Source organism: Onychostruthus taczanowskii, unplaced genomic scaffold (genome assembly GCF_017590055.1).
Source record: "Onychostruthus taczanowskii isolate IOZ18803 unplaced genomic scaffold, ASM1759005v1 scaffold33, whole genome shotgun sequence".
Lineage (NCBI taxonomy): Eukaryota > Metazoa > Chordata > Aves > Passeriformes > Passeridae > Onychostruthus > Onychostruthus taczanowskii.
Window position 1 is genome coordinate 1,166,315 of NW_024500683.1, and position 144,179 is coordinate 1,310,493.

Genomic DNA, 144,179 nt, shown 5'->3' on the forward strand with positions numbered 1-144,179 from the left:
TTTCTTTTCAGCATTTGCGTTGCTATGTAGATGACAGGTCCGTTGCAGAATGAAGCTCAGGAGACACAAGTCCTCCTGCCGACAGGTCCTTGATCTCCCAGTCCTGCGGAAAAGTGCCCAGGAGCGGTCCACTGATAAAATATTCATCTCCGCTATCGGTCACTTCCAGCCGCCTGGAGCCCCCGCGGTGACTCGGCCGGTCACGTCGTGCACGGAGCCGAAAGGGACCGTGCGCGGCCCCGGAACCTCCCCGGCCGCTCCGAGCCAGGGTCCCAAGCTCTGCGCTGAGGCATGGCCCCATCTCTCCCTCTCGCCGCCCTTCCCGGCCCTGTTTTCCATCTTGTCCCCACAGTGGTGGCCCCGGGGGCCCAGCGGCAGTCTCGGCAGGCGGACAGACAGACGGACAAGACAGACGGTCCGTATGTCGGTCGCCGCTCCTGCCCGGTGCCGCCACCGGGGGGCGCTCCGGCACCACGGATGGCCCCGGTGCGGCGCTGGGGCTCCGGAACGAGCGGAGCTGCGGCTGGGAGAAACCCGCAGTTTACCCCCTCCCTGTTTATCCCTGCTCCTCGCTATCTCTGTTCCGCGTCCCGAGTTTGCGCACCCGCTCCGAGAGGAAGGTGACAACCCGTATTTTAGCCCGAAGGGGTCCCGGAGGACCGCGAGCGTTACCGGGGATGCCGTTCCCGACGGGTGCGGGGCCCCCTGGGATGCTCTGTCTGGGCCCTCGGGCAGAGAAGGGCCCGGCTATTTCGCCGTGTCACTCTTTGGCACGGCGTGCTGCAGAGGCCGGAACACGTCCGGTGACCCGGGAGGCACCCTAGAGAGAGTAATGGGAGACCCTCGCGGAGCATGTCCCCCAGCGGATTATCAGATTTCGGAAGGTGAAGTTCCTGAAGGCACAGAATTTCAGACATGAGTTACGGGCGCGGATTTTCCGCGGGGTCCGAGGGAGGGTCGGGGCGGCCATGCGCCCCGTCCCTCAGCCCGGGGACCCGCACCCGCCCCGCCGCAGGCGGAGGGCTGTCGGAGGGAGTGTGTATTTAATGCAGGTTTAATGTATGTATGGCTGCATAGCGTTGAGGCTAGACACACCTGAACCGTGTCACAATGATTTTTATCACCTTTGCCCTCAAGGCTCCCGGGAGTGCCCGCGCTCCTTTGCAAAGTTGTGCCGGGGATCAGCCCAGCCTCGGGTCCTCCGCGGGGGCGGCGGGGACTGCGTGGAACCCCCTGCCCGGGGACACCCTCCGCGCCGCCGTCCGTCGAAGCCTGCCCGAAGACTCAATTTTTCCACTGCCCTCCCGTGTCCTCCCCGTTTGGGAAGCCTAGGGGAGGGAGGGGGCGGCGGGCCGGGCCCCTGCCTCCGGGCGCGCTGCCGCCGCGGCTCCCGTCTCATGCCGCAGGAATGCGCGGAGGTATGCGCCAGTTTCCAGAAGTGGATCCCCTTCCTTGCTGGAGCACAGCAGCGCATATATCACCCGGTGGCAGCAGTCCACCTTCCCTGAAGTTTCGTAACCGCTTACGAGGGTAAATTGAGAGTTGGGAACAGCCCTCTATTAAGTAGCAGATTGAGAAGAGGCTCTTCCCACTTGGAGAAGGCAAGTCTTCCCAGACAGACCCCTCGCATCGGGAGCTACAGTAATCGAGACGCCTCCTCTGCGCTCACTGTTGCCGCTGCTGCTGCTCCTCATTCGCCGCTGCTGCTACTTGCTGCTCCCTCCACAAGGTGCCCCCGGAGCTTCATCCTTTAACCTACTCCCTTTATCCAGGTCCGACGGCTGCGGCTCCCGCCGCTGCGGGCACCACCGGAGTCATCGCCGGAGGAGCTGTCCCGTCACGGACCCCGGCACCTTGCGGCCACCCCGGAAGGTCTGTGTGTGCCCGCGCAGGAGCGGGGTCCCCTGCCCGGCCCGCCGCCGCCCCCGGTGTCCCGCTCTGTCCGCACGCAGCACGCCCGCAGCCCCTTCCAGTGCACCTTGGGCTGGAAGCTGACGCGGGATTAGGAAGGAGCGTGTGTGCGCGCGTTGGGCATGCCAGAGCCGGCTGCAGGCGTGCGGCCGGGCGGGCGGAGAGGCTCAGGGCAGAGCGCCCCGGGGCTGCTGGCTGTCAGCCCGGGAAAGGCACGGGGAAGCACGGCGGGATGCCGGCCCCGAGCGCTGCCGGCGGACGGGTGCTGGGCAGAAAAGCGGGCAGGGGCGGTGGTGTCCCGGAGACGGAGGCTCGGGGCGGCCGGAGGCTCCAGGCGGAGCCGGCTGTCAGCGCCCAGGGCGCCTGCAGGCACGCTACCGCTGCGGCTTTGGCAGGAGCTCTCGCTTCCCTCCCTTGTGTGTGCAGCTGCCGGTGATGCTTTATCCTGCTTCCAGTTTTTTATATCTTTGATAGGTAGTGGATTTTTCCTGCGGTTTTTTTTCTTTTTTAGTTTACGTTAGTTTTTTCTTCTTGAAGGTGTTAAATGTCGTGCATTATGTTGTTTAGAAATGCTTTGGCTAAGCTTTTGTAGGTTGAATTAGCCTGAGATGGGACTGGCACTGTGAAAGCACGGGTTTGACTTTTTCTAAGTGGTCTCCAAAGATCAATAAGAAAACCTTTAATCCTGACACGAAGTCTGATGTGTCCCTGCCAGGAGGCGTCTTCTGCCACTTCTAGGGTTTCTTTCACACACCTAAATTCGCGAGAAGGAAACAGAGTTTTTAGGTTAGCAAATGAATGCTTTAAATGAGGTGGTGTATTTAATGAAATAAAAACTTGTATCAGGAATGGTAGACCTCCAGCAGTGGAGAATTCCTAGATGCCTTTGTGAGATGATTAATTTCTGTTGCTTTTCAAAACGATCAAAAGATGGCAGTCAAAGCTCGCATGAGATTATCAGGACAAAATGTCCTTTTGCGTTGAATTTAGGTGATCCTTAAACTCACTGCAGGATGCTGTAGATCTGCCCAGGGGCAGCCTTTTCCCATGCAGAGCAGTGATATGATTTTGAAGCTTTCAGAGCATTTTAAGACTAACCTTGGCCTTTCTTGTGTTAGGGACATTATGGTCAGTATTACTCTTCTGTTTAGCCGCTGGAGCTGCCATTAGACTGAAACCTTTGCTTAGAGTTTTGGTGAGCTTTTGGTATTTTTGTGCGCAGTTAAGGCATTTGGCTAAGGCAAGTATATACAGCTGCTCAAATGAAGCCTATTAAGCTCAGAGTCAGTAAATGGGAAATTCCTGGATCTCCATAGCATCTTCCCACCAAATGTGCCTTGATGGGTAGTTCTTTAGATGGTAGAAGAATATTCTTTTCCCTTTCAGTTGTTTCTGCAGACTAATGATTTATAGGTTTTCTTCTTTTGTTTTGCTCTTGGAACATTCCTGATAAAATCTGTTGCCTAATTGCTTTTGGAATTCTCTTTCCTGCAGCCTAATCATGATATATGAAGCATGTATGACTTTATTAATACAAATTGCCTCTCTCCTACTTCTTGAGATAGAAAATCTGAAACTATAGAAACACTTATATGCATGTGTAGGTTCACATTAGGCTTTACTTAGACAAGGAAATAATTTGGAAGTTTTGCTGGAGTAATTGGCAATAATTTTACATGAATTAGATCATATAGTTATGAAGGTATGGCTGTTTGCAATTAAGAGCCACTAACTTGGCCTAATCCCACTTCTTTTGCTAGACAACCTGCAGTGGTTGTGAGACTCTTATGCCTGTCAGCTTTATATAGCCCATTTTAAATATATTTTCTCTCAGGACATGTAAATGAATTATCAGATGTTGAAACATCATGGCTAGACAGACGTGTCAAATTTCAGATGTGTGTTATACACACTTCTGTATAACCTATTTCAGACTTTCAAGAAATGAAGAATAGCGCAATTGTAGGCAGAACCCCTCAAAAAAGTTTTATTACAGTTTCCAAACTGCCTTGAGACCAGTAAAACAAAGCTAACTAAGTGGTTCAACAGTTATGAAAAGGAACCGATTAAAATCCCCAGCTGAAAGAGACATTTAGTTGATCCAAAGCAGGAATGACCTCTGAATTAGCTATCATCACATTCAGTGATGAAGTCATGGAGCTCCCTTCTGGCTCCTGCCTGTGCGGAGGCACAGATCTTCACTGCTCTTCCCTGATCAAATTAACCCTAACTAGGTTAAAGCTCCATGTGCTTACTGTGATTGGAAAGGGTTCAGCAACAAAAGGCACATTATTGCGAGACGAGACTCTCCAGTTAGTCATACAAATCTTTTGTCGTCTTGGATAGCTTTCAAGTCTAGAGGTTTCAACCTGGTCCCGTGGGTGGGGGTTGGGGATAAGGGAACAAAGTGAAATCCACGGTTTGTCTTTTTTATGTTTCATGAATACACCAACGCAATCCTTTAATCCACATGTATCATTTCCTTTTCGTTTCTCCCCCTTCCTCTCTTCCCCATCATTGCAGATTCATTCATGTTGTTGTGATCTGAAAGGGCAGAAATGAAGACAGCGCTGTGCTCGGCAGTCGCTGCTCTGTGTGCAGCCGCCCTCCTCTCCTCCATCGAGGCTGAAGGTAACCTTCTCCTCCCTGCCCTCTTGCCCCAGTGCCCTGCTGACGAGCAAACCTCCCAATCAGCCTTGAGCTATTGGCTCTCTCCCTCTCTGTTTATGAGTGTGAATACTTCACCTTCTTTCTTTCTCTCCTTCAGAGAAACGCCTCTCCTTCCTTGCCCAGCTCCTTCTGTGTTCTGTTTCTCCCGGCTAGTGAGCCGGACCGTAGCTCCCTCTCTCTGTCCCTCTGGTGTGCTGTCCACACCACCCCACAGACAGGACGTGGGCCAGCTGCTGTGGCCACCCGGGCGCAGTGCCCCGAGGAGCCCTTTGCCACTGGTGGGCAGCCCGGCGTGGCCGGGGACGTGGCTCTGCCCCCAGGATGGACCAAGAAGGGCTGGTCTCTGGCCTCTTTTAGTACTGTTGAGAGAGGAAACGGAAAACCTACTATTCAACAACCCGCAACTTTGTAATAAAATGCTCCAACAGTCTGGCTCTCTGCGCCTGTGTGTTTTGTCCAGCTGGACGCCTCGCCCCTGCCCCACCGGCCTGCCGGTGCATCGGCCTCCCCTGCTCGGCGGGGCGACCCCCGGCTGAGCCCTGGGGTGGCCGGACCCTCCCTCAGGGACGCCTCAGCTTCTGTATTGGTTCTGACCTGGGGAACACGCCTGGGGAGGTGCTGGCAGTGCTGTGACACGCGCCATGGGTGCTGCTGAAGGGAAGGCTGGGCCAGGCCTTGCTGTAGCAGCCGGTGCTCCAAGGCTCTGGCAGGCATGTGGTACTGTCACCTCCAAAAAGGCTTTCCTTTGCCTTCTCCTCCTCTTCCTCAGCTCTCAGTGCAGTCTCTCTGGATGCTGAGGCCCCTGGCAGCCCTGGCAGCATCCTGCCTCCATCTGAAGATGTGGGGAGACCCATCTTCACTGCCACACTTGCCACAGCACGGCTCAGCATGGCCTGGCCTGGCATTTGCTCCCCGGTGGATTAACAGCAGCTGTGTCCTGTGCCCTCAGTGTGAACTGCTTGGCTTTGTGGTCATAGTCATGGCATTTCTGCCAGCAATGGCTTCCAGGGAAGTAAAAAGGCTGAACGTCCTGCACTGAAATGACTTGATCTGACCTCTGCGACTCGACTCCATTGTAGGTGTGAACACCCTTGGATTTACTGGAAAAAAACAGAAACCAGCAACTGATAACTATTTTTTTTCCTTCCTTTTCTTTCTGTCTTGAGCTGAAACAAATTCCCTGATCATGGCTTGCCACAAGATCCCTTGTCTGGACCTGGTCACTTTGGCTGATCTCTTCTAAAAGCATGGGATGTCAGAGATGCCTCTGCAGTGTTTGCCCCCTAAGCGGTAGTAATAGTGCTTGCTTGGGGCATGCAGATGTAAAATACACTGGCTTTCTGGAAAAAGATGGCATTTTTGCCAGTAGCGCAACATCTGGTCATCCTCGGGGTGAATCAGTCCATTGCCTTGCTCTCGTGCTGTGTTGCTATTGGCAAAGGAACCGAAAAAGGTCATTTGAAGTCATTTCAGAGTTGCATTTGAAACACAGGACTGCTGTGCCAGAGAAAGCAGAGAAAGTGTACATTTTTGATGGAGGAAGGGAGTGGATGTGTTTGTGCATTCTTCCCCATCTTAGAAGGGAGCTCGCTTAGAGCTGGAGTAATATTGCTGTTGTCCTGCACTATGATTTACATATGTGGAGTATGTTATTTTGGAACGTAAGCGAAGGTGTTTTATTTAGCTATAGTGTAGACTAAACCAGCCATAACTTTAGTTATGTTAAAGCAAGCTACAGAAATATATTTGGAGCAGCAGAATTATAATAGCAAATCTTGACACATAGCTGGATGACCTTGATTAGATGTTGTAGGATGCACTATTGCCAAGCAAAAGAGTGGATCTTGAGAGTTGTAGAGGGCTCTTGGACAGAACTTACATTACTTTGCACTCAGAAATGTTTGATAAATAAAATACCTAATTTACAGTGATCATGTTTCTATGAGAAAATTCTCCTAGCTCCAGAGTTTTGAAGTAAGAGCAGGGAAGTGTGGGGTGAAAAATTGTGGTGCTGAAAATGGAGTGAGAAGTAGTGGTGCTGAAAATGAAAGTTCAAAACTAGGAGTGCCTTAGAACTTGCTGTGGTGGGAACTGCTTTTGTAGAGTTTTTTACAGTGGGTTTTTTGTTTGCACTATACTGATCATTCTTCTGTACTGTTTTAATTTTGTACTGCAAGTTTGCATAATTTTGTAAATTGCATCTTATTTACTTTTGCAAGTTATTTCCTTAATTATTTGTTTACTTTATGTTGGCGTCAGTGCAACTTAGATCCTGTTTGCTGAACTGACTTTCTCCTGTGAACATTTGTCCATTGGTCTTATTTTTCCAAATTTCAGATCTCTTTGTGGCAAAGCTGTCCTCTCCCATCAGTCAGTCAGTCAGTCAGTCAGTCCTGTTTCTCTTTTCTTGCTTCTTTTTGACTCTCCATGTACCATTCACAGGACATGCATTTTAAAATTTCTTTCCCAAAGATGTGGGTAGACACTTGATGGGATGAAAAAGTGAGACCAGAATAAAGGAGAGGGCCATTTAATGTGATGAAGATTCTTGATATGATGTGAAAAGATGGGGTGAGAGCAGAGGAAAGAAAAAGCTTAATTTTATTTTCTGCCCTCCTTCAGCTTTCATTTTTCAGTCTCCCCTGGGAGCAGATCTGGTGTTTATCTGATGCTGCTATCCACAGATTCCTGAACTTTCAAGTATGAAACTGATTCTTCATCAGCATCACAGCTGCTCTGAAGTCCTTTGTGAGGACTGTGCTCTGCTGCTCTTGGCAATGAGCAGTAAGTGAGCTGCAGTAATGGCATTAGAGCTTTTCTACAGAGGTACAGCAGAACAGGAGTAGAGAGGGGGAAAGCCCTCATATAGTCTAAATGCATTCATGCCCTTTCACTGGGGAAGTTGTTTGTTTACGGTGGTCAAGGAAGCAAATCTGTTTTCATGCTCAGCATTTTTACTCTTTTCTTTTACAGTGAAATTCTTGCTTTATTTTGCAATCCTTCTGATATCTATCTCCCAGCTTAAACTCCTTGTGTGTGATTCTATATTTTACACTTAAACATAAAGGTGTTTAAACATAAAATTGTTTTGTGCCTTTTTAGTCCAGAACAGCAATATTCCAGTGCATTCCATATCTGTCCACATGTCAGAATTTCTTTCTGTTAGAGTATTTTATTCATCTGTGATCACAAAGAGCCAAGGGCTCTTATTCTAGTCATAGTTAGGTACACTGGCATGTGAAGAATCTATTAATTATAACTTCCAGTTACTACTGTGATGTTGTCATGGCTTCTGTAGCATATCATGTTTCTTAATACAGAGGGATTTTCAAAGGCACAGGAAAGAAATGAGGAAATAATTGGTTTTGTGTAGCCTAACTGAGCTTCTGAAGGTGCTGACTTTTCAGTTTTCCAGGAATTGGTTCAGACCTAGAAAAGTTTTCTAGGCTGGAGGTAGGCAAGGAGGGCATCACTGATCCAGGTGTGGAACCTTTGTGTTGTGCATGAAAAGGTTTGTCTGGTGAAAAATCTGTTAACAGGACACCAGTATAGTAAGTGACAAATAATTGCAGCATAGTAGTTGCAAAGGATTAGAATTTTTGGCTTGTAATAAAGCTGTATTGAGTACATTAATTTTCATTGACTGAATGATTTAGAGGTGATTTGGGATAGCTAAAACTTTTGAAGTTTTCAAACTGGTTTGAAAACTTTGAAAAGTTTGAAAATGGTAGAACCATTTTTTTATTACCTTTTGATGGCAATATCTTTTGAGAAAAAATCTGTTGATTTCAAAGTTCCTAAATAGAGAGCCATGTAGATTGGCATTGGAATTTTTATATACTTAAGGGTGACTATACTTTTTCCTGCTGCTAATTAGAAACAAAATATCCATGCATGTGTAAGTGTATATACACATGCATATACATATATATGCACACAGGTGTAAAATTTGGTAAATATTCATACATACAATGTGTGTATATGTACATGGGTTATGTTGAGATATGTATGTCTTTATTTGTACAGGTATATAGTTTTATATGAATTTTTGAAAGTACATTTATGAGCTGTACATCTTCAATTTTGAAGAAGTTTCATAAACATATATAAAATTAAAAATGCCAAGATACAGATGGCAATGTTTATTATGATTGGCAATGAATATTTAACAAGTCTAATAACTGCTCTTTTTAGAAGCTGCTCTTTACTACCTTTCTAGGCTGTAGGTCATTCCAGTCACATTGACAATGCAGGCTTCAGAGGAGCTTAACTGGGGTCATGATCTAGTTAGTTGTACCAAATTCATGCCATTTCTGAAAAAAATAGTAAATTAAGAGTTCTGGCATCTTCCAGGCTCAGCAGGCCTTATCACTGGGATGGTTAGGCTGAGCTTACTCTTCAGCTTCTGTAGATTGTATAATATGTTAGCATGGGCTAACACATTATTTTACATGCTAGTTGTAGTGTGTCCTTTCCAGTGATAGAATCACAAAATATGTTTCACGTAGGAATTGTGGATGGCAGCTACTTCCAACTTATATCACTTCTAAATCTGCTTCTAGATATAAATTACTTGATATTCCAGTTTCATTTTATTTCTGTCTTGTTGAGGTATTCATTGGGATCCTCTAGCAGTCACATTGTGTTATCTGCAAAAAGCTGCAAAATTTTTATATTTCCTGTGAAGTAATACAAGCTAATATAAGACATATAAGACCTGCATAGCATGAGAAAGATGCTTTGCCCTCTTTTTTTTTTATTCAGAAATTATAACCTTATTACATGTGTATATAACACAAAAACTGGCAATGTTTTAAGTATATTAGATATTATTTTTTTCTTTTTTTTTTCTTTTGTGATGCATAATATAGAAGATCCAGTTGAGGAAATGATCATAACACAATTCTAAGGATGGTCAAAATTAATGCTGTGGAAACATGATTGTTGTACAGCAGGATATGTTTTTGCTACTCTGGAAACCTGTAGGGGAGCCATGCATTTCTGTGCTTCAACAGGTGGATCACCGTATGAAGGCGATACTACAACACCATGACACGTTGTGATCATGATCCTGTACCTTGACAAGTCAGTGAGAGGTTTGGCATGGATTTTGATGGACACAGGATCAGCAGTGTCACTACAATAAGAATAGGTGCAACTTCACTGCTGCAAGCAGCCTGACATCAAGACTGCTTGCTGGAGTTAAGCTGCACTCACACATAAGATTTTGTTGAGTGAAGTTTTAAGGTTTGTCCCTGTAAAGGGACAAACTCCTACTACAACAAGGGGCATTTTTTTCCTAGAGTCTGGTTTGATTCAGTATTGCAAATGTATTATTTTTCCACTGATGAATTCCTTTCTGGAGAAAAATTTTAATGAGATGGAGTAACAGTTGCCCTGTTTCATTATCACAATAAGGTTTTTATCATCTAAACATTTTTCTGTACTTCAGATCAGCTTACTACTTTCAGTCATATGACCATGGTTTGGTCTTCACCCCACAGCTGGATTCACTTGGGTGAAATCTGACCCCTGTGAAGGTCCATGGATGTTTTGGAGATTCTTTTTGAGTATCAAAAGCTCACAGGCCATCTGGAAGACATTTTGATGACATTGGATCCAAACAGCTTTTTTTTTTTTTTCACTCAAGAAAGATTCCTTTTTGGATTTCTATGGGAGAAGTATTCAGTGCTTGAGTTTGATAAGCCAGCCATAGGCTGAGAATAAATGGATTTAAAGTACAGCAATGAAAGCGGGGATTAGGTGTCAGACATAAATATGATGATAAAGGCAGTGATGTTTTGGTGTAATTTCTGTGGGAAGCTGTCAGTCTTGACAATAGTGGAGGTCTTTAAGAATGATCTCAGGAAAACGTCAGGAATGACACAGGGTGGCCAATCTTGTCTTGACCATGGGATGGATAAGGGGGCTTTCAAGTTCCCCTGCAGTGCCATTGTTTATGATCACCTGGATGAATGGATACATCACTCATGTGTCAATGTACTATTCTTGTTACCTGCCGAGACCCACATCTGAATTTTCATAAAATGGAAAAACATCCATTAAAGTGCTAAAGACTTTTCCTCACAGCCAGCTTTTTCAGTTTATCTGGAATCCGGTCATTTGGATATCAACAAGCTGGGCTGCTGCTGTCCTTCAGCAGTTAAAGCCTAAAGTCTCTGCTGCAACATGCCAATTTACTTGCAAGGTTGGTGGTGCTACTTTTTCCATGTACTGAATTTTTTTTAAAAGCATGCTCAGGTCAGTTGTCTCTGCCTTTGCATTAAATTTGTCCTGAGCCATTGCTACTGAAACAATATTTTATAATGATATTCTTATAATCTAAATGTATTTTACTATTAACATGTGTTGCATGATTTTGATACTAAGTAACTACCCTGCCATCTCTAGCATTGTGATACTCATAAACTGAATGATGAATAAACTGTGCATGCAGGTTAATGGTCTAATCTCACTGCCTGTGTATGGACAACAGGAAAAATAACATTTACTTCAGTACTAGTGTTATCTATTGTATCAGTATTATAAAGCCATATTATCCTATGGTTGGAAATTACAGAAAATTAAAAGGAAAAAATGTCATATATTTTTAGCTCAGTTTTACTTTTTGTAATTGGACAGTGTCTTTTCATAATTAAACATTCTAGCATTTACTACTTTACCTGCTTTTAAAATGATATTCAAATCTGATATGAAATCTGACATATGATGGAGATCTTCTGTGAAACAGAAGATCTGTCTTTTAAAAATGCCTGCAAAACTCTCTCACTAGTAGTTAAGGAAAGTATGGCTAGATCTAATCTTACTTTTTAGACCTATTTAAACAATAATATATAATACACCTACCATGCACTGACAGTGAGTCAGTAAAATACTGCATGAATAAGCATGAAAATTTTAAAAAGAGAATATCATTATAAAATATTTATTAAATGTCTTTGTGTAATGAACCTTGTACATGGAGGCTTTGTCCACTGTGGGAAGCTAAAAAACCAATAATCAACATTTCATTTACGTATGCATGATGCTGCAAATTAGCATATATAAACTATTTCTTTCTGTACTGTTCAGTTACTTCTGTCATCAGCTCCTATAAGTTTTATTTGCAGTCATTTGTTCAGTTCACTGGTGCCCTCTTTGCCGTTTTCTATAAATTCTGTAAAATAAATGTCCTTAAATACATTTTGATGTTGTCTCTTCATAATTAACCATTGTGTTGTTTGGAACCATACTGGCATTTTATGTTAAAATGCCACTATTAGTATGGGTACACCTGCTGCAAAGGGAACATGAAAACATAGTTTACACCTTTGAAATTGTACAGAAATCTGGTGTAAACAGGTAGAATTTTATTTTTGAGAACTTCGCATCAGCTTGAATATTTTGGCAAATTGCAACCACTATTAATGCCATTTATTATTCCCTTAGTTCCTAAATCCTTTGTTGCTATATGCAAAGTATGCCACTTTAGTGGCTTCTAGGAACAAAGGGGTTGAGTTCTCCATATTTTGTAATATAATGATACATCAGTGTATCATTATTGCTTATATACATTTTGCATGTATATTCCTATCTAGACCCTAACAGAAATTGTTTTACTGAACATTAAATGCCCAGTCTTTTCCTATATTCTTTAAATAGTTTATTTTCTCTGCCAAGTTTCTAGTTTCAGTGAAATTGATAAGAAATACAATATGCAGAGACTATATAAAAAAACCTGATCAATTCTTTGATGTCTAATTAAGAAGAGTACTGTGTTCTCCACATTCTAAATGATCTCATGATATTGTAAGCAGGTTGTGATTTGGCATGCTTGTACGGATTGCACCCAGCATGTAAAAAAAATTCCTTTAATTGTTATGTGAAATGTTTGCATATGTGGTGATTATCTGTGAACTCATTGTACTTGTATCCAAATGTGTTTTCTATTGTGCTTGATTTTGCTGGCCATTCTTGAATGTCTTGGCAACTCAAGAAACATATGTTCTGTGCTGTCCTCTGTAATGCATATACTCTTTGATGTTTTGTCATATTTTGTCAGCTTTTATTTTACTCTTTTTCCAACAATATATCTTTATATTTGTTGGAAACAAATTTATGCAAAGACAATTTTAGTAAGCTTTGCTCAACACTGTTTTATTTATTCATTTGCCAAAACTTGTTCAAGATTTTAAACATCTACCTGGTATAAATCTTTTGCAGTTAACCCACCATCAGACTTGAATTTTACAATTATAGATGAACATAATGTTCAAATGTCATGGAAAAGGCCACTGGATGCAATAGTGGGTTACAGAATAACTGTGGTTCCAACAAATGGTGAGTTCTGTCAAATTTTTTAATGTGATTACAAGCTTTGAAATATTGAGTTTATTTTTGCCTATATCTAACTTAGGTATGAGAGTAGCCATTAAAATCTTTTGTAAGTTAGTGATCAAGCCTGGGTAGCAGCAAAGGGCATACAGGAAAAACAGTTATTCTTCCAAGTTAGAGCTATTCTTGCCTTAGTGTTTACCATTTTGGGACTGCAAGTAACAAGTTTTGGATGCCTTTGCTTTGTAAGTGGCAAAAGCAGGTAGAATCATCATTCTGCTCCTCTTCTATGCTTTCAGCTTAAAGTTCAAGAATTATATTATGCTGTGTAAGACAGCCATTATTCTATTTCACTTTGAGAAATAATCAGTGTGAAAGTGATATTGAATCAGAACAGGACATGATTTGTTAGATGATAGTACATTTTTTATGCACATTTCAAGTCTCAAATTTCCTGGAATTTATTAAACACTTTAGCATTTTTTTTCACTATTAAAAAATACATTAGCTTAAAGTTTCATGTTTCAATATTTATACTTCATGAAAACAGAAAGTGCATAATTCTAAAATTATTATTTTGTTTGAGATAGGCTGTTGCCTGTTGCATTTTGTTTTACAATCAGCTTATCAATATTACTGGATTTTAAGTCTGCATTGAGTGTTTTATATATTTATTGCAGATGGACCTACTAAAGAATTTACTCTTTCACCTAGCACTACCCAAACTGTCATATCAGATCTTATACCTGATGTAGAGTATATTGTATCAATAGCTTCATATGACAACAGAGAGGAGAGTCTGCCTGTTTTTGGCCAGCTGACAAGTAAGTAGCTGCAGTACAATTAAAACGCAAATTAAGAAAACTGAGCGGTCATTCACAAAACTTGGCTTTGATCCAGTTCTCCAACAAAATTGCCACATACCTAAGCTCTCCTTTGATGAAACTGTCTGAACAGCTTTTTTCCATTAGTCCTAGTAGAAGCAGAGAAAATTTGCAAGAGATCAAAGGACACTAACACGGATATAGTGTCTGCCAGCCCTATAGAATTCTTGGCAGGAGGCCACTATGTTTTTTGAGCTATACCTACTTCCAATAAATTGCATCTGCTGAATTCAAGGGGAAGAAAATTGACCTCAGTAACAAATGAATGGAACTGGCATCCTGTGTGAGCAAGCAAATTATATTCATCAAATAATAATAAAATGTGACACAATATACCTAAATGCATACTAAAATATGGAATTTAAGCTTTAATAATTTATATGAATAATTAAAAAGCATAAAATAAATTTAATTAAATAAAAAGGCATAGCAGACTCTTTTCTATGACACATTTTGTATCATGTCTCAGGCTTCACAAAGAGCCATGGGAAAATTATCAATTCTCCTATGTGTTAGAGACGGGTAATACTGGTATTTCTTCCAGGCATGTTGCAGCTAATTTTCAGGAATTTTGTACATCTACAAGATGTACAAATACAGAAGATTCTTAGATATTTACATTTTGGTATTTTGTGTCATGCTGAATACTATGTTGTCAAATCTGGAAGTACAGATGGTATATTCAGGATCTGCATTTATGTTTTTTTTTGTTCTGAGGCTTGTTAGATGCATGTCTCTAATTCCTTATGTGCTTTTCTTTGATGTTTAAAAATTTAACCCTGTTTCCCCCATTTATTCTGTCTATGTTGTGCTTTGTGTAGTTCAGACAGGCGGCCCAGGGATACCAGAGGAAAAGAAGGTTGAGGCTCAATTACAAAGTAAGGTGCTTTGCTTTTCAACTTATCCAAAATTTATCTTATCTGAAGTCTAGCTCACAAAGTTAAACTGTGTTTCTGTGCTACCTACCAAGAAGTAAACTTGTAAAGTTGTGCAGAGTTGAGAAAACTTGTCAAGGGACTTGTGATAGAAAGACAAGTTGCATTGAAAGATTAAGGTACAAAGTTGGTACTGAAGCTAGGGATTTCATGCGACTAACCTGAGCAAGTCCATGAGTGTCTTGGTCCTATCAACAAAAGGTGTTGTGCTGTGAATAAAAGGCTTTGCAGAAGAACCTGTGCAGCTACAATGGGAAAATAAAGATGTGAGGCACAAATGGTAACAAAATAAAATTTTTCTGTAACATCAAATCATTGCAAAAAGTTTTGTATGGGTGTTTTCATCTGTTGTGGCATAACAGATCTTGTGGATTAGCGTGAAAGGTGTCTCAAAGCAGCTCCATTTTGATAATGGCTGTTAGAAAACTCATATGGGTGTTCACTTATGTGAGTAATGTTTCCCCAAGCAAAGTATCCCAGATAAGATCAATCTTTTTTTAATTATCTGTTTGCTTTGGCTTTTACCTACTAAGTTTCATTCGACATTTCTCACTGATTTGTAAGAATGCAATTGCTAATTTGCTAATAGAGTTGATTTTCCTTTTTTCCCTGTTGTGTTCCAGGATGCTCCATAAGTGCAATGACAGATTTAGTTTTCCTGGTAGATGGTTCATGGAGTGTAGGAAGAAATAACTTTGGATATATTCTGGACTTCATGGTTGCTCTTGTATCAGCTTTTGACATTGGGGAAGAAAAGACAAGAGTTGGAGTTGTTCAGTACAGTTCAGATACAAGAACAGAGTTCAATTTAAATCAGTATTTCAGAAGAAGTGATCTGATTGATGCAATTAAAAGGATACCTTACAAAGGTGGCAACACAATGACAGGTACAGATTTCGCACATACATGTTTATTCAGCATTTGATTTTATAGTTCAAATTTGCTTTAAATCCTAGTTCATACAAGTCTAAAAAGACACAACTTGTGATGTTGGTTTTAGGTGAGGCTATTGATTACCTTGTTCAAAACACCTTCACTGAGTCTGCTGGAGCAAGAAAAGGCTTTCCCAAAGTAGCCATTGTCATTACTGATGGAAAAGCTCAAGATGATGTAGAAATTCCTGCAAGAGAGCTTCGCAACATAGGAGTTGAAGTTTTTTCCTTGGGTATGTTGAGTTTTTCTAATGATTCAGAGATGAACTTTCATAAAAAGTTAATTTATAAGTATTGCAGACAGTGTGTTTGAAGAATTTCATTATGACCCTCTTTTCATGTGTGCGCCTTGAAATGGGTCATTTGTGCCCTCCAGAGTGGAACACACCAGTTGTGTTAATTTGATGGTAATTATGTAACTTCTACCTTGAGATTAATATGACTGACTAGCATAGTTTCAACCTTGGCCTCATTCTTTCCTTACACCATGTTATTTTCCCTGGTTGAAAATTGAGTCTGCCACTTCATTTCATTAATCATTATTTTGTAGTTTGATTGTTGATCATGACAGAAGGCAGAACTAATTTAAACTCAGCTTTATACCAGAATGTTTTAATACTTCACAAGTACATTGAAGGTGTCTGTATTTTATGGCTACTTAACCATAGCCCTGTCTATTACAACTTCTAGGTATCAAAGCAGCAGATGCAAAGGAACTCAAGCTAATTGCATCTCAGCCATCACTGAAACATGTGTTCAATGTGGCTAATTTTGATGGAATTGTGGATATACAGAATGAAATTATCTTGCAAGTGTGCTCTGGTGTTGATGAACAACTAGGTGAACTGGTTAGTGGGGAAGAAGGTGAGATACTTTATAAAAAAGTCTTTGTAGCTTCAGTTTATCCCAATGTCTATTGAGGAGGCTATCCCTACTTCCTTTGCTTTATTTCTAGAAATGAGTTTCATCCGTTGCCTCACTTAGCAAGTGTGGAAAACTGGTTTCAGTTTTGTGCCTTTAAATGTAGGATAACAGAATCTGCTATGTGATGTAGCAGATTTGGATTAGCTCTATTATTCCATAGTTTCAAAGGCAATATAGTGATGTGCAGTTTGGACACAGGCATCACTTCTGTGGAAAAATGTGTTAAAGGGAAGAAAAATTGCTTGGTGAAGGGTCAAAATATGTAATGGATTGAGAACCAAAGCATGAAAACTGGAGAAAACTGAGAAAGCAAAGACATGAAGCTGTATCACTGCAGCTTTCTCGCCCTGTAAAGTTTTAATAACTAGTTATTCTTTGACAAAAATGGCAGTAGAGATGACTCTGCTGTTGTAGAATTCTGCTCAAGTCTACATTTGTTCACATTTTCTAACGTGTTCCTGTGAGTGATTTCTTCCCTTTTGGTTGAAGCAATTTTAGAGCTGGGCAGCACTTCTCCTGGAACTTATACGTGAGGGACCACACATGCATTGTTCATATTTTTGCCTCCTCACTGATGTCTCATCTGGACTGTCCTGTAATTAATTTCTGTCTATTTATGCTAAAAAAAAAAACAAAAACAAAAGGATTTTAGTAAGGATCAAGCAAAAATAACTAAACTTATTCTAGAAATAAAAACTGTTAAGAACATATGTTTATAATTGTAACTAATATTTTGGATTTGCATTTGATTTCTTTCAGTGGTGGAGCCTCCTTCAAATCTGGTGGCAACTCAGGTCTCCTCAAAATCTATTAGAATCACTTGGGATCCATCCACAAGCCAAATAACTGGCTATCGTCTGCAGTTCATTCCAATGATAGCTGGGGGAAAACAACATGTACTGAGTGTGGGTCCTCAGACAACTGCTCTGAATGTTAAAGATCTCTCTCCAGACACAGAGTACCAAATTAATGTTTATGCAATGAAAGGACTGACCCCCAGTGAGCCAATAACGATAATGGAAAAAACACAACAAGTAAAAGTTCAAGTGGGTAAGTTTGGAGCCACTTTATTTTCAAATTGTAGCTCTTTGTTGATGAAACCTCTGATGCTTGTTTTAATATCATACCTTTATTATTTTTGAGAAATAGCTTTGCTTAGTGTGGTTTACTTTGTTTATATGCAGTTGTGTGTGTGATGCACAAACTACAGATACAATTGTAATGCTATGTGGCTATTGAAAATACATTTACAGTGGTTATTCTTTCTCTTTGCAGAGTGCTCACGTGGTGTGGATGTAAAAGCTGATGTTGTGTTTTTAGTGGATGGTTCCTACAGCATTGGTATCGCCAATTTTGTAAAAGTAAGAGCCTTTTTGGAAGTGTTAGTTAAAAGCTTTGAGATATCACCTCGAAAAGTACAGATAAGTCTTGTCCAATACAGCAGAGATCCCCATATGGAGTTTTCTTTGAACAGATACAACAGAGTGGAAGACATAATTCAGGCTATTAACACCTTCCCCTACAGAGGTGGATCTACCAACACAGGCAAAGCAATGACATATGTGAGGGAGAAAGTGTTTGTTACCAGCAAAGGATCAAGACCAAACGTGCCAAGAGTAATGATTCTTATCACTGATGGAAAATCGTCAGATGCTTTTAAAGAACCTGCAATTAAGCTGAGGGATGCAGATGTAGAAATATTTGCAGTTGGTGTGAAGGATGCAGTGCGCACAGAGTTGGAAGCTATCGCATCACCTCCTGCGGACACCCATGTTTACACAGTGGAAGACTTTGATGCTTTTCAAAGAATATCATTTGAACTTACACAGTCTGTCTGCCTACGAATTGAGCAGGAGCTGGCTGCTATAAGGAGAAAATGTAAGCAACTACTATTACTCAGAGGAATGTAGAAAATGCAATGAAAAGAGGATCTGAACCAATGTTTTGCGATTATAGTTACCTTAAGAATTTATTTTGATGAAATTGTCCATATACAAATGATAATTTTAATAACCAGGGATTTGCTTCTCATTTTCAAATATATTAAAAGCAACAGATGAAATTAATGGATAAATGGAAATGAAAAAAGTATTGGAGAATTTTTTTTCTCCACCCCTGCTGGGTATTCAAAAAGCTAATAAAATGTATGTCTATTGGAGTGACCTTAGTGCATACACTCTGCTTTTGCAGTCAATGTCTGGACTAAAACAGTTACCAGCGCATTCTTTTTTTAGCTCTACAAAATGAGGTGGCAAGTCTAACCTTGTCTTTTAGATGTTCAAAGGCAATGAAGTAAGGCCAACAACTCTAGAGGGGAATTTGATAAAGTTTTAGGGTAAAATTGATGGCCCTCTGGAACCGGCTTAGACAAGACAACTTGAGACAGCAGATTCTAGGTGATAGTGATTGCAATCTAATGGTAAAGACTGAAGGGAAGAGCACATGAAAGTATTCACATGCATCCAAATTAGGCCAGCATGGATAATATTTAACATTCAGCAGTTTTCTTAATTGCCAACTTTGATCAGGTAAAGTTACTCATGATCAGTTGCACCCACAATGTCCCTACCTATGCTTAGCAGGACACTAACATTGAAAAGTCCCCATTGTTGAAAGCCCAGTTCTCTTTAAAATTAAACCTTTTTTTTCAGGATAGCTTTGAGGAACAAGCCAGCAAAGCAGCCTTTGTTTTAGACGGCTTGAACAGTTTTAAGATCCCCACTGACAGGCTGACTAGGCCAAGCAAAACAAGCCCAGGATGTCAGATTTGTGTTTGTGCCTCGTGTCAAATTCCTTGTTCCCCCTTTGACTTCATTCCTGAAAAAATACTGGGTTTTATTTTGTCTTGTTTTTAATCTAGATCTGAAAAAATCCCCAACACTTTTTAGTTTCCATTGAGGACATAATGTTATTGCTGTTCATTGGACATATGAAATAGGGAACCCGAGTTGATAATCAGATTCTAATTTAAGTTTTCATAACAATATATTTTTTATAGAGTGACTGTTTTCACTTGATGTAGAAATCACTGAGTCGGTGCTTCTACTTACTGTGAATGATTTAGGCAGCCTAGATATGATGTTCTTGAAATTTGATAGATATAAGCAAGTGTAGAAAACAAATCTTGTGCGCGTGCAAAAACAAATCTGTTCAATTAGAATAAATCAAATGATCGAGGAACATTTAATTATTTGTTGTAGAAATTTTGTATTTAACATATTCTTGCCAGTATGTCTTATATGCACATTTTTGTTTCCATACAGCTTACGTACCTGCAAAGAACATGGTCTTTTCTGACATAACATCAGAGAGTTTCAAAGTGAGCTGGTCTCCAGCTGGATCTGAGGTTTTGTCCTATCTCATTAAATACAAAGTAGCAGTCGGTGGAGATGAATTCATTGTTTCGGTACCAGCTTCAAGTACTAGCTCAGTTCTCACCAACTTACTACCTGAAACTACTTATGCAGTCAGTGTGATTTCTGAATACGAAGACGGTGATGGCCCTCCCTTGGATGGAGAGGAAACCACCTTAGAAGGTAGGATTCCCATTATTCCCAGACACAAGGGAGTCATATGTTCAAATAAGAATTTGCTTAGCTGGAGAATGGGGAAATGAGGAACAGCCAGCTAAGGCTGAGAAGCTGTAGTGCCGTGCAGGATGAGAATAAACTATTGTATCTCAATGCATTCAGTAAAGATTTAAAATTCTAATAATATGCAAGCAAAGTTGCTAAGATCGGACTTTAATTTTTCTGAGGTTGGATGTGTTCCTCTGCTGTGTTCCTTTGCAGTGGCCTGCTTTCAAATGAAATAGCGTGCCCTCAACATTAAATTCCATGGCATGAATTGTTGTCAATATAGACTCAAGTTGGACTAGATGAACATTGTAGATCCTTTCCAATGGAACTATTCAGTTCTATTCTACTCTATTTAGTAATTATGAGACTGATGCAGGAATGCATGCTGGCTTCAATACATTTAAAGACAAATATGTGCCTATGCAATTTGCTATGTCTACATCTAATATAACACTAATAGAAATCTTGTTCTATATACGATAGGCTTAAAAGGCCTTGAATTTTGGTTAACTGTTTTTTTATCAGAAATTCATTGGTCTGATCCAATAACTGATTCAAAACTTCCATTGATGTCAGTATGTGTTTTATATGATCAGTGGCTGTAAATTTAAGCATGGTAGCTTTACTTTTTCTTGATAGAGTTGCCATGATGCATTTCTCCTGATTGAAAAGAGCAGCATTACAGTAGATTTGATATTCTATTCCAGTAGTTGAACACTCAGTCTACTTTAAATCATGCTTTTAAAAATATTGATCTACTCTTTTTCATTATTCCATGCTGTCATTTGTGACCTTTGGTGACATAAATGGTTCCAAGGGAGCAAGAGAAACAGCTTGAAGATTTGTTAATTGCTCTTTCCTCTTAAGACTGATAGAAATAAACACTTGTAGAATTGCTTAGTTTGGATGTTAAATTTGGAAGACACAGGTTTCACTGTCAGTGTGCACATTTCCATGACTGTACCAGAATATTTTGGCCACACATAATTTTCCCTTAGGAAAACAGACAAACTCTTGGCTGATAGAACATGTAGCTTGTGTGCATAAGGGACAGGAGAAGGAAAAGATTTAATAAAAATAATCTGTCTTCCCATTTGTAACTGATACTGCCTTAAATAATTATTAACATTGTGATCTGATGATATCCCAGCACATCGCAGAAGACAGAGTTCTTCTACAGCCACATAAACATCAGCAGCTCTCCATGCAGATCTAGCATGCAGATCTAGCTAACAATTTGAGCCAGATGGCTCTCTTGGCAATTAACTTTGGTTTCAGGTTTTTAAAGGATTTGAGGTTGAATATTGTGTTTCTGGTTAATAGAAAACAATTTTTTTTTTTTTTAAATCTGGGATTATTAATTATTCCGCTCTTAACTTTGAAGAAAAATACTTATGGAATATAGATAACAAAAAACAAAAAACCAGAACTTTTTCCCCCTAAGTGACAATGCTATGTACTGCTAGGCAGCATGCAGTACAGTAGATCTTTATTTCTGTTGGAAGTGTCAAGTCTTTTTTTGCTGTGCCCACTGAGCTCATCTGAACTGCTGTATTTTTTGTCAAGGAGCAGGCTAGGTTAAAGGATTCACCTCAGTTTTTTTTCTTTAGTTTCTAGGATAACAAGCCATTTCTTTGAGTTAGAGACTAAATTTAAGAAACCTTTTTTAAACATCAGTTGCAACTGGTATTTCAATGAATATATTTTTTGTTTGAAATATTCAAAGAAATAGAATTGGTTTGGTGGGGTTTTTTTGCTCTTTGTTCCTTGTTTGTTCTTGCAAATAGGATAGCTGAGTGTGTAGTCAGGTGTATCTGACAAATGCCATTTTCCACCTGTAAATGGAAGAATTCTATCATTTGTTGTCTTAAGAAGTTTCCTCACTATGCCCAAATGTCCCCTTACACTGTTCAGTTCTACTTTTAGCACTAAACACAGTCAGACTATCTTAAATTTCAGAAGCAATTATATAAACTGGGATGAATGCACTTTTGGAGACAACTTCGTTCCACTGCTGAATGTAACTATGATCCTAAATTTTCAGAAATGACTAAAGCACCCTAAAGCAATGGTAGGGCAATATAAGCAGTTCTGGTAAGCTGGATGAACTAACAGAATGGTTGACGTGGTTTTGCTTCAGATACTTCTTCATTAAAAGCAAATATTTACAACGTACATGCGTATATTTTTTTTGTAGTTAAAGGTGCTCCTCGAAACTTAAGGATTACAGATGAAAATACTGATAGCTTTGTAGTTGGCTGGACTCCAGCTCCAGGAAATGTCCTACGGTACAGGCTTGTTTATAGACCACTTACTGGAGGAGAAACGAGACAAGTGACTGTCTCAGCAAATGATAGGTCAACTACTCTGCAGAATTTGATCCAAGATACAAGATATGAAGTGTCTGTTGTTCCTGAGTATCAGTCTGGGCCTGGGAATTCATTGAATGGATATGCAAAAACTGATGAAGGTACATGATCAATGCTGTGAACATAGCAAACATGAGAAACTCACTGCATGTTGACATATTCATACTGAAAGGAGGATAAACCACATAGTCCATATGTATTATCCTAAATGAACAGAGAGTTATAATATTGCTCAAGCTTAGCTGAGAGATAATGTAAGACAATAGAATTTATCAAAATTGCAATATTTCATTTTAAAATGCAGTGTCTTGAACCTGATATGGCAAGGTAACTTGGGTGAAGAATCTACTTGTATGTTTAATTGTCTCCATGATTCTTCATATAGTCAATGATATAAATTATATACCTTTTGAGCAAATTCAGACTCTGTTTGCACTTTGTGCTGAATGTTTAGAAAGAAATTAATGGAACATTTAATTTTCTCAAGTTATCACTGTAGATTTAATGTCTGTGAAAATGCATGATCCTTTAACATGCATCATGCCTTATTAAACAAAATCCAGAGAATACCGAAAGTATGACTGTCCTGATCATTGTTGAAGTTTCACTGATCCATCAAAGTCATAATCAAAAAGAGTCTTTAGGAAACCAAAACATGTTAATTTCCCATTTAATTTGTCATCTTTGATTTGATTCTGAAGACAGTGACTTCAACATGGATTTTTGTTGAATCTGAGCATATCTAGAGGAGCTAGTATGTATAAGTGCTCCAGGATTGAGCCTACATTAACAGGGAAAAAAAATTAAGTGGACCTTATTGTACATTTTTGCCTAAGGAGGATGGGGATGGGAATGTACAGTCCTGATTACAGTAAAGGTACACTGTAGCAGTGTTGGTCCAGCCTATTAGAGAATTGTATTTTAGCATAAAATCCTTTGTAGTGTTAGTCTAAGAGATAAACCAAGAAATTAAGCTTGCTTCAACTTGTTTTCAACATCTTTTAACATGTGCAGTCCGAGGAAATCCAAGAAATTTGAGAGTTTCTGATGCTACAACATCAACAATGAAGTTGTCTTGGGCTGCTGCTCCTGGCAAAGTGCAGCAGTACTTTATAACATACACTCCAGTCGCAGGAGGTGAAACTAAGGAAGTGACTGTGAAAGGTGACACTACCTCTAAAGTGCTGAAAGGCTTGGACCAAGCCACTAGGTATGCGCTGACTGTGTCTGCCTTGTATGCCTCTGGAGCAGGAGATGCCCTTTCGGGAGAGGGAGAAACACTTGAAGGTAATTATTTATTTTTTCTGTTATTATTTATTCATTATCAGACTGATGTTTATGGTGTCTTAAAGTGCCTTCCTACGGTTTTCTGTAGAAATAAATATCTAAATGAAAAATAGGTGTGGACACTCTCCTACTTCGCATGGACTTTCCAAATCTTCTGTCCTTAGAGAAGAAAAGTGGGTTAAATCACTAGTTGTGGAGGTGACTCTGTGTCTCTTGAAAAAGCTATTGCCAGAAGCACCAACCACAACTGACTGTACTTCCACACCAGCCTCTATTAAATATTTTCTTATAACTATTATCTTCCAAGCTGTTTTAGTGGCATATTCTTCTTAATGTAACAGGATTAATTAATGGGGTTAAAGCATCCATTTGAAAATTTGCAGTATTTCTACAGTGCTGAGTTTGAAAGATGTTCAGGGGTCGTTTTGGCGTCAGAGAAACACATAGTCTTAGGCATATGGAGTCAAATTCTGCTTCTAACAAAGAACCTGAAGCTAACCATAAACAGAATGCTGGCAAAAGCATAAGTCAGACCCAAAGGCTTTCTTATAAGGAGGAAAAGCTGTTCTTTTTCTGACATTGAGCAGATCATTTACCAGACTAATTCTCTGTGAGCATTCTCAATGTGATCTGTAGATTGTCAGACGATAGGGAAAGCTTCCTCGTAGGCCTTGAAAGGAAGTGTGACTCTGCTCTGTGCTGGCCAGGGATGCACTGCTGAAAACTGGCACTGCAGCTGTGTAGGCACCACACTTGAAAACATCTTATGGATGAATTATGTGGAATTAAGGCTGGTCTCTTGATGATAGTCAAGTTAGAGTAGGAATATACTTGATTCTCAGTTTCTCCACCAGTTCGACTTTTTGTTTATTACATAGGTTATGGAAAAATCGAGAAAACGTATTTTAAATAGGAAAATGTAAAATAAAATAATTTAAAAAATCACTTTCAATGATTTATCAGTGTGCTGAATTCTTCCTACTAAAATGTAGGTACTTGAACACTGCTGTTTGCAGCATGGGTTCCCTAGGATTTCTGTGATTGATGAAGAAAGGCAAATACTTCCAGCAGGCAGATAGTCCATCTGATATAACATTTTTCCCTCAAATGAGCATTTCTCTGTCCACTGACTGTACAAGGAGTAAGTGGGAGATCTAGATACTGACTGCCTGTCCCACTGCCTGAGACCTGCTTACTCTGATGGATGCAGCTGTCAGAGAATCAGGCACCTTGCAGTTCATGCTGAAAGTTTCCTAACTGCCTTGTTTTCACTACAAATGCAAGGTCCAAAGAGCTCCTTTTGTAGGAGAAAAGAGCCTGTCTCCTGTCCAGAACACTGCTGAGATCCAGGTAAATTAAATCAGGTACGAATATTCTGCCCATAACCTCCAGAAAAGCCAGAGATGATCAGGACATAATGAACTTGCCTGATGGTGGTGGTGCTATTTCCTAGGTCTAAATTTTTTTGGAAGGAAGAGGAAGGGTGAAAATGTAGATTTTGTGCTGTGTGGGAGAGTTTGAATTCACCTCCATATCCCAGCAGGTTCACAATACTGCAGAATATATTGGGCAAGAGACTCCTTTATTCTTTCCACTGAACATGAGCCACTGTCCATCCAGGAATCAAATTTCACCCTCGGAACAAAAACAGACTGGGTCCCAAGCAGACACAGGAAGATGAGAGCCCTGCTTTCTCCTCTGTGCTGTCAATGTGTAGAGCAATGCCTCAGTCTTTACAAATCTTGAGAAGCCTCTGTCTCACTGTTAAACAGACTGAATGGTTCACTTCCTTAGGGACATACCTCAAATTTTAGTAAAGGTTTGACCAAGTTAGCTGTTTACATTTAGTGGAAACGTTTTCATTGAGTATGTTTGCAGTAAACTTAGGAGAGCTCCTTTATTAACATGGAGTCGTGGAGACACCAAGTGTGTTTCAATTCATAAAGTAAGCTTAGCATTTTGTCCTATCATAAAACTTGAGCAAAAGAAAAATCTTTTAGGGCACTGCCCAGAACTGCAGTTAAAACACATCCTAGAGAGAGTGATGAATGAAATACAGTAGAATCCAAAAGCCAAAATCATCAGAAAAGTAGAATTCAGTCTCAGGTACAGATTGTCTTGTCTTTTCAGTGCTCCCTGCCCAGGGCTCTGGGCTCAAGGGCTCTGATTCTTATTTGGACTTTCTGAATTGCTAAATTGTTAACAAGAAGAAAAACATTCTCAACATTGCTTAAAGAGCCAAATAATTTAAAAGAATATTTGCCTCTATCGTAGGAATAGGCTTATATGCAACCAGATGAAGTTTAAAATGGGTGTTGGACTTAAAGGGTCACAGAAGCATTTCAGTAAGATATTTTGCTCTAAGTAACTGAATTAAAACATTACATTAAAAATTCAGTGACAGATTTTTTCTTGGGATAACTATTAATAAAGGAGCATCCTATCACTCAAATGAACGACTTCTTATCCAGTTCTTCAGCTGGGAGGAAACCAAATTAAAAATTACTTACTATTTTTACATGTATAGCTTGATGACTCAAGTGTAAATTCTTTGAAGATTCAGCAGGATTTAAAAATCCTATCAGGGTGTTCTTCAGAAAACATTACTCTTCATATTAAAGCTGTCTCTTAAATTTTCTTGGTTAGATAAGATGTTAGTAAAAGCACTGTAGAGATGTCAATCCTTACTGAGTGATCAAAGGGAAGGAACAGAATACAAATTTCTTTTTGCATGACAGCAAAGATCTAATTAATGATATTTCCTCATAGAATATCTACCATGTATTTCAGTAATCAGCATATCTGAGGTTTCATGGGGCAATAAAAGTACTTGAATTAGGCCAGGACTCTTTGAACATAGTCATAGATATTTCAAAAAACTCTCTGACTAACAGTATGAAAGGTTTTCAGAATATTTGTTGCAGCATGAAAGACAGCATTTCACTGTATGGCCCTATCTTACCACAGTGAAGAATAAAATAACAAAACCTTTAAAGAAACCCAGACAATTATGAATAAAGAGTTGCAATTTTAGAACTGAAAGGTAACATTCCAATTTCAAAGCTTAATATAGAAATTTACATGAAAAGAGATGCCATGCTGGCTGGGAGGATAAAATAAATATGGTTGGACCAGGATGAAAAGTTACATAGGTCAGTGCAGTGAATACTTGACTAATGAGTAGCTGAAATAACTTGTCTGACTGAGGCTGGAAATAGGACAGGTCTTAACTTCTGGAGAAATAAACTTATCAACAGTAATGACAAAAAAGCTGTGAAAGGAAGAATAAAAAGTGTTTAGTATTTTAGTTCGTAGTATTTTAGTTCGTTTTTCCATGAGCCATGGTGTCTGAGAAACAAAATAGTGTGGTGTGTATTTTTCATTGCCAGCAACCCAGAAAGAGTGAGCACTTAAGTATTTTTCTGTATCAGGAATCCCTATGGGGCTTACTTGATGTCTTCACCATATGAATTCTCACCAAACCTATTCAGTCAGTGGTGCCACAGTTGCTCATCATATCAGGAGCTAGGCTTGAGATTGCCTTTCAGACTGGTATGGTTACTAGTTCATGGAATTGATATGTAGCCTAAGAGGAGTGAGTTTGAGTGTAGAGAACATTTCAGCCCTAATAGAAAAGTGAGAAAAGAAGAGTTGGATACAGTACCTTCTCCAACTCTCTTATAGTCAAGAGGCAGGAAATGAAAAATCCAAACTCTCAGATGTTTATGGAATTTTACTGAATCACTGAATAGTCTCCTGTGATTAAGGATGTAGGCAAGCATTCTTCCTGCTTTCAGTAATGATTTATTTTGTTCTGCATGTAGTAGTAGAACCCACATGGGCAGTTACTCTCAGACAAGGATATCCTTCAGCAGAGAGGAAAAAACCTCTCTGCTGAAGGATAAGAAATTTTTAGGCTGCTCTAACCTGATCTGCATGGACATGTCTGCGCAGGAATTCATTGAAGGCCCTTCAGTTATATTTGTTATCTCCAAAATATTTTGGAGCAGTTACAATTTGCCCCCATATTCCTCTGCTTTGCTCTACATGGTAGTTTTGCAGTGTTTTGAAGTGACTTGTTTGTTTCAGGATTCACGGGAAAACCCAGAAACCATTCTGTGTACTTGGTATAATTTACCATCTGGGTAATCTCTTTTTTCTTTTTTTCTTTTTTTTTTTTTTTCTTTTTTGCTAAGCATATGCTTGCCCTTATTGCTTCTCTGCATAAAACATAAAACAGAGAGGGCAAATATTCCCCAAGTAACTGTAGATAATCTCTTTTATAAACTGTTTGCATAGCTCTCTGGTCCAGCCCTAAGATAAACACATGCCAGAGGATCAGCATTTTATGAACTGTTCACAGACAACACAGTGTAGAGAGTTTAGCAAATGAGTAATCAGAAAATGACTCATTTCTGAGTGCTGTTCCATTACCAGGTAATTGTTATTCAGAGAGAACTGATTTCTTTCTTCCTTTTCTTTTTTCTTTTTTTTTTTTTTTTGGTTGTGTTTTTGGAGCAGGAAAAGGGAAACAATGTATTTGCCTCTTTGTTGAAGGAGTATGCTTTCCTTCTTCAGTAATCCAGATTTTAGGAAACTTATAATGTACTCATCTTTTATATGACCTCTTTCAGTTGCTGGCTGATTTTGTCTACAGTTATGAAGTACCATCCAGAGGTGAAAATTCTGGAGCTTTATATTTCATAGTGCTTTAAACATAACTGCATGTGCAAAATATGTGCTATAGAAAACTCTCCACTTTTATTCTCTCACTTTCAAAAGTGCATGGCAATCCATCACTGGGCAGCTTTGGTTGGAGCACTTCTATAAAGGTGCCATGGAAAAATTTTCCTCAGACTTACTTTTTGGCTATGATTCCCCTCAGCTCACACAAAGTTGCTGAATCTGCTAAAGTAAATGCAATCAGTGAAGGCTGCCATTGGCCTTGGGGTGGAACAGGGCTTGTGACAGCTGGGGGAACTAAACAAATTTGCCCTGGTGGTTATATTTGATGTTATGTAATACAGATTGAAGAACGAGCAAGAAACACCCATGGAATGTCTTAGGGAAAAGTCTTTCTCTTATCTCCAAACACTCCAAACAAACCATTTGGCTTTCAATATTCCTTGGGATCGTATGATCTTTACCCAAGTCCTCATACACCAGAAACAAAAAACAATGAGAAACATGATGAAGGCAGTGAATCTAAATGCAGCAGATGGTGGGCAGTTTGTGAGAGCTACTGTTTTTCTAATCTGTTTTTTAATAAGAGAAGTGGTTTTAAGTCTGGCAAGAATTTGATTTTCTGCCCAAATGCATACTGTCAGATGAAAAGAACATACTGTACATTAGCTGCAAAGCAGATTAACTTTCATAAATTGCAGTTGTTTTAAAACCAAAAAATTCATTGCTAGATTAAGCAATCAATACAGAAATGCTTAATCCTAATAAATGTCTGAAAAGCTTGAAAGCTGAAGATCTGTTTTAGGTGTCCTTTTGCTGGCAGCTATATGGTTTGCAGAAAAGTTTTAAGAATATTTGAGTAACTGCCTGTAATCAGGGAAGTTATTACACTTTTAAACACAGTTTTCAGAGAAATTTAGAAAAAAGGCTGATTCATTTTTTTCCCTAGAAAAATATTCAGTAATCATGCTTGCACTGAGAAATTTCCAAGTATTTCCACTTACTATCACTGAAGATCCTAGGCTAGACACGCTGTTGGTAAAAAAAACCAATTTGGCATATGTGAGGTTGCTGGTCTCCATTATCAGAGGTGTCAGCCTGTTTTGTTTCTTATCTTTGTGCTTTTTAGAATAAACAAAAAAAGAAGTATTATATTCAGGAGAGTATAAATAAAATTGAGAAATAATTATGTCATTGTCTCTTCTGCTTTAGAAAGAGAATCTTTGTTTCAGTGATACAGGGCCCAAGCCTTCCATTCTGTTTGAGAAGTAGCTATCTGTGTGGTGAGAATTAGGCTGTACCAAAAGAAGATATGGAAGAAAGTTGTCATAAATGGGTGATTTTCAATTTGAATTAATTTTCCATTATATATATTTCTTATAGTTTAGGTTTGGGGATTTTGAAGGCAGTCTTGTTTTTGGTCAGAAAATGAGTAGCAGTTCTTAGCTAAATAAATTATTCTTTTTTGCTGTTTCTGTAGTACCATAAGAATGCTTTAGAAATGAATGGCCTCCTACAGACAGTATAGTACAAATTCAAGTGACATTTTCTTACAATGAGATTTTTAGCCTATCGCAGGCGCTTTACGTAATGGTCAGACAGTGTAGTGCGGCTTCCATCCTGGCACAAACAAGGACTCAGTGTCCTCAGGAGATTTAATGCTGTATCATGCATTTTTAAAATTATACATTCCAAGATTTTTGAGTGTGACCTTTGAAACAGACTTGATAATCTGAGGAAAATTGTGGAGGCCCTGGAAAATTATCTTAGTTTTTTGTAGGAAACAAAGTATGTATCAGAAAAAAACCCCAGCGGGGGAAGGTTGAGTGAATAATAAGAAGATATTTCTTCACAGTGTTAACGGAATAACTTTTGGAAAAGACATAGAATATTAAAGGGACTGAATGTGAACACCTGTTGGCATTATCCTGAATCAGGGACTCAGGAGTGCTCTGGCTAAAGTTACTCTAACCATTGTTTTGGGTTAGAACTCTTGATTGGCATCTTGCCTTTCTGCAGAAGAGAAGAAATCTGCTTTCATGGGGTCATGTGAAGTTGTCTCTGTGTAGTAAGTCTTTGGCTTTCCCCAGCACCATGGCCACATCCCCTTGCTGCTTGCCTGAGGGCTGGTTGCTAATCACTTTATGTTGTGGAGAGAGGGATGTCAGCCCACCCAAATGGCTGCCTCCTCCAGTGCCGAGAGGAGTTTGACCATTAGAGAACCATCTACTATCTAGCGTATCATCTGCTATCATCTCATCTGATGCATGCACTTGGATCCTTCCCTGTGTCAATCTAGCCTACTGACACAATGGGATACTCCTGACACAATGGGATTCTCCTGACTTTTGCCCTTTGTAACCAAGGCAGGACTCAGGCCGGAACATTTTGGTCTATTCCTCTAAAAGTGAAGGGTTATTTAGTTGATTCTGACATTTTAGGATGCTAGCTTACAGAAATCCTATGTTTAACTTAAATGAAACATAGCTCTGCACAAAATTTACCACTGCAGATTGATTTTGAAACCCGGTTCTAAAAAAACACATACAGAAAGCTGTTTAAAATTTGGGCCCAAATTGCATGTAAAAATCCCACTGAGATCAACTGGAGTTGTGCAAATGTCTCTGAGGGGAAAGGCCATTTGAATAAGGACATTTGATTTTTATGAATGTCAACATTTTAATTTTAGCTGATTCAGTCTTGTGTTCAATAACAACTGTGATTGCTGGAGAGCTATGGGAAGTAAGCCAAGTGGACAGAGGGAAACTGCTTTAATATCATATTGTGTCTCTGGCACACTACAGTGGAAAAACTTAATATGGAAACTGGACATTTCAGAAGTCCAGAATAGGGTATAAAAGCACCTGACTGAAGGTTACCAAGTGAATTTTTCAAAGTGTGTCTGCTCTAAGCGATGGTAAAGTTGTACAGGGGACTGCAGGCAGTGAAAAGTGCTCTGAGATAAAAACTGCCAAAGTGAATCTGATGGCCTGAAGCTGGTGCCTGGCTTGCTCTCCCAGGCAACGGTTTAACCTGTCCATGCAAGCACTTTGTTTTCCTGTGTACATACTCACCATGGCTTGCAGCTGTGCTTACACCAGCTGGTTTGATGCTCCAGAGCATCATAGGACTCATGCCTGTTAGGGAATAATTTAAAAAAAAAACAGCTCTGTCTTTGCTGATGTCTTAGGGGCTGTATGAGGTGATGAACATATATTGGCTTCCATTTCCAGTCAAGGAAAAGCAGGAGTTCTTTGCTAGCCAGACAGTACTTTTCTTTCTTATGATGTGCATTGTCTCTCCATGCTCCTTAACTCTCCTGTTTAAATAAGCAGGCAAGACGTGGATGTTCAACAAGAATTTCTAAACACATTGACTAAAGTCGAAAAAAAAAAAAAAAGGGTTCAGGTGTTTAAGTTGAAGATTTTTGTGTGTACATGAAATATAAGCAAGTTACCTAGGTGTGGAGACTCTGTGGGGCATTCCTGGTTTACGGAGACACAAGCTCCCCTCAAAAAGCTGTTAAGACCTCATTGGCTTCTTCCCCTGTTCCTATGCCCCTGAACCACTTCCTCCTTATTCCTAGGTATTTTGTTTTAATCCAAGGGAAGAATATTTCATAGGTCTCATTGTATGCTTGTTAGTGGCCACATTATACCATAGTTATTGTGAACGATAAATGTGTTTCTTGACTCTGAGTGTAGCAGCATTGATATTATTTCATGGAATCCTAACAGTTTAAGACTTACAGTGGGAGTGCATCTTAAACATAGGTATTCTCCTTATAATAAATTTAAAAAAAACCCCAAACACTGTGGGAGATCAAGTGAAGCAGAAAAAAAGCTGAGCGTGAACTTCCACCTCACACGTGAGGTGCAAATCAAGTTAGCGTGTTATGTTGAAGAAATGTTCTCAGCTGCAGAGTAACATATAAAATGTCCAATTTCCCTTAGTAGGTAAGTTGTCTTGTCAGCAGTTTCCAACTATTTGAAGTAAAAATTTTCCATTTAGTTCTAGTGGTTTGGTAGAAATCCCAGTTCCTTTTCCCTCTTTTACCTTGACTTATAAAAAAGACATTTAGTTCCAAAGAATATTTCTTTCAGAACCAACATATTACAGTAACTGCTGTTCATTATAATTCGTTCCAAACAAATTATTTTCCTCTGTTATTTAATGACCTCAATAATGACTTAATCAATAAGGGTTTTAAATAAGAGGTTATTTTTGCAGTATTTCCAACATATATCATTAGCTGTAGTATTCAAGAGTAAACTTGCAAAAAATTGTGCTGTGGTAGCAGATACTTGAATACTGAAATCATGTTGTGGCAGAGCCATGTTTTAAAGTAGCCAAAATAAAGTGACTTGTGTATTTATATTACATTAAAATATGGAAAGAGAGGTTTTTATTGTGAGACATCTGTGCATTCTATCAAGTTAGGTTTTCCATATTTTTTCCATTTGGATTGCCTTAATATTTTTTTTTTTTATTGTATGAAAAAGCCACGATTTGAGAGCAGGAGCTTAAGAGCAGACAGAAAAATTGTTGTAATTTACTTTTGAAGGCAAATCTTTTTTTCAGGCTTCCAGGAAAATTGTTATTTGGAGTTCAGATTCTGCCCTGGCTTTCATTTAATGCAGTCACTGAATTTGGTGAGACTTCATGAAGCATAAGCTGAATTGGGCCTTTTCACTATAACTTTTTCAGTATATGCAATCACTATTGTAAAATGTTAACTGAACTTTACCAAACCCTCTGTATCTTAACCTTCATTTGAAGAGAAGATGCCATAAATTGTGGTAATTTATATTATGCTGCTAGAATTCAGTTTGAAGGGTACAATTTTAAGAACTGATGCAGAGTTAGGACAAAGAAAAAGAACTGTGTCCAGAAAAGCATGATGGAATGACCCTAAGACTGAATTAAAATCAGAACCCCCCCCCACAACACGTCTGTTATCTGTATTTGAGAGTCATCTTTGTGATTATTGTGGTACTCTCTGATTCTGAATTCTGTGTAGCTGGTGAATCTTTGATAGGTTGACATTAATTTCTATTCATCAAGTCAAGTGGGATTAGTTGGCTCACTTTTAATGAAGTTGCACTGGCAATGATATGTTTCTAAAACAAAACTTTCTGCAGATAATATTTTTCTGCTCCACTGGGATTGTGTTTGGAAATGTTGCAGATTGTGGCGGAAGTAAAAGACAAATGAATATGAAAAGTGAAAACTCAGACTATGAGCAATTTGCTGCTCAGCCTAAAACTGCTTCAGGCTTCTGAACGTAGTGAGATCTGTTCTTGCAATGAGACTAGGTAGTGGAAATTGGATAAGTATTGAATTCCTCTGTGTTCAAAGAATTTTGATTCTGCTCCTGTGGCTGCTATGGATTAGTATAAAGATATATTTTTATCAGTGAGGGTAAAACTTAACTGTGATGCCATGAGGCCACCCCAAGTGTTTAAGTCCTCTTGCTAAGCAAGAGCCACTCAGGAATGTCCTGTAGAGTGAGAAATCCCACAGAGCATACACACCAAAGAATTGAGTACTTCTTTGTCTGTGTGGATCTGGTTTCACAGAGCCCTTTTGCAGATTTTTCTACGATGAGGCTGTTGCACTAAATCCACCAGTCAATGCTCCTTTCCTGCTACCAAAAGCAAGTCATTGCAACAGGAAAATTGAACATATGTTATAAATGTACATTAAACATTAAGCAGAGGCATTCCTTTCACTGCACCACTTTAGACCAATGAACTTCCTTTTTAAGCAGAGGAATTACTCTGGTGTGTTAGGTGAGACTCACATTTCCATCTGACACTGGATTTCACAGATTAATGAGCTGCTTCTTTTGTTCCAAACCGGCTGAAACAAACTACAGGGAGGAGAGAGGCAGAGTTCTTATGAATGGAAAGATGGAGAGTGTTTTCTAAAGTATGGGATGATGTAAACATATGCAAATTAGTTGTGAACATAAAATGAAATAGCTGATCTCGTAAGTGGGACTCTAGAATATACTAGTACTAATAAATAACAAAATAAAATTGTCAGAGAAAGAACTCTGATTGATTAGAGGCCTGGGCAATCATAAAGCATATGAAGTTCAGTAAAGGAAAGTGTTGGATTCTGCACCTGGGATAGGCAACGCTGGATGTATGGACAGAACAGGGAATGAGATGCTGGAAAGCAGTGCCAGGGAAAGGGATCTGCAAGTCCTTTCTGATGGAAAGTTGAATGTGAGAGCGAAGACAGGAGCAGGCACTGATCTCTTTTCTGTGGTGACCAGTGACAGGACCAAGGGAATGGCCTGAATTTGTGTCTGGGGAGGTTTAGGTTGGATATTATAAAAAGGTGGCTGGACACTGGAACAGGGATGTGGTCACAGCACCAAGCCTGACTGAGTTTGAGAAGTGTGTGGACAATTCTCTCAGGAACATGATGCGACTCCTGGGGATGGTGCTGTGCAGGTCCGGTAGTTGATGATCCTTCTGGGTCCCTTCCAGCTGAACAGATTCTGTGATTCTGTGAAAAATCTCCATTATTTAACCCCAGGAAAAAAGTTACACACACAACAATGAAAATGAATGAGTGAAATAAAATAATTTTTTTGAGAGTTAAAATTTGCCTAAGGGAGCTGCACCACATTTAAGCACTGGCTTCATTCCATGTCTTTGAATACTGCCATTTTTATTTTTCATATTGTAAAGCATGACTGCTAAGTATCTTACATGGTAAGGATAGGATCATTCATAGTCTAAAGTTTGCTTTAAGCATTTTGTTGAAACCTTAATATATTTTATCTTGGGACTACCATTGTATGTTATTGAAAATAATATTGATGAGAAAATTTTGGTTTAGTTCTTAAGATCATTGGACTTTTACATTGTACTTTGCTAACTTTTGCTATTTGTGTTTAAGAGACAATTTGCTGTTTTCTTTCTTGCAGAACGCGGTTCACCACGTAATTTGGTTACCACAGACATAACTGACACTACAGTTGGGTTATCATGGACACCAGCTCCAGGAACAGTTGACCATTACAGGATAGTATGGAAATCACATTATGATGACACCATGGGAGAGAAGAGAGTCCCTGGAAATACAGTTGATGCTGTGATAGAAGGCTTGGAGCCAGAGACTAAATACAGGATTTCCGTATATGCAGCCTACAGCAGTGGAGAAGGAGACCCAGTTGAAGGAGAGGCTTTTACTGATGGTAAGTGTAATACATTACCACCATTTGTAACATTATGTTATGGATGAAATTATAATTTTTAAAGAAAATGGACCTTATTTTTCCTCCTTTTTTTTAATGAAAAATTTTTCCAAACAAAAATGCCACCTCAGCTCAGCCAATTTTGACATTTTGTTGGACCATAAAATAACCTACAAAAATCATAAAATAGCCTATCAAAAATCCATTGGTTTGGATGCAGCAAGAATTACTTCCAAGTTAAGATATGATTTGGTCTGCATATTACTCTGAATTCAGCCTTTTATATGTTTGGTGTGACTGCTGAAAATCAGATGAAGGAAATATGGATAGAGCAAGGAGGAAAGATGGGGTGCATTCCCACAGAATCAATGAGTTTCCTTTCCAGGTTACTGCCATTCCAATCTTCACAGTCTCAAACTGAGGCTCACTGGGTGATTTTGATGTTTGTTATTCACCTTTCTGGGGCTCTTCTTTTTCTTATTTGCCAAACATTATGTTATATTTGTCAAAGCGGGCTCAAGCCTCTCCTTCAGTGTAGGCAAAGTGAAAAAACACAGAGACCAGGAATGGCTTGTTTCTGTGTAGCAGGAACTGCAAGTAAAGGAGTCAGAATGAATGAAGGGATGTCCTGGATAAGGCTTGACATTTCTGTTTGCCTAAAGGGGCCATGTGAAGACAAAGCCTGAGGGAGGGCTCTGGGGAAGCATCATGTGTGTTTACATGTTCTTGTGCTCTGTCCTAAGCATCTGTTTTGACTACTGTTGGAGACAGGCTGCTGAATTACGTTAACCTTTGTCCTTGACCCAGTGAAGTCGTTCTTAAGGTTTTGCAAGAGTAGTGATTGCTGCTGTTAGTAAGAGCTGACTCCCCAGAGTCAAAGCAGACTGCTGTCCCACGGCTTCCTTCTTTGTTCAAGCACAGCAACACTAGCTATTCTAGTTTTTCCAGGTTAGGTGGGTAGACTAGCCTTATCATTGGTGCTGACTCTGTGTGCTGACTGAGGGAACTTGCTGTTAGGCCTATCAATAGCCCCACACCTGGGGCTAATAGCCTGAAACTATTGTATCTTTCTGGTATACACACAATTAGAAATTGTCAGTTCCTAGGAACTACAAAGCCTGCCTTACTGTGCTTTGAAATATTGACCGATTCCACCATGCCAAGAGGGTTCAGCTTTCCCAAAATCTAGATGGCTTATTTTGGCTGACAGCCAGCACTGCATAGCTGTCAGTTCACTCAGGATTATTTATACCATTTGTACAGTCTGGAAAATATCTCTTAGAAGCTGAATGCTGCAATTTGTCGAGAAAATGCTTTATTAGTTCAAGGGCCTATTTCAGCACATATGCTATGTTGTGATGAGTGATTTTCCAAGCATTTGGAAAGTCACTCACCTCTATTTGAAGGACAGTATGCATGGGGTTCAACAGCCAGCTGCTTAGGTATTCACCAGTACCTTATCAGACTTGTAAAGTCAAAACTTAGAAAATCTATAGGACATGAAAAATCAATGGCATGAAAAATCAATCGTGTTCATGAAAATCGATGACTTTACAATTTATCATTTTCATTTGAAAGTGCGGAATCCATTATTTAATGGATTGCTGAGAAACACGACAAATTAAAACTCCCAATTATGCTGTGTCATCATGTGATTTATACTTCCCCCTTTTTGGTCTCAGTAGTGAAAACCACACTTCTATTTGTTTAGTCCATTATCATTAAAAAATAATTAACAATGGCCTGTGAGATTCCCCTGTGTCTTCTCCACAATCAGATACTGGAATTTTAAAAAGGGCAATTTTATTTTTTAGCACAGCAGAACTAATTTTGTAGTCATGCATTTGAATATATCTGTATATGATAAAGTAAAAATTTATCCATATTTTTACACTGAAAAGTGTCACCAAATGCCAGGACTCTGACAGTAGACAACGAGACAGAAAATACAATGAGACTTACGTGGAAGCCTTCGCCTGGGAAAGTCTTGTCTTACCGTGTGAACTACAGAGCGCGCAGCGGAGGAAGGCAAATGTCTGGAAGAGTAAATGCTCCTGCTACCAGCATAGTGTTAAAGAGACTTAAGCCCCGCACTACATATGACCTAACTGTTGTTCCAATTTATGATTTTGGACACGGCAAATCAAGAAAAGGAGAAGGAACAACAGGTATGTACCACGAGGTTGACCAGGATTTCATAATGCAAGTTTTGTGCTTAAAATTATTAAACAGGAAACACAGAAAAGCATGGTGGAATCTGCCAAGATCATGAATTGACAGGAAAATTGAAGAAAATATTATGAGTTGAGAAGACAGTTTGATTTGTTTGAGATTTCATTGTGGCATAGCCTGAGTACAGCTTTTTACTGTTGATATTAAAAGGTGTAAGTACAGTGTAAAATCTGTTTGAAAATATTAGAATTGTTTTGAAATGCTGTCATCAGAAGTTCAAACAAGGTGTTTTGTGAGGAAGACAGGCTACTTAATTGAGTGTTGTCAGCTGTTGCATATTTTTCCTTTTGCTTGTGGGTATTGATTAAATAGCTACCCAGCATCCTGTAATTTAGGTTTGTCTTCTCTGGTCACCATATTTTCTGTGGAAAATCCAAGGTACTAAAAAGGGGCAGCAGACAATTTTGAAGATTCATCTGTGGAAGTCTGACTTCATGGTCTTTTGGACAGGCCGTCTTCTCCCTCAGAAACTGAAATTTTAAAATGTTTATTAAATCTCAGTGAGGGCATTTTTGTGGAAAAAGCAAAACTCATTTTCTACTCTACCTTTAGTAGGAATGTGATGCTGGTCTTATGTTTTGTAAGTAAATGTTCTTTATGTGTTCAGATCAACCAGATTTAGTGTCAGTTTTCTGCTTCCATAGATGGAAAGCTATTACCTAAAGAGAATCTTTTTCAGGATGTTTCTGCCTGTCTGACACTAGTGCCATTCACAGAGGTACTCTGTAGATAGCTCATGCGATTCTCTGTTTTCTGAATATATGTTATATTGAATGACAGAAAGTAAGATAAAGGTGTCCTAACAGTGGAGATATCAGTACCTCAGTTATTGAATAAAGGTTTCTTGTTTATCTAAAATGTGGTTGATATAAAGGAGTCACGAAAACTTGATCAGCTCTTGACCAATACATACTTGTTTAATGCTGAAAATTATACTGAGATAAATTTTAGATCATCCAGCTGCTTTTGATTTTTGAACTTTGCATCTTGATACAGATATGCCTCTGCTTTCAGTCTAAATAACTGTGGCAGTAATCACTCTTTGGAAGCAAGTGAGGCCTGAGTAATCTTTTTAGTTGAAGTTATCATGATAATTCAGGGTGTATGATGAGAGATGAGAGAGGGAATCTGTACTTTTCCTTGTGAGTAGGAATGTATCTACTGTTTCTCAGCAGAATTCACATTTTGAAGGTGTTTATGATCTTTTGCCTACAGCTAGACAATTGCATAGACACAGGGACTATGTCTTTCAGGCCAAAGCTATACTGGTAGCTTTTTGTTTACTCTAATTCACTTTTTTTTTTTTTTTAACTTTGAGCTTACACTGATGCATTATTTTCCATGACTGTACTTTAGAGTTGCACACAAGCAAAAGTTGCACAAAATGCAGAAGTTAGCAACAGCTTGTTAACCATTGTCTGTGAGTACTGCCCTGCAATGGGCAGCTGTTTGTCTTCGGAGGAAGTTGCTCTTGGCCTAAAAACCTCAAGCTGTTTGGCTGGCGCTCCTCAGAAGAATTGGTTTTTGACACACTGCCACACCTGTGGTTGGTGAAATTGCTTTAGCTGCCAGGCAATTTATCCCTCAGTACACTGACTGCAGAGGGAGCCGCAAAAAGAGACTTAGCCCACATACCTATTGGTTAGATAGATGAGATTCCTGACACTTAAGACACTTAAGACTCTTAATACTTGCCTTTGTGTCTAAAGAAAGGAGTAAAGAGCTTAGGACTGTCACTAATACTAGATTTGCATATATATATATATATATACATACATATATATATATATATACATAAAAGCATACTTGTTGATTTTTTGACATGTGCAGACCTGATCGAAACTCTTTTGTTTCTCACCCTTTCAGCCTCTCCCTTTAAGCCACCTCGAAATCTGAGAACTTCTGATTCAACTATGTCAAGCTTCCGAGTAACCTGGGAGCCAGCCCCAGGGAGAGTGAAGGGCTACAAAGTAACTTTCCACCCTACTGAAGATGATGGGAGCCTTGGAGAATTAATAGTGGGGCCATATGACAGCACAGTAGTATTGGAGGAGCTTAGGTGTGGTTGCTCCCTCATATTGGTTTTTGTTTTGTTTTGGTTTTTTCCCTTTAAATAACTATGGCATAGGATTTTGTTTAATCGTGATCTGGTATTGAAATGCCTGGCAAAATCTACTGTAAGTTAGACAAGTAATTTTGTCAATTAACTATGAAAATCCTGTTATGCCATCTCTGAAAGGTACCTGGTAGATTTCTTTCTAAGATTATCTATTTACATCACTTGTGGTGTTCTCACAGGAACTGAAGGAGGCAAAGATATCAGCTGGAATTGTATTCTGTATTTCACACATGAGAAAGATAATGGAATAATGAAGGACATTTGGGATTTCTAAAGTTTCCTCTCAAAAGTTTCTTGTCTCATGTTTCTCAAAAGATGCTTAGTTTAGCCTTCACAGCATAAGTATTCCATCCCTCTGATCATCTTTTTGATCTTCCTCTGGACAAGAGATCCAAGCTCTTTTATTGGTGGCTCCAGAGCTGGACACTGTACTTCAGGTGGGGTTTCACATGAGCAGAATAGAGGGTGACAATGAACTCCCCTGACCTGCTGGTCGCTTCTTGTGATGCAGCCCAGGCATCACTCCCAGTCCCTTAATTTGCCCTCTGTGACCTTCCAGCAGTGTGGCTGGAGCACTTTTCAGTGAAAATTGAGGCAAAAATATAATCTAGTACCTCAGCCTTCTCTACATCCTGGGTAACCAGGTCCCTTGTTTTCTTCTGGAGGGGGCCCATTTTCTCCCTAGTCTTCCTTTTATTATCAATGTACCATAGAAACTTTTCTTGTTGCCCTGGTGTCTCTGGCCTGATTTGATTATATCCGGACTTTAGGTTTCCTAGCCTCATCTCTGGCTGCCTGGACACTTTCTCTTCACAGAATTAAATAACTTCAATAAGGAAGGCTATAAATTTAAGTATAGAATGTAAAAACAGCTTTTAAATTGTTGAAACATCAATGTCTTGTGGAAGATCCGGTATTTGGGCTTCATGTTTTACCACCTTCTTTTCCATGAAGTATTTTTTCCTGTGAGAATTTAATAAGTGTTTAGTATTTAACTAGCCAAATGACTTTAGTTAAAGAACACCTCTTTGACTATTTCAGGGCAGGAACTACCTATAAGGTAAATGTTTTTGGGATGTTTGAAGGAGGAGAGAGCAACCCTCTGGTTGGACAAGAGATGACCACCCTTTCAGATACTACTACGGAGCCATTTTTATCTAGAGGTAAACATGACTGAATATTGAGAAAAAGGCAGTCTTGTATTTTGGATTAAAAAAAAAAAAGATAAAAAGTTTACTACATTTCCTTTTTGTTTTCTTAATGCACATACATACTTGTTTACAGGATTCAATATATTCCCTTCCCTGATGATATAAACCCTGTTCTGAAATGACCACAAAGCATGACCCAGTTCACAGTTCTAGTCCTCTGCACCCTCCAGATGATCTTACAAAGATGATAATGCAGGCAATCTGTGTTTTGCTGATTATTCAAAGCCATCTGCATTGCATTTTCAAGCTGTCCACATCTGTGTTAGATCACGTAAGGTCAAATTTTTGAACAGAGATCATGGCTCATCTACAGGGGTCTTCACAGGAGTAGAACAAGGAATTTTAAGCAGATTGTTGGCCCTTTTCTTGTCCTTAAATGGTGACTTTTGCTTTTTAGACTAAGATGATAAAACGAACAAAGATCTGATAGTTGGGAATGTGTGTTAATGTATATTATTTAAGTTTATATTCAACATAATCATTGTTTAGTCTTTTGGGTTTTTTTCTATAGTAGGAGGAGACTTTTTCACAGAAGCAATTGCAGAATGCTCTCCAGTATCTCCTTGGGAGCTTCTCACTAGTAAACCTGTAGCTATTAAACCTTTCTTTCAAGATTTCTGTGAATATTATAGTATTTGCCTCCCTTTGGTGTGGTTAATAGGCCTCTGCATGTTAATATTTGTGATCATCATACCCTCAATTATTCCACCTGAAGAAGGTTTCAGGGCTCAGTCCTTCATGGAAAGCATAAAAAAGCAGGTCTGCTTCTGAATAGCCAAGTATACATGAATAGGTAAAGCCTTTTCTCCTCTGCCATTTCAATGCTTGGATAACAATCAGAGAGAATTTGGTGAGGAGAAAAAACCTAACTGAAAAGCCCTTTCAGTATTAAATAAAGCAAAAAAGGTTTCTGACAGTTGACTATATTGTTTTTGCTTAGCTCACATTAGGCTATATAAAAAGTACTCATCTTGTATCTGACTTTATTGAAACATTTTTAGAAACTTCCTAAATAACTGGTGTCCTATTCTGTCTAATAATAGAGAGTAAAACTGAAAAAAATCCCCTAAAACAGGCCATCAGTGGCATTAGACTAAAGCTTTAATAAGGCTGGCAGCAAAAAAATTGCACGAAGAGTGGTTTGTTATTTTTTGTTATAGTAGCTCTCATTTCTGTCTTCTGTGTTATACTCTTTAAGCTAATTAGTTTTATTAATGCATAGATTTGAGTCATGGTTAATGTGAAAAATTAATTTATATCTTGGACTGCAAATGTAACAGTAAATTATTTATTAATGGGGGAAAAAAATCACACTAGATCTGGCACATTTACTAGAATTTTCCATGTGAGGGACTACAGTATGTTGGAAGAAACATAAAAGTCAAAATAGATTAACTTTTTTATTGTACATAAAGTTAACTTTAACTTTCATACTAAAGTTATGCATGCAATTTTTTGAACTAACATAGTCTGACTTAAACCCTACTCCCAACTGATTTTATTGTCCTGACTAAAGACTAGATCTATATTTTCTGTGCAGAAGAGGATCATGCTTTTAACCCCCAGGTACATGGAATAGTTATATTCATGAGTCTACAGTGTTGGATCAGTTCTGTGGAACATATATGAAATCACAATATCTTTCAACTGTGATGAGTGTGGATGATTTTTCTCAATGGGATTTCTTCCATATAAAGACCAGAAGCTCTGATGGCAGGAAGCCAGAAAATTTGCAGCTGGTAACAAAATCTACAGGAAAAAAGAGAGAAAGGATTTTGGCTTTTTTTTTTTTTTTTTTTAATGGCTGTGGATAAAATTATTGTGTCATTCTGTTTTGTATAAATATTTTGTGATTTTCCTTGTGATGAGAACAATATGATGCATATTTTATTTTGTAATTTGTAAACTGAAGATATCTGAAATAACTTCCTACCTTTAGAGAACATTGCAGCTTTATATGAATGTTTGTTCTTCTTCCCTCTGTATCTCTTGACCTGTGTTTATGCTTGTGTGTCTTCTCTGGATTGTGCTCTTTCTTTTCTGTACATGTGAACTTCTATACCACACGTATTATTATGTCTTTTTCCCCTGAAATTTGAAGAATGCTATTGATTTGAAAGTTATTGTAATGCATAGTGTTAATCCCACTTTTACATGGTTCCAAATTAATCAGTAGTTTAGCTATATGTGACAATACCATAAAACTGTATAATCTAATAGTGCTTACTGCCATATCAGTGGTTCATTTAGTAGTCTTGTACAAAACTTCTGAAATAAGTCATCAGCTGTATTTAAAGGCCAAAACAGACAATAACATGACAATAGAGAGAGAGCACTGGCCTTGACATTTGCAAAGGCTTATTTTTAAAAGGAAACATACATGAAGGAATTTAGACAGCTTTTGCCATGGAACCACTGACTAGTGTGAATAATGCTCTCAAATAGGTCATACTTGATGGAGTGCCAGTGAATAAAACAGAGCTATTTTGGAAGTTAACTCATGACATATGTCATCTAAAAGGATGGGGAAAGAAAACCATCATGCTAAGGCTATATTTTTCTGGTTGACACGGCAGGTTTAGAATGTAGAACCAGAGCAGAAGCTGATATTGTGCTGCTGGTGGATGGCTCATGGAGTATTGGGCGGCCAAATTTTAAAACCATCAGGAACTTCATTGCCCGTATTGTTGAAGTTTTTGATATTGGTCCTGACAAAGTACAGATTGGTAAGTTCTCATATGTTGGAAGGAAAATGGAGCATAACTGCTACAGAGACACATAATGACTGAGTAAATGGTGGCTTTTTTCCCAGGTCTTGCACAGTATAGTGGTGATCCCAGGACAGAATGGAATCTCAATGCTTACCGAACCAAACAGTCTTTGTTAGAGGCTGTAGCCAACTTACCATACAAAGGAGGCAATACTCTAACAGGTAAGTCACAGTGCCAGGATTTTACTTTAGCTCCAGTGAAAATGATTCTAGTAGCTGACCCTGATATTGTTCAGTGAACTCAAATGTGTCCATGATGAAAGGGACTTAGCAGTTCAGCTCAGTATGGTTGGAAGAGGTCCAGCATAGGTTATAAACTCAGGAGAAATGTGTAAGAAGAGGTTTTGGGTGATGAAGAGCTTGTGCTGCTGTTGAGCCTATGAGAAGAAGAAAGGTAGTTCTATTTCAGGGTTGGGATGAAGATAACCAGGAACCAGAAGGAGGGGTAGTGGAAGTCAGGAGGGTGATGCACACCAGGAAGGAGAGCACCTAAATAGTATCAGTGCTGAGATCTAGATGATGGGCTGCAATTACATTCAAAATGCTTCTATAAGTAAATAAACTGTGGAACTCTGTTGTCAGAGTGAAGTCACTAGGATGCACTAATTTCTTTTACTATGACTACTATATGAAAATAGTTTAGTGATGTTGCTTTCTAGTAACATCACTAGCGATGGTTACTTTAATAGTGATGGTTACTTTCTTTGTGTCATGCTAGGAATGGCCTTGGATTTCATCTTAAAAAACAACTTCAAACCAGTTGCCGGCTTAAGGCCCAGAGCTCGCAAAATTGGTGTTCTCATCACTGATGGCAAATCACAAGATGATGTAGTTGCCCCTTCAAGAAAACTCAGAGATGAGGGAGTGGAACTGTATGCAATTGGTAAGTACTCTATGAAGGCATGGCCTGCAGTAACCCCCTCCTGCTCATCTGCTAAACCCACAGAGAAGTGGCCACATACATAAATACATAAAAGGTTATTTGAAGAATGTGTTTAGGGACTTAATTTCATGTTATTGTGCTTCATGACCATCATTTCTAACAGGTTTTGCTTTCTTCTTCTCTTGTAAGGTATTAAAAATGCAGATGAAAATGAATTGAAGCAGATTGCAACAGATCCAGACGACATCCATGCTTACAATGTTGCAGATTTCTCTTTCCTGGCTACCATTGTTGATAATGTAACCACGAATCTGTGTAACAGTGTGAAAGGTCCAGGTACATCACATTTTCAGTCTATTTAATTCTTTATCCTATTATGTGCTTGCACTGCTAGTTCCTTTTTATTACTTATTGGGAACACTGTGTTAGCCGTGGGCTGTTTTTTCAGCTGCTGGTGTGAGGAAGTTGTGCAGACCACCTGGACTACCCTGCAGGGGTCCTTCCTTTCCTTCCAACAGTGACTGTGTTATAACTAACACAGCATGACATTCCTGAATGTGTCTTCTTTTTCTCCACAGAATTGTGAAGTATCTTTCTTAGTGTGCCAGCTTTTTATTCATTGTGGCATGTTTTTTGATGATACTCATTCAAAAAGGAAAATTTTAGCAGCCCTGTTCTTTTCAAGTATTAATGGTGCCTGACATTAAACCAAAGCTGAGCATGAAAAAACAGTAATGTTAGCTGATGGTTCTTCAGTGAAACACAGGTGTTGAAGGTGGAATAGGAATTACAGGGAACTTGTTTAATCTTGAGTGTGTTAATATAAGCTATCTTTTCATGCAGTTGTTTTAAGAATTCCTTAGGAAAAAGAAATATAAGCAACAACACAAAGTGGGTTTTTTTCCCCCTTCTGACAAGATAAATTAGTATCTTTTTAATTTGCTTCCCTCTTGCAGGTGATTTGCCACCTCCTTCAAATTTAGTTATTTCAGAAGTAACACCTCGTTCTTTCAGACTGAGATGGAGCCCACCTCCTGAGAGTGTTGATAGATACAGAGTAGAATATTACCCTACCTCTGGAGGTAGTCCTAAACAGGTTAGTATTGTATGTTCATCTTTTACATTGTCCAGTATAACCCTGGACTTCCATGTCATGGTAATATAATTCTCTATTTGTGCTGAGTAGGGTGTAACAGCAACTTAAAAGTGCTCCTAAGGTCAAGAATATCATGCCATGGTAAATATTATACAAAATTACAAAAATTAGGAGCATATATATTACTTTTGTTGTTTTAATGTCATGAATCCAGAAGTAAAATACATATCTTATAAAGACTTGTCTTCTATTTCTAGTAACTCCTTTATTTTCATCCTCCACTGTCATATATTAGTTGAAATATGTCTGCACCAGAAATTTTCTGATCATACATACAGGGGGTAGGCCCCCTGTCCTTTTAATGCATTTCCTGCTTTGCAGAGAGCAAGACAGCTTGTAAGAAGTGCTCAGATTAACACTATATGACTCCAACTGTTTATTGCACAGGATCAAACTTATCTTGTGGTTACTACTTTTCTACACAGAGAGCCAGTGGCTGGCAACTCTTGGTCCTGGGAAATCTGAATTGCTCATTACTGTCTTCAACCAAACAGAATAGGATCTAGGAAAATTAAGTGTTTAGAAGAATGTAGTTAGGTCCCTCTGTGTCCCTACCTCTGAACGTCCCGTCTCTGATTGTGGCTTTAAATCTTATATTTGGCTCCTGAAGAGTTCAAGATTTGGCCTTTGATTAAAGTTTGAGCTGTTACTCCAGTGCACATTGACTTTACAATTTGACTTGTTCCAGGCATTTATGTTCTACCAGGTGTTTCCAATGCCTTTTGCTGTAACCATCGAGATTATCCCAGATTTTGAAATTTTTCCCAAAGTGGCCCTTTTTTTCCTGGTCCTTTCCTTATGTTCTTTAGTGGTATATAATTGTAAACCATGTGTGAAATCAGAATGCACTGTAAGTGATGCTAAGCAGATCCCGTGCAGTTTGGAACAAGTGTCCATCTGAGATTTCCCTATAGGTTGCTTTGCAAAAACAATGCTATATTGTCAGACAAAATGTATACAAAATTAGGACCAGACTTATCTCCTTGTCATTGACTTCTGCAGTTTCACAAGGAATGATTGCTTTTCTTAGAGATAAGATTAGAAACATATTTTTTTACAGTGATTAACATTGCTACATTGCTTCTCTTGCAGTTTTATGTAAGTAGGATGGAAAGAACAACAGTTCTGAAAGATCTGCAGCCTGAAACAGAATATGTGGTTAATGTGTTTTCTGTGGTAGAAGATGAAAGCAGTGAACCTCTGATCGGCAGGGAAACAACTTGTAAGTTAGAAATGGGTCTTGAATAACATGTTAACAGCCAGTTTGGCACCTGGGGAGCTGTCCAGTAGAACTTTCAGCACTATGGATTTTCTTCTTAGCAGAAGTAAAATATTTAATTTGAATTACCAAACTGCATTGTGTTACTCTTGTTGTTCAGACCTTGTTGTCTTGAAGACTTCAACAAAGTGAAACTGCAATAGGGTAGAAAATATTGGTCCCAGCTTCTTTCTAGGCTCATAAAGCATGGCTGTACAAAACTAGAACAACAGACATGAATTACAAGACAGAGTTTATAAATTCTTGAAATCTGATCATAAACAAATTGTTTATGCTACATAATTAATTTCTTCAACTACCAGACAGAATTATTTCTAATTAGCAAAAGCTAATTTAACACAATTATGCCACTTCTGTGAGTTATAACTCAGCTATGTTTCTCCTATGAGCTGTCTATATTGATTTCAGGTATATTTATGCTTTATGCAACATAGGGTGACTCTTCTACTTCTTTAATAATATTGAATGTCTGTTGTTCATTTCACTTCTTTATTTTGTATTAAACTTGTCAAAAAGCGTTAAAATATATATAACTTTTATGAAGTCTTCATTACTTTTTCATATGATTTCATGGAATTTTTTCACTTGTTTAGCAATTTGAGAAATATAGAAAATAAAAAGAAAGGACAAAAATCCTCTTTGTACAGATCGCAAGCCAGTCATGTTGTTTCATATTAGAATTTTCAAGTGAGTTAATGCTGCTTTTTACAAGATTAAATGGTTCCAGTGCAGACTTGTAAGAGTTTTAGCTGTGTATATAAAAAATCTGTGGTCACATTCAAAACAGTATTATCATTACCTCATTCTTAAACTAAGGAATTAAATGCCACTGCTTGCAGATCACTTCTCTAATACCCACATGCAATATTCTCAGTGGTATGACTTGTGATAAAAAGTTGAATGAAATAAATTAATATGTATTTTTGTATTTGACAGTGCCAATCTCTTCAGTTAGAAATTTGAATGTTTATGACATTGGATCAACTTACATGCGAGTGAGATGGGAACCTCTCAATGGAGCCACTGGTTATTTGTTAACATACGAACCTGTGAATGCCACAGTCCCAGCCACAGAGAAAGAGGTAAGAGAATTTGTCTTTGCTACCTGTACTATACCAAAAATAAATTAAGAAAAAATGTTTTGAAAAATGTTTTGACTATCATAATAGTCAAAAGACTGGCGTGTGCTTCTTGAGTGCAGTGAACTTACTGGGATATTATATACAATGACATCAGTCAGGAAACTGTAAATATACTGTGAATCTCACAAACAAAATTCCCTTGAAGTTAAATCATTGTTTGCTTTTCTGCCATTGCTTTCTTCAGTTTTTAAACATGGTGTGTTATTTTTCATGCGCAGATGCGTGTGGGACCATCAGTGAATGAGGTGCAGCTGGTAGATCTCATCCCCAACACCGAGTACACTTTAACAGCTTACGTATTGTTTGGTGATATGCAGAGTGACCCACTCACCACACAGGAAGTTACATGTATGGACATCTTGATTTTTGCTTTGTTATTGCTTCAGCAACACCTAATTTTAGTGATATTTCATGCAACAGCTTTTATGTCATCTGTTTCATTTAGAAGACCACCTTAACCGTTTTATGCATTTTCTAACACACATTTCCCAAAGACTTCAAAGGCAATTTCAATGAGAAGGGTCCAATTACTAAAAGGGGAGCAATATAATTTTAAACTTAAATAATGAAAGAAATCTTGAGATCACAGTGTTTTTAAAATGTTTCAATTTTGCTTGTATTAATTTAGAAACCTTGTTCCCAAATTCAGGCATCCTCTTAAGCATAGAAATTACTAAAGAAACATGCTATATTAAAAAAAGAATAGATTAAATTGGCTTCCTTTTTTATGCCTTTCCTTAAAATTTTCCTATTGGCAGAGGCATGCTTCTGGTCTAGATGCATGCAGAATGGCTAGTTTTATGTCCTTAAAAATTTTAAACCATTAACCATAGATGAAAAGTGGCTATTGTCACCAAACGTAATGGTCTTAATCCCTGATACTTCTGGAAGTATTGTGCTCATAAGTTATAAAGGTGAAAATACCATAGTTTATAGCTATTTTGCTCATTGCTGGGAAAATAAGCTTCTGAACTCTCTCATCTAATGCCCAAGACAATGAACTCCTCAGAAAGTGATTGCCTCCATTCACTGGAAAGACTTTAACTGAAAGATGTGAAGAGAATTCACTTCTATCTGTGAGAGACCTATACCTCTGCTATGAATAGCATTCACTTACTATTATAATTTTTTTACAGTACCTTTGCCTGGACCCAGAAGTTTAACAATTCAGGATGTTACTCACAGCACCATGAAAGTCGTTTGGGATCCTGCCCCAGGAAAAGTTCGAAAATACATCCTAAGATACAAAATAGCTGATGATGCTGATGTAAAGGAGGTAAAGTTTTTAAAGTACAAGGAAAGTTTTATTTTGAGAAGCTAGATTACTAAAATAATGGTAAAGGTAGTATTATAACTCACCAGCGAGAGCAAAGAACATCAGTTCATAGTGATTGCAGTCTGGAAAGTGTAACGATTTCTTGGAAACTGAATGAGCACAAGATAGATTTCTTGGGTACTCCCATCTTCCTCCTCATCCAGGGAGGAAAAGATCCTCAAACTGACTGAAGAATTTTCATATGTTTTGGTAAATAGCCATATCTACGCTCTGCTTAAATATCGTACTGCCAAGGTCTAAGAATGGCTTACAATTAAGAGGACAGGATAGTGGAATAAAGGTATGTTAGCCCCTTTTCCTACTGGCAGAACATGTGTGAGCATTGTTAGAGATGTCTTTTAGTTATGTACAAGTTTTCCTTAATTGTGCTGCTAGGCATAAATCAGCTCTTGGAGAATTAAATTTCTTTTTTAAAGGAACCAGAATGTTCCAAAGGTTCAGTCTGCATCCTTGTTTCTAAATGAATAAATCAGTGAATGATCGATAAGGACTATGTGTATCTGATATAATGTTTTGCAAAGGAATTAGTAGAGAACACTCAATATTTAGGTGTAAATTTAAGGGCAAATGGTAAAACTTACTGCAGAATACTTTGTTTTTCACCACAGGAATTTCTGCCATTAGACCAAATGCAGAGTAAGAAATAGAGCAATTTACAATCCTTTAAGTCACTATTTTTATTCTTAGGTGGAACTTGACCGACTCAAAACCAGCACTACTCTCTCTGATCTTTCCTCCCAAACACTGTACAATGTAAAAGTTGTTGCTGTGTATGACGAAGGGGAATCCATACCAACAAATGCAGAAGCTGTCACTCGTAAGTTTTCTAATAATCATTCCTATGGTTGTTTTGGCCTTATATTTGATTTAAATGGTGTGTGTTGCAATATGCTACTGATTTTAGGTGAAGCTCTAATTTAATCTGATAAATACTTTATTTGCACTTGTAGCATTATTTGCAATGTAATAAACCTCAGAAATCTTAGATGAGCTGTGTCTTACTGCAGTGAACACTGACATTGCAGTCTGCAGAGAGGTGAAGAGCCACTAAGGCAAAACTATTTCTAATTAAAGACTGAAGGAGAAGTGTAGGTGTAGAATCGATAAGAAAATATAAGGACAATAGAGGAAAGGTTTGGCAAGTCTTTGCAGAAATCTGGGCAAGTGTGTCAGAAGCTGGGCCATGTACTAGAGTATTAGAGAGACAAATCTTGCCTCTGATCCAAGAGAGTTTTTGCATCATGGCAGCCTTTACTTTTAGACAATCATAAAGGTGGCTTTTGAATAACCTCAAAAAATAAAGGCAAGGAGATGGAGCTGCACAAGCTGTAAGAGATGATCTCCATACAAGAGATGTGCCAGACTGAAAGGAGAAAGCAACTATCAAGCCAGTTGTCATCCTCATCAAAGCACAGGATTTAAGAATATAGTTAACCAGAAAACCTACAATAGAAAAGAGTAATTTTACCTTTTCACTGCCCCTCCATCTGGTATGAAAAAGAAGAAAAAACCCATTAATATTCTGTCTCATTTTTCCTTCTGACTTTTTCATTTGGTAGTCTAGTGTGTTTTAAAATGCTTGTGAGATTTCCTGCTCGCTGTTGTGCTAGTCTTTGCTCTGTACCTGTGGTTTTGTGTGAATGTATTTGTAAGGAAAGAAGAGGAAAGGTCTGCCAAAGAAATTATTTCAAGTTTAATTCTCTGGTTCTACCTGTTTACATATTTCTTCCCAGTGGCTATAATATTTTCCCTCCTTAACTCACAGTTAACCTCTGTGAATTCTTTCTAAATAAATGGCGACTTATTTGGCTTATATAAAGAATTTTAAGATTTGTGAGAAACTCCTGCAGGAACTTGACCTGTGTCTATGGGAGTTCATATTCACTCCATGTAACTCCAAAATATAACAGCCAGGGCTTCAGTTGTTTTGAGTAGGCATGTGAGTTGTGACTTCTGCTGAGGTCTGTTTTATCAGACAATGACCTAATGATGTGACCTTATGAGGGATAATTTGCTTAGTGTAAGTGGACAGGGTAATACTACTGTGTTTGATTGTAGTCATTAGAAGTGTGGTAGCTGGGAGATGAATCTTCTACATAATCTTCTAAATTATTTGTCTGAGTAATTCCTCTGTTTAACTGTATTTATTTTGTATTTACATTTTATGGAATATTTTTCCTTTTCTCATAATAGAACCTGTGCCAGCACCAGCCAATCTCAGAATCACAGATATAACTACAAATAGTTTCAGAGGTACTTGGGATCATGGAGCTCCAGATGTCTCTCTATATAGAATAACATGGGGGCCCTATGGAAGAGGAGAAAAACAGGAGGTAAGAATAGGCAGCCACCCTATGCTTTTGTGGGCAGTATCTCAGAGGGTGTATTTTTAAACTCAGATATGTAATTGATAAATGGCCTATAATTTGGAAATTCAGTGAGAAGGTGTAGGACACATACTTACAGCATGTCCAGTAATGTTACTGAGTAAAAACTCAGTTATATCCCACTCTGTTTGCCTGTTTCATTTGTATGTTTTGTTTTGTTTATTTACCTTTTCCTTTTTTTTTTTTTAATTTCTTCACAAGACTATCTTAAATGGGGAAGAGAATAGTGTGGTCTTTGAAAATTTGAATCCAGATACATTATATGATGTCTCAGTTACTGCCATCTATCCTGATGAATCAGAAAGTGATGTGCTCATTGGCAGTGAAAGAACATGTAAGTAAATAAAGAGATTCTGCATGTTGTTATTCATAGTTATTGAAACAGAAGGCACACACATACAAGAATTCTGAAAATTCTTTCTGCTTTTTTTCCTAGTACCCTTGGTACCTATCACTACACAAGGTAAGAATCTGAATTTCCAGGTACCATTTTATTGAAGGAAACTCACAACTGTTTTTCTAAACTGTGACAAATGTTGACATTAAAAAGCTGAGATCATTTAATAAATATTATTGTGTATTTGGAAGAATACTAAACACTAAATTACCACATGTTTATTATTTTACAAACATTACAGTTTATGTTCCCCTGTACTTAATATGGTCTGCTCTTGATCAGGCATTCATGCAGCCCTAAAAGTAAGAATTGTTTGTCTCTGCTCTTTGGTGAGCTACATATTTATTCTTTTCTTTATTATGCTTCTCAGCCCCAAAGAGTGGCCCACGAAACCTTCAGGTGTACAATGCAACTTCACACAGTTTGACTGTCAAATGGGATCCTGCCAGTGGTCGAGTGCAGAGATACAGGATTGTTTACCAGCCCATCAGTGGGGATGGCCCTGAACAGTCGGTAACTAATTTTAAAGTGCTAAAGTTATTCAACCTTAAATGCAACTTTCTGCAAAGTAATCCATTAGAAGAATTTATTTTCAAAGCACAACACTGAATATATTAGTTATTTTTTACATGAAGATTTATATTTGTAGTGAATAAGTATATAATCCTACCTTTTTTTTTTTCCCTTTCAAATCCAAGTTAGAATACTCTTAATTGAGCAGCAATACTTTTGGATGCATCCTGTTATCTCAAAAATCACATAATCATAGACTCATTTAGGTTGGAAAAGATCTTTTGAGTTCATAAACTCCAACTTTTATCCATGGATAAAACTAAAATAAAGTGTGTTGAGGAGTAAGTCAATCAGCATCTAAGGCTACAAGTCACAGATAGAGGTGTCAGGACAATCAGTAATATGAACTACCATGACTACTTTCATAGTCCAGAGTTTGCCATCATTTTCATAGTGTAATTCCCATGTCACCAGAAGACTTTGCCATGGAACATGCTGTGAACGGTTGAGACTCTCTCTCACCACTCTAGGGTCAGAAAAACACACAGAGGTAGCAGTTGCAGACAGAAATACATGCAAAACATGTGCTGATGAAGTATTGAAGGTATTTGAGACTCTTTTACTGTGATGAGAAGCTGTAATGCTGTAAAGAGACAGTACTTTAAGATCAGCCAGCTTTCCCTGTGTTGTCAGCATGAACAGTTTTGGCTACTGGCAGCCTATGCAGCACAGCCTGGGAATGGTAATTCAGTCAGGCTGTTTATCAGGAGTGTGTGCTATTTAAAAATGCCCTATTCTGTAGTGGGAGGCTGTTGTGGTTACTGTCAAATGAGTCAGAGGAACAGTCTCAGATGAGAACCACATTCATTTAGCTCGCCTCTGTAATCGGAGATCACACATGTTCAGAAGTATATCTAGGAATATTTACTTTAGAATCAGTTGGATATTTACACACCCATTTTAACTCTCTTCTGAACAACATGCATTTGGGTTGAGGTAATTGCAATGTATTTTGAGCAAACACTATTTTAGTGAGAAATCACTAGAGGAATAAGGAGGAACAGCAATATGTTTAATTAACATCTGTAATTAATTGCAGGCAGTGGAGTAAAAAGGGAATTATAATGATTCTCTTGAAATCTGTGCAAAGAATATGGTTAGTAGACTTAATTGCTTACAGCTGGATAGAGTCAAGCAGTGGCAGTTGGAAAAAACACCTCTATTTAAGGAGAGCACACAGAACTCTCCTACTCTGCTCATGGCATTTAATGTGTGTTTGCAAATGACTTGCAGTCATATGATCATAATCCCTTGTCTTCTTTTGCTACTCTGATATTTTATTAAACTGTAGCGCTGGGTAGGCAGTAGAATAGTCCCACCAAAGTATTTAAAATATAATTTCTGGGTTTTTTTTATTGCCCTGTCTGACTTTTGATAGCCTCAGCACCAAGAGGAATCACAGGTGATTTGAAGACAGAAAAAAAAGTCTGCAAAATCTGCACACAGAACTGCAGAGACCATCATGATAATTTAGTGTCAGGTTTTGAAAGGCAGTCAGATACTAAAATGTAGAGGCAGCCATGATGGTATGATGAAAGCATTTGTGCTTTAAAAGGAACTTTGTACACTTGAGAACAAAAGCCGCTTTGATTGTAAGTTAAAATAGTCTGCTTGTAAATTAAAATAATCTACTGCTATGAAATGTGAAGATGTGTAAATTCTTGCTCGTTGTCAGTTCTTGAACAGCAGATGATTGGAAGTGTTATGCTGAACACGTTAGCTGAATAGGCTTTGAAAATGTGCAGATAGTCTTAAAAGTACAAAGAATGATAGGAGGTACAATGTAATTTGTGCTGGTACAGAACTGGGAGTTTATATATAATTGTAGTTGTATTCAAGTTTGAAGATTTTAAAGAATAGTGGCTTTGTCTAAAGTCTTAACTTGCTAAAACCAATATGTACTAAATATTACTATGTTCAATGTCTACTGTCAGTGTCAGTCACAAGAAAATCACAGCATTGATACACACAGTGTTTTCCACTCTGCATCAAATGCATGCATTCTTTACTGGAGCAATAAGGACAAAAGAGAGGGTATAAAAGGGATTTTAATATTTTCCTTTTGTTTTGCTGCAGACTACTGTTGGGGGACGACAGAACAGTGTGGTGATACAGAAGCTGCAGCCTGACACACCATATGCTATTACTGTGTCATCAATGTACGCAGATGGTGAAGGGGGACGAATGACAGGACGAGGCAGAACCAGTGAGTAACATATTCAGGTCTTCTTATTTAGTATAAGACAATATCCATGTATTGCTTTTCAGAAGAGTTAAGAAAACTTTCTTGTGGTGAAACTGTATGTGTCATTTTTCCTTTGTTGGCTTTCAAGTTTCTGAAGTAAGAACACCTGTCAGTCTACTGGCTGTAGAGAAACCCTTGACCACTGCCTTTGACTGGATGTCCAGCTTTTAAAGCTGAGAGAAAGCCAAATCTTACTATGGAACTTCTTCTTCATTTAAATTTGTTTACTTGTTTTATGCCATAATTTGGTAAGCACCTTAAAGCATCTGAGGGCATGTTACTCTCATATTTGTATGCTTTTAAGCACCTTCAATTGAAAGGCTGACCTTCACAGTGTGAGCTTTAGGACTCCACCATTTTATATTGATGCATTTTTTTGATCCTGCTATAGAAATCACTGAATGATTTGCTATCAGAGACACTCCAGGTATAAAACCCATTTCAATGTATTTACTTAAATAATTATATAATTATAAAATTATTAATTCAGTTGCATTTACTTTAATTATGAGCTTGCAATGGAAAGTCCGACACAGCAATGGGTTTGGTGAGGAATGAAGAAAAAATCCTAATGAACTCATTGCAGAATTCCAAAATAGTGTCCAGAAATAAATTTTTCTAACTAACATTTTTTGTGGCGTTGGATAGAGCTGATGTGTTCTGAGCAATGAAGATAAATAAGATTTAACATGAGCTACTAAACCTATTTTTAAAATTTTCTAAGGATACATTACAGAAGTATGATCTGACAGCAAAAAGGAGAGAATAGGGTTCCACATTTCTGACATCTTACTGATCTGTTTCAGAACCGCTCACTACTGTGAAGAACTTGCTAGTTTATGACCCAACCACCAGTACTCTGAATGTTCGATGGGATCATGCAGAAGGAAGTCCTCGCCAGTACAAAGTATTTTATAGACCTACAGCTGGAGGTGCAGAAGAAATGGTAAATTCTTCATGTGGATCTCACTAACCATCTCAGATAAATTACTGCTCATGGTGGTGGTGAGAGAAGTGCTGCTGGGTGAAGTAGATCTTGTTTGCCTATGCAGTGGCTTTTTTTCTGTTCATAGCCCCTCTGGAGAAAATGTACAGGAACTCCATAAAAATTCCTCCCACCTGTATTACAGATGTTTGATTTCATATCGTAGACCATCAGTGATTAGTTCTTAGCATGGGATTTAATACCACACACAATTTTTTGTTTCTTTATCCCTAGGGCACTGTGTGTGAATGTAACGCTGACTTCAGGGTGTACAAAAGCTTAAAAGTTGGCAGACTTAATTTCTACCCATCTTTAGTGCTAAGAATCATGTGACTGTAGGCTTCAATGGTATTGGTGGAAGCAGAAAAATCCACATTCTAATCTCCCAAAATTATTTATTACTTAAGAGCTAAAAGAATCCTGAAAATAGGAAACCCTTGCTGCAGACTGGGAAATATTGTTTCCCCCTTGTGTTTCTTTTTCTATATCAGTGCAATTCAATGTGCACATGAAATGTCATACATGAATGTTATTGTTTCAATAGGAACTAAGGTGCTGCTGATGACAAATACTCTTAAGTGTAGTGGAGTTTTTTATTTCCTAACATGAGCTGCTCATTATACTTTTTGTCATCAACATGTTGTAGTGCTATGTAATGGGTTTTTTTAAACTTAGAAAGTGATATTTTAATGCCTCTGAGCTTCTAAATAGTAGTCATTAAAGAGATCATGGCAGATTCTGCTACTTTCATTAGTATACAGCAGGATCTGGACCCAAAAGTAGAGAGAGCTGTAAGGGAGCTATATAGGAATGCATGGAACTCCTTTGTGTTAAGTCTGAGAGAGAATGTTCTTGAAAAGCAGTTCTAGAAGATACCACAAATCATGTTATTTTAAGCTTCACCTTTTGTAAAGTTTTTATCACATCCAGTCTGTAAATTAGATATGGTAGGGGAATAAGTGATAAATAAAAAACTTAAACTATTTTTTGGCATGTTTTTGTAAGTTTCTTGACCCTTTCTTTTTAAATTTATAGACCACAGTACCAGGAAATACAAACTATGTCATTCTGAGGACTCTTGAACCCAACACACCTTACACTGTAACTGTGGTTCCAGTTTTCCCAGAGGGGGATGGTGGACGTACCTCTGACACTGGACGCACCTGTAAGCAAAATAGCCCTTTTCATGAAAATGTTAGGAATTTTTTATGAATAACCTCAGATTATTAGAAATTGATTTTACATTAAAAGTTTACCTGTTTGGTTATTTTTGCAGCTTTGTAACTTATTCTGTTTCCCTTGCTTATTTGTGTGGAGGCTTTCAGTCCACTTAACTCAGGCAAGCTTAGCTCCAAAAGTTGAGCAGCACACTTAGTGTAGAACAGTAACATTTTAATTGTAGTGCTTGTAGAAATACTTGTGAGCAAAGAGTGAATATTGGTGTTAATCCATGCTAATGTGCTTGCATGTACTTAAAATTTTCCAGGAAGTTTGGGCTACTAATGTCAGCTTGACCTAAAATGTGTAGTTTGGGGTACATATCTGATCAACAATAGGAAAACAAAGTGTTATGATCATATTTTCAATTTGCAGTACAAACATGTACTTTGCTGCCTGGTACGGAAGTTTGGAAAGACTGAACATGGAGATTCTTAGCTTTGTAAATTTTGGGCTAACAAAAGCAATTTGTTTATCTTGGGCTGAGGTGCTTTTCATCTTATTTTGAGCACTGTTTTAAATTCATTTTGAAATAGAACTTACACAGGCAACTTTCTAAAACTTAATTTAAATTATCCTTGATCTAGTGGAGAGAGGAACACCAAGAAACATTCACGTTTACAATCCCACACCAAACAGCATGAATGTCCGTTGGGAACCTGCTCCAGGTCCAGTACAGCAATATAGAATTAATTATGCTCCACTGTCTGGCCCAAGGCCATCAGAATCTGTAAGTAATTTAGCTTTTATACTATTAGTCAAATGTGTGTAGAGAATACTGCTTCCTTCAATGAGTGTAAAAAATAACAGTAAACTCAGGCCAACTGTCTGCCCAGGAGAGTCTCTGTGGAAAGCATGGTGTTTATGGGAGCCTAGTCCATTGTTAATAGAGGCTTAATTTGGTAAAATGAGAGAAATAAGAAATAAGACTCTCCCATTTAAAACGCTGTATTGATGATTGAGTATCCTTTATCATATTGCAGGTAAATATGAGTTAAATATTTTTTTTTTCAAGAGAGTAGGAGACAACAAATATTTATTAGGAATTGTGTAATTAGGAAACCAGATGCCATCTGCTTACCCTAAATCACTACTCTTTTGGGGGGTTGGTGACCAGTGAAGTCTGGATATGGGTAAAAAAGTACCCTCCAGGTGTGAAGACTTATTGGATTTCTATAGTACAGTTTTAAAGTTTTGACTATGAATGTACTAACGTAAAATGTACACCTGTATTGTAAATGTAGATATACGTGTTTTTATGTAAGGAATGGTAAGGACTTTTGATGTCCTTTATACATAGTAAACTGTGACAGAAATTACTTTTTTAGCTTCTGTTTATGAATGTTTCTCCTATTTTTTCCGAACTATTTTAATGTAAAATGTAAAAAGTAAGAATTGTGTTTGCAGAATGAGAGCTCCTTATGTTGTTTGTTCTTTTTTTCACCTGCTATTGAATTTTTATCAATATTGCATGTTTATTTTAAACTTGTGTTATTTTTCTTGGACAGTGCATAACATGGTCATGCTTCCAATTTTTTTGTATTTCATTCAAGTTGTTTTCTAAAAAGAGATGGTATAAGCTGAAACTTTATTTATATAGGTGCTTGTTGTTTCTTTTTTAGATTGTGGTGCCAGGCAACACTCGTGATGTGATTCTGGAGCGCTTGACTCCTGACACCGCTTACTCAATAAATGTTATAGCTCTGTATGCAGATGGAGAGGGAAATCCAAGCCAAGCACAGGGAAGAACATGTAAGAGACATTACTTGTGTTGTGAAATATACATCAAAACTGGTGTGTGAAGGACATATAAAATTAGTTACAATTACAAATAATGTAAGCTATTTATTGCAACTCTGAATTATACATCTGAATTATGCTGCAGCAATTATAGGCCTCTGTGGCAGGGGACTTTTGCTATGCTGTCAGTCAGTTGTGGTACTTGAATGATTAGCAATGTAATTTTCAATTGGGAAATAAGCTTAATTTGAATGTGTAAGAGTTAAAAAGCTCTTTTCAAAATCAAATTACAGATGGATAACAATTTGTCTTTTGTTAAAAAAATAGCCTATTAAGATGGGTAGAATTAGTTGTCAGTAAAAAAAAAAGGGATTCATGTTCAGTGTCTGATACAGTAATTGTATGTGTTGGCCTCTGCAGCTCTTTGTTTTTAGCTGCACACACCTAAACACCAAAATCTCCTCATTACAACTTATCTCACAGGATCTTGGTTGGGTTATGCTTAGATTCTTTACAATTCATACTAGAAGTAACAGGTACAGAACCTGTCAACAACAATAGTTTTGCTTCTTCTATGTTTTCCCTGTAAAATCCCTATATTCAGCTAAAACTTGAAGATGTGGCAGGCTATAGTTATACTTGTCTGCAGGAGTTTGAGAAGCAGAATATATGTATGCTCACTTTCCACATCTGGATGTCCTCTCTCTTCCGTACTGCTCTAGTTTGGCTCTCTTTCTATTTAAGACCTTCAGGCACTGCTGCATGATCATTGACTTAATCTGCCCAAGTATATTTATTTATTCAGGGTTTCAGGAAGGGCCCTTGACTTTGGCTTCAGGGCAACATTTGAATTTATGAGGGTGACACTGATCTAGAGGTATCATGCCCTGTACAACCTTCTGTATTTTCATTCTTCAGTGCCTCGCAGTGGCCCAAGGAATGTGAGAGTATTTGATGAGACTACAAACAGCCTTTCTGTGCAATGGGACCATGCTGATGGGCCAGTCCAGCAGTACAGAATCATTTATTCACCCACTGTGGGAGACCCTATTGATGAATACGTAAGTTCTGTAGTTCCTTAGTAAGCACTGAGATGTTTTCAGCCAATTCTTTAGGCTACAGAAAAAACAAGACGTGTTCTACATGTAGTACACTGTACAAGCTCTGTGGGTTTTCTGGTCATTGTTGTCAAGGTTAGGAAGCCATGGTTTGTATGAAACAGGGGTTTTTTTTCCATGAAGCTACAGAAAATATATGGTTTCTTGAACAAATATGTGTGTGAAATAATGTTAAATATGTGAGTCATGCATTAATCAGAAGATTCTGAATAGAATCTGCTTCCTGGCATTTCGTTAAAGTGCGATGGATTGAATAGCCATCTATTACTTCATACTGTATTCATTACAAAGTCAGTGCTCTAGGTTACAGAATAAATATAAGTCTGCATTTCATAAATTGAAGAGAATTGACAGAGTCTCATAAGACAGCAATGATAACTTTGATTCAGCATCTAACTTGCTGTTCTAAGGTTCAGTATGAATTGTAAGTGTGTTTCATTTCCTTCACCTTAATGATAGCACAAGTTATTCTGAAACTTATAAAATTCACAGAGTATTTATAGCAAAGCCAAGCTCAGATCCTATAGAAGACAAGGGCAGAATTCCTGCCAACTGCCACCAGCCAAAATGATATTTTTATTGCTTTTATATTACTGTATAGCATTTGCTGAAAATTCACTGTTTGAAAGTTCCGTACTGGACTCATTAATCAGGACACACATATTGTCAACACACATATCTTTGCAGAAAAGATTGGACAATCCATAAAACCAGCAAGTCTCAAACAACTGAAAATTTTAATCAAGTATTCATAGGAAGTGCTGATAGGCATGTGCTTTTGGGAGAGATAGCTCAAGTTACTTCCCTTAGTTTCAGTGTTTTATGTCTTCCTTATGGAGCAGGATCACTTTTGGGTTTATACCTACATTTTCAATAGAAGGGAGAAATAGTGCATGACTGCATAAGGAAGCTGAGATTGAGGGATGCATAAATAGTGACATTTTTATATGTCAATATATTTAGAGCTTCCCTCTCAGAATAACTTGTTTCTGCCAAGAAAAAAACCCACATCATTATGACTTCTATATTTCTATGAGGGAAGAGTACTGAAATCTTGGTGGAGAACTGCAGCATCTCAGTCTGATGTGAGTGTTGGGACTGAAGAACCAATTTTATTTATGTTTTTGTAATGGCCACAGTGTTTTGTAAAAAAATACTGATAATTGTTTGTAGGCTATAACCCTTAAGGTGTCCTAAATTAATTTTTCAATGATGGACATAAAACGTGGTGTGCCAAATGTCAGAACAAATTTTTTTTCTAGCTACTGTCACTACTGATCAGTTGCAAGACTGTGAATGTGTTTACCTCTGTTTCTTTTGTGTTCTAGACAACAGTTCCTGGCATAAGGAATAATGTGATACTGCAACCACTACAATCAGATACGCCATATAAAATTACTGTTGTTGCTGTGTACGAAGATGGAGATGGTGGACAACTGACTGGAAATGGCAGAACTGGTAATTATAGTTTTCATATTGATTATTCTTTTTTAAATTTAAGACATATTCCTTGAACACTTCAACATTGTAAAGGTTTCATTAAGTTAATTATGTCCTTGATGTGATTGTTTCCTGCAGAGTAACAATCTGCATTTCTTAAAATTGAAAAACAATTACTAGCCTAATTAGAATGGGTTTTTTTCTTTCTTTTTAGTTGGCCTGCTTCCTCCTCAAAATATGTATATAACTGATGAATGGTATACACGCTTCAGAGTTTCCTGGGATCCTTCACCATCCCCTGTTCTTGGCTATAAAATTGTATACAAGCCTGTGGGTAAGAAAACTTGTTCATTCTGAGTATACCACTCTTAGAACAGTGAGTAGCTAATGGCAGACCAGAGTAGAAATCTTATGTATCATTTTGTGTTAAAGGATCTATTTATTTCCTCTGTTTACCAATTTTCATAAAAACTTTAGTCTTATAATCAATATTCTATAATAAACACAAACTATCAATTGTAGTTTCATACGTTCGGTTACAGGGATTGAATTGTATAGTTAAAACTTTATACAGTGACCTGATATGTTTCTATCCTCTTTAATGCCTCTTGTCCTTCTAAGGCTATGAACTGGTATATATGAGATGATATTGGACAGGTATATGGCTACTAATGGCCTGCAGAACTTTTGTATTATGTGGCCTTCCAACAATATACATATATTTCTAGAAGCTGAACACAAACATTGTACAATAGTTTGTAAAACTACGTGTATGTTCTGTTTGCAACATTGTAATATGCTAAAATTTAAGAAATCAATATGCTTTGTTTTGGAAAAAATGAAGTTAGCATTTACTGACGTGTGAGAGATGGAATAGTTTTGTAGCTCATGTAATCATGATTCTTTCTTTTTCTGTTCTTAATGCTTCCTTGATTCAAGGTTCAAATGAGCCCAGGGAGTTTTTTGTGGGAGAAGTGACTTCCTACATTTTGCATAATCTGTCTCCCAGTACTACTTATGATGTGAATGTTTATGCCCAGTATGATTCTGGAATGAGCATACCTTTGACAGATCAAGGCACTACATGTAAGTCAGAACAATTTTGTTGTAGTCATACTAGATACATATGCTAGTATGAGATAACACTGATTAAGAGAAGATTTTGATGTCTGGTTGCTAGGAAGCCTGAGCATCCTCTCATAGAGAATACTTGTCATCTGTCCATGAGGTAGATCTTAAAAACACTAATCTTGGGAAGAGTAATGAAAATATATTTTGAAGTAATGACATGATGAAATAAAATTTTCTAGTCTATTTCCTAAAATTTTGTTAAGCTATACTTGAAGTCAATCTTTACCTGTCTCCAGGGTACTACAGAATCTAACCATGTTACTAACCAGGTCTAGGCTTTTTGATACTCTGCTTTTACCTCATAGGAATGTCCAGTGATTTTGATGATGGCCTCAGCTAAGAAACTTCTAAAAGTTTCTTAATTATGATGAATCAAGTACATTGTTTTCATGCTGCTGCATAGATGAGTCAAATTCTTAGTTTTGGAGATTTCTTATTTTGTAAAGAAATTGTCTTCATGTTAAAACTCATAAAATGGGCTGTTACCCATTATGGGATCTGAGGCCTTTGCAAATAGCTAGGTAGGGATCTCTAGGGTGTAAAATAAAGAGATTTGACTAGAACTGCTCTTTCTTTCTGCAAGTGTTTTTAAAAATCAAGTTCCAAACCAGCTCTGCTAATATAATTTTCATTTTGGTGTGCTTTACCTATTATACACTATTTTCTAGAGAAAAATTTTTCTCTCTTTTCACAGTATATTTAAATGTCACTGACCTAACAACTTACAAAGTGGGTTGGGATACTCTCTGTATTCGATGGTCACCTCATCGGTCAGCAACTTCCTACAGACTGAAGCTAAACCCAACTGATGGTAAGTGTGTTCTATTTTTTGCATTTTCTAGAAATACAATTGTCTAATGTCAGTGACAGCACCACTTATTTGGATTGGTGGCAAGCACCAACCATAATGTTACATCTGGTTGAGTTTTAGAGCCCTGAATATAACCTGTTTTTCTTGAGTGGTGAAAAAGCTGCAAAGAGAGAGTACTGCTTATTGTCAAGTGGACCTGCATCTACCGGTTGCCTAGTTTCACATGTGGGCTGCAATTGTACTTTCCAGTGTCCTCCAGAGTTCAAAATCACCACAAGTTTTGGTCTAGAAAGGTTGTTATGGGACAAGAATGAGTGCTGTCCCAACCTTCTTTCAAGAAGTTTCTTCATTTCTATACTTCTTACATTAGAAGGGAAGTAATAGGTTCTAACTTTCTTTCTGTTGGGTTTTTTTTTTGACAGGTTCCAGAGGACAGGAGATCACAATTCGTGGGTCAGAAACAAGCCACTGTTTTACTGGCCTCTCACCAGACACAGAATACAATGCTACTGTCTTTGTTCAGACCCCTAACCTTGAGGGACCTCCAGTCTCTATGAGGGAGCATACAGGTAGGTAACAGATAATGGTGAACTTTAAGTTTTAGCTATAGAATTTGTCTTGTTTCAGCTGTAGAATAAAATTATTATTTCCTTTCAGTCCTCAAACCTACAGAGGCACCAACTCCACCACCTACACCTCCTCCACCTCCCACAATCCCTCCAGCTCGGGATGGTATGTTTATTTCTAGAATTATTCAATATTTTTGTGTAGTTGCTGTACTACTTCATAGTTTACCTCCATTTTTCATAACTTTAAGTAGATTTAAAACTAGCACAGACTTTTAGGAAAATGAAGATTGAGACCTTTCTTAATGCCATCCCTTTGTTCTAGAGCTTACTACAGCATTTCCTAGTTTACAACAGCAAGATGCAAACCTTTGGGGAAAATATTATTGATATTCTATAGCTCTGCAGAAAATCTATGAGATTATCTGATCTCAGCACACAATTCATGTTTTATGGTAGCTGATCAAGGAAAAAAAGTAATTTACAGCATTTACATTTTAGTCTTGAACTCTTTTGCATTTCTTGGAGTTTTCTTTGATATATTTTAATAAATGTTTTTGTGTGCACATTAGTCATGTGCCAGGGTGAATGTGTGGTAGTAGGACATTTACTGAATATTTGTCATTCTTGAATTTTGAAATTTTGAAGCAATATTTTTTTCATGGTGGTATGGTTGATGTATTTTAAGGGTTCCTTTTCTTGGACTTTCAGTATGCAGAGGTGCCAAAGCAGACATAGTATTCTTGACTGATGCTTCCTGGAGTATTGGTGATGATAATTTCAACAAAGTAGTGAAATTTGTTTTCAGTACAGTAGGAGCCTTTGATTTAATCAATCCTGCTGGAATCCAGGTAGGTTTGTTACTTCTGTTGGGTACACTTTGGAGGGAAATTGAAGATTAACTGAATTGTTACTTTCAGAATGCTGTCATTTTTTGTATTAGATTGCTGTAAAAGACATGTATGTGGGTGTGCAAGCCTATTATTTATTACATATATGTGGCATTTTATAAATATAAGGGAAATACAGTCTATTTTGAGATGTTATTATTCTGAAATACAAAAGTTACAGTTTGTGGGAGTCCTCCAGGTAGACTGGGATGATTTATGGTCAATTTTATATTTTTGTTTATTTGTATACAGCATCAACAACTGGCACACTGCTTAGTTCTTATAGCCTAGGTTTTGTCTCTGTTGTATCAGAAATTTTTTTTAGGGGCATTCTGACTTTTGGTTGAGGGCTACATTTTAAATTCTCAGCGTAAAAGATGAGTCCTGTCCCTGCAGGGTCCAGCTGGCTTGCCATTGCTGAGCTCCCTAGAATCCCACTGCACTAAGTAGCAGCATGCCTTTAAAAAAGGCACTTGCAGAAGCCTTTTCATGCTGTGCCAACATGGATCCACTCCACAGTGGGCATAGTAAAATTGTGAAGAGGTCCTCTTAATGAATTAGTGCATTTTGAGAGAGTAAACAGAAATAGCTAATGAGGGATAGACTTTCAGGAGTTCTGGGCTGCTCATAGTTCTGTCAAAGTAACTTCCTGTCAGGCTTCTTACCATAAGTGTTGCTGCATTATCAGTTTTCTTCTACTTGTAGGAAGCTGGATGAAATCAATGTCTAGGTTCCCATAACCACTTCCCTTTCACTAGATGAAATTAATGACATGAGGTCTAAGGGAGTTTCTTACATGGTATTTCTGGTTGCAGAGAGCTGCAGGTGCAATGCATTTTCTTTGGTTAGAAGGATGACAGGATATCTATATTGTTAAAGATCTGCTTTTCATCTTCTAGGCATATTTTTAGTCATTTGACTTCCTATCTTTAACTCTCTAGACTTTTAAAGGAAAGAGACTCCTTAAGTCACTGTGTGTCAATCTTTATCATTCTTAGCTCTAATGTACACTGAGTAGTTTTCGTGTTCATTTATTTTTTGTTTCATATATTTTTCTTGTTAATATATGTGGAAGTAGAGAAGACAATAAAGGTGATAGACACATATAAACACTAATGTTTAGTAAAATAATGAAGTCACATACCACTTGAGATGCAACAATCTGAGGTTTTTAATTGAAAATTAATAATTTTAAAAGGGGAATTTATTACAAGAAATGTGAATATATGCATAACAGAAACATTTATATTCAGCATTAAAATAGAATGCTATAATATTGCAATTTTACAGAATATTAAAAGGAGCAAAATAAAAAAAAAAGGTTATGTAGGAATAAATTTTTAGTGATTGTATTTCAGTGCATGAGGCAAGCGAGTTTGCACTTATGTGTGTATTCAACTTTATTGACATCCTATTGATGAATTACTTTTTATTCCTTAAAAAAAAAAGCTGGAAGAAGTTTAGTAGATACTGTACATCTGCTCAGAAGTAGAAAATGGGCATATATATCTCACCATAGTAACAGGAAGAATTTGATCATATGCATTTTAGGCCATATTACATTTTATACACAGAAGAAAGAGACAGAAAGTAAGAAGGAAAGAAGGAAAAAAAAAAGATAATTGTGTGCACATTGATGTGATGTCTATATATAGAAATATGTATGTGTGTGCATAATCAGACATATTTGAGAAATAATTTTTGGTTATTTAAAAAGTATTTATATACAGACTTACATATTTCAATGGAGACAGTTGGCCTGAATGTGGAGGTGTGAGACTGAACACTTTGTTGTTACATTCCATTTCAGGTTTCATTTGTGCAGTACAGTGATGAAGCAAAATCTGAATTTAAGCTGAATACATTTGATGACAAAGCCCAGGCCCTGGGTGCTCTTCAAAACATTCAGTACAGAGGAGGAAACACAAGGACAGGTAATTCTGGGCTGTAGTTATGTTTATTTAAGATAAAATATTTTCAGAAAATATGTAATTATCCTAATATTGCATGGCTGAAAAAGTGGGTTTTCTGCGGTGTTTTAGCTCTGTGGCTGCTGCTCTTAAGAAGTAAAAGAATTCTCCTATTGTGGATAATATGAATGATTCCTTGTTTATGGTACATTTCACAGGCAAAGCCCTAACATTTATCAAAGAAAAGGTTTTGACTTGGGAGAGTGGCATGAGGCGAGGTGTTCCCAAGGTACTTGTTGTTGTCACAGATGGTCGGTCTCAGGATGAGGTGAGGAAAGCAGCGACAGTCATACAGCACTCTGGTAAGCAATTCACAGCACCTGGCTGTTTCTTTTCTGTATTGCTTCAATTATCTGGGAATCTTTTACTTATCCTTTATGGACTTGGAAATGTATTCTGAGTATTTGGGAAAACATCGGAACTATTCAAAGAATTTGTGTTCTCTAGTCTTACATTTTCTTTCTTAAGCTTTCTCTCTGAGGAAAGATGCGGCTTCCCAAAGTTTTCATAAGCATATCTATTCAAAGATGTAGCTTTTGGTTACTTCCTCTTTTTGATGTTTGGAACCCAGAAATCATTGGGAAGTGTACTCCATACTAGTGCTTATATTTTAATGGGTCTGGTTTGCTGGGGTTTATGTTTTATCTGGTATGAACCAGTGGATCTCCAGTTTAAGTAACTGTTTTTGAAGGAGCTGAGTCTGAATAGACTTCTGTGTAGCCTTTTTAGCTAAGAAGCACTTCCTCACCAGATTTGATGATTGTGGCTTATGTGAGTGCAGTAATCTGTTCCTGTCCCAGCTCTCGGCATTTTGCATTTCAGTGCATGAACCACCTAGTCTTGATCTCTGAGCAGGGAGATGTCATACATCCTTATGTGAATCACATGCACGTAAAGCACAAATGGTCATCTTCTCTGTCTCTTTAATCTGGAAGAATTAGCTCTGTCTAGATGGTTTCTCAGTCTCCCTGGACAATATGCTTCAGTGCTTAACTACCCTACTGGTAGAAGACCTTTGTCTTGCATTTCACTTAAGTCTTTCTCCATGCTAGTGAGATTGTTGTCTTCGTTTACCTAGTTAACCAGGAAAGAAACTGTTCACTGTAATGGGCCTTTGTATTTGAAACCTGTTGTCATCTCCTCTTTCTGTCTTCTCTTTTCTAGACCAAACGGACCTACATTTTTCCTTCAATGTCCTGTTGATCATGTTTTTGAAACCCCTTATTTTGAGTTTCCTCTCTACTTGCTTTGTTTTCTACACATATCAAAGCATGCTTGAAACTGGACAGAGTATTTCAGCCAAAGTTTCACCAGAACTGGCTACAGGGGAATAATTACCTTCTTAAAAAAAAAAAAAAAAAAAAAACAACAAAAAAACCCCAAAAAAACCAAAAAAACTAAGAAGTTACTTTTATTGTTTGGAATAAATGTGAATCCCAGTTTCAGCCTCCAACTGGCTTTTCCAATGTCTGTGCAGTTTCTCTTGAATGAAATTTACACCTGGTGATATGATTGACTTCTGTGGTCTGGTTCTTCTCATTTAACTTAAGACATCTGACAACTAAATGTCTAGTCTAAGGTCATCATGTCGGATCCTTTTATGACTGGTGAAGAGAGAAACAGATAGGCATCTATAGACAATGATTTTTCCTATCCTGAATTCAGCATGTGAGGGAGCTAAGGTGAATTGCTTTCTGAATCTCGCCATGTCTATCTGGTGATTATAGAGAAAAATTAGACAACTTAGAAAGTAGAAGTTGGTGAAGTGAATGCCACTCTAAGAAAGAGAAACTGAGAGGCATGAAACGCACGAGATGGAAAGAGATAGACATCTGGGTAACTAATGGTCTGTACAGTTTTTGGCTGCAGAACAGATTTAAGATACTGTAGAGTTGAGAGAATTGTATGTTTTGTGTTAAAGAGTGAGGAGACTGAGGAGACTATGTAGCCAAGGGCGCATGAGATTGGATAATGCCCCAAAAAACAATGAATGAGGAGAAAGTTTTGAAAGAAAGATGTGAAACCTCTTTCAGAGCTTTGACATGGTGAAAAGAGATCTGGAATGTGTGCTCATCACAAGTCAATGGTTTGTGCAACATTAACATTAAAAGTGTTAATGTATGTTTGCTGCATTTCAAGTAACAAGTGTTATTTTTACAGGCTTCAGTGTCTTTGTAGTTGGTGTGGCTGATGTGGATTACAATGAACTGGCCAAGATTGCTAGCAAGCCCAGTGAGCGTCATGTGTTTATTGTTGATGACTTTGATGCCTTTGAGAAGATTCAAGACAACCTTGTTACCTTTGTGTGTGAGACAGCTACCTCAAGTGAGTAGAAGACATTGGTTTCATTTTTCCCAAATTAATATGTTTGTTTATATGTTGCTAAAAGTGAGTGGTGGGCTGACCTTGTCTGGATGGACTTCCACAGTCTGCAGAGTGACAGCCTGCCTCACTATAGTCTTCATCACAGGGAAGACCAGGAATGCACTGGAATCTCTGCTCTGGTGCTTGACAGAGTTTTTTCTCTCACACTTTCAAGTTCCTCTCTCCAGCTGCAGGCTGTTCCAACACACACAACCCCCAACCCCAGCCACTGCCCCTTGTTAAATGTGTTATCCCCCAGTCACTACCACCACTGCTGATGGGTTCAGCCTTGGCCGGTAGCAGGTCTGTCTTGGAGCCAAATGGAGCTGACTGTGTTGGACACTGGGGAAGCTTCTGGCAGCTTCCCACAAAAATCACCCTTGTAGCTCCCCCATTAGCAAAGCCTTGCCATGCAATCTGAGCACAATTTGCCATCTTATTTAAGGTACATCAGAAGATATGTTCATATTAAAAAGTTAGATTTCAGAATAACTGGATATAGTTCAAGGGACCAAGTTATTTTTTTAAAATTTTGAAGTGAGTATAGTGTTGTATGTAATCTAATTTTGCATTTCAAAAGTACTACTAGAAGAAGAAAAGATTAACAGTCACTGACAATGTTAAGAAGTAGAATGATGCCTAATGTAAACTGCAGAGCACAACAAGTTTCTTATTTACCCCTGGACTAAGTACTAAAGATGTATAGCTATACTGTGTGACACTGTTTTAAAATTATCTGAGTAAAGTTCAGTTGTTTATTCAAGTGAAATCCTTCTATGGCAAAACCCAGAAATTCTCAGGCCTGTCATGTGCAACTGCATGTTCTCTAACTGCCTCATCTGCTGGCTCCTGAGGAGCCACATAAATTTGCAGTTATTTCTTGAGAATCTGACAGCTATTATGCAGCTTGACTCATGCCTTAAATATTAATGGAAAGACTGTGTCATTGTCCTCCTTTCTTCTTATGAATTATAATCTTAAAATATTTGGGGTTCATTTGTCATTTCATATAATTTGTCAGAGTAGAAATACCCTACTAAAAGTGATGAGTAGAGATTTTGACGTTACATCTATCACAGGACACAGTGTGACAAATGTAGCAAAGTCTGTCTCAGAATTAATAATAGCATAGACTTCTTGGTAATAAAACTTTCTAAAGTATATATGTGTTCATGTCCTGTTAGGCTTAGTAGTTTTGAATTATATATTTTTTCATATCTTTCAGCTTGTCCCCTTATTTATTTGGAGGGATACACTTCACCTGGTAAGAAATTGTCTAATATTTTGGCATAGGATCATTTGTGTCTTTTATAACTCTACAGTGTTTCTTATTTTTTATTTTCTTTCTGGACTTAAAGGTTTCAAGATGCTGGAATCATACAATCTAACAGAGAAGCATTTTGCTTCTGTACAAGGAGTTTCACTGGAAACAGGCTCTTTCCCAAGCTATGTAGCATATAAACTCCACAAAAATGCCTTTGTTAGCCAGCCAATACGGTAAGTAAACCTCAAGACTTATATTTAGGGTGACCAGGTGATGAAGGATTAGCAGAGTTTATAGATAGCATATGTGTGTTATGGAAGATGCATTAATTTAATGTTCATTTTACTGAGATTCAAGAAATACACTCTGAAGAACATCTATCATTGTTTTCATTAAATGTTAATCTATTTATTCCACTGCGATCATAGTTCACTATTAATCTAGTTGCTTATTTTTCTTTGAAATTATGCTTCTTAACTATTCAAATTGCATATAATCCACAGTTTATACCTAGGCAGTTGAGCAACAACCTCCTTAGTACAATGAATTCCACGTTGCTGGACAGAAATGGTTTCAATATGGAGGGATTAGCATCATTTTTTCCAGAAGCATTGTTCTTACTGCAGTAGGCAGCACATTGATGCCATTGACTTAGGATAGTTTCTCCTCTACTTGTCTTGCCTTATTTGGCAAATGGAGCAGAGTTTTCAAGGGTCTGTGGTCTTAGAGCTTGGTTATAGATAGATAATATGATGGTTATTGCCAACATTATTTTCCAAAGAGAAAAAGGACTTAGTTAGCAGTTAGTTTTACTAGAAATGGAGCCGTACCTTTTTTTTTTTTTTTTTTTTTATAAGAAATGGACCGTCCCTTTTTTTTTTTTTTTTTTTTTTTGACTAGTTTCTCTCCCATCTATTTAAGTAAATTTCAAAAAAGGTTGTTCTGGTTCAGAGGAGATGCCCAAAAATAGCCCATTGTTCCCATTAAATTTAGGAAAATTTAGTTTTCTTTTCATGGAAGCCTTTGAAATCGTCTGCAATCCTGCCAGATTGGGTAAAGATAAAATCACAAGCACAGAAGCTGAAGTTTATAAAGAAATAATTTAATTTTGCTAGCCTTCTGAGATCACAGCTTCAAAAGTGGTGGACCTGAGGATTTTTAAGTTCATTGGCATGCCATTAATACCTGTAGGGATGATAGGTCTCTGACAGCATGGATTTTTGCAGTCTAGGGCAATACAGATAATCTCAGTTTTGCAACTGTCTTGCATTGATAGATATTGCATTTAGGATAAGCTGATGAAAAGACAATAAAAAGATAGGCTTCACATTTATTTAATTTTTTTAGAAATGTTGTGGTACACAGTCTAATGTTTGCTAAAGAGGTAGAATAGACTTGCCAGAGTATTCTGGGCACTTATTTTTCATGAGAATCCAGAAAATAAAACTCTAGACTGAGTCAGTAAAGCAATAAACTCACATTGATCCTAGTGGCATAGTTGCTTCCATATCTGAAATGACTTGTTATCTAAATTATAAATTGTGTTGCTATATCTACTTTAATATTTGAATTGTTTCACTGTGCTGTGTGATGTTGTTGACTTAGCAATATGGTTTTTATTGCAGTGTTCCTATTCGTATTGGTTCATAATCTTTGTCCAACATACAAAGCAGCTCCTCTTTTCATTTTAAGGTTTTTATGTTTATGTTCATGTGACTTCTGAGCTCCATTATAATGGTTAAGGAGAAGCAGTGATCACCTCTTTCCTTGCCGTTCTCTTCCTGCATTCTGTTCTTTCCCCTACAGAAAATTCTGGAGGCCGTTTCATGCATGTTTTTATGTACTTTTGGCTCTCTGCTTTTTTAATGTGTAACAGCCCAAATATCAGAAATTAAAACCTGAGCCACTAAAGAATGAGCTGGAGCCCAAACGCATCACCAATTGCAAAGAAGACTAATATTAAATATTCCATCACTGGAGCTGTGCCTGAAGGGCAGCAATAGTTAAATGATATTGCCTGACTGAAGTAGGCCAGATGAAAAAAAAGTGAATAAAGCTGTGGTCTTTTCTTTTCTGTACTTATCAAGAAGGAATTTAAAACATGTGTAGTTTATACAGAATTTTGCCACAAGAATACATGCCCAAGAGTTCTTGGTCATATTCTGGCATCTTCTCTAATTGTGGTGCTGGGACCAGCTGAAGACAGAAGTGAGTTCATCTTAACAAATCACAGTGTTTTTATATCACAATGTTTTTTTCTGTTTGAGAGAGTAGTTAAAATGCTCTCTTCCATTAAACACTGTGGTCTCCCTGTTATGTCTTTTCATAACTCCCTGCTGTGTCTTTTCTTTGAAAAAGAGCAAATGATGACAATCTTATTTTTGTCATGTGTTTCCACGTGAAAAAAATGTCTTTATATTGTCTTAACAGGGAGATTCACCCGGAGGGGCTGCCACAGGCGTACACTATCATTCTGTTGTTCCGTCTTCTGCCTGAATCCCCCAATGAGCCTTTTGCAATTTGGCAGATTACCGACAGAGATTACAAACCACAAGTTGGAGTTGTGCTTGATCGTAAGGATGATTATACTTATTGCATAGAGAAGTTACATGTTACATTACTTTGCATGTGTTCTTACCAAGTATTTCCAAAACCAAAGCATTTCTACATGATAAAAGGATTATACATTTTTAGTTTTAAGAAATTTCTTTTAAACTTTGTACATCTATAGTTCAGCTAAGAATAATTAATGTAAACTGTGTTTCAACTTTAATATTAACTCTAAAATCAAAGGAAAGTACATCTATATACTTACAGGTCATTAAGATAATCTATTATTTGTGTTTACCCAATAAGGGGTAAACTAGATTTTATCTATAAGGTTGTATTAGTCTGGTGGTTTCAGTAGTACGTATCAAATTAAATGTGTTATTTTTATTTATTACAGCTGCCAGCAAAGTGCTGTCATTCTTTAACAAGGATGCAAGAGGAGAGGTTCAAACTGTAACTTTTGACAATGATGATGTAAAGAAAATCTTTTATGGAAGCTTCCATAAGGTAAAGGATTGAAATTATGATGTTGCTTTCTGAAGTACTGTTCTTTTAAATAGAAGAAAGCCAAGTACAAGTCACTGACAGGTGGCTGTATCTGGTTTTTTGATAGTATTTTAAGTTGACATAAGGACCTGCAGATCATGTAAAACAAGATCTCTGAAGTTATAGGTCTTCTTGGATACAATGTAAAAGACTTGTCAGGAATTTAAGATTTTGCAAGTGGAAGGATATATCTGAAGAAGAAATTGTAGCTTGGTTCCTACCGCATGAAAGAAGAAGAATAAAAGTTAAAGTGGAAGAAAGAAAGGAAAGGGAATTGTGGTGAGAAAAGATTGTGTGGGAGTGTAATGATTTGAAATCATTCAGAGCAGAGGAAGATACTGCCAGAGAAAGTGAGTAGGCAGGGAACCAGTGTTTGGAGGTAAATAACATATTGAATAAGATTTGTATGTTTAACAAACATAATATATGTGTATGTATATATTTATGATTTTTTTTTCTTAAAAACACTGGGCTTAAAATATTCCTATGTCATGTTAACTGAGGAAGCAATAAGAAGGAGAGAGAGCCCATAAAAGGTCACATTATAATTAAGAATGAAACTTACAGTTTTTGAATTGACAGAATGGCTTATTGAAATCTTTACACGTTGCTGCATCTGCCTTTACTTGTCATAGATCTGTGCTTGCTTTTCTAATTTTGTGCACCAAGTTATGGAAATTTGGTGTTCCCGAGCTTCCTTACCTCTAGTCATCAGCAGGTGCTTGACTCAGGCACCGAAAAATAGTTTAAAAATATTTTCTTGCTGTGTTAAGTATATATGTTTAGGGCAAGAAAATGAGCTGAAATAGCAACATTTTTAGTTAGCTGAAATGCATGTTCTCATGTTTTCATTTATCTCCCTTCTACTTAGTTTAGTTTTCATCTGATGACTAAATATGGCTTGAGTATAGCATTTGTTTTCTTTATGAAACCATCTTCTGCATAACTTGTCACTATCAGCATTCCTTTGAGGATACTGATAAAGGGTTGCCTCTGTCAGCTTCCAGACACTGGAGGCCAAATCATCAACTGAGCTTTGCTAGACTGATAGCCAGGAAAGATAACTGGTGCTGCCATTATAAAGTTTTGTGCCTTCATCTGTTTAAAACACAGGTGATTATGAAAATAACACAGTTCTATAAAATCTATTGGTTTCCTCAGAATCTGCAGTAACTTCCCAAGTTGGTCTTATACTATATCCAGTTATTCTTGTTTTAGAATTTATGCCTGGTTAGTTTAGATTTTAGGCCTGATTATTTTTACTATACGAAGAAATGTTTATGTCATTGATTTTGTAACTGATAGTTATGAGTAGCTTTGGATCATACCTACATTCAGCAGCCTTTATTTTGTCTTTGACATTCAGTGGTGTGGAGCTCTCCACATGCTGTGGTGCCAGCAGTCTGTTTTAAATATCTGTTGCTAATTTAGTTCATGTTTAGAATCACATTTTTCCTTAGTTTCTCTAAATGTGATAGAGCTGAGCAAACTTATCTGACAGCCCTTACACAGCCCTTCTGCTCATTTATCAGAGCAAATGGATAAAAATCTGTGACCCCTGCTAGCTGCAAGAAAGTAGCAGTTATGTAAAATTGTCTACACTTGATAGTAAAAAAAAAATAAATTACAGGGCAAATAAAAATCAAAAATTTTGTATCATTTTAATAGTTAAATACACTAATACATATGAAGAGAAAGTGATCCTAAGATGTCAAATAATGAACAGGAGAAGCAGTGATTTGCAAATTATCTTAAAGCTTTACAATTATGAATTCTTGATGAAAAGACTATTTCCTACAAAAAAAATTCTCAGTTACTTAATGCAATGTGTAATTCCCTGGTTTTTTTTCCCCAGAAAGGAATCAAAAGCTCAGATTTCGATAATATTTAAAGTAGCTAGAAGAGCCTTGGTTTAAAGCAATATTAGGGATTTTTCACCATGAAACTAAGATGACTTTTCTGGCTTCTCTCCAGATGATTACTAAAATTGCTATCTCAGTCAGGTTGTTAATGATAGCATAGTGGGCTCCCCCAGCCCTCCTGCTGGGAAAGCCTTATGCATCACCTGTGTTGTTTAGCTCCTAATAATGGATAGCAGTAGTTTCAGATGGATGAAGGAAGGAAAGTAAGATTAACACATTTCTAAAGGTACATTTGCAATTTCTCCTCCCGTCCACTTTCAAAGAAATGACAAATCTTTACAATGCAAGGAAAGGTTTTCCAAAATATTAAACATTTTTGTGGCTTTCATTTGATGACTTACTGGCTTATTCACTGAAATACAGTTAACTACACCTAACTGAGGGGAAATTTACTTTGGCATACTTGAAGACTCTGTGTAGCAGAGCCATGGTGAAAGCTGTTGAATCTGGCGAGTTTGATAGGAAAAATTCAGACTGCCTGAGACAGTCATTAAATTTCTAACTGATGTTTTGGAGAGACAGACAACTTCTACTTTCTTATTCTTACCACACTAGACTTCCTTTCAGCTTGCCATTTTGCAGTAGTTAGCAAGAGGAAATTTGATGATGAGTGTATATCTTTCTGCTGATATACATATGGGAAATTAGTTTGCTTGGCTTATTGATGTGATTCACTTAGCAGCAGATCAGAACACCATCAGAATTTATCTTATAAGGCAGTTGGGGAGAAAAATTAAACAATGTTTTCTTTCCTAAAATGTCATAAATGAAATAAATAGAACTAATCAGAACAGATTCTTTATATTGGTGTGTTAGAAACTGTTGAAAACAAAATGTGTTGGAGCTGAATACAGAGACGTGTTATTTACTGTAAACACCACACGCCTCCTTTAATTAGATTTATTGTCTAGGCCATGAGATTCAGGCTGGAATGCAGATCTGGCAGTAAATCAGGGTTTAAGTGACTGAGTCAATGACTTGGGAGAGCTCTCCTTATTTTTGATTGTTGGGATTGCTTCTTCTTTGGATGGATAGGTGATGCTCAGCAGTTATTCCTGTTTGAACCTTTCCAAGCTGATCTCATTCAACATTCTGATGTAGAATTACCTTTACTAAATTGGTTTTTTGTGCTAATGAAAATAATCTATATTTGCTATGCAATGTGTTTTATTTTGTTTAAATTGCAAATACTTTACATTCCAGTAGAAGAACTTGCATATTAGATATCTTTCAGAGCTAGTAAATTACATCTGTGATGTGTTTAAACTGGATGATGCAGTAATAATTTTTCATTATTATTATTATTATTTGTTCAATGAATATGGTTGGGAATTTTAATTAAAATCCCCACTTGTTTACACAGCACTGAGATATAAAGTGTAAGCACATAATTTAAAAAAAGAATTTTAGATAAGCTGTGCTGATGCTTTGGAGACAAGTCTGCATGGGAAAATATTTAAAAGGGGAAAAAAAGAAAAAATTCCCAGGAGATTGTTCAGGCGCTTATTGACTCAGGACATTTAGGGGAATCTCTCAACTTTATGCCAATTTTTAAAGCAGTCATCAAATAACAATATGCTTCTTGTATGGTTATGTACTATGATAAGAGAAGATTTAGAAAATAAATACATACTTCAGGGATTCTTTACTCCTGATCTTAATGTGTTGATACTTTTAAAAATTACATAGGTATTATAATGATGTATAAGAAATATGTGCTGTTGGTAAGGTATATAAAGCCCCTGAAAACTTTCTGTTGCCTGAAGATGCTCTTCCATCAACTGCATATTAGATGTGCTAAAGAGGCCCTTGTTTACTTCTCAGAGATCCCTAAATATTTTCTGTGCTTTCAGAGAAATGTTGAAAATTAACTTTTTGTAACATTTGCCTTACATACTATAAATGTTGGGAAAGATAATTTTCACTTAGGTTTTCTATGTTCCTCTGTTTAAGGTTTACTGTTTTCCCCCAAGCTTTTCATTCTCATCTCCTGGTAAACATACTCTCTCTTTATTATAGTAATTCCTTTCTACCTCCTAAGTGTCTTCTATTTCCAATAATTAATTGGAATTAATTCTCTTCATGTTCCCTGTTTCCCCTTCTTTCGGCATGTGTTTCTGTAACCAGATTTCTTTTGTTGAAATTTTCTTTTGCATCTTCCATTATTTTGTCTTGCTCTGGGCAGGCTCTTTGGTTCCTTCCTGGACCTCAATACAGTTAATGCCTCTGGCTGAGTCATCTGTGGAAACTGAACTCTGTATCTTTGGGTCTGAAACAATCCACTCTCTGAGCTACAGAGTCTGTTAGCCAGTGGGCAGTTCCAGGCTTATAAACATCTTGTGTGGTCCCAGCCATCAGAAGAGAACAAGAAATGCTTATATTCACTTCCTTTCAAAAGTTTTTATTTTTTTAATTTTATGCCGTCTTAAAAAATTTTGAGGAAAGCTTTTAATAGTTAATAACAGTCAACTATTACATTAAATAGTATTTCTTAGCTGTACTTGTGTGTTCATCTTGTTGACCTTCAACACATTCTAAAGAGATTATAAATGTCATAGACTTTCCCTGAGTTTGAATTTTTCCACCAGTTGGAAGTAAATCAGGATTACTGGGAATAAAATTTAAAATAGTACTATTGAATCAGTGAAATACTATTAAGGTGTTAAAGTAACTGTGTCTGTGTGCCATGTCTTAATATTTTGTTAAACTTTTTTCAGGTCCATATTGTTGTTACTTCATCAAATGTTAAGATTTACATTGACTGCAGTGAAATAATGGAAAAACCAATTAAGGAGGCTGGCAATATCACAACTGATGGCTATGAAATACTTGGGAAACTTCTAAAAGGCGACCGAAGATCAGCAACAGTAAGCAAGAAACGTGAATTTTTGCAAGATCTTTACATTTTCTGAGGATAGAGATTAGGGATTGTTGGGAAACCACTGTTGCATCATCTGAAGCTTTCAGGCATCTGTACTCTCAAACCCAACGTACTTAACTGAGAAGTTTAGTCTTCACAGCTTCTTGTTCTAGCAGAATTGCGAGAACAAACATGTAGTAGCTGGAAGTTCCCCTCAGGTAAATTCAAGCCAGAGTAGGAATTTTTTTTCTTTTAATAGGGAGAGCTGATAGTGATTGAGTGAATGTATTGTGGACACGCTATCTTTAGAAATAGACGGAGGAATGATTTTTAATGGTAAAGTCGATACATTTCTTACTTTACAGCATGCCTAACTTAATGATCTTTCAAGAGTATTACTTTCTTTTACAGTTAGAAATCCAGAATTTTGACATTGTATGCAGTCCAGTTTGGACTAGCAGAGACAGATGCTGTGATCTCCCTTCTATGGTAAGTATAAATGAACTAGAGGCTATCCAGAAAAATGTTATGGACACTAAATTTAATAATATTATTATTAGGCTGTTATTAAACCTTGTGTACTGACAACTCATCTAAATCACAATTGTCAGAGCAGCCAGCCTTATTTCAAAGTTTTGTGTCTGAGACAGTAAAGCTGTAATGCTAGAATTGTGCCCCCTAGAAATTGCAAAAAAAATGTGTTATATTTGTATTCCAGTGATGTTTCAAATTCTAGGTATTATAAATGGGGAATTTATTTATTTATTTATTTGTTTATTTATTTGATCTGTTCTTGGAGTGGCCTTCAAAAAGTAACTATTCTTTGTCAGCACAAGCTGATTGTCAAATGCATATAAATACTAGAACAACATTTTGCTCGTGCCTCTATTGTTAATACCTTGCATAGCTCACAGAGAAAATTTGCTAAAAATATAAAAGATCCTGTAGAAACATTTGGAAACCACAGTTTAGCTGTGAGTTTTGCTTAGAAACAGGATAATAGAGAATCTTCCTCTTATTGTTTCAGAAAAGCATGCTGCCACTGAGTACATTTCTTTGAAAGGGCAGTAATAATTGTGATTGAATTTTCAGAGAGATGAAGCAAAGTGCCCAGCTCTTCCAAATGCTTGTACCTGTACTCAAGACAGTGTGGGACCTCCAGGACCTCCTGGACCAGCTGTAAGTTACCTGCTGTAGCTATTCACAATAGACAAATTTTCTGTTTTTAAATTTATGGAAGTAGTTTTGTGTTGGTCTGTGGTTTTGTGAAACAAATGTCAGTCACAGACATAGTTTCTATCAATATACCCTTAACAACATGGTAATCCATCCCCTTTTCATCAGCTCCTACCACATCTACTTGTTTGTATGATCTTTTCCTATATTTCTAGTGTGATCACTGAGATTAGCTCCTCATTGTTTGATAGGCTGAAAGTCTCTGGCCCAGACTCTTGCACACCATGTACAAGGCATTTTTAATGAACTGAGAGAATATTTTTCCTAAATACAGAGTCAAGATTTCACTCCAAGGAAAGATTCTTTACTCTGTCAGGGAAATAAATTATTTTTTATGGAGAAAGATATTAATTTATGGAATGGACATAGTCCTGTCAATTGCTTTGAATATTAGGGTGTTATAGTCAGCCCAGTAGTCATACTTTGAAACTATCAAAAGCGCTGCATGAGGAATCAAAACCCCAGTTAAGTTGTCTGGTAGTCTACTAGAAAGGTATTCAGAGTTTTTGATGAATATAAATTGAAATTTATGTCTGCAGAGACAAAAATCAAAATAATTTTTCATGGGCTGAATTGGCAAGGCTGAAGCTGACATAGTTTCCCTGAGTTCCTGATGCATATTTCATTCTACTACTCTTTTTAGTACACTTCAAAACTTTGGGGCTTCACTTAAGAGTTTGTTAAAGAGAATTTATAATGCACATAAGTATTATGCACTTCTGCTTTCTGTGTCTGAAATACATTTTCTTTCCAAATACTTAATATAGGGTGGCCCAGGTGCTAAAGGTCCCAGAGGTGAAAGGGGTTTGACTGGATCATCTGTAAGTATGTTTCCCAAAATGCATCTATAATGATGTTACTACAGGCTTACTTGTATGAAAATTTTTATGCTTAGTTTTAGTCTAAGAATGTAGATTAAAAATTTAGTTGAAAATATACCTTTATGTTACTTATGTGCAGCCTCTCTATTTGAGACTATATACCACAGTCTATATAGCCTCAAAGGCATTGACCACACATCAGGATACTGGGACTATGTGCATCAGAGTGTGAACACACACTCTACAGCATTGTTGCTCTCTCATCTGTACAGAGGACATGGCAATACTTCTAATTGGCACTGCCAGAGGGCATGTATTGGCCTGAGACTGCCAACATGAATCAGAGAATAGCTTATGAAAGAGTATGCCTCTTGAACAGCTATTTCCACTGTTCTTCCAAAGTATTAAATGCGTCTCCAGGCTTCTGATTTATCTTAAGTGTCTCCAGGCTTCTGAGTTATCTTAAGTGTCTAACCCAAAGGATTTTGCAGATATGGATTTCAGACTGGATTGTAATTTTGTTTCAATTTTCTGCTTTAAGGGGCCTCCTGGTCCTCGTGGTGAGACAGGTCCTCCAGGTCCTCAAGGTCCCCCAGGTCCACAGGGTCCCAATGGACTGTCAATCCCAGGTGAACCGGTGAGTGGCCCTTCTGAGAGTCCCTTTTGAGTGCCAGCAGCAGGCAGTGCCATCAGTGTGTGTGGAGCCAGAGCTGCCCGTGGGGATGGTGGCCTTGGGAAGAGGGTGGCAGCTTTGCCAGAGCATTTGTTTGTCCCTACAATGCAGTAGCATTGTGAAACACACTTATTTCTGAAACAAGTCTCATAATAAAATAGCATTTTATGCCCTGAATGTTACATGTGCTTATGGGATTCTAATGAAGGGACAAAGTCTGAGTGCAGAAATGTGCTACTCTGTTGTCAGTCTTAATAGCTTTTCTGTAGAGTTGCTAGGATTCCACTTTAAGGACTAAAAACTATCAAACTGTGGAAAATTAAACAGGAAAATTAAGCATTACTTCGAAGATTTTTTCACAGACTTACATGTTCAATTTCTATTATCTGGCTTAAATCAGTAGCAAGGAGTTTTCTTGGCAACAGCAAGAAAACTCATATTTTAGCAAGATGCTATTTCTGATTTCATGCACATGCCTTCAAAGCCAGAGTAATTCTTACTAACACTGATGAAGTTTCACTGTGTTCTGGTTTTTTCTAGAAGATTGCATGCATAATTCTGCTTTGTGAATGTATTAAGGCTGCTTTTGCCATATTTCAATAAATAATCACCCTAAAAGCAAGAATATAATTCTGATGTTCCCTATTTAGGATTAACTTGAATTTTAATATATTCAGGAGATTTTTTTATGAAGTCTTTGATCAAAATAGAAAGTCTATGGAAAGAAGAAGTGAAGTCTAATTGCAGGCTGTGCCATTTTTCATTTGAAAATTGGTTACGTGCTCCATCTGTAATGGAATTTGGGAAATGGAAAACAAAATGTGCTCTAAGATAGACATTAGGAACATCTTCTGTTTTGCAAGGACAAAACAGAATGATTTTGTTACCCGGTGTAGATTCTTTTCATGCTTTTTTCAGTTAAACGCTGTAAGGAAAAAATTATTAAAGAAGATGTAGAGGTATCAAACAGCAAGAAAAGAAAAACATTCATCTTATATGTGTAATGCAAATAAGACATTTATTTGTCACATTCACTTGAAAAAGTCTGAAGAATGAAAACACCAATATTTGTGGAATTTCTCATTAGCTAACGTGAAATTAAGGCACTTTTGAGTCGTGTACTTTTGTTTTTCATATCAATTGCGAACCACTTTCTCCGTCTGTGTTTACAAATTTTTTGATGAGTACCAGTTGTTATGCTGGATGATAATGCAAGCCACTGTAAAAAAATGAATATTGTATTGCCAAGTTTAGCTCATGTGGGTTTGGACTGTGCATTTATACTACAGTGCTGTAGAATATATGGAAGGCAAGCTAGTTGTAAAAGGCAGCAGATTGCTTCTTTATGTGCTCCTGCACCTTGTGTCCTGGAAGCATGATGTATTCTGTAACCATTTGTGAAAACCGTAGGGTCGTCAAGGAATGAAAGGGGACGCTGGCCAGCCTGGACTCCCGGGGCGATCGGTAAGTTGGCACTTAGACAAGGTAATGTCATTTTGCACTATTCCTCATGCAACTTAGCTACTGGACAGCTGTCTTTGACATCGCTAGGAGTCATGGGCTCTTCTCATACCTCCCTGGGCCTCAGTTTTGGAAACACAGTTATCTTGCACTTAGAAATTTGAAATGTAGGCAATAGTAAACCATTCAAACAGCAAACATGAAGAAACTAACTGTGCTTGGTTAAGCCAAATATCCATCTGGACAGTTGTGAATGCAGAATGACAGTGTTTGATTAGGAAGAGTACTCTGATAATTCCCCAGGAAGGTCTGTCATCTTCCTAGCATTTGCAGTTAAATGTCTTCCTAAAATAAAGATTGCAGAGCCTTTGCTGCACCCTTCTTTAGCAATGTTGCCTAATTACTTTCTACTTTTGGAATTCAAATGGCCTTGGGACATTAATTGTATGCTTTCTAAAAGAAGAAAACAATATTAAAGTTCAGTTACGTGCAGGTTTCTGTTTTGTAAACTATACAAGGAGAAGAAAAAATTAGGATCTTTTTTAATTGGCCCAATTTATAGATAATCTAAGGTCATTGATCTGCACATGTCCTGGCATGGTGAATATTCCTGGGTTACTATATTGTCCTTAATTTACTGATGATAAAAAGACTACATGAGGAATGCTTAAGTGTTGTTGTGGACTTAGTTTCATATATCAGATAAGGTCAGTTATGGGTCAAGGGCCTTGTATTCTTCATGTGTTTCATTAGTCCTTATAACCCTGAGTAGTATAATTTTAGGGAGTAATGCCCTTTTAGGAAGCAATGCTACACGTTAGTGTACAATGAGATTAGACAGAAAGGAGGAAAGGACGTATATACTTGTGATATATGGAATGACATAGCAGTGATATTTGTTCTGTCATGGATACAATTTCTCACTCTTTCTCTCTCTAGGGAACACCAGGTTTACCTGGTCCACCTGGACCAGTGGGACCTCCAGGAGAAAGGGTAAGGTTTCCTCAGTTTATGTTCTGAAAAGACCAAGTCATGTAACTTTTATGTTTTGTCAGATTTTTCCCGTTCTTTATATATCTTTCAATTTTCAAATGTTTTTTCAAGAGGAATCCTTTTATCAGCGTCCCTTCTGGAAAGACAAAAGCAGAAGGGTTGGAAAGACCTCAGGGGTGAAAACCTCTCCAGACAGCTATTGGTAGCCAGATAGATTCTGTAAAAATTGCCCTGCTCCCTCCCCTGACGAGGTTCTCAGCTGCCTTCACCCTTAAAGCAGTATGTCCCCTGGGCAGGGCTCTGCCAAGGGACTCAGCCTTGCTGTCTTCCCCACATTGTTGCTGCTACAGGGAATCCCTTTGAAACTCTGCTTATGTCAGCATCTGGGAGATGCCATATTGGTAAGGAATCTGTCTGTGCCAAACTTACTGTGAAGTTTAGGCTTGCCCCTAAACCTTTGGCTGTCAGGAGCTTCTTTGGATGGAGAACTCTGAAATGTCTTCCTAATGAAGGGCACATACACAGGTATTTCATTGTGGAGTTGTTGCAATTCCTTTCTTTGAATTGGAGTCAAGTAAATCTCTTTTGTTGTCACAGTGGGATATAACCTTTAAGATGACTGACGCAATTATTTGCCTTTACAGTCAAAATTAATAGCTGACACATGCATTTGTAGCTGTCCTTTAGTGGGAAATCATAGCTGGAAATGAAAGTAGATGACCGTGTGATGGCCAGTTGCCAAAGAGGATACTGTTGGATTGCTGGGTCATGGATCATCAACATCCACTTGTGAATGCTATGTTGGATTACTGAAATGGGATTTCTCAGCCTTCATTCTTGCAGGGGAAATATCTGAGAGGGAGTTGGCTCTCCAGTTAAGTATAAATCTCTGATAGTCCAGTTAAACAGTGAATGAGAGAACAGTGAGAAGAGAGATTTTGCTCCTCTGGGATAGAATACTGATTCCTTTTCTTAAAAATATTAAGAAACATTGATTTCATTTTTAGTTAATCAACAGCAGCTGAACATCTAAAGCGTCTGAAGATCATTGTTCCATAGCCTTCTCCAGCATGATTTGTGACAGCTATTTTATAACTTGTACTGTGGATAGGTTTTAAAAGAAATGCCAGTAGTAATCATATATATACAATTATATAATTGTAAAGACCACTTTTCTCTAATCTTGCCTTTGTTTTTGAATAGGGTTTCACAGGAAAAGATGGTCCCACAGGTCCCAGAGGTCCACCAGGACCAGCGGTAAATATAATTTTGTCTTTGATATACTCTGAATTAAGAGACCTGAGCCAAGAGAGGGCCACATTGACATTTTCAATTTCTGTCAAATGTGAAATGGATCCTTTGCTCAATCTCCTAAATGGGTCTGAAAAACTCTTAGTAGAAGGTGAGCTGGGCAAACCATATATTCACAAATGTTCATAACAGTGGTTTTGAAACTGATTTCTTCCAGGGTAAATAAGGGAAGAACCAGTTTATAAAGATCAGTTTAGCCATGATCTTTAAATGCATAGCTAGGTCTTCTGAAACCAACTGGCTTATTACTTGTACACTGGTGAAAACAAACACTGCTAATACTACTTTTTGTTGACAAGAACATTTGAAGGTTACTTTTTGCTTACAGAGCTGCTTCACTGTGTTTTGTGGGACCATGCTAGAAAAGAGGCTGGCTGATAGAGAAAAGCCTATGTTGGGTCATACAGCCAGAGATAGGCAAGTGCTGCAGCCCCATGACACCGCATCCAACATATAGCAAGTTGGAATGTGCATTTCCAGAAGGCAAATGTACACAGAACACATCTTTGCATTACATATATAGACAGCAGTCTCTAAGGCAGGGTAGTATTTGGGCTGGCCCCATGCCCCCACAATTGTCTTCCTCATGTTCCTTTGTGAATGTGCAGATGAGCTTTTGTCACATAATCTGATACTGCTCTTTTAATTTTTTCTATTTAGCTAGTATTACTAGAATGGCTTATGGTCTTCTTGTTGTGGATTTTTACATGGATCATGGACCTGCTAGGTGAATTTAGAAGGCCCAACTGTTTTGTACTGCTTTAGGAATCGGTCATTAAGAATGGTACCAAAAACATATACACACCGTCTGCATCTTTCAGTGCCACAATGCCTGTTAAACTGTGGCATACATAAAAGTACACATTTCTAAGAGGAAACAAACTGTTTATTCCATAAAAAAATTTTCAAGCCTTATGCATACCTAGCAGAAAAAAACTTGATAGGAACTACTTTCAATATTGCTTTGTACTCAATAGAGTAACATATTTCTTATTAGCGCTTAGGTAATTGTGTATTTCCACAATTCATTTTACTTGTCTTCTGTTGCAGGGTGCTCCCGGAGTTCCAGGAGTTGCTGGTCCAAGTGGAAAACCAGGGAAACCAGGAGATCGTGGGACACCAGTAAGATAATGATACACTTAGAATATCAAATTTAAAATTACAGTCTGTTGGTGAACATGAGACTTCTGCTGCTTGAAATAGTTGTCTTGCACTTATGATGGTGGTTAATACAGTGGAGCTGACCTAAACCCACAAGTCTTTTTTAAAAAATAATTTTATTTTTACAGTATGCCATTTTGCTGAGTTTAATAGTTGGGGCTGGAAATTTTGGTCTCTGGTTTCCACTAAAAAGATTGTGGGCTATTATGTGCCAAGACATATATTCATTCCTACACTGCATAAGCATGGAAAACTAGGTCAGCAAAATGATTGTAAAGTCTTTACACTAGTGCATGTGTGTGTAGTAAAAAAGTGATAAACTGCTGAAGGTGGACAATCTTTGATAATATTACATAATCAGTTCTGTTTTGCAAATGTTTCATTATTTTTACAATGTTATTTCACAATTATTTAGGCGTGGTTTCTGTGGGTTCTATTCAAACTTTTAAAGTGCTTCCTGAACAGGGAGAAAGAGCAGGAGGTGCTGCCTCCCACCAACAGTTTCAGGAAAAATTTAATTTGATTCATTCATAGGATCTCTGAGAAGTTATGCTTGACTCAGGAGTAGAGAAAGCAAGTTAAATGAAAAGTCATTCATTTCTGGTGAATAATGTATGGCAGTCATCTAGAATTTTCTATCCTGCCTCAGTGTAGTTGTATATAAAAAAGCTGGATAATTTGAAAGAATATGTAGACTGGGAAATTTGATGGCCATGAAGAGGAAGCTCATAGGAAGCAGGGTCATTTATCATACACACCTTGAATTCAGTCTGTGTTTGCTGGACTACAAATTACATTTCTCCTTTTAGTAGAGGACATGAAGTGTCTTAGGAAAGTCTTGAAGCTTTCCTGCTTTTAGATATACATTGATAATGGGATATTTGTGCTCGGTTACATGTTGAATAGACATAGCTGGAACACAAAGTGCTGTGCTTTGTTCACGAGGGAGCTTTAAATTGTCAGGTGTATCTGATTTTTCCTTCACCTAGGACAATGGATAGCTGATCCAGTTCAGAAGTAAAGATCTTCTGCAGATAAATAATGTGTTTAGAAGGAAATCTGGCTGCAAGCCCAGTTTAAAGGCTTTTGCAAAGCAAGACAGTCAACTCCTGTCCAAGCACCATGTCTAAATTCTCCTGCACTCTAATTCTTAAGAGTTCCTTTCAATTAGAAATAAATGTTTTCCCCCACAGTTATTGCACTTTTTTGTAATGGGACACTGAGCATCATATTTACCATTTCTAATGTTTCTAGAACAGATCCCAGCAGGAATTCTGGCTTGTACCTTGTACAGATGTTCTATCAGATTCCTGGTGGACAGAATTTCAAGGCCTTCCTTTGTTTGCAGTCTTACAGCTGCCAAAGGTGCAGCCTGACAGCCAAATGCAACTTGCACTGTCATGAATCATAATTCTGCCTGAAGAGAAAGATAATGAGGCTTCACTTTGCCTTTGGTAAATACAAGGAATAAATAATTTTTCACCAGATCCTGCCAATTTTTCTTCTAGCTCAACAATCTGTATTGCTAGTACTATTAAATGAAAGTGAGGAGAAAGACCCCTGCAAACCAAGGGATATTGCATTCCAGGTAAAAGGTATTCAGTTACCTGCAAATTATGAGCAGCCTTGGTGTTCTGAAGTTACTCCCAGTGAATGTGGTCAGCTGGAGCTCCTTCCTGATGTATTTAATACCACTGATGTGCTAAGCTGAGGCAGACCACACTGTAAACATTTCTCTACCTCACTGTGTATTTATGCTAGAACAAGTAAATCCTAGAAGTGTTAACTGAATTTTCATGGAAATAGGAAATTTGGCTTTTTGGTCTGCTTACAAGTACCTCCAAGAGAAACTTAGCTGTTTTTTCCAGTATAGCAACAAAATGACTGAAAAAGGAACTGTAAGAACACAAATGAGTTGGTAATTTATTGAGAACTGTATGCAGACTATCCTAGAGGAGACGAAAATATCTGTTGTCTGTCTGGTCAGAGAGTGAGAATTCCATAGTGGTTCATACACATATATCATAAAGTAACAACCATCAACAGTAAGACTCATTAAACTAGAAGAGGATATTGGTTCAAGAAGAAAGGAATATGTTTTCTATGAATAAATATAATGGGAAATAGAAGATGTTGGACTATTAGAGAGAAAAAGTTCCAGTACTTGTTTTATAGGTGTGAGACTGAAAACAGTAACAATGGGTAGGCAGACCAAGTTGTGTTAAGGTAGAGATGTCCTGTTTATAAAACAGACTCTCTGACAACAGGGTCTGACTTTGTTGATTTAGACGGTTCCTGGGATTAAATGCAAGGCATTTAAATTTTATAAGTAAGGTGCTATTAAACTGATGCCTCCAGGATCAAATAAACGGTGAAAACCTTTTGAGGGTAGTCCAAGTCTGTTGTGAGTTACATGCCGGTTTTCAGAATTTTGTATTCTCTGCTGCCATGTGTTCACTGCTTTTGCATCCATCTGTGCAGATGTCCTAGATGAAGTCTCAAAAAAGTGCTGCTTTGGGAGCAATGAGCTGGTGGTTCTTGAGGGAAGCAAACATTCTTTTGGGAAAAAACAATTGAGCACATTATCTTTAAATGTAAAAATAGCAAAACTTCCTTTGTTTTGTCCTCCTTCAGCAGTAGAACTATGCTGCAGCCCCAGCCTTCATCCCACAGCTCAGAAAAATCCCACATGCAGCATAAACCAGCTTTTCCTTGCACTGACCCCAAGTGACTCCCTCACTGCAGGATAGCAACAAAACAGAATGCCAGCAGCAGCTGCTGTTTCTCAAAATGCTGTCAAGCAGTAGGCTAAACTGCACTTTTTTGTCTATTAAAAGCAAATTAAGTTAAATTTAAGAGGCATATAACCAAGAGGGAGGAAGATGCAAATAGTAACTCAGTAATTGCAATGGTTATTATTTTTTTGAAAATTTGTTTCTAAAATATTCAGATGGAAAATGCACTTTATTGTTAACATGGCCAGTCAGCCTCTAATCTTCAAATTTTAAAGTTAGTTCCAAATAGGCTTTAGACTTCCAGCCACAAGGCTGAATCAGTGTGTGTTTGCAAGGTCACAAATTGAGGAACGGGGCTCATTTTAGTTTAGTGAAATTTAAAATTGACTGTACATGGCATTTGCATTTTCCTAGCTGGGGGACCTATTTTCCTTGTCTTGCCCTGCCTTGCCTCCTCCCTCTCCTCTTACCTAGTGAATAAACAAAAGATGTACTGTATGATTTGCTTCTGGTAGAAGGTCTTACTATGAAAGCCATAGAAAGAATGAGAATAAAACAAGCATGTATTATAAATACATACACAACAGATAATTTCAAAGGAATATGCTTGCAGCAAATAGAAAAATTGGCAAGTTTCAAACAGAAAGAAAAGCATCAATAGTTTCTTTACCATTCCCCCCCCCCAGATTTTCATATAATAGACCAATGCAATTAAAAGCCAGTTCTCTTCAATTAATGTTTCAGGTACATGTAATAGTTTATGAACAAGATGTTAATGTTTGTTTATTTGGGAATCAAATTAAGGTTTTTTTAGAGTGTCAGTACATCATCATTTACCACAATGTTAATTATTGGAGAATGACAGACAGAAATGTCATATTTTCCTGATGGTTTTAGTTGTTACCATTTATTTATGGAATGGCATTTACAAGTCCATAGTCTGTTTCAGCATGTGGTTGTAATAAGGTAAAACGAAAAGACAAACATTTCCCTGTGGACTTCAGAGTAAGAAAAATATAGATGGAGGGCAAAGGACAGAAGGGAAAGAATATTCATCATCTTCATGGGTATATTTTATACATATTAGCAGCTGCCTCATTGGTGGCATAATTTATTCCAATGGCACATTTATGGTGTCACCATTCTAAATCTTTCATTTGAGTCTGTACAATTAATTTTGCAAGAACGATCTGTTATTCATGATGCAAATGTAGCATATGACAACTACTTAACTCGGTGATGGATGAACTGTCTCATATTTTCTGTGGCATGTCATGGGGTAGGTGTGTGCAACTCTGCAGCACAGAAGCTCAGAGACCACACTAAGCTCACACCCTGATGTACCCCAAGGGCATTTGTCTGCCCAAGGCCTCGACAGAAGTCTGTGAAACAGTGTCACCACATTCAAGAGGTGTCTGCTGTGACCTCAGTGGAATGATTTGGTGTTTCGTGTTGTTGAAATTAATTGCGGGTACTGTAGGAATGTTACGAGAAACAGCTGCAGCCCACACTTGGCCTTTGCTTTGTTAATGGTGATAAATAGATTCCTTAAAGAAATACTACACTGCAAAAAGCAGTAACACCCAGGATGTGTGTGTTACTACGTGAAGAGCCATGCAGAGCAGCAGATGACCAAACTGATCTTTCACCTTTGAAATATGCCTTATGTTCAAGTAGTAATTTGGGCTAGAAATCAAAATCCATGTGAAATCATGCTAGCCCTATCATTATTCCCAGTATTTTTCATGTACACATGCATACATCAAAATTAGAATCAGCCCTCCTGGTTTGCTTCTTTCATAGTACTCTCGAAAACTGAAAACCCCACAACCACTAAACTATTCAAAGGCAAATGGAAAGTGCTGCTAGAGAAAAGTTGGCAAATGTTAGTAATTATAAACTAAGACTTCTATGAGACATTTTAAAGACTAGAAATAGTTGAGAATTAAGAGGGAAACTGTTATTATAAATAGAATAAGCACTCTCTCCGTGTTATGTGTCATCTCTGCATAACTCTATTTCACTTAAGATAGAATCTTTTTTATATGGATTCAAGAGGACAACTACCTTTCCTTGACATGTGTTATTCTTCCTAACATGCTTTCTGTAATAAGTTGTCTTAAAACTTAAAATTAAAGTCATATATGACTCGTACAAGACCATTGATCATTTACACAAATATGATGGTAGAAATTCAACTTTGAAAATGACAGTGTGATCCAAGTGTCAGAATACATAAATTTTTTTGTCCTACTTTGAAGTTTTCCTTCAGATCTTTTTCTTCTGCATCTATTAGTGTGTTTGATGGCACACAAAAGATCATTGTCTCTCCACTCTTTTCTGGCACCTGTTTTAGCATCTCTGAAATGAGAAGTTCAAGGAGAACCGGATCTTCTTGAAGTAGTCAAAACTTTTTCTAGAATTACACATCTCAAACTTACAATTGGGGTGAAATAACATAATCCTTCAGTTGCTTAATTTTTACTTATTTCTTTTAGGGTACACCTGGAATGAAGGGAGAAAAAGGTGACAGAGTAAGTCAGCTTAAAAGTCAATTCTGCTCATAATTTTAAAATTAAAGACTATGTATTTAAAAGTACAACGTGCTAATGAAACACTTATTTTGGATTTGATTATTTAGGGTGATATTGCTTCTCAAAACATGATGCGAGCAGTTGCGAGACAAGTTTGTGAACAACTGATAAATGGTAAACAGTGTTGCTTGCTTTGTATCCCATACAAGTAATTAACTACTTTCTTAAAAAGATAGAACAATGGTTCAAATTTGGAGTGACAGGTATTGGCCACAGAGCAGAGCAAGATCTTGACCAGTCTGACAGCTGTCCAATGCAAATGATTTGATGGAAAAAATGTAGCAGCAAATTTTTGCCAGATCCAGAGGCTATCTTGATAATCACAGAATAACAGAATAAACTGAGTTGGACCTAATCTGTGACCTTTGGAAACACACATGCAATCCTAACATTATGCTGAGGTTCCCTTTGCAATTTTAGTCCAAAATTACTTCATCTTTGCAAAAAAATCAATATATATTTTCTCATTTAACATGTCTTACCTTCAAGAGAAGGGAATCAGTGAGAAAAAGGATGCTTACTGCAGGTACTTTGCCAGCAGGGAAAGATAGATGAGTGCTGGTTAAACACTTTGCACAGAATCAGTGGTGCTATGCAAGTAGAAACAATATTTGGAAGAACAATATTTGGAAAAGGACTTCAAATTTAATTTCAGTCCTCTACTGCCACATAGTGCAGCTCTGCAGCCCATGAAGTTGCCCTCTACAGAGTCTTTCTCTCTGGTCTTGAATCAGCACTTTTGCTATCAGTAGACCTGCCAAGAAAGACAAAGGCAAACTGGTTTTTAATATTGTATCTATTACAAGGTCAAGTGCTGACTGAGGAAAACAGATATACCTTTTGGATCTTTAAGAGCGCCGGTGCACAGGGAGGAGGACTTTATGTCCTTTGAAATGTCTGTGATGGCTGCTAATACATGTCTGTTGGTTAGCCATCACTGAAGAAGTAAAGTACATTTGTGAATGTGTTAGATTTATGAATATCATGTCCAAGATCTTTTAACATTTCTTAGAGCGTCCCTGCCTTATTTTTTTTTTTGTGTTCAGCTGATCTCTTTCTTCAGTGTTATGCTAGGACTGACACATTATACTAATCAGATGTGTCTCTCCATTAAGGCTTCCTTCCTGCATACCTTCAAAATGGTGTTGCTTTTGTTCACAAATCCTTTATTGGAAATGAAATTTGCCCATATGCAGAAGGTGTATAGGTACAAGCCTGTGCATCCTACAGGCTTAAGAAAATTACTTCATTGACTGTGCTGCTAACTCTACACATGAATAATTTATGTTGCCTGTGGTAGCTGCAGAGGTCTGAAAGTACAGAGAAATGTGATACTACAGTTTTCGAAGTGGAGCAAATCCTTTCTGTTCTTCAGAGTAAAAACAACCTCTAAATAGAGCTCCAAGAGTGAGAGTACTGTAAAAAAATTGCCTCTTTTTTGATTTTAATAGTTTTATGATAATTGTTTTAATGTCATTGGCTTCCAGAAACTCCCTTTCCTTCCCTCCCTGACCCCCTCCCTCTGCCATTTATGTTCACCTTTCTTATTGTACATCCATCTTAAATCTTTCTATATAATCTGTACTAATTTATTGAAGAGAAACAAGAACAGGATTTAATTAAGAGAGATAATATTTTATTCTTCCCACTCTGACAAAAGATTTTCACTCATTTCACGTTTTTATTTTCTTTTGAAGGTCAAATGAGCCGGTTCAATCAAATGCTGAATCAAATTCCAAATGATTATTATTCAAACCGAAACCAGCCAGGGCCACCAGGTCCACCTGGTCCCCCGGGAGCTGCTGGAACAAGAGGAGAACCTGGACCTGGAGGAAGACCAGGATTCCCAGGACCTCCTGGGGTTCAAGGACCACCTGGTGAAAGAGGTGAATAAACTGCAAGGCAGCTGTAGTTGGACATAGTGCAGAGGCTGCCAGAGGAGCAATCTGCTCCCTTTACCATGACAGACTAAGAAGCCCTGCTAGGCCAGTTGGATTGCCTGAGGGACACTGGTGTACTGAAGGACAAGGTTAACTAGATGAGTGCTTTCCTGTCTCTCTCTTGCTCAGGTTTCATGAAATACAAACTGGTATAACATTTTGGCTGCTGTCTGAGACTTCCACATAATATCCCAGGAAAGCAAATGTTCTCAGATCTCTTCTGGCACTATACAGCTGCAGCTTGAAAGGCTGTTTGGAGTAAGACAACTCTTTGCAAAGCAGAACACTGATTAAGAGAGAAAATGAGTCATTAACAAGTATAAATGTAGGACATTAAAGAATTAGATCAACACCCTTAGCTCTTTACAACATTCTGAGGGAGAGAAGCAACTGAACTGAAAGTAAACATATGAGTACACCTACTTTACATCTATCTTGGATCACCTCAATCACATGGGGTGTCTGTAGTGTAGTCTTTTGTGGCCTTTGCTTATTTCCACTACTCTACTATAGCATAGACTTGGTGCTATGTTTTCTAGGATATATTTTATACACTCTTTTAAAAAGGCTAGGAATAAATCAAGGAATTCAGAAGAATTTCTTAAACTTTTTTGATTATAACTGTTCCTAAGATGGTAAACCATCCTTTATAGTAGAAGTACGCAAGACTGAAAATACCTTTCTGATTGTAATCTAAAATAAGAAGATTCTGTGGTGCTTCAGTATTTCAAAACTTTTCTATGTTTGAGAGAGTTTATTCATGCTAAGTTACATCTACATCCTATTTTATTCTTGGGTTACTATATTAATATGCAAATAATTTTCACAAATTCACATTTGAACATCTGCAGAACATAAATTTTAACCGCTCTTGTTGTATTAAATCATGGGAAGTAAAAATTAATGTCAGTGAGAGAATGTGAAGAAATACCTGTTGGTGTGGTTTCCTTTCTTTGATTTTCATTGCCTTTTTATTATTCTGTAGGAATCCCTGGAGAGAAAGGTGAAAGAGGGACTGGATCCCAAGGACCACGAGGTTTGCCAGGACCACCTGGTAAATATTTTTTGTTTAATCAGATTACAGAAAAGTAAGAGAAAAGCAAATATTTCTTCATAGAGAACTAGACTTGATATGGTGAATGAACACCCTTTGCCCACTTCATGGTTTTGACATATATTAGAGTTTACTCTAATAAATTTGTAGGAAATCACCACAAAAGTAGCAATTTAGAAAGATTTTTGGTCATGGCCAATAGGTGCTTATCTTCATCTTTTAATTTAATCATCTGGCGTGCTTGTTAATGTGAAAATGTGTTTCATTAAAATACATTGTCCAAATATTTGACAGATATTTTTCATAAGTCTTATCAGATGCTTCTTTTGTAGTATGTAGATTTTTTTTTTTACTTGCTGGACTACAAAATACTCCCAAATGCAGAGTTACTGGATAATAGAGACAGACTTTTTTGATTATTAGTTTTTGGTTTTTGTGTCACGAAATTTTGTTTATGCCTTAGCATAAATCAGCTGCATCACTTATTTCTGCTTGTAGTTTACTAGGCTACTCATTACAGGAACCGTAATATGCTGGCAGCAAATTGCAGCCCCAGTTACTTGAAGCTTTACTTTTCTGCTAACCATAATAAGACTGGTTCCAAAAACAACATTACCTCATCTATCCTGGGGCTACTGGGCAGTATAATTGATGTACTCCTATATTTTAATAGAAATCCAGTGTGCTTGTCTAATCTAGCAGTTTCCCTTGAGATCATCATATCTTACACAAAGGGGAAATTAACCAGAGAATACATTGACATTTCTCACTTGGCTCAAAACTTACTAAATTAGTTTCTAAGAATAAGTACTTAAATAAGCCACACACAGGGAAGCAACTCATGATGAGTCACACTTTTAGATTTCTTTTGTATTTCATTCTGTTGACCCCCATACAGCAACAGAGTGTGAGTGCTTTCTCACCAAAGACAGCCTGGGCTGTGTAGTCTAGACAGAAGTGTTGTTAGCTGTTTTATCAAGATGTCTCTTAAAAAAACCAACATCCCAACCTCTCAATTCTAAAATTAGGTCCACAAGGAGAATCTAGAACTGGTCCACCAGGCTCCACAGGATCACGAGGACCACCAGGGCCACCAGGCCGTCCTGGAAATGCGGGTATTCGGGGTCCCCCAGGGCCACCAGGATATTGTGATTCGTCCCAGTGTGCTAGCATCCCTTACAATGGCCAAGGGTTCCCAGGTAGGTCATGAACAACTTAACCTTAACTTTGCCTTAAATAGCCTTCACAGGTGTGGCTGTTCATATTGAGCTGCTTTACATGAGGCAGTCCTGCTAATCTGAGCACAGTGAGTCAGGAGGAGATGGGTCAGCGAGCAGGACTGCCTTGTTGTAATGTTCAAGTATATGAGGAGCCATTTACACTTTGGTCTAGGATTACTTGATGTTGTGCATGATTTGTTTTAAATAGGAAGTAGTGCGTAAATATTGTAGTCTTGTTTTGTTTTTTATTTTATTTATTTAATGTAGATGGTTACTAGCTGGTAGTGTTGCTCATAGGATTTAAGTGACCAATTTCTTCTCTTCTTTTTTCCCCCCTCTGTCACCACCCCTTCCAATCGTCTTCAGAACAAGGTTGAATTCTCCATGTTTCTCTTGAAAAATAAAAGGAATGCTGTGGTTGGCAGTTTCCATGTGTCTCTTTTTGAGCCGTGTCAGGATTTATACAAAATTGATTCCTGAAATAAAAATTTTCCACAAGGGAAATCCATTTGTTAATAACAGTGCAGACAACTGAAAAGCACCACTGTCCTACAATATCTACTAAGTTAAATGCCATGGAGTCTCTGATTAGCCCTGAGTCATATAAGCCTTCCACTTTGTGACGTTACTCAAAGCAGTAGGCTGCTTCTGGAACCAAAATGAAGGGTCCAGTGACCACCAATTTTTGACTGGAAAGATTCTAATATATTTTAACATGGGGATCCTGCAGGACCACAGTATTGTGAACAAATTAATATGTATGCCTTGCTAGATCTCAAAATTAGTGTATGTGATACTACTATTGGATGTGGTTTGCTGTTAGTGTAATTGTGCATGTATCCATGAAAAGAAGAAGGAAAGAAAATATATATATATATATGTACACAATTGCAGACTCAGTGATACTGGTTAAAGAGCCAGGTGGTTGTGCAGATCTCACAAAAAATTCTTATTTAAATGAAAAATAAAGAAAATTGTGCGTGTGATTCAGCAGTGTTCTTTCTAGCAAGCAGCTATGTATACATATATAAATATATGCCTAAGACTTAACTGTTATGTATTTAGTTGGATGAAAGTATGTTTTTGCACATCAGATGAACTTTTTAAAAGACTAACATCATCTTTGACCTGTTTCAGGTTTCGGCTAACACATTTTCTAAGTCGCCAGTGCTGCTTACAGTTTGAATACATGAAAATCCTGTTTCTGAGATGTTTGCGCACGTGCTTATTAGAAAATGAGTCCGTATGGATATTTCACCACGGATATGGTTCTTGAACCATGTTGACCTCATAGAACGGGGAGATACTTTTACTAACACAACTCATGAATGAGATAAAGGACAGTGACGTCAATTCATTAAGCCTATTGCATTTCAATAATAAAATAGACAGTCTTTCTTTTTAAAAAAAGACCTAGACCACCAAAAACCTCAGTGGCGAAGGAGGCTTGTAAAACTACTAACCAGCGAAGGTAATGCCATTAGAAGAGAGACAGATTTAACCTGGAAAATGAGAAATAACTTATGTAAATAGTAAACTAATTGTGGCTTGTAGATGATTTGTATGGGACTGTATCCACTAAAATCTGTTAACAACTCTACATGATACGTTTGCATAAAAGCCTGCTGCTGCTTGCTGTATGCCAGAATAACATCTTTGACAACTTATGAAACCTACCTGTCTGTTGCTTGTTACCAACATGTCTGAATTGGGGCATATACCTTTTTTTATGTGTAATCTTGTTGGATCTGTAACTGCAGTTATAAATACCAAAGTTTTATAATAATTTTTCTTCTGTTTTGCTGTAGTTTTTGGTGTTCCTGAAGCACCAGCTGTAACTCGGTTTGTTACGAGGAACAGCACGACAAAATGACATGTACTGTATATTGCCGCTGGTGATAGTTATGTCTACACTTTCCCATTCTCAGAGAAAATTAGCATACACCAAACCCATCTCTTCATTTTACCTTCTCCATGTCTTCTTTTAATTATGCAGTTTAAAATGAAGCCCAATGCTTAGATTTACTGAAGTAGATGTAAAATAGTAATTTTATTTGATTTTTCTTGGTTTTGTTTGATTTTTTTAAATAGTTTTACCATGATCTGTCCCTTGCCTAATTTATGACTCTTTCTGCACTGTTTTGTGTATTATAAATACAAAGCCTTTCAAGATGAATATAAAACCTTCTATTATTTTGCTGCCAAAAAGGCATTCATGAGCAAAACTGAGAAATACCCCCAGTGAACTAATTATTTATATATTTATTATATGAAAATAAGGTTGAACTAACATTATGTAGACAGACTAACTTTCATTGCATATGTGGATTCAAAGACATGCGATAACTATTATGTTCAATCGGACAACTATTTTCAACCAGAACCATACGTGCCTGAAAGTGGACCCTATCAGCCTGAAGGTGAACCCTTTATAGTACCTATGGAGTCAGAAAGGAGAGAGGACGAGTATGAGGACTATGGAGTTGAAATGCATTCACCAGAATACCCTGAGCACATGCGCTGGAAAAGGTCACTGTCAAGAAATGCAAAAACAAAGCAGTAAAAGATCTGTGTGTCTTGTTTTGGTTTTTTTTTGGTTGGCGAGTTTTTTTGTTTTTTTGCTGTGCTTGCATTTGCAGATACACACAGGAGAGTGCATCATTCCTTTTGCAATATGGCTTTTCTGGTCTAATCATGTCAGATGCACCCCTGTTTTGTATCTCGCTTATGTGGGGATAGCAATTTGTGTACCCAAACACTTCATGTTGCTCTGGAAATGCTTGTAAAATACTGTTGCTTATAGTGGTTGCATACAGATTAAGGTGTGCATTCAGTTATCCCAGTGCTGCCTTTTCATTAAAATAATGTAAAAACAATTACATTAAAAAAAAAAAGAAAACCAAAAAACCAAAACAAAAATTACCACAGAGCTCTTGCAAATTTTTTAAGGACTGCTTTAGCTCTACATTTTTCTTCTTTTTCAAATGCATGTTTTCAGTTCAAACAGATCACAGGTCTGCAATATCTAGTTAAAAAGAACCAAAATTTTCCCTCTCCTTCCAGTATCATTGTAATTTTCTTCTATTCTGAGTTACAAGCTGCAGAGCATATACTGCTCTTATACATCTCCTCTAAACACCACAAACATTAAGTAGCTGAAGTCATTGTATCAACTGGATACAGTTTAATAATGCCTGAAATCTCCTTGTTTGTAGACACAGTTACATTTATGCCAAATTGCAGTCAATCCTGCAGAGATGGAATTGCATGTTTATGTTGTATATTTAGTATGGATTTTTTTTTCAGAATACAATGTTTCTTAGTTACCAAAAGCAGTTGGAAATTGTTTGCAAGACTATGGATATAGAATTGCTGCTTTTATATTTTAACTGCAAATTGTGAATTTCACTGCCTTATATTATTTATTTCTGAAATGAAAGAGGCATTTTTCAATAAAACTACTGAAAATGTATGTGTCTATTTGTTTTTTGAAAGGCATTGTGGGACTGATATATTTGTATTGTATTAATGTTATTTACTCAATCTGGAAATTCTGGGTATCAAAAATCAATTAGAATGGGAATAGTCTAATAGGTATTTGGGCTGTGGTGGCTAGACATGGTGGGATGAAAGCAGGAGATGCCTTCTCTGTCTGAGCTATGAATAACTTTTAGGAAATTCAGTCAGCAAGGCTTTTGGCGAGAAAAATGAGATTGACTGTGAGGATTAATTTCTGTCTTTTGGGGGATTTCTGGAGGACAGCTGCTGCAGGGAGAGAGACTTTTCACCTGAGGAACTACTCGAACTGCAGGGAGTGCCGAGGGTTACATAGGCTCTAAGTGCAGGCGTGCTGCGAGCTTTGTGGCAGTGCTGGCACCAGCAAACAGCTTGCTTGAGGAAGCAGGGTGTGGTGTCTGCCAAGTTCCATCCTTCAGGGACTGTAGGAGAGATGGCTCCTCCCTCCTCGGGAGCTCATCTTTGTTCCCACCAGCTCTGGGGGCTGTGAGGGAGCTTTACCTGCAGAGGGTGATAAGAGTGATTTGGGACAGAACAACAGTGAGCCAGGGGAGTTACTTGCTAACTGAGGAGGAAAGAGTGGATTGTGGTGATCCTTCTTTTCCATGGCATCTCCACTGTCCTCCTGATCAGTAGAAATGGCTTTTGCCATAGGACCTGGAGCAAAGCCTTTTGACATAACTGGGAAAGCTGGAGCTGTGTTTCTCATCATGCAAGACATCTGTCACTCACAGAAGTGAAGCTAGATGTGCAGGCTGGCTTCCTGATCACTGAATCTGCACTGGAAGCTGCATGGCAAATTTTAGTGTCCACAAATGGAAATTGTGCAACTCCTTAGATTGCCTGACTCATTATCAGAGAAATTAAATACAAACAAATGACATTTCAAAGAGTGATCCTGATTGCATCCACATGTCTTTTAGATTGTAAGAGACAAATTCTGGGTCAAACTGAGGAAGGAGAATCAAATCTATTAATCCTTTATGCTTTTTTCCTAAGTGTTCAGAGTTCAGTATCAAAAACATGTTTTGCAGTTTCATGTACAATAAAGAAAGGCATGTGTCAGGCAGAAAAAGAAAAAGTAGAAATTGAGAAGTAATTAAAAGGTTTGTCGGAATTGTATTTGAAAATAATAACAACTTGCATTGATCTCGCATCTGTCTGTTTCTGGCATTGTCTCTATGACCAATTTAACTAGACGCCCACGTCTTCATTTAAAAGATTCCTTTCTATCCTTTAAACAGAAAATTTTATCTTTTTTTAAAGCATATATTTTAAATTGCTTTTTATTTCTTCACAAAATACACCAAATGCCTGTCAAGAATGCCTTGTATTTTTTGTGTTCTTTATTGATATCAATCCTAATAGAGATGCCACTATTTGATTATCTGGTGGCCTGAAATATTTAAACATTCAATGAAACCTGTGCTTATACATTTTTAAAGACAAAATTATTCTCACAGATCTGTAGGGTAGATGTAAGCTCTAGGTTGTGTGCTCCCTACAGAATTGCAAAGTATGAGTTGTGACCATCTGTGTACTTGAGATAAGTGCTGATAAGCATTTATATTTCATTTTAAAATCCCCATAATCCCCAAAGCTGGGTAACACTTCTTTCACTTGTTTGACATGTGTCAGAATTCTGACTACATTTTGAAGAAAAAGAACTTTCACTGGGCCACCCAGAATATGAAGAAAATACTTTCGATGTTTGGGCATCTTATTGAGTGTTTACTGTTTGGTGCCAACAAAGAAGAAAACTTATTTCCAGGAATTCTCAGGGGTATGGCTCTAAGGGGGCGGAAGGGGCTACTGATGACACTTCTGGGAAACCTGTTGGAAAGGCGAGACAAAGAAATCCTGGAAAAATACAGATTCAATGCAAATACAAGCAAATTTCAGATCCTGAATATTTCATATGAAATTGAGCAGTTTACATAGTCTGGCAGTTTGAAAGAAAGAAATTGTTTGAAAGCAGAATTTTAATTGCATACACATTTCCTTTCATTTTGGCAAAAGCTGAGGATACCAACAAGCAGGTGAGAAAGGGCTGCTGCTTGCTTGCCATCAGTATGGAGCCCTTCATGGGCTGAGGGAGTTGAGCATGTTCAGCCTCGAGAAGAGAGGACTGAGAGGGGAACTCATCAAACTCCATAAGTACCCGAAGGGAGGGTGCCAAGGGGATGTTTCCAAGCTCTGCTCAGTGGTGTCAAGCAACAGGACAGGAGGTAATGGGCAAAAACTGCTGTACAGGAAGTTCCATCTGAATATGAGGAAGAGCTTCTTATGAATGACTGAGCACTGGAACAGATTTCCCAGACAGGGGGTGGAGTCTCCCTCACTGGACATATTCAAGGAACATCTGGATACAATTCTGTGCCATATGCTCCAGAATGCCCTGTTTGAGCAGGGAGGTTGGACCACATGACCCACTGGGATTCCTTTGAAACTTGCAACTTCTGTGACTCTGTGATTTTGTGATTCCGTATTTGCAGAGAGGAGCTGAATGAAGACAGTCTTTGTTCCACAAGCCCCCTGCTCAGAGAGCAGGTGCTTTGCATTTCTGATAGCATGGATAGCCAAACTGAAAAAATACCCAATGTTAATGATTGATGGAGGCTAAATATTGTAGTAATGCATCTCTGCTGAAATCTTTGTGCAATAGTAGGCAAAAATGGAGCAAAGGAAAGGACGTAATAGCGTTGTCCTTAACTTTTACTTTTGCTGTGGTTTTGCAGTACTCTGTTGAATTCTCTACTGCTGACTGCACAGAGAGACTTAGAAGAAGATACAGGGAAAATAACTGATTTGGCCAGACACAAAGGGTTTCAAAAACAACACAAGCAGTTGATCTTTGTTCCCATGAAGGCCCTTCTTTGTAGTAAAAATAATTAAAAAATATATATTAGTGATAAATTGATCAATCTCTAGATTTTAAAGGCAATAATTCTTTTTAGCAGGTTTCAAAATATATTCTGTGGAAAACACAATAAGAAGGCACATAATCCTTGAGGTTGTCCCTTGCTGTTAAGAAATGAAATAACGTGTTGGCATTTTTTGACTGCAGCTCAGATCACAGCTATGAATTGGAAAAAAACTTGGGAAGATGTTGCACTGTGAGAATAGAAATTGTTTTCATGTCAGTTTTTAAATGAGAATGAACACCTCGTGCATAATTTTATTTTTGACGTACCATTGAACCTACTGATATGAAGATAGTTGTATATTTGGTCTTCAAAGTAAAAAAGGTCATACCTTATATAGCTTATAGCCATCAAGAAAACACAGCTTCTAATACAGGGTTTATTACCTTCAGTGTCCTGCAGAAAGCCTCACAGTTTTGCCTTGACCAACTAGTTAAAGAATGCTTACTGATCACTTTCATGTTCTGGAAAAGGACTTGAGGATTAAAAGAAATTCTCTTGAATGCTTCTCCAGATCTGAATATTTCTTAGATGACACTCAGCTAATAGAATAGAATAAAACAGTGAATAGAAAGAAAAGAATAGAATACATTTTTGTGCTGATACACTCTTGGCATCTGAAAAAAAATGCTCAGTTGTGTTTTCATTGATTAATGTTTAATGTGTTTCCACCTTTTTGTTTTTGATATTTCGTGCAGTCATTGAGCTAACTGTGACAGTTACACCTCTGAGAGTGATTATGAAATTCTTTTTTATGATCAGCTATGTTTTTTCCACCAAATTTAATGAGGTTGCATTTTTACTCCTGCTTTGAGTGACCAAATCTGTTCGCTAAGCTTGGAGATTTAGAAAGCCCTAGTAGTCACAGATTTGTTTTTTGATTAGGAAATGCAGCAAGACTGTATTGAGCTGTCACACAAGCACTGGTCTCAGTTTCATTTATGTGTCAGCTTTGTGGTTATGAATTTCTTTATCCTTGAGCACTCCTGTTTGTTTCTGGATGGTCTGTAAAGAGCAGTTTTGTGTGCAGTTTGACTCCCCCATTCCTCTATAGGCAGTCCAGGATGTCTTGAGGTTTTTATTCATTACCACTGATTGTGAAGCTCATATTTATGACTTCCTGGGCTGATGGAAGCTACTCACTGGATTTTCAAGAGTTCCTAAAGTTTTAAGAACATGACACTTCTGGGTGCTTACTTTGAGACAACCATTGATCTCTGAGTTTCAGAAAGCAATACTGCCCTAATAACTTGTCCTCTTTAACCAGCCTTGAGTTACCTTCTAAGTCACTACAAAGATATTTCTATAATACTAAATATTGAACAAATCCATGAAAATGGGGCAGAGAAGAAATAAAATACTTTCTGTTTCTCATTTTCAGAGTGTGTTGTCCCTGTAAAGTTCTGAAGTTAAAAATAGTGAAGGAGATGTATTTTCTTCCTTCATCTGTAATGAAAGTAGAAAATCTTCAGATGCACAGGAAATACCAGAAAGAAGAAAACAAAAGCTGTCTCTTTTTCCATTAGAGAGGGAACATATCCAGGGGTACTGTCATGAACTTCACCAGAATTATTGGTCTCTGAGCAAAAAACAGAATGCCAGCATTATGAAAAAAAAGTATTCTTGTCTGGGATAAGCAGAAGTATATAAAACTGATAAATACCTTGAGTAATACCAGTTTTGCAGCTGCCAAAATAAAAGTTTATCTGTTTTAGTGCCCAGAAATTTATGCCTTATAGCAACCTCTACTGGAAAATTGCAACACTTTATTCAATGTTTGCAGCTTTGGATTCTCTTCATGACAATAAACAGAGCAAAGTAATTAAAATTACTGTACATTGTACAGGAGCATTTTTGTGTCTCATGTTATGCCAACGTGTCATGCCTGGCACAGTGTTCCTTCCCTTCCTCCATGCCCTCTTTCCTTCCTGAGGCTCATGTGCTGTTCCCCACTCTAAAGGCCTCCTGCCTGTTCAGCTCTGGGAATGTGAGGGATAAGGGCATGTTACAGCTAGTTCATCTGAGGAGCACCAAGGGGTCCAGGGCCTGGAGCACCTGCTGATTGCAAGAGCTGGGCTTTTCTAGCCTGGCAAAGTAAAGTCTGACAAGGAGGAATCTCTCTGTTCTCTTCCACTCCCTTTGCCTTCCTGCTATTCCAAGCACTTGCTATTTTTCTGGCAGTATATGGACAAAAGATTAAGAAAGTCTCTAGGGCTCCTGAGTCATGTACTCCATGTGACTTGCATTTTGTTATTGCCCATCTTGCATCCAGAGCTCCAAAGCAGGGGACTGGACACAGAGTTTTAGGGTTCCTTATAGCTGACACTTTTATAAGTATTGGCCTTTCTAAGTCTCCCTGTATCTTTTTGAACTGTTAGACCTCTTCCAGCTTTTATACTCCTGTTGTAACAGATTAAGAAGTGGGAAGTTTTCTGGGTAGATTATATTATTTTCTTCTTATGAGTAGCTTTACATAGTTGTCAACAATGAAGTGAGATAGTTCAAGACATAATTTTAACCCAAATCTATTACTTCTATGCAATTCCAGGGAGCAAAAGTACTTTTTGATGCACTGGAAAACAGTGGAAAAGAAGAGTCTTTTAACTACAATGGCCTTTAATCTAAATATTGTTTTGCATTATGGGTAAATAAGCAAAGATATAAAACCATAACCAGGGTTTGAATAGAAAGCAGGAATCCTGGCCCAGAATCCATTCTTAGATGTTCATCCTTTAATTTTCAGTTCCAGAAACCCTGTTCATGTGAAAAATGTCAGCATAACATCAAATAAAGGGTAATATGCAGGCTTGTTTTCTTTGGCAGTGCCTCAGAATACCATGAATACTCTCTGTTGTTATTTGGCAATGCCTTTGTGTACAGTATATTTGACAGAAAATGCCTGTAGATTGTAAAATCCCAGCCAGTACATCCTCTAAGGTAGTACCCTGCAGTTATATTTCTCAGTCTCCTGAACTGATCCCTTTTCAGTAGCAACAAAAGTCAAAACAGCACCAAACATTTCCTGAATCTGTCCAGTTTCTGTCCACTCTGAAAGATGTGTCTTCTTTTTATGGCACTTGCTTCTCTACAGAGGAGGCAAGAAATTTCCTAGAGGAATAGGAAGCTTTAAGAAAATTGAAGAGAAAGATGTGTAAATGTATAGTAAAGATCAAAAGCTTTCCTTAGTGGTACAAATTTAAAGTGTTCTCATGGTTCATAACAGTGCTGGGGCTGGGGCTGATTGCCCTAGGCTGGGCTGAAGTGGCATCCTGGAGCACAGGAGGTGGGGAGGTCCCCATGTTTGTTTGGAAAGGACAGTCAGGCTCAGCATTTATCTCTGAAAATACTATTTTCTGCTCATGCAGCGTTTTAACAATATTTAGTTTGGGAAACTGTTAAATGTTTGTCACTGGGACTATTCCTTCACTGGGTTGGATGGTAAAAGTGTACAAAACCTCTCCCTTAGGACAGGTTTTTATGGGCTGCTCCTGCCAATGCTGAAGGTTTGCTGGAATGTGACTCAGCACAGCACAGTCTTGCTGGAGGGATGGAAGAGTGTGATTTTGTCACTAAACAAAGATGAAAATGAGGCCTCTGCTGGAAGCAGAGAAGTGGAATAAATTAAGAACTGAGATATTGCACATAAAATACTCGAATTACAGACACTGAAATAGAAGTAAAATTTAAGAAAACCCACAGTTTTGCTCATAAATCCTCTTGTTAATATTTAAGGCATTGCTTTGTGCTGTGATTAATTGAGACTTACTGGGGAAAAATGGTGAAGATTGTAACTGATGATCTACAGAAATATAAAAATAGCAGTAAGAGGCCTACACTTTAAAATAAATGCACTCACCATCCCTTTCTGGCAGACGATACACAGACAAAATTTCTGCAGATTCTAAAAATACAGTAATTGGAAGCAGAGTGTGATTGATATTTTTTCAAAAGGGAATATGTTAGAGATGGGAATGATACCTCTATCCTGCCTTATATACCAGTATACAGAAATAGTCCTAGAAATTTAGAATGGATAAGAGTCACAGGCAGTTTTTATAAATAGGTATTTTAGACAATTCTCATTTAAATTAGCTCTAAATGGAAAGACATTAAAAGGAGACATAAATGATAAATCTTTCAGCCAAACACTGACAGTGTCAGGAGTGATATTACCGATTTCCTGAAATAAAGATTTTCTTTAACAACCTTACTCATTCAGCTGTGTGACTGACTCAGTCCATTTTTGATGTCTCAAACTCAGTCTAAATGCATTACTCAGACTTGCAACTTACAATTTGAAATTTCTCTTTTACATGAAAAAAATTATTTTCTTAGTTCTGAATCATTCTATGTCTCTAATTCAGAGGTGAATGGGTAATATTATAGCTCTATATATGTGTGTGTGTGTGTGTGTGTGTGTGTGTGTGTGTATACATATGATTAGGTATCACAAGAAGAGATTTTCCTATTTTCTGCATAGTAATATAATGAATTTTAGTAGATCCATCTTGCATATTGGAGTAAACGAAGAGTTTTTGAGATCTCAAAACCAAAATATATTATTCATTCCTTCTTAAAAGTACTTCTGAGATGTCTCACAAGATGGTGGTGTTCAAACTGAACTTAAAAATGCTGGAGAGGTAAAAACCCTCTGGATGGACATATGCAAGAACAGCTTCATTTCAGATCAAGGTATAGGTGATCAAAAAAGGCAGTTCTCCCTTATTTTTCTTACCTGTCAACTGTCTTTTTAAGACTTTCTGCATGTATTGCAAGGCTTCAAAAATGTAGGGAGGTCAGAATATAACACATTGGTTTTGTAGTAACTTAAAACACCATAACTTTCATTAAAATTTTTTCATTTTGGAAGAATGCTTCTATGATACCTAGACATTCCACTACATGATAAATTAAGAAAAGGTAGTCAACTGTGCTTTTAGAACCCCAGAAGATCCCAATAGCTTATATTTCACATGTAAATGGCTTTGTTTTCCCCTTGTTTTGCACTCTGTTTAAACAGAATGAATAGAATGATAAATTATGGTCATTATAAAAAATTATGATAATTACAATAAAATGTGTTTTGCAATTCATAAGTTGTATATATACATATATATGTCTTATATACATATTTCTCATATACAACTGATTTTTCTTTTGCAGTTTTAAGAATGGCTCCAGCTACAGCAGCTGGGAAGGTCTTACTTTTATACCAATATTTTGTGGCATTTTGTTTCAGTTTAAAATTCACCTTCCTTTCTAAGCTGTACTGGATCTCATTCTTGCTAGTCTTTCCCCCAGCTGCACACCTACAGAGATTTCTGCAAAAGGATATATATTTCTGAAGCTGAATTAATGAATCAATTCAGCTTTGGCAGTCAAATTTTACAACCAACATTTCTCACTTAGAATGCAGTTTTTTGGCACATTACATTGGACTATGGTTATCCTGTAACATTAGTAGCACTGTGCATTGTACTGTGGGAAAAGCCACATCTCACTGTGGTGGAAATGCCACTGGAGAAAGAGCAAGTTCCTTCCAAACCAATTGAGTTTTGCCTTTAATAAACTCATTGGAAATGGATCAGCACAGAATTTCATGAATTATGGCCAGATTTTCATTAGGTCTCTGTACCCTGAGTTAAGTTATTTTTTTTTATCCCGGAAAGTTTAGCTTCTGTTTGGCACTGGGACCGGTTATGCGCTGGTTTCAGACATGAACTAGCTTTCTAAAGAAGCCTGCTTAGCTGTGCTGCCATGGTGCTGAGCCCCAGCTAGCAAGACCTGATGATAGCAGAGTATGATAGCAGTTTTTGCTGAGATCTAGTACCACATGAGTACATCAAAGTAACTTCTGAACGGGAGGTGACTTGTAACTCCCCATCTTCAGGTGCAGCTCGGGATAACATGTGCCTCTAGTCAGCCTTAAATTGAATGGTCATGTTTTCAAGAATTCCTTCCATGTAAGAAATCATTGTGAGGCTTCCATGAACATGCATATAGAGCACTTGTTTGTTTACTTGTTAGTTTACTTGCCATCCATAGCTACAGCAAGCTCCCTCCCTTTAAATCATGAAACTGTGCTTTGCAGTCACCCAGTGCTTTCCATGGGGAAGGAGGAGGTGCCTTCTTGCAGAAAGGTGGAGAGCCAAGAATAAAATATGAAGCCATTTGCTAAAATCTCTTCCTCCCTGATTATCCAACCAGGACATTTAGACAAGAACTGCATAGCAAGTGCTCTGTGGTGGGGATCCCATGTCTAGTTTATGTTTTGGGATACAAAACCTCAGTTTCTGTTGAACTTTATCAAGCTCAAGACTGGGAAAATGTAATCTTTTAGTGGGTGAATTTGGATCTCTTAGTTAAATATGTTACATACATTGTACAAAAGCAAAATGAAGAATAATTTTCCTGTGGGCAATTATTAGTGCAGAAACAAGAAAATGCTCCAAAAAGAAATACAACAGATAAAAGAATTGTGTCCTTCCTATTAAAAATATCCATCCATCTTTCCTAAGAAGCAAGACACAAGCTGCACATCTGCTCAAAGTATCTCCCACTGAACAGAAGCATATGAGCTAGCTTATATAAAAGCCAAATTATTTTAGCAAAAGATGAATAAAAATGAAATCAGTTTTATAATTCTTACAAGTCTCTCTGTCATCAGATAGATTTAAATGAAATGTAGGTAGTTGAACAATTTTAAAAACACCAAAACCAACAACAACTTATCTCTCTGCCTTCTCTTGTACTTTACAGTATTTTCAGAGGTTGCTTCCTATCCAATTGTGACTTCATGTGTATTGAAAAATGAGGTCAATTTTAGTGCTGCTATTCTTAACTGGGGAAAATGTCGATGTAGTAAAGCCCCATGTTGTAATCATCTAAACACATTTCAAAGGGCACTGGGCAGAAGGTAAAGAAACAAGAGGTCAGATTTACCAGCTGGACATTTACACTCAAGAAAATATAATGGCAGTGGGCAGAAGAACCTGGCTGGACTGTTCATTCTGAGAAGGCAAGAGAAGGCTCAGGGTGGATCTCATCAATGTGTATAAACACCTGAAGGAGGGAGAGAAGAAGACAGAGCCAGACTCTTTCCAGTGGTATCCAGTGACAGGAGCAGAGGCGATGGGCACAATCTGAAACACAGGAGGCTCCATCTGAGAATCAGGAAAACCTTTTTCATTGACTGAGTGCCTAAGCAGTGCCACAGGCTGTCCAGAGACGATGTGGAGTCTCCATCCTTGGATAGACATTCAAAAACTCTCTGGACATAGTTTTGGGCCACTGGGTCTGGGTAGATTGGACCTCCAGAGGCTCCTTTCAGGCTCAACAGTTCTCTAATTCTATGATTCGGTAATAGACTCCTCCTTAATTCTTGTGATGAAAAGTGGATTATACCTGCATACAAAACACTTGGGCAAGTGCAATAAAATGAATGTAATTTGAATTTCTGGCACAAATCTCCATGATGTAAAAATAATTGTTGAAGTAAAGCACAAAGATGTTATTAGCAATGTTTTATGATTTCCTCAGATTTTGATGTCCTGCCAGTATAGCTTCCCCCGCAGCTCCCACTGCAAACTTATCTGAAAGAAATGTTGAGTATCCATCATAAGCAAAGCAATTTTCCAAGGATTGTGAAATGCGTCATGTAAATTTATGTAGTCACTGTCAAAGCATTTAAAACAGAGGCTTGTTTTCAGAAGTGAACCCTTAGAGAGGACAAAATTTTTATGTAAACAGATGACAAAATACTAAATAGTGGCTGCAGTTTTGGTAGAGGATGTGTGCAGAGGTGGCTTATAAGCATTTCTGCTGGGTCTTCCATGGACCCAGTTCCAGGGACTGCATAATTTCCCACTCCAGGTTATCCAGCATGTCATAGCTCTGATCCCACACACAAAGGAACTGTGTGCTTTGTCTCAAACACCAGTTTCTACCATGGTTTGAAAAATTCAAACAGCAGTTCTGAACTGCTTTGTGTAGAATTCAAAATTGAGGTGATTTATTCCATGGAAAAGTTTTTAGGGAAGGGGCCATCTTAGGACCAATGAAGGGAAATGGAGTTGGTAGGTCATAAAATAACTGATTTCTGACTGTACTCATCCAATTCCTGCTCTTAACCTTTTCCCAGCACCTTGCAAAATAAATAATGGTAGACATCATGGGAAGTGAGATTTTTGCAAGAACGTCTTTTATTTTTAGACTGAAAAAGTTAAGCAATAATAGATTCAGCTGATTTTTGTCTGATTTGGTTCTCTTTCCTAATAAGGGTCTGAAAGCAACGGAAGAGAAGGAAGTGGAAGACCAATATTTCCCTTCACTCAGATGCTCTGCTTTCAAATTAACCATTAGCTGCCACTCAGACAAAAACTTTGGAACGTGGACCCCAGCACTACCTGGAACACCAGTGACTTGCCCAAGGGGGAACCTTCTTGTCCATTTAAAGAATTTGTTGCTTTTCAGATCACTGACATCTGTCTCTCAGTGGTTTGTCATTTTGTGGCACATTATTGTTTGGATGTAACACATCATTTTGACATTTATCACTAAATTTTTCTTTCTAGAGAAGATTCGGGCCTTTCAGTGGATGCTTGTTTTATTGCCAGGCATTATCACAAAGACAAACGTTTTCAAAAATGGATGAAATACATGTTTATATGTGTCTAAGTAACCTCTTGGTCAATATACTGTGAACAAACAAAAGCATCTGATCTTTCAGAATATAAACCAGCATCTCACCTCCCTGCTAGGAGGAAAATCCATGCCCCATAGCTCTTTCTAGCTATGCTGCTCTTCAAGAAAAAGGCTGAAATGCATAGTGTCAGTTGGTGGGAAGCTGCCTTCAGAACTTGATGAATAGAGGAAATCTTGATGGCTCGTTTTCCTTTCCCCTCTGGGGTTATTCAACAACTCAAGTCTAAAATTAATTCTCATGACACTTGAAGCAGAATGAAACCCTAGCACTGCAGGCTTTTATGGATTGTGATGTCATGCCTAGAGACAAGTTTGTTTATGTGGTTGAAGGGGATTTTACCGGTCTTTCCCATTGCTTTTTGTCTGCCCGTGCCAGTACAGTCTGTTCTTGAAGAATGTTGGGTTCTCACACATGGTTTGGAAAGAAAAGCAAACATTATCTTTTATATCTGTAGACATCTTCTCTTTTGATCTTTTATTGGTCATTTTAACTTTTCTGATGGGTTGTTCGAGTCCTCCTTGGCACTAATCCAGTATTGATTGGATTGGTCTGTGGCCTTGATTGCACAGTGTTTACCTGCAACTGGAAAACCAGGTGGATTTCTATATTTTCCTGTTCTTATTTTTGCATCCCCAAAGAGAAACTTTGGTTTGGTGTGTTCAGATTTACGATGAACATTTAAATTACTTCAACCTTACAATCAAATGTGGGTGATTTAAAACCATAACGCTACTCCAGAACATTTCAAAATTCATGAATCAAGGCATTTTGCCCTACCTTCAAACCCAGGAGCAGCCTCACAAGAGCAAGGACACAATAAATAGATGATTTTCATGGCTCAAGAAGGACTTAGACCATTCTGATGGTCTCATGGCAGTGAGAGCTGGGTCTTCCTCAGTGGGGAGCAGCAACAGGGCAAGTGGCTGGATGTCCAGTGCCTGGACCCCAGGGCTCCAAGTGCCCGCATGTCTAGGCAGGACAGCAGTTTCACCTGCTCTGAATCTGGTGCTGAGGTGCTCCTTGGAGACTGAATCTGGGCTAGCTGTTCTATTACTATTAGCCCCTAATTTTTGCTTGTGCTGCTGCGGTGGCCCTGGATGTACACGCTGACACTTGTGCCACCTCAGTGAGACTGCTGTGATTCCATGGGATGGAGACTCAGCAGGGCCACTGCTGCTTTTCACAGCATCAGCTGTACTCTTGCAATTAACCCATCAGTGTCCCAGAAACTCTAGGATTTCCACTCTCCAAAAAACCCAAGTCCAGCAGCCCCAGGCAGAGAAGCTCCTGTGCTCCCTCTCTCAGACACATTAAGATCCTTTCATAACAGTTTGCAGGGAAAATCTCCTTGTGCTCACAGGCTGTGCAAAGACCCCAAAGTTTTCAGTGTGCCAAATTTTCCTGTTCTTTCAGGAGCTCAGCTCAATTGTAATGCTTGATGAAACATCTTGTGATTATTTTACAATTTTGGCAATCTAACAATATTTTTTTCAGTGAAAACAATCAATGACTTCCACTAGAAACTGGCAGAAATATTTTATTTTTTATGTACAAAAATTCTTTGTCTGTGGCTTCTAGGGTAGAGTCCCACATTATTCTCCTGTTAATTTCCCTGGCAATTCTGATTGCTGCAGTGTTTCATAAATGGATCAACTTTTGTACAGACTCATGCCTTCATAGTGACAATCCTGTTTCAAAGCTTTTCTGTCTGTTTTTTGCACATTATAGATGATGTATTATCTTTACTGAGAATTTGCTACTAACTGATTTGTTGTTTTGGGTGTGGTGACTCACAGTTGCTGTTTATGCCCTTTGGAATTTTTTTGTGAAGAAGGGAACTTTGTGCTGAGGCACTTGGGTCTTTGTTTTGGACCATTATTTGGAAAATACTTGAAAAGGCAATATGGATGTGCTACTACGTGGAGAAAAAGCAGCAAAAGACAGCGTGTATGTTCTAGCCCTGTGAAGTATTCCTGGTCCAGAGAGAATGGAAGTCAACCAAAAGTCTTTCCATTGACTGTAGTGGGTTTTGGATCGAGTCTTGTGTATGTAAGTGGCGTCCAGATATCTGAGCTGTTCACAAATGGTCCATGTCTGTTATAGTTACCAGGAAATGCAGGCAGTGGGCCAGAGTTCAAAGATTCAGCTTTTTCAAATCCAAGTCACACTTACAAAAAGAAAGATGCCTTTATCCAACCTGTTCCAGTCCTCCAGGGTGCTGAGTTTTCTTGTGATTCAAGTCCTCAGCTATTAAAAAAATAACAAAGACTTTCCTAGCTAGATGCATATTGGGCAGGAACTAGTAAATCTCAGGAAAGGTGGAGTGTAATTCTGAAAATGGCCTGGAAAGTAGGAACGCAGTGACTTTTGAAAACAGACCTCTGATATAAACTAAATCTACAAATGCACTGAGTTTTGAGATGAGGATTGGTAAGTCTAAGGAGGGGAATGTCATGGGAGCAAACTGATTCTGGCAAAGCTGGCAGCCAGAGAGTGTCTTAGGAAGGGATTACATGGTGCAGTGTCTGCCACTGTGGGGACTAGGCCCAATGAATATATTTATGCTGTGATAAATACACAGAAGACTGCAAGGCATACAGCTACCAAGGGAGTTGCAAAAACACACAGGAGAAATTTCTGTATACACTCTATCAAAGTACTCAAATAATCTCTTCAGCTGTAACATAATATCATACTGTACTGGGGAAGATATTGGGTCTCAATTTAAAAGTTATTTCTCATGTTGATTTTTAGTACAACATTTAAGAGATTGTGAGCGCTTTGACCTTGAATTTCCCATCATTGCATTAAAAAAATACCAGAAACCAATGACCTGAAGAATCCTGTTCACTGGAACAAATTAAACTATTGGTAAGTCATTTTCAGGGAACTTAACATGCACAGATGAAAAACACTGCAAGAATAATTACATAAACAATAACCAAAATAATTAAGTATTTGTTGATCTATTCTTGAGAAATGGTGGTCTGAAAGACAGCTGTTTGCTGGGCAGCTTGTTCCCCATAAGTATTCCTGAGAAGGATGTGTTTGCATCTCCAGGTGAGCATAATCAATGGCACAGTTAAGTAGAATGTAAACTGCATTTAGCATCTGAAACCTTTTACTCACGTTGGCTAAGAAAATAAAAATTACTTCTGGCAATGCTTCAGATATTCCCAAGAGGTTTAGTGTGTATAAAGAACAGGAGTGAGAAGATTGGAAATCTTTTGCTCCTTGCTTAGAAGTGCTTCAAAAATTATTGCCAATTTCTTTCTTCAGAAGGAGTGCTATAATCTGGCCTGGTTTATCAATCAGTTTCAGGAATACAGAAAAAATCTTCAGCTTTGTGGCACCTTCTTAAATATGACAGAAGATGTTTAAGACTGGGTCATTACCAGTGTGTCCATTGAGAGGAGTGCTAGACATCAACAGCTGAACACATAACAGAGGGCAACACCTAATTAGACAATAATTCACTGTTTTGGGAAGTCATGGAAAATTCTCCACCAGTTAGCTGGGTATCATTACTATTTGATTGAATCCTGAAAAGTAAAATTGCAGATAAATCAAGAGATGAGGTTTTGTATATGCACTGGATACTCTTTATGTCTATAAAGCATATAGATTTTGAAAAAAACAATAAAAATGGATCAGAATGAAGCACTTTGTCTTCAGACTTGCAAAAATGCCATGAGAAAAGTAGCACAGAGGAAAAATTTGCCTTACAGTTACAGAAAAACTATTCATCCCTATTTTCATCTGTGGTGACAACAAGAGCCAAAAAATGCTTTACTTACTGCCGAAAATGAAAGGTGACTCACACAGGCAGTGTGAGTAAGTAAAATTTTCAAAGACTGCCTTTCATATTTGACCAGTTTAGTGATTATGTTGCAGACCTTTTATGGATGATTTGGAGTACATATGAGCATAGAATGAATGTAGGGGTGAGGAACAGCTTTTTTCCCACACATAAACCCTAACCACATTAATCTTAAAGGAGCCATAAAGCCATAGTCCAAACCAAGCCCACCTGCACTGGACTGCACTCTAGATTCTTGTTAATTTGCAAAAAGAGCAGGAAACAGGAGCTTGTGCCTTTTTTAGAGTCTGTTTAGGACAAGACAACATAAATCCTGGAAGACTAGAAGCAGAAAAACTGCTGTCTTCCCTTAATCAGAAAGGCTGTCACTCATGATCAGGTTATGTCCATAGACTTGATTCTATTCCCATCACAGATATTCTTGGGGCTATTTCTCCTCTCTTCTGCCTCCAACCCCCTGCAAATTTATTTTTTTCTCTGTGGATCCAATCTGAATTTGTCTGCAGCTTTAGGGACATGAGGAAATTTCTAATTTATTTGATCCATCCTGTTGTCTGTCTGTTGTGAAGGCAGAGTTTGGTGAAGCCAGAGTTGAAAGTGGTGACATAATAGAACAGAACAGTGCAGCTAAAGCATAGGACACTGACTAGGGACAGAGAGGAAACATACACCCATTAAATTCTTCCAGCAGTTATGTCCTTCTCTTTGGGTTCACTCTGAGTACCAGAACCTCCTCTTGCCGTATAACCTGCACTTCCACTTCTTCAAGAACAGGAGCAGCAGACAAATAGATGTCCATTTCAGGGGGAAAAAAAATCCTATTATATGCAGCATTATCCTATATTTGATACATTCATGACTCTGAGGCACTAATTGTGAAAAATCAATACAGAAGGAAGGCAAGGAGCATTATCTTTCACAATTCCCTAACCTTGGGAAGGTTTTCTCTTACTGTGACCAGGCATGAAATTTTACATCTTTTTGTAGCTGGAATTGCAAAAAATCTCAATGACACTTATAAATTTTTTACTCAGCTTCTAAATCTACATTTAAGTCAATTGGAACTATTGTTCCTTGCAAGTTCCTTGCAAAATCGCTCCTTTTAATGATGTGATTAAAAAGACAATTTTTAATTTCCTGTTCTAGACATATCACTTCCATGATCTCTTAGTTACAGAAGTATAATCCAAAATGTATAGTTTAAAAACCAGTTGAATTTACTTTTGGAAGTTCTCTGAAGATATACCAACAGAGAAAGAGGAAGGAGGCTGTTAGTCAGTAGGACCAAAGCTTTGTATGCATGGTAGCATTTTTGGTAATTCCTTCCTGATTTATAACATATTAGTGTTCATCAAATTATGTCATCACTGCTGGGGTTTTCTCACAATATTTTTCAATTTCTGAAACTGTGTAGTATAAGATATGTCAGAAATATAAATAATTATGATATATTGTCCTTCTGACATTTTTTATGTTGGAATGAGTTAGTGCCCTTGTCGGGATCATCCGGCTAATCCCTCTTTTCAAACAGGTCACTGCTAGAAGTCACTTGACAGCATCTGGAGTGGATTGCCTGAAGGAAATGTAGGCAATCTTTGGATGTCTGGCTTTTGTCTCTACCACTGTAAATATTAATGATGATATGATGCAAGCAAAGTCCTGCTTTCCTGCGAGCAAAGTCCTGCTTTCCTGCCCAGCCTTGTCTGCAAGCGAGTTCCTTAGTGTTGTTGTGAGGCCAGGCTGTTTAACCTGTCATGTAGGCAATTTAAGGATTTCCACTGCCCTTTTCTCCCACCAGCAACTAGAAGAATGAGTAGGACCACACAGTCATAAAGAGCCTTAGGATGTGTGTAGCAAACCCAGCTAGTCCAGGGTTAGGATGTCTCTTGTTGCTTGTCTTGCTCTTGCATCAAGGTTTTGGGGTTTTTTTGAGCGTGTGAACACTAATGCATGCAGAGCAGGTGCTTACTATTTGATAGTTCCTTGCACCCATTTTTCTTGCTACCTAAAGCCAAATAATTTGAAAGGTCAAAGCCAAAGAATTTAATTAGAATTTTCTATTCTTGGCAAATCTGGGTCATATCCAACACAACCCTATGGCTACTTTTAGCTTGTAAGACTCAAGAAAAAGAATTGTGAAGGGTTCTGTGTTTTTACTCCTCATTTTTGATACAAATCACAACAAAAAGGCAAGAACCCTGAGTCTTTGTTTGGTATATTCAAAATTCTGCTCTGCTCAGTACATTTTGGGTTTTTTTCAAGAAATGGTTAGCTCTGCTGACAGCTGCAAGACGTGACTTCTATGAGGCTGCTTTGAAGCTTCTTGCACTGGTTTGTAGAACTCCATCAGATGCTCTCCCTTAGCTTGCAACAAGGCTGTGTGTCTGTAGGGAGGTGAGCCAGGACTCAGTCCCCACTCTGAGCTCCACTTCTGTTTCCTCCACTGCACTCTTTGGCAGTCCAGTCTGCTGTAGAAGTCCTCTAACTCTCCAGCTGGGATAAACATTTTTGAGGAACTGCTGCCCCAGGTGCAACTAAGTAATGCACTGATATCCTTCACAATAGAAAGGCACAGCGGACACCCATTTTCAGTCCTTGCTGCCCACCAGAAGAGTCTGTCAGCTCCTGGACAGGCGGATGTAGCTGGGAAATCATGTAAGTTGGAATAAAGTATCTGTTGATTAAACCTTTTTCTTAAAACAAATTTAAGCCATATAGAACCATTATTCAGTATATCGAATAAATAAAAAAGTTGGATTTCCTCCTTTGTGATTGCAGTTTGGCCTCATATTAGCATAGTATTTTAGCACCTGATCTAAAAATGGCATGCCAAATATTTTGGCTCCTAATTAGGAATGCTTCTGCAAGTGTTATTTTCCTTGTCCTTTCCAACTGCATGGAGAAGCTGTTTTATTATCTATTCATTGCCAGTGCCAGCTCTAAGCAATACAGTACCATCTTCCTATCACATATTTATGAGAAGCACCTTCATGCATTTTCCCAAGTTGCTCTTCTGATGAGATAGAAACCTTTTCATATGTATTAATAAATTCAGTAACCCCAGAGATGTTTTAGCATCTGCCTTTTCTGTAGTACCTGAGAGGCTCCGAACTAGTTGGTGAAATGCTCAGAGAGTTCCTATCAGGTTAAGTACTATCCATCTATGTAGGTCTAACTATTGTCTCTTCCTTTATATAAATTTTCTGTGTAGTGTGCAAGGGTTCTGAATGTGACTGACACATAGAGGTATCACTAAAGCAAACAATCAGTAAAAAGTAGCAGTAATAATAGTCACAAGACACTCCTCCATGTGTCAGGGGATGAGGTCCCACCCTGGGCTCCATTCAGGGGAGAAATGAAAAATTATCATGTGTGCAGGAGAAGGAGAGGAATCTAACATCTGTTACTAACATATATTTAAGCAGGCTGTGTCAGATAGGGCACCAGTTATTTGGAAAAGGTGAGATAGAAATAACAAAAGACACACACTGTATTCTTCATGCAAATCTGTATGAGCATATACATGCTCACTAAAATGTCCTTCTATTTTATGGCTGACAACTGACAATTAACAAAAAAATGGATTTGCTGAGCTAAGGAATGCTTTTAAAAACGTTGTTATTGTTCAAACACAAAATTGTCAGAGGATGTGGTTTTCAAAAAGCAGTCAGGGTTAAGGTTTGATTATACTGAGTTAAGGTTCACCATATTCATGGTACTTTACATTCTACTTTTTAAAAGAAATCTTGTCTCCCTGATTTTCTGTTCTAACATTCACCTCAAAAGCAATGCAAAACTGCACAAACTGCCATGTCATTACTATGTAGCACTGTTTTGAATATTTATATATGTAAACAACTAGAGGTTTTTTACATACATAAATATTCTCACAGTAGTTTTGTTCAGGTCACCTACTACAAGCTAAAGCACATTACCTAGTAACTAACATTATTTTCATGTTCCATCATTTATTAAAACAGTTTCCCCTCACTTCTCCATGGAGATACTGATTTAATTTGCTGAAAAAACAAAGCAGCTTAAAATAGAAAACAAAAGGTCCAGCAGCTGGAAATCAAACCCAAGTGAACCAGGTAACACTATTGACTGTGAAGGTAACTATTATAATGTTGTAACTAAGGAAATGTAATTTCTCACAATTTAAATCTTTAAGTAAAAGCTGTGCACACTTTGGAAACATGTGACCTGGTTGTGGGAATAACTCAATCAAGATCCATAAGCAGAATAGAGAAACAGTCACGAGAGAAGAAAAGTGGAATGGTTTTCTCTATTCTGGCTCAGATTTTCCAGGCTTCTTGGCAAAACAGCTGCTATGAGTATTGTTTTTTTTCCTAATGACACATTATCTGGACTTGAAATCACCTGTGATCTAAAGATTGAACACAAAGAAGAATACGTTAATATTAGTTAGTTAATATCTAATGTATCCCACAGGATGTGCCCTGACATGGAAGCATAATGGACTTGAGAAAACCAGGTGAGTGGGAAAAAAGTTCAAGTCCCTTTGTCAGAGAGAGATGGCTCACAAGGTCTCAGGAGTCCCTCTGAAGTATGTGTAAATCCTTCACAAAGGCCAGAAGCCTTGGGATTGTGTCAAAAGGCCTGAGTTACCTATGGGAAGTTGCTTTCCCCAAATGGCCATCTTTACAAGCAAAGAAGGGAACCGTTCTTCTCCAACAACCTGTAAGTTGCATTTCAGCTTACTGCTTTCAGGGACTTCTCTCCTGAACAGAACAGTTCTGGGGTACTGGATGAAATTTAGCCCATGGGAATGCATCTTTTGGTACTTCCCTTCACTTCTAAGCAAATACTCCAAGATGGCAGAGTTTTCCAGTTTCATTAACTCTGCTAACGTCTCTGGCTGATGAGTTTAAGAGCAACTTTTCTGTCTGGGTCTGAATTTTTCAATGTCTGTACGGCTGGGAGCAATATTGCTCAGAGTAAGCAAATATTGCGTTGACCCCAGAGGAAGCCTGGAAAATACTGTTTTGGATAAACTGTATTTTTATATGTGTCCAGAGTTTTTGTCTTGTTCCAAGTTTGGTTTATCATGATGGGCCATCGTGGTGGCGTAAGGCAGAGGAGGAGCCAAAACACATGACTCTTGCTAGAGCTGCGTCTCTGTCAACATCCTCATTTGGATATTTGCTGGCTACGTGCAGGCTCGGATCCTTGTCTGCAGGGACCAGCTTGGCAGCCTTGCTCGCTGGCTACTGCTTAGCCTCACCCAGTCAGATGTTTGGCATCTGTGACTGGGTCACTCATCTGCCTGCACACTTACCCAGAAGGAAGTTCCAAAAAGATAGATTCCCTTGGGTTTCCCTAGGAACATAGCTGCAGAAGATCAGTTTATGAAGCTGTGGTTTGAGGAGAAGTAGTGAGAAGAAGGAGGGCAATGTTGTGGTTATGATTCAGAACCCAAGAGATCCAGCACTAATTTAGCTCCTTTGCTGCTCCCTGAGTAACTTTAAGGAAGTCACGTAGTATCTCCAGGCTTTGGCTTTCCATCAGTATGTTGAGTTAGCACTTCTCCTTTCTTAAATTTTGTCAAGACATGGTTTCTGAGACAAATATCATACTGAACCATACTAATTTGAAGAGTCTGATATGAAGTAAGTTGGGCAACAGAGCCAGGTACATACAATGTGTATCCAGCTGTTCAGAGATTGTTGGAGGTGGGAGCCTAAATAATCTGCTTGGTGGTCTTCTCTGTGCTCTTCTAGATTGCCTGCTTGGCTTCCAAACCCTCTACCCTCCACTGCTTTGTAAAGCTGGTCAGGATTTCTGCTCCCTGCTAATGCTGGCTTTAACAAGTAGTAGTTTGAGTAAATATAGATAAACTGCAGATAACTGTTACACTGCCAGTTATAAAAGCCTGTCCAACAACAATGCCTCAAGGACAAACAATCAGAATACCATACTGAGCAATAAAAAATGAGCCACTTCCTACTCAGAACAATTTGTAGTCCCAAAGTATCTATTTGTAGATCTGCTGCCCTTGAATTTGTTTAATACCTTTTTAAGCCTGCTGATATTTCCTGTCTCCACAAACTCTCGTGACAAAAATTTCCAGAAGTTCACTACCTTTTGTATTAAAAACGTACTTCATTTTAGAGCTGTTTCATAATAACTTCCTGCTAGTTCATCCGGTACCTGCTGTTATGGTCTTGTGGATTATGCTGAAAAAAGTTTTGTGTTCTTTTTAACCACTCTGTAAACCTCATGAATATATCCTTCAACCTCCTACTTTCCAAATTTAAATGTCCCAGGGGTTTTAGTTTCCTGCTGTATGGCAGCTCATACTACTACTTCATCCCCTTGATAATTTTAAGAGCCTTCCTCTGCACTTTATTTATCTCCTGCTCCCTGTAGAGGTGAAGACCAGGACTACACACCTTATACCAAATGCAAACGCAAAAAAGTTTTCGGCATTGGCAAAATTATGCCCATTAAATTCTCCATGCCCTTTCTAGTGACACAGTGCACTGCAGTGCTTCTTTTTAGGCTGCTCCTGCACACAAAGCCAATTTCAGAGAGCTGACTCCAAATGTTTGAGTTGCACATTGAGTTGCTGAGTTTAGACCTGAGCACTGCATCTGTACACTACACATGATAGACATAATTTCTACTTCAAAGAATTACAGAGTTGCAGAATGGATAAGGTTGGAAAGACTACTGGAGGCCACCATGTCCAATAGCCCTTCTCAGGCAGGGTCTCCCAGAGTACCCTGCAGAGTTGTGTCCAGATGTCTTTTGAATGTCTCCAGAGAAGAGACTCCACAGCATCTCTGGGGAACTTGTTCCAGTGCTCAGTCACCAGCACAGTAAAGAGGTTCTTCCTAATATTCAAGTAAGACTTCCTGTGTTCCTTTTTTTCCTGTCGTCTCTTGTCCTATTGCTCAAGCAGAGCCTGGTTCCATCCTCTTGACACCCTCTCTTCAGATACTTGCATGCATTGATAAGACCCTCTCTCAGTTTTCCCAAGGCTAATCTGGCCCAGCTTCCCCAGCCTTTCCTCACAATTGAGGTGATACAGGCCCCAAACCCTATTTACAGCTCTCTACTTAAATGTATCACCTTTTTTTTTTTTTTTTTTTTTTTTTTGCTATACTGAAACTCACCACATTTTGCCCACCCACTGAGCATTTTAGTAGGTGAAAGGTTTTAGTATCATTGCCAGACTTGGATAGTTCGCTATGTTATTGTATAATCACGTTCCTCTCAACAGATCACTGATAAAGATGTGAATTTAACCAATCCAAAGAGCACATCCCAAGGGATGCTACTACTGAAACACTGCTTCCTCTTGTCTAACCAACTCTAATTTCACAATAAGACATTAGTACACTTCTGTGGTAACTTAATTTATCTTATTGTCAGGGTCTGAGGGCAGCAATAAGCCTTAATTGCCTTGATCATCTTCACCTGGGGCCACATCCACATCTATAACTGAAAGCCCAGGGGTTTCAGCTCAGTTCTAGCCCTGAGTCATGCTGCAGGTAAATCTTTTTCCTGGCCTTTTGTCCTTCTGGCTTTCTGGGTGAGATTTGACTGTACTGCTGGCTTAACCTTGTCTCTAGACCTGTCTCATGGTTGAGTCTATGCTGTAATCTCCTGCTTTTTCTCCTGTTCCTTCTGGCAGCACATCCTGAAACAACCCTGGGCCTGATTCAGCACCTGACTTTGCCCTGCCTGGTCATCACTGAGTGATGGGTGTCCCCGTGTTGGACATAGAGTGATGGCACCCCTCATGTTCACCCACCTGGCCTTGGAGTACTGTGGTTCAGAGCCCAAAGATGAGGACCCTTCATGGGCTGTAGTTACACCTGTAAGTACTTACCCTGTCATGGAACAGCCCTTCTCCTGCTGCTTTCTGACAATAATAAATCTAGTTTGGAGCTTTAGAAAAGCTTTTTAAAAATCTGAATATATTATATCTGTGGGTACCAGGTCAGTGAGGCAGGATTTTCCCTTTGTCACACAGATTCTTTTAATGATGGATTTATCTAGGTTATCTGTGGTCTAGATCATAATTATAGACCCTGTCATCTCACCAGGGCTGAAAGTCTGTCTCTTTAGTCTATGGCGCCTAGGTTTTCCTGCAGAGTCCTTTCTGTGGAAGGGAGTTGTATCTTTAGTTGTCTGGCATCATGGCTACTTGCATGACAGGCTGTATACCTCAGCTGAGCTGTACAGGTTATATAACCAGCAATTCTGCAGTTTTATGTTAGTTATTTCATGGCTCTTGAGTGACTGGCACCCAGTCTATTTTTTGTACTTTTAAATTTCTTTCTGAGTTGCAGAATTTAACATTGAGGTTATTGGAGTATGCTGGTGTTTTTTTTTTTGAAGTGTCTTTAATCTGCTTGAAGCTATTTGCTTTTGTGTTTGCATTTTTTTGTGATTTTGGTGTGTGATTTCTTTATTTTGGTGCTTTGTGCTTTATTTGTTTATTTTGCTGGTGCTTGTTTTTCCCCCTCTCCCCTAATTTTCTGACTTAAGAGAATCCTCTTTCATGAAATTCCTTGTGATGCATTGGTTTACTTTCTGGCTGTTATTACCAGCTTAGTTTTGAACTAAGCCCTGGGAACACTCATGGCCAAATCTGGAATAGTGTCATGTCTTATATGTCCCTCAGCTGGATGGTTGAGGAAGAAGTTTTTTTACTGTGAAGCTGAAATCTCTTATAACGAAATCTTCAATATTTGCAGCTTCTCTATTCCTGTTCAGCTTTTCCTGATTGTTATTTTAATTCCAAAATGAGCTCAGTGGAGCAGCCCTAGTATTATGCTTTTCTTTTTAGAACAAGGGTTTTTTCCCCTTCAGGGTGTTTATTTTTTCTTTTGATACTGGAATGGCAGCATTTCAGGTGCTGCACTACTCCCTCACCTATTCATCCTGCCCCTCTCAAGCTGGTTACCTACAAACAGTGCATTGCTCCTTTCAGGAGGCCTCTGATGTGCTGCTCTGTTAGGGTGACTACTCATTGTCTGCCCAGTGCTTCTTCTGTCCAAATTTCTGGGTAGCCATCACTGGAGTAGAAATGCTTTCAGGCCTTGCTTTTGGCCTTTTGCTCAATATAACAGCCTTGCTCTTTTCTTTATTGCTTATGCTATTTATTTTTCTCTTGAAGTTTTTGGATGTCTCAGATGTGCCAAGCTAACTGAACCTCTTTACATTGCTCTGAGCCCGGAGAAGAACTTCACCCTAATGTAAACATTCTGTTGGTAGTGATTCAATTACTTTTGGATGCCTAAAATTATCCTAGATATTTATGTTTATGAATCTGAGACACTGTCAGTGGGCCAGGAGATATGATACTGATATGAGCCATGACCTTTGAGACCTGCAGCTGGAGGATGTGTACAGTACTCCTGAAATGGCATCAGATGCTTGTGTGTGGAAAGATGACTAAAGCTCCTGATGCTAGCAGCATGCTCAGTGCTGATCAAGGTTATAATATACATCTGTTTTTTCTTGACACAGTCCCATTACACGTACATCTGTGCCTGAACACAGGAGCAGAGGATAAGCATTTTAAAAAAAAATGTTTTTCATGGTCTTAGCATGAGATTTTTGGGGTATCCTTGTGGGAGTGTAAAACAAGAAAGACTACTGTGTGACTGGCAAAGACTGAAAAAGCTGAATAAAAACATCAGGAGGAAAAAAAATAATGAAATAGCAGGACAACTGAAGCATTTCTAAAAATATTTAGCTTTTGGAATAATTTTTATCATTTCCCTAATGGCCATTTACACTGCCAACATTACTACTATCCACTACAGTATTACTTCCTACAGATAAACAAAGTTTCCACAAAGACAGAGCTACATTAGCACTGCTTAGGGTAAACCCTACTCTGAAGTTTTTGACTTATGGACATGTAAGATACTGTACTTTTTCTAGGAATTAAGTTGTTAAAAGACGTTGTCCTTAGACAATTTGTCATTGGCTTACATTAGAAGAGAAGTGAAATATCCTAGAAGGAAGATATATTGTAAGTTTTTTCTTTTTAATTGGTCAGCTTATGATATTGTGTAACATTGAACTTTGCTTTCTTTTCATAGGCCCCAAAATGTCATTGACATTTCAGTTGAATAATTGACCTTAACAAATTTTTAGGCTTTTACTCAAATTTGCTGTATGCTCTGAGTAGTCACTGATCTCAGGGAATGATTTTTTTTCATAATTATTCTGGCCCTAACAGAAACCCTTTATACACATCATATCCATAGCTCATGCTCTTACACAGGTAGGATTGAAATTTAGGGAATGGGAGAATAAACATGTGGTGGGTCAACATGGTCACAGTGTTGTAGGAGAATATATGAGAGATGGTTAAAGTACTTCATTAGTTGCCCTGATTTGAAATCTTCATACTTATTGCCCTTATGTTGTGTGGGGTCAAGTTGATAGAATGTATTTAAAGTCTAAACTACAAACATCCCCATTTGTAAGAGTCTGAAATTCTTAGATGACCTACTAGCTCAAAAGCATTTTTGGAAAACAGTACGTTTAAAAATGACTCTTTCTACCCTCTGGATATCAGTGGTGTTCACTGACCCAGATCTACTGACCTTGGAGAAGTGTTCAGAACACTCCATAAAAAAAGAGTCCATGGGTTAAAATTACATTATTTCTGTTTATGTAAACTCAACATCCTGGCACCATGTGTATTTCTTACTGATTTGATACAAACACCATATCTGGAAAAAAACTCACATAATAACAGGCTAGTGACAAAACCTAAAAAAACCCCAAAACCAAGAAATAACCACTAAAATATTTGAGGCATGACATCTTCACTTTTCAAGGAGCATAAATGTAGCAGCTGGTGGAATTTTATTTACAAGAAAAGAACATCAGTGGAAGACTGTTGAGGTCATCCTTGAATCCAGAGCAGAATCTGAAGAGTCCTTTTTGAAGTCAGCTGTTAGTGGCATGACTAGCTATTACTAGATCCATTACTATGGATAGGATTAAGTAAGGAAGGAAGCTAAATTCCTACATCCTATCATTTGTTCTAAAATATTTAGAAGCTCAGTAATTGTGGAAATGCTTTAAAATATGCTGTTTGCACTGGGTGACCATTTTACTGGTAAGACAGAGGAGATGAACAGATATCATCCCAACAAAAGGGCCTTATTTCTGTTTTGCACTTTAATAATTTTTCTGGTATGTTTCATTCCCCCCCCCCGGTATCCTTTTCTAGACTTTCTCTTTGCTCTCATTTGTACTGTCCCTAATTGATCCACAGTTTTGTCAAAGTGCAGCACCTTTAACTGGACAAAATACTTCAGCTAAATTCCTGTAATCTGGACCACATGAAAAAGATTTTTTTTTTTTTGTTCCTGTACTTTGCAGATCCCCATTTCTTCATCTGAATGGGATTTTTCTGCTTTCTTCAATAATGAAGCATAGATGATCATTTCAGTTTAGGAACCACCAAAAATTCCAGTTCCTTCCAGAAGAGATGCTGCTGAATCCAGCATTTCTCAAGTACGTACTTCATCTGCTTACAGAACATTCAAGGATAGCCAGAAGGGCATCAAAAGTACTTTAGATGTTTCTAGATTTAGGACTTGCCAGACTGGGCAACACGGACCACTAATTTAAACACATTTTACATGAATCGTAAATAAAGTCCTAAATTTACAAACCCTTTGCTAAAAAAAAAAAAAAAAAAAAAAAAAAAAAAAAAGGCAAGGGACATACTCAAGGTCTCATGGAGATATGTTACATGAGCTTCTATGCAAAAGATAAATGCCCCCTGAGACATTAAGTATGAATGAGACTATCACAGTATGAATTGAAGGGTACTTACCTTCCACTGACCTATTACTCATAAAACTCTTAATGGCAGGGATGTTCATCATTCCTGGGGACTTAAAGGGGTTCACAACAGACTGTGTAAACAGTCAAGTCCAAATACAGTTTTGCTGTGGTAATAATATGTTCTCCAGCCCAGAATTTATAGTGAATTATAAAAAAACTCTCAAGAGCTTGTTACTGCACAGTGCCATGGCCTACACAGCTCCTGTCCATAGAGCTGAGCCACAGAAGAGGAAGGATGCTACACCATCATTTTACAGCAGAGGAAGGAGACAGACAAGTGGAAGTTTACTTGATTATGTTATCTGCCAGATTACCTTTTTAAGCAGTTAGTGCAAATAGGCAGTAAAGGAGCACCATTGTAAGTGAAGGTTGGCCAGTTCTGTATGCCTGTTTATTATCAGCATTTTGAATTGGTCAAGAAATTTTAAAGAAGTAATCTTTTGAATCCCCAGACATGAACAAGTAAATACATTTTACAAGCCCATACTGGCTTTAGATTTATGATCAGAGACAGCATTAGAAATGTAGAGTGAATTGAAAAAGATAACCAACCCTTTTCCTTACAGTTATCAGAAACAGCAAAGATTGAAACTGAATGTCAGGATGTGTGTATGTCAAGATATGATGAAACAAAACTCTTACATATAAGTGGCAAATCATAGAAGAAATGTATGACTGTTGAAAAGGACTTTGAGCTTCTCAGCTGAGTTTAGACAAATCAGGAGTATCTATGAACATACACCACAAGGGCAAGTAAAGAGAAAACATTCACCAGTTAAATTCTGAGGAGGGAGGAAAGTTTTGAGAGCTTTTTTTTTTTGTGGGGTTTTTGTTTGGTTGGATTTTTTTGGGGGATTTTAGTGTTTGGTTTTTTTGTCTGTTTTTTTGGTTGGTTGGTTTGTTGGTTTTGTTTTTTTTTTTTTTTTCAGTCAACAGAGTTGTCATCTCTGAAGATAAAATAAGAGAAACTTATCCAAGAGACACAGGAACATTGATCAGGTGTGCCTACTATCGTATTACTGGCTGGGCAGCAGGAGAAGGCCCCTGGTTGACTTGTCCTGGATGCTGCTCTCTGGGACAGCTGTGCCTCCTGGGTGATTTCTCTTGGACTGTCTAAGCATCTGGAGCAGGAGATGGAAGGGTCAGTATGCAGCATGAGGGAGGCAGCTGGAGGGAATCTAGTGTTTAGATGTTGGAAGTTTTCTGAGAGGTTTAGGGAACAAACGCTTATCTTAAAAGTGGTGGGAAGAAGACCTTCCCAGTGGGGCCCATGCAGACTGCCCAGGGCTTGTTGCAACCTACAGCACCAGGAGAAAGCTGCTGGCCCGAGGAAAGGCTGGTGAAAATGATCTACATGCCAAAGGGCAGTCTGTTTTCTAACCTTGTATTGTAATCTTTCATCTGTTGGATTTGACTCATTTTGATGTCAAAACTACTGCTTTTTGGGCTGTGTATTCAGAAATCTTGGCTGCAGAGATCTAAACCTTTGCTATTTTTGGCACCCTCCCTGTAAGTGCAGACAGATGCACCTTGAAGTAGTGGCTGGGTTGCAAGCCTTTCAGAGTCAGCAAGGCCTGGATATGTCCCACTGAGCATTCAGCATAAGGCTGAAATAATTAAGGGAAGGAGTAACCTTTCCTAACTGCATTTCACTGAGGAAATGTATGTTTCAGTGGAAACTTCATCCCTAGGAATGCATTACCAGGCACACGAGATGTTGGCTGAAGGACCAGCAAAGGGCAGACCTGTTGCTCCTGGTGATTACCCCAGCACCATGTGAGTTGCCAGATGCCAAGAGGGCAGAAATTAAAATGCCTTCCTGAAACTGTACAGAGTTGTCTCAGACTGTAAAAGAAAGTGGTTGGTGATAAGTTTTTTCTTATTCTCAATTGCAATTACATTGGTGCAACAAGCTAAACCCACTGTTTAGAATACTGGATACAGGACACCGGCTCTCATCCAGAATTTTTATTTCTGCAATATAGATCAGGTATCTCTAATAAAGGACATTTATATTAATGCCAGCAAACAGTGCAGTGTTCTCTTTTACAGCAGACCCAAGGCTGTTTACAATCAAGGAGAATTATTTCAGATATTTACTGTTTGTAGAGTCTCCTCTTCCTTTGTTTGAAAGTTCTTGTTGAGGAAAATGAGTAAAGAGGTGAAGTATGGACCTCTAAGTGAGAGAGCAGGACTCCTGGGTTCCTCCCAGCCCTTTTGGGAAGCTGAGTTTCCTATATACTGCCTAAAGGAAAGACAATAGACTGGTATCAGAGAGCCCCACAACTGAGTCTCTTGGAAAAATCCTTGCTTTGACTAATAGGAGAACTTGCTAGCTAATATTAAGAGCTAGAGGGTGGCCACTGTGTAAGAGCAGGCTGCAGCTTGTCTTATCTTTTGGAAGAGTGTTTTATAAGAAAAAAACCCAACTTATTTTTTAAAAAGAAAAATACTCTATCCTCTGCTTACTTACTTATTCCATAAACAGTATTTACAAGTATGTCTCTACAAAGTCAACATCTATATATTTCTGACAGTTGCATATTTAGTGTATACATTGGATTGCTATTAAGAGGTTTCTTCCATTAGTCATGATTTCTCTGTTCTTACAACTGAAAAATAAAAATGAAATTGATTTCTGCTAAGCATTAACCAATACACTATCAGTTTAGTCACAAAAAGTAGGGTTTTTAGTAAAAAAATATAGATTTTGCAGACCTGTGACCTCAGCAAAGAAAGGTTAGTGTCTGGCGGAGAAGAATATCATTCACAACAATCAAAACCAGCCTGTAGCCCATGAAGGCACTGCAGGGGATCCCAGCAGACATGTATAGATTATAATAGAAAGAGGCTTTTAAACATGTACATTTTCAAAGTTTTGTGAGGTTTTAGCCTCCTGACAATGTGGTGAAAATCACGGTGTTAACAGTCATGCAATGATGTAAAAATTCAGAAGATTAGGAACATCTGATCAGATGATATAAGAACCATACAATTAAAGGGTCTATAATTCCAAGTTCCAAGAGAATGGCATTTTTTAAGGCTCTTGATATCAAGAGACTGTAAATACCTAGAGGAGTGCAGTGGGCATGGTGTGAGTTCAGAGAACACTGCACTGCTTGAGCAGATGGATCTACAGGTATGAGTCTGTAAGTGAACTGAGAAAACGTGAATGGATTTTTGTCCTTTTCCCCACACGTTTCTTTTTTTGCCCTTGCATTATGTTCCCATATATTGTAATACTGTACTCAAATACGCAGGTTTTATCCACAAAGTTGAGATAGAGGCTTATATTATCAAGGGTTTTGATGCATCTATCACAATTATAAAGACTTATAAAATTTGTAAGTCTTATAAACTTTATAGACTTTATTATAAATAGTCCATCAGTGACTTGTTGTCCTGGTTTCACCCCAGCCAGCAGCCAATCCTCACATAGCAGCTCTAGCCCAACAGTGGGATCAGGGAGAAAACTAGAAGGCTAAAGTGAGAAAATTCAGGGCTTAATGTAAAGACACAGTTTAACAGGAAAAGCAAAAACTGCACACAAGCAAAGCAAAACAAGGAATTATTAATTCAGTGCTTCACATGGGCAAGGAGGGGTTCAGCCATCCCCAGGACAGCAGGGCCCCATCGTGTCTAATGGTGACTTGGGAAGACAAATGCCATCAGTACAAATGTCCTCCCTGCTTCCTTTTTTACCCTGTTTTATACAGTGAGCACGATGTCACATGGTCTGGAATATCCCTTTGGTTGGTTGGGATCACCTGCCCTAGCTCCTCCCAGCCTCCCAAACACCCCCAGCTGCCTCACCAGTGTAGCAGTACAAAAAGCAGAAAAGGCTTTGACTCTGTGGAAGTCCTGCTCAGCAATAACAAAAACATTTCTCTGTTAGCAACTCTGTGTTCAGCACAAATCCAGCACAGAGCCCCATGCCAGCCACTGTGAAGAAAAGTACCTGAACCAAAACCAGAACACCTGTGTATAAAAATAAGGATCCTAAAATACTACCAATATTGTGGAACAAAAGAGTTACTGATGTACACAAAAGAATAAAGAAGGTGACAAGAAAGCAAATATTTATGTAATATTCACCTCAGCTTTAGCTGTCTGAATTGAGGTGTTAAGGTTGCAGTAGTTGTTTCAGCTTCTAAGACAAAGCAAATGTTCTCTATCCAATTAGATGCCCATCTTATCCTATCTTTCCAGAGTTTATCTCCTGAATGCGGCTCTGCCCATCCTATTATAATTTCTATTTCTTCAGGACTTTCTTTTCAGTCTGTTTGCAGATCTTCTCTTAATTATTAATTTTGGGACTGTTCTCCCTTCATTGTGTTTTTTTCTTCCTTTCAAAAGTCTTGCGCTTTTTTTTTTTTTTTTTTTGCCAGAAAGAAGAGGAATTAGTGACAAATGGGTGAATCCCAGAAGTTTGGTTCCTTATCTGATGTCTCTTGCTTTATGAACTTTTGTATATCCAAAATTGGCCTACAAAGTTCATGAGAACAGAAAACTCATGAGAAAAGACTGTCTTGCATGATTTTGAGTGTTTTCCCCTTTTCACTTGGCTGAGGATACAATTTGAATGGAGGACTTTGGCATTCTTACTTGTAGAAGTTGCCAGAAACTGGAAGCACAAAGACATGCAAAATGAAAATAAATTAGCCAAGAGTTTTGAAGCTAAAAATAATTTGGTTTGCAGAGTTCAAGTTTTAGCAAAAGGTTCAGGGTCAGGAGCTGGAAAATATCTAATTTGATATGGCATAAATTTATCCATTGATACAGTTTTCTGAAGTTTTACAATTTGGGCCTTGTATTCAACATAGGCTGAAAGAAAGGAGAGTTGTATTTATTCTGTCAAATTTCTGCCTGTCTGGGGACCAGTGAGCTCTGTTTCTTGCACCAGGTGCATTCTTACACTACAGAAGTCATGATCACTATCATAAAGAGGATGCACTGCAAGCAGGCAGAAAAAAAGAGGTTTATTTTCCAGAAAATACAGTCAAAAGCAGTGCTGGTGCCATATGCAGGTGCAGAATTCTGTTTAGAAGCAGATCACCACAAACCATTTTTGGCCTTTAAGAACAAAGCTTTCTAACATTATTAGTTCTAACAACAACCTTAACTCCACAGGATGGAGGCTGACTGTAAACCACATGTGGTCAAGGGTTTCAAAGCAAACTGAGTGTTACAGATGTGTGATGAGGCTCGTAGTGATGCTAAGTGCCAATGCTTCTAATAGAAGCTGCCTTCAACCACCTCTTAAAAACCTTAGACTTTATGAGAAACTACAAGGTGGGGTTTTTTAATGTGATGGAAACTCTAATTTAGTTTTCTAGAGTATTTTTTTTTTGCCTAAAATAGTGATAACGTAAATCTAAAAATATTTTTTATAGGACTAGATGGCGCCTAATTTTTGTTACTAAAAAGAATACCTGAAGATAATATTGAATTTTTTATTGAAGTAATAATTTAAGTTTTCAAACATGGAATGAAATAATAGAAACATGGACATCTCAATACAACTTGGCTGTTCTATACCCTTTTCGAACACCATATAAGAGTGAAATACTGCACTCTGCTTTCACTTGAGCATTTATTTTTTGATTGACTTCCTGCTGCTTATGTTTGTGTGAGTTATTAATTTGAATTTCTAGATGAACCCAGAAAAGAATTTTTTAAAAAACCTAAAATAAAAGAATTCCAAAATCCATCTTATAATAAATTTATTGGTAAATGGATAATGTGCCAGAGCAGAAACAAATATGAATAATGGAGCACAGCACAATCTTTCAAGGAGAAGTCATAAAAACTTAATGTGTCTGGAGGAAAATGAAGCCCAAATGTTTTACATTACATATAGGAAGCCAGAGCATTTTAATGACTTACAATTTTTTACTGTAGAGTTTGTTGTAATGCACAATATAATTGCTAGAGGAAAACAGAAATATTTTAAAACAAACTGAAAGTAAAATTATGCTAGTTGCAAATAAAGCTACTCACTGACTGTAAGATAATTCATACACAGATGCTCATACAAATGCTTAGTATTATTGTGAATAATGTTCATTGCAAATGCAGAGAATCTGGCAGTTAAAAGAGCCACAACAGCTAAAATAAAGCCTGAACTAGTAGAATTCAGTAGAAAAAAGGTTTAAGACTTTGGTATCGCACTTCAGCTGTTTCTTACACAAATCTAAAACTTAGCACAAGGAACACAAGCCCTGCAGTCAGATTATGGATCCAAGGATAAAGAGCACAAATTTGAGCTTAAGATTCTAAGCGGAATGCCTTTTATTTACCTCTGCAATTTATGTCAATATCCAATTATATGAAAATATTAGGTGTTTCAGTACAATTTAAAAATCCCATTTGCAGAAGCTATTCACTTATTTCTAGTTTTATATGTCTTTATTTAAATATATAGAATGTTTCACTGCCTTTGGTGCCTTTAGTGACCTCTCCTGATGAAGCAGGAGATCGAGGTTTGTGGAGACAAAAGGTTGGGACATTCTCAATCAGGGTCTGTTCCCATCAGACAGGGAATATAAGGAAGGTAATCCATGGAGCAAAAAGCCACTGAGAAGTGATATCCAAGGAAAAAAAGGAGCAGATTATACTTTTATATACACAGGGCTCTATAGGGCAAAAATAGAGGCATGCTAAATTGAAAGCTTCAGCAGCAGCTTCAGAGAGGAAAGTAAAACTGAGGACGCCTTGGAAGTCTGCCACAGACCTGATTGATAGGAAACAGGGGAAGAAGCCTTCTCCAAACAACCAGTGGAAGCCTCCCACCTGCAGGCACCTGCATTTATGGGTGGTCTCAGCTGTCCAGACGACTGCTATGAGGTCACTGTGGCTTCATGCAGACAGCCGAAGGATGCACAGCATGAGTGACACGTTTCCAACGCAATGTTAGAGAGGCTGTCCGGGGGCACTGCTCGGTAGGACTTACTGCCCACAGACTGAGAAGCACTGACAAACACAGTCACTGGTGGCATCTTAAGCTGCAGGGAGCACAAGGCAATGAAGCTCAGGATTTGGAGGGAGTCTGGAAATAAAACTGCAGAGCTAGGGCTCTAGACTTGCAGAGAACAGATCTGGTTATTGAAGGAATTGCTAAGCAAAGTCCTCTGTGAAGCAGCCATGCAGCAGCAGGGTGTCCAACAGAGCTCTATGACTCCTTCAAATCCTTCATGGTGGATCGTGAACAAGACATGCTTTTATATGGGAAAAGAACACATTTCAAAACAAGACCAGCTTGCCTGAAAGGGTGCTTCTTGATGAACTGAAAAACAAACAGTAAAGGTGTTTGAAATGGAAACAAAAACAGGCAACAGAGGAAGAATATGAAAGGATCACTAAAGTGCTTAGGGACAAAATCAGGAAAGTCAAAACCCTAAAGCTAAAAATAGCTTCATTATATTGAGCAAGAAGAACAAATTGTAAAGGAGATTTGGGGCTGCTGGTGTATAGGAGATAACACAGTGTGGGTTCTGTGGAAAAGGCTGAAGTACTCCGGGCCTTTTTCACCTTTCTTATCACAGGCAGAACCTTCTCCCTGATCTTTGCAAGTATCAGAAGAGTTCAGGAAGGAACCAGTGCTGTGTGAACAAGCTAGAAACTGCTTCATCTGGACATAGTCATATTTCTGGGACTGACCTAAAGGTGCTGGAAAAGTTGGCTGCTGTAGCTGCCTTCCTGGCTGCTGTGATTCCAAGGCTGCTGTGTATTGTCTGTGAAAAATCATGATGAATGGAAAAAGCAAACAATACAGTCATGTTCAAGAATGGCAAAAAATAGGATCTGGAACGCTATCAGCTGCTGGCTTACCTCAGTCCCTGCAAAGATTGTGGTGCACGATCCTCTCTTGGAGCCCATTTCTAAACTCAAACAGGACAAGGAGATAATCAGAAACAGACATCCTGGTTACTTTCTGTAGTGAAATGACTGGTTATCAGAATGAGGGGAAAGGGGTGGATATGCCTTTAGTAGGCATAGACTTCCAGACTTCTCATCTGGAAGCTGAGAAAGGATGGGCTGGGTGATGAGACCATGGGATGAGTTGAAATGGCTCTGTGCTCAGGTAGTGGTCAGTAAAAAACAAAGTATTCCAAGGTTGATAATGGAGCTGATGTTTCTCAGTATTTTTGTCCATGACTTGTATAATAAAGTAGAAAGCACTGTTCAGTAAATTTACAGGCATCGTTAAGACAAGAAGGAGCTGCTGATACAGCAAAGGACACAGTTTATATTCAGACTGACCTTGAGAAACTTGAGGATTGGGCCAGCATGAATTTCAACAACAAGAACAAATATCTGCATGTGGAAGACTGGGAACAGGCTGGCTGAGTAGCAGCCTTGCTGCAGGAGACCTTGCGAATACAATGAAGGACAAATAGTTACATAGTTTGTAAAAGTCTCTGGAGGCTGACTTGTTGAATTTTCTGGCATTTTAAGATCAGGTTGCTTAGGGCCTTGTCTTACTGTATTTTGAATATCTCCACACCTCAACTTGATATAGTGTTTATCTACCCTCATGTTAGGAATTGTTGCTTATATTGAGTTGGAATTTTCTGTGCTGTCCTTCCTGCACCTCAGAGATGTGTAGCCCTATTCTTGCTACATTCTCCCAGTACACTGTAGGTAGCAATAGTATCTCCCTCAGCCTCTTTCTCCCTAAAATTAGGATACCAAACTGACCAAACCCAGCTCCCTCAGCTTCTCTTTGAACATCCTGTGCTTCAGCCTACTGACAACCTTGGTCACTCTCCTGCTGGAGTGATCCCAAAGCTGCATATCTTTCTTGTACTGGAGTGAACCCAAAACAGGATACAAAACATGTGGCCTCACAGAGCTGGAAAGAGGGAATAGTCACTTCCCTTGACTGTTGGCTAAACTCTTTAAATACAGCCTAAAAGCTGGCTGTCTTTCTTCTCTGCATGTGCGCACTATGGACTTTTCCACAGAGACACCAGAGGATTTTCTGAAAAAACTACTGGAATAAGAGACAAAAGTGCACTGCGATAATGAACAAGTAGAGGTGGATAATGAGCTATGGCACACATTAGGAAGGTGTGGTCAAACAGTTGGAGGAATTTATTATAACCCTCTGCATAGCTCTGGTGAGACTACATCTGGAATGCAGCAACCTGTTTTAAGTACTGCTTTCAAGTGGATGTTTAGAAATGGCAAGAGTCTGAAAGAGGCCTTCCTTCTTCAATGGGCAGGGATTTTGAACAGAGGGCCTTTGCAAAGGGCTAGGAGAGCTGCCGTATTCAGTGTGGAAAAGGAGAATGAAGGGATAGTCTGAGCTGATGGAGTTTCCACTCTTGGAGGTTTTCAAGCCTTGGGTAGACAAAGCTATGCCAGGCTTGATCTAATATTGGCAATTGTTTGCCTCTGAGTGGGATTTTTAGATGTGCAGAGGTTTGTTTCAGAAACAGTTCTGTTTCTGTGATCTGATACAGTTAGGCAGAAGACCTCATATGAATAGACTGTGCTGCTCACCAGAAATCACAGATACTTTATAACATTCAAGGTGGCACAGCTTACCAGCTTTCCACTGGTAAGTGACAAGTAGAATGGAATTATTTTTTTTAAATTTTAACTTTTCTGTAGTGATTCACATGTAGATTTTGACCTTCCTGTTTAATCTCCATAGTTGTCTTTAGCTAGAAACTAAAGCATTTACTTTACAGTAGCTAAAAAAAGACAGAATTAGTGACTATTCTTCTCAAAGAAGGTTGAAAAGCCTGTTGTTACTTTTTCTTTACTTCTTTCACAGAGATTAGTGTTCTGAAATGAAGGATGGTTAGGAGGATGTATTTGCTTGGAAATTCTGGTGAATATTTAGAAGCTGGTAGTAAGGGCTATTGGTGTGGCGACTGTATTTCACAATGAACCTCACTGGCGAGTTAGACAAAACTCTAAGAAAGAATCCAGACATTTCAAACAATGCAACAAAATTAATTCATTTATTCCTCAAACTGCTGCTACTACAGATGGAAGTAGCACTAGAGAAAGAAGCCCATATCTTAATTTGCATTAGCTTAGTAATATTTTTAGTATACTTACAATGTTAGCCTGTGTTCAGTAGATTCATCCTTTTTCACCTCAAATATTACTTGATAAGGGAGTACTGATTTATGTGTCACATTTATATATGATTGTGTTCTCCTGGCATAAGAACTGCAAGAAATGTTGGAAAAAAGGATTCTTTTTGTTTTAGGTTATGGAGCTCAGTACAAGTAGGGTAAAAGAGTTCATGCCTGGTATTCCTTATTTTGAATGAGCAGGAAGCATGACTTGAGCTACTTTGTTTATATGTGTTGGCCAATAATGCAGATGCTGCAGGGGAACCTGTTGTTATTGACAGCATTAAACTGCTTGTTCTCTGCAGTGAGAAGTGGGCATTGAAGTTATGAATTGTTTTATTCCTACAGAGGTAGGCTGCCTGCTCAGAACTCTGATATAATAGAATTTTAATTGTTCTCATTATGAAAGTTTTATTAAGTACGCATATTTAAGTGAAGTTTTTGCCAGCATACCGATAGCTGTTCCAAGCTGATCAAGTACTTGGAATTTTTTAAACTATTGTGGTCTGTGATGTTTATTGGACTCAGACAAAGAGACAGAGGGTTTCCAAAACTTTTACTCCTGTTGTTCCAAACAGCAGGTTAGTTTTTAAATGCTTAAACAGCCTTCATATCTAGACCAAAAACAATGTAACACTGCAATAAAAGCAAATAAGAATTCCTTTGCAAAGAGAAAGCTTAACTAAAGAGCTGGAGGTCTATGCCATTTGGAATGCAGATATAAAGTTAATCACTGATCTGTTTAGATTGGAGTAATTTAGAGAATGGGAAATTTCAAAATGTTTTGGATTAGCCAATATTGTTGAAGAGGTGACCTGGCAAAGCACAAAGCCTGTGTGCCACTAGCCAGAAAACCATTGCATTGTGATTTTTCTTGAGCCTAGAAAAGGCTTCCACACTATAACCATAAAAATTTATTTTTCTTTTGATATTTAAATCTCCATGCCTTTACTTCAATATTTCCCCAATAATAATACCAAATGTTCAGTTGTGTACAGTGTATGACCCCCAGTTCTACAAATACATATGAACTGCATATTCCGCTAATGAAGAGTCCTAAAACAGTGGAAAAATTTTCGCATGTGAAATTAATTATACATGTAAGTGGGAGATCAAGGCCTGAACAGTGTATTTGCTTTCTTTCATCTATATTGTGCTAGAGTCCTGCCATGGGAAAACCCTGAGATGTTTTTCAAGGAAATCTAGTTCAGAAAGTAGCCCTGTTTCAAGGATTGGGGTGAAGTTAAATACAGGCACTTATAAGTCTCTGAAAAATTTCTCTTACCTAAAGGCTAAGAAAGGCAGAAGCTGCTGAGGGAGTTCACACTGGGAACAGGGCCATGATCTTTTTATAGCATAACTACCTGGATAGATATAACTGGCTGTCTGCAACATCCCAGGTATGCAGAAAACAATCCAGAAATGCCTTATGACCTGACTTCTGCAGAACTTCTAATAAAGACAAATGGTGCAGAGCATAGTCTGACCTCTGTCTCAATTAAGGAAGTGTGGTAAATACACTGAGGCTCTGGTTGCAATTTTTAGCCCAAGATCTGCACAGTCTCTAATTGGTGGTGCCCAGAAAGTAAACTCTTGGTTACTTTATGGGATAAGCAGAACTCGTGCAGTTATGAAAGATCTTTTGTACTATTTTTCAAGTTGATAATGTTCTCTCAACCAATGAAATGTTGCTTTTTAGGTAGACAGAGTATTGTCACTAGATATTTTGAGAAGTGTTTTCCATTAATTTGAAGAATGTTTTGAAGGCAGTGAGAAAAATAAACAAATGCATTTCTGCAACAGAACTTACTTTATCCTTCTTCTTGTCACATAGTTAAATATACCAGGTTCCTGCTGTATTATAAAGCCCTGTCTCCTATTTTTCTGCTCAGTCTTCATGTTTTAGCCTTTTTTTAAAAATTTATCTAAGTTCAAGTGTGAATAAAATTAATAGAATGTGACTTTTTTGTGTAATCTAGCAGTCAAATCAAGGCAATAAGACGAAGCTGATCTTCCTCTATGTGAGTGATAAATAGAGGCAATAATCCGTTGTTGAATTTTTCTTAAGTAAAATAAGTAATATAAAGCAGTCCCAGTCCCCTGCCCACAGGGTTTGTAACACCAGCACATAGAATAATCTTGGACATGCAGTGATTACTGTTATGAGCCAACAACAACTTTGGAAAAGTCCATCCTAAGAGATTTAACTGCTGTCAGCTGTAAGTGCATAAGCATGATTTCATGGTGGAGTCTCCTTACTACAGAACCCTACTGATTCCTGAAATTCTACTGGCAAAATTAATTAATAATTACAGTACTGCTAATTTCTTAAAAGACTGGGAAAAACCTACACAATGCAAGCATTCTGTCACAGTCCCTTGTGAAAAAAACACTATTTCTTGGAATTTGTTTAGTATAAAATAGCCCTGGTTTAGGGTTTATTATTCAAGTGGCTAAGATTGCCTGAGAAGTAGGAGGTTCTGGTCTGAAGAGTGGTTCTCATGTAATGGTAATGTTGTGTACTTCATTTACACTCCAGATCAACCTTTTTGTCAGTTATTATGACCACACTGTGGCTTAAACATGCTGTCTGGTGTTTTGTCTAGGTCAGAGCTTCCAAATTTTCTAATTTGGATCCTGCCATGGTGCAGATGGTAAATATTAGGAGGGATGGTGACAACATCTCTTGTCACTCTTGTGGCTCATATGCACATGAGGAGAGATTTATACTGTGAATATTTTCCTAATCCTTCTCTCACATATTTTCTCCTCTACAAACTCACCTGGTTGAATTTTCTGCCACTTGTCTCTCTCCTCATGCTATGTTTTGAAAGAAATTTAGAAAACTCTCCTATAAGTGGTACAGAATGAAAAAGAAGATACAGAATGCTATTAACCATGAAAATAGCAATATAGTGGAAATTGCAACCACTTTTTATTCTTCTGTTGGTTTATGGACTTTTTTTTTTTTTTGAAATATAAGTAGAATGTTCCTATGAAGATCACCAATGCAGTGTCTGATGGAGATAAAACTTTGAGAATTTTCACCAAACTAAACCCAAGTTTTAATACATTTCCTATTCTAAAAATTATTTGGCAGTCCAAAAAAGGAAGCTGGGAAACACATATTGCTTAACAAACTGTTGAAATAGAATGCTTCATATTAGAACATTTTGCCTTTAGCTCTGCCAGACTAAAGTGTGATGCCTCCAACTCATCACAGAAGCTAACACCAGCCTGGTGGGTAACTGGATAGAGAGACCACCTGGACATTTCCAGTGCTATAAACACAAGCTAAGGAACCGTGGCTGAACCCTTGGCAAATATCTGACAATGGAAATGTAGGGAGTGGGAAGACTTCACTTGACCCTATTGTCATTCCCAGCTAACAGGTTAGAGCAGAAGAAAGTAATTGATTTTTATTAATTTATTTGGACAAGACGGTAAGAAGAAATTAGGAATATTTTTAATCCTGGAGATATACACATCACAGAATACTGACTTATTTTACAGAATAAAAATAATTAGCTATGTGAGTTATTTTTACGAACAAGTGGTAATTGTTAAGGTGGATTTCATGCAGTAATATCAGTGAATCCTTATCTGAAGTTGTTGACTCACAAAAGGGTAGGACTGCCTTCAGGGACCTTGATATGCAGGCTGACAAGTATCTCAAGAAATTTAGCAAAGAGAAATGCAAAGGTCTGCATCTTGGAGGCAATGAACTCAGGCTGGGAACTGGCTGGTAGGGAGAAAATCTGTAAAAGATCTGGTGGTCCTGGTACACAAGAAGCTGAACAGGAGTCCAGAGGATGCTTTTGCAGAGAAAAAGGCTCATCACAATCTGGAATGTAGTAGCTACCTGGTCCAGAACCATGATTAGTCCACTCTACTTAGCCCTTGTGAGTCCATATCTGCAGTGTCCAGCTTTCATCTCCCCAGTGTTACATCCTCAGAGAAAGATTAGCAAGGGATGGTACCGAGTGCGGAGATACCAAGATGTCTGGGGGGCTGGTACATACAAGGAATGAGATGAGGCTGAGGGGTTTGGTTTGTTTAACGTGGAGAAAATTGACTTTAAATAAAGCCTGCAGAACTGACCTATGTATGAGCAGCTAAATCAGTACATGGCCCATGGTCTCCAGGTGAAGACTGAGATTCAGCCTTATGTTTCAGGGTGAGATACTTCTACTTGGGGCTCATCAAAACTAAGAAGTTATTATGTATTATTAAATAACTTTTAAGGTATTTCTAAAGTGTGATTCAATTTCTTACCACTTGTAACAGAATTCTGTAGCAACAGGAATGAAAGCAGAAATGTTAGCATCTCAATTTGGTTGACTCTCTGGATAATTTTGAAATTCTGGGAAAAAAAAACAGAGACTGGTTTAATGTATAAAATGTTTGTAAAAGTGCATATACTCCTGAACTATCTTAATTCAGGGAGCTAAGAACAACTCTGTAAATGAGATGTATGCATGGGGCCTTTGAAGAGGGTTAGCAGCTCCTTTTATTGGTATTTGTTGTGGGCCTGGACTCAGGAGCACTTTATGGGCTGGCATGAAGTACATCAGACTAAATTTATTTAATATGGGAACTAGAAAGCCAGGCAGAATTTTAAGATTAAGAAAATGTTTTTAAGAATAACAACAACAAAAAAAATCCTACTATTTTAATTAAATTCATTGCAGACAAGAACAACCTTTACTGCAGGGACATGAAAAGTTGGCTCTAAATTGTGGGTGTTTCACTTGAATCAACTTTAAAATGAATGAATGCAACAAATGAACCCCTGCTGCAGTATATTTTGGTTCATACTAAAAAATTATGGGAAGATTGCAGTAAACATCCTTATTAATGAAAATTTAGCACAGCATGTGAAACTATTTAAATTTCAAAATTTACCAGAGACCAATCTCTGGCAAAAATTCTGTTATTTCCTAACAGTTGACTCCAAATGGTAGTCCCTGGTCACTGCTTTTTCATCTGAACTCCTAGGTTACTTTTCAAATATGGAAAGTTCAACTGATTGGTTTCCAGGTTGCCAAGAGCCTGAGCCATAACCCAAACTGTACCCAACAACTTGAGTAGTAGGCACTGGACTTGGGGAATCTGGAACAGTTTAGAGAGATCTATTTGTTTGGGTAAACACAGCCCTGCAATCACTTTTCAAGGCCACCTTTGCCAGCCCTTCCACTCGTGAGGCCTCTAAGTACAGTCTGGAGCATGAGGCCCACGTTCAGCCTGGCCAATATGGTCCCAGTGGGGTGTGGGATGTGCCCAGGCACGTGTCTGTGCTTTGCTCCCTGCATGGAATGTGGCCAGAGAGCAAACAGGAAGGGTAGTCCCATCTACTGCAGCTCCACTCACTGCTCGGCAGTCTGGCGTGAAGATCGTCTCTAAATCCCGTCCAGGAGGCTTTGCCATGAGCTGAGCTCTCCAAGGGACACCTGTAGAACTTTTCTAGGCTCCTCTGATGGATGATGAAACACCTACAATCCTGGCATATTTTTTGTAGCTCGGGTGCACATACACCCTGAGTCCCAGCCAGGTGGAAGCCTCACCTCACTGGTTTCTTCTGCAGAGACATAATAAGTAGACTATACAACTTCTATAGGTCAAATTTGCAGGAGAGCAAGGGAAATCTGGCTGTCCTTCAGTAACTGATCTAGATGAAACATAAACCTCTCTGAGTCTTATTCATCACTGTAAAGTATTCTTAGGTACCAAACCAGCACTGTTTGTGCTATAAAATACCTTTCCTGTTCAGTTCATGCACTTTCTTATGAATCATGATCCTCCTTTACTATGAGCAGCTATGTCTGACTTGACAGGTCCCACAGCTAATCAGCTTTTCTCTAGTATGAAAATGTTCTCTGTGTTTTAAGTGCTACCAGTAGAACTTCAAAATTCTGTAGATGGGGGTTTTTCAGTCCTGAATACTAGCTACATTCAGGATTATGGAACAGAAGTTTATCCTAATTATCTCAGCAGCTGATACCAGACACTGCTCCTGTACCAGCTGGCAGTGAAAAGAGCACTGTGCCATCACACCTGATTGGGGAGGAGGGCAGGGGAAATGAGGGCTTCTCCTGTGCCACAATGGTTCACTCTGTACTCACAGTCATGAGAAGATCCATAAGAAAATGTTCTCTTGCTATACTGAACTCAAAGACTTCTTCGTCCAGAGGTATGTACCTCCAAATTATAAGTGCAGTTCCCTGGCATATGTACTGAGGTCCTGTAATATAACATGGATGAAAGAGCTATAGATAGGGCTATAGAGCTATATAGGGCTATAGAGCCCGAGTTGTTGCTAGCTTGTGGAGCTTGCTTGTGGATTGGCTTCATGCTGTGCTGGCACAAAATCAGAGGCTGAGTGCCCTTTGCAAAACTGCTCTCAGGGTCTTGTCAAAGATTTACTGCTTGCTGACAAAGACAGAAGATAAGGTGGCAAGGTAATGCTGAAAAATCCGTATTTACAATCTAAGTGACAGATTTACTACTGCTGAAATGAAAGGGAAAGGTCTCAGGTGAGCCTCACCACAGCGTAGCCATCTACTGTGACTGATGCACAGGGCTGAGCAGGGTGAGGTGGGTGTGAAAAGGCACCTGGAGGAACCAGGAGGTCCAGGTGTGCCCGTGCTTCCAGGGAGGGCTGAGCAGAGCCCTGCTGCATGCTCTAAGGCCAGATGTGGATAAAATCAGCACAACCGCTGCAGCCACACTGCTCAACACAGTAAAACTTTTCATTACATTCTCTGGGCAGGAAAACACAGTTTTTTCACAGAGTTTCACATAATTATCCATATACACCCCCAGCACAATAATGACAGGTGTTTCTGGTTTACATGCCATTTGCACTTAAGCACTTCTGGCATGGATATGCCTGCAAAGACAAGCTGGAAGGATGCCATCACTTTGAGGTGCTGCACACTCCAGCCCCTTGGCTCTCTCCCCTTGGCTGAAAAAAAATTGCATAGGGATGCCTCTTTGCAAAATAAACTTCACTAAATACCTTCTACTTCTCAGAGATCCCCAAACAGTGCCTGTGAAGGCAGGACACCTATTTTTGCATTGGAAAGAATTCTTGTAGGAGGATTTTATGAAAGCTATGTGAAGTAAGTTTGGTTTAAAACCTTCTGTTTAGGGTGGACTGTGTTTCCAAGGCAGATGAGCCAGCTCAATCTAGTTTGGGTTTCAACACTTGCACACCCTTCTTTCTATGTTCTTCTTTCCTTCTC

The 144,179-nt window shown here is 38.1% G+C and overlaps 1 protein-coding gene across 1 annotated transcript; it reads left to right on the plus strand.

Moving 5' to 3' along the window:
• Nucleotides 1-1,526: 1,526 nt before the first annotated feature.
• COL12A1 (collagen type XII alpha 1 chain) lies at nt 1,527-99,493 on the plus strand. The gene is made up of 66 exons (XM_041410635.1): nt 1,527-1,872; nt 4,435-4,542; nt 12,805-12,921; nt 13,596-13,739; nt 14,621-14,677; nt 15,358-15,621; nt 15,735-15,899; nt 16,357-16,530; nt 17,350-17,640; nt 17,866-18,468; nt 19,854-20,126; nt 22,366-22,638; nt 23,552-23,824; nt 35,451-35,720; nt 37,622-37,888; nt 39,819-40,011; nt 41,113-41,234; nt 43,859-44,008; nt 44,095-44,214; nt 44,771-44,935; nt 45,125-45,271; nt 45,892-46,031; nt 47,184-47,313; nt 48,307-48,452; nt 48,731-48,860; nt 49,649-49,788; nt 50,536-50,665; nt 52,042-52,181; nt 52,437-52,569; nt 52,672-52,698; nt 53,003-53,145; nt 55,282-55,411; nt 56,257-56,396; nt 57,471-57,600; nt 58,241-58,383; nt 59,276-59,405; nt 60,312-60,454; nt 61,840-61,969; nt 62,166-62,285; nt 62,891-63,037; nt 63,777-63,893; nt 64,316-64,462; nt 64,551-64,625; nt 65,171-65,310; nt 67,160-67,283; nt 67,478-67,621; nt 69,480-69,644; nt 70,909-70,947; nt 71,042-71,180; nt 73,378-73,520; nt 73,895-74,004; nt 78,683-78,832; nt 79,237-79,314; nt 79,918-80,004; nt 80,829-80,882; nt 81,424-81,519; nt 82,966-83,019; nt 83,956-84,009; nt 85,213-85,266; nt 86,371-86,442; nt 91,715-91,750; nt 91,858-91,924; nt 93,508-93,696; nt 94,736-94,804; nt 95,833-96,003; nt 98,406-99,493. Exons 2-66 carry the CDS (start codon nt 4,470-4,472, stop codon nt 98,585-98,587), a joined length of 9,369 nt encoding a protein of 3,122 aa, XP_041266569.1. The 5' UTR covers nt 1,527-1,872; nt 4,435-4,469; the 3' UTR covers nt 98,588-99,493.
• Nucleotides 99,494-144,179: the final 44,686 nt, after the last annotated feature.

Coding starts and splice junctions, on each gene's coding strand:
- COL12A1 (XM_041410635.1), top strand. CDS start 4,470: ATGAAGACAGCGCTGTGCTCGGCAGTCGCTGCTCTGTGTGCAGCCGCC. Junction 40,012..41,112: donor GTAGTATTGGAGGAGCTTAG/GTGTGGTTGCTC, acceptor TGACTATTTCAG/GGCAGGAACTACCTATAAGG. Junction 93,697..94,735: donor AGGACCACCTGGTGAAAGAG/GTGAATAAACTG, acceptor ATTATTCTGTAG/GAATCCCTGGAGAGAAAGGT.